We start from the raw sequence: 111,788 nt of genomic DNA on the forward strand, positions 1-111,788 counted from the left end.
AACAGAAGCCCTGGGAGTCCCGTTGGGAGGGTCAGTGCGTGCACACATCACACCGGAGAGTGTCGTGGATGCTCCGGAGAACAAACAGAGCGACTCGTACGCGTCCGACGCAGCGGCACGCAGCTACAAACCAGCCCAGCACTAAACGAGAAACATTCTTTGTGAGAAAAGTTATATTGCATTTCCTATGTAACAGATCCTCAGTTAAAATGAAAAGTTTGAATTCATGCTTTGGAAGAAAAAAAAAAAAAAAAAGAAACTAATACAAAAGAATCTAGAGAGTAAGCACCTGACTTAAACTTAAACTCAAACCACAGGCTCTCAGTCACCACACCCAAAGCCTCGTACCGGCAGACAGACTGAATAGCATAGTTCATTGTGTGTCAGTTATTTGAACGTGTCTGTAAAACGTCACAGTGCCAGGTGATGCAAACCGTGTGAACTCTGTCCTCTGTGAAGGAGCAGGCGATGGAGAGAGTCAGAGCCCACAAAAATATAAGGCAATATTCTGAAAGGAACTCCCGTTTAGAAAAGACGCCTTCTGTTCGTACCAAGGGCAAAGCAATGTTGCGATCCGATTTCCAGTCCAGTCTGTTCTAGAAAATGGAGCGTAGAGTCTCCCAGACACAGGACTGGCATGGCAGGCTTGTGCACTTTTTTTTGGATTTTTCGTCCGAAAACATTGCTTTTTTTTAAAAAGAAGAATGAGGCAGTTTTGAACTTATATACATATCTATAAATGCATATGTATATAAAATAATACAAAAACATTCAGAAAATAATAAAAGATGGCACAGTATTTGACATATCAAAGGGAAAGACATCATTCAATCAAAATGCTTAATACAAAGTGAGTTATGGAAACAAAGAGACTGTGCAGTGTCCAAGTGGAACGGCCAATATACAGAGATCCAAAACACACAAAGGAAAGACACAATTGTAACACTGTAAAATGTGTCTTACAAGCGCACCAGCACGAACACCAGCATATTTTAAGCTTCCTTTTTTTCTTAGGATAACAAACTGGCGACTCCATAGCCATAAAAAGGAAAAAAAAAAAAAAATAATTTTCTTCCAAGAGAAAAATCTTCTGCTAGAAGGAATCGGTATCCATACTGAGAATGTTCTTCACTCCTTTGAAAGATGGCCACTCCTTCCTGAGAGATAGCAAGGTACACCAAAATGTTCCGCCCGTTTCCTTTTAGCTCTCTGTGAGGGACTGAGAATGTACACCTTCCCCGCGTGGGTAAGCGTGAATGTGCATGCAAGTGTGTGTGTGTGTGTGTGTGAGTGAGTGTGAGGCGTTGTGCTCAGGCCGTGGTGATGGCGTTTAAGTCCTTCATCAAGCCCTCCAGGTGGGCCATCTCCTCAGATAGCTCATCCGCCTCGTACTTCTGAAGGAGAGGGAAAGGGTTACTGCAGAGGTGGGGAAGGGCAACAGGCAGGCGTGGGTGTGGGTCAGTGAGGGTTGGAAAACGTGGTTGGGGCATTTGGGAAGGGGGGGGGGGTGTTACGGATGAGGCAGGCATTGGAACTTGGGCATGCAAATTAATTGTAGTTCACAGCCACAAGCATTGATGAAGACGATGGAATGGGTTCATCATCGATGCAAAACGCAGAAGCACATGGGAATGCGCAGCAGGTTTAAGAAGTTAATTAAAAGGCGGCGACGATGTAAACGCAATCAGGCGACAGCAGCAGCATCACAGTTAAAAGGGGAAGCGAAGAGCAGAGATTTGAGAGAGGGGAGATGAACAGATTAAAACCACCTTCACAACGCACAACAGGCTGAGTATATTCGACAGTGCGCTGAACATAGCAATGGGTCTCTGTTTTCTGCTGTTTTTACACGGCACGCATGGCGTGGCATTCTGCAGCTGTTGTTAAGCAGAGACTGCCAGGTGGGCAGTGGTACTCACGCCCTCGGCATCTGCATGCATCCTGCTGCCCTCCGGCACGTCGGGCGCGTCTGGCACCGTGACGGGCATGGGCGTCCTCGTCCGGCCCAGAGTCCCGATGGAGGCCGTCTTGACTGCACGAGGAGCAGAAAGGAAGCGTGAGCATCCCTGAACAAAGCGCTCGAAGAGGACTTCATTTACATTTTTTTGCTGGTGACTACAAGAGGCTGTAGGACCATGGCCTCTGTTACCTGTCTGGGAGAGCAGGGCCATACTGGGCAAGGCCACGCCCTCGTAGGCGGCGCCGTGGGCGGGCACGGCCGGCACAGCGAAGCTCTTGAGGGCGTGTGTGGGGCGCACGTGTGCCGTCGGCGGGTTGTAGCCGGGCTCGTCCTCGGCCGCCGAGCCGTGGTAACTGGCGTCCGTCTCCAAATGGTCCGTGGCACAGGATGGTTGGCCCAAGGCGGGCAGGAGGTCCGTGCTGGGCGCGTTCCTCACCGACTCTGCAAGCACACCCGCACCTGGATCACTACCGCGCGCACGCGGGCGTCTACTGCAAAAGGGCTCGGAGCCCGTGCGACCGCATGACTGGCACGTGACTACTACGATGGAAACATCGCTTTGGCCAGAAGGGTAGAAGCAGAAAAAGGAAAACAGGGCAGAGAAAGATGAAGGTACATTCGGGAGAGAAGCCGCCATTCTAACAGCCCTGTGTAAGCTCCACCCCTGACACCCCCCCCCCACCCCTTCCCTTGTGCCGGGTTGCGTGGAAGGGCAGCGAGGTCTGCTCCTGCAGGCCAGGAATGCCGGGCTGTGGAGGCGTGCTGCAGGCTCCGCCCAGCTCCGGCCCCGCCGGCTCACCTGAGGATTCTGCCCTGTCTAGATGAGAGATGGGGGTGGCGAGAGCCCGGGAGCCTGCTGGGTAGTGTAGGTAGCTGCGCGTCGGGGAGGCCAGGCTGCCCACGTGATAATGGTGGTGATGGTTATCGAGGGAATGGATGGGGTGAGCACTAATCACGGCTGCGGGTGGACACAAATAACAGAGAAGCCTTGTATTTACACAGAGTGCGCACGCACACACACGCACGCACGCACGCAGTTTCAGCAGTGACAGCATGAGAAGCAATTACTCCATATATGATTACAGTTCATGCACACAAAAGAGCGACACTTAGCAAAACCCAGAATGCAAGCTGACGTGTTTGTGTGTAGTACTACCCACGGCAGGGTATCAGCACTGATCACAGGTCATTGCAGGCTGGCCTCGAGGGCGGGGCACTTACGCTGAGGGGGCGTGGCATCAAAGGGCATCATCATTTTAGGTCTTGTTCCACGACGCCCTGCCAGCGCAGGCATGCCATCCTCTGCCTCGTGGCCTGCAAACCAGAGAGCGACCGCCCTATGAGAGTGAGAGCTGGGCTAGCCTGATAGCTACGCTACCCATGGTTAGGTTCTGCTCTTCTCCAGCAGAGGGCAGTGCACACCCATCCTGGGAGACGTTAGACTGGCAGAATCATACAGGGAGCATGTGAGAAAAGGCGCTACTTCTTCCAGTTTGTGCTGGGAATACAGCAATCGGACGCAGTGACGGTACAGACCAGCTACAGGCACAATTAGCCACAATTTTCAGAGATGGAGCCTGAAATGATGGAAGCAGCGAGAGAAGCGGGACTGCGAGGCTGAAGCCAGACCAAAGCAAACGTTCTCACCGCGGAAGGAATTCCGTCTCTGGAGCATAGGCTCCATGGTGCTGTCCACTGGAGTGATGTCCTGGGAGGTGCGCGGGATGGGGGTGTCCGTCATGACCGGGTTGGGCTCGGGGGACTTATCAATGGGCTTGAGCTCCAGCCGCTCGTGGTGGATCCAAAGATCGGGGGGCTTCAGGTCCTTGGAGTTGCCTTTGTACTTGTGCGAGCCATTGGCGGACTTGCAGGCTGCTCGTTTCCTGCCGTGTAGATGAAACTTTCAGAAAGGTCGCAAGAAAGACGCACCCTCCCCCAAACTTAGAAGAAATGGGCTGACCCAACCATGCATCAACTCTGTTCTGCACAGCACGCGTGCAGCCCACGTGCGGAACATGCCGCAACATACACCCCTGCGTGCAGCCGTGACCTTGAGGCTCTTACTTCTTCTGCTGGGAGGTGGTACGGCGTGTGCACAAGAAGGCTCCTACCACCACCACGATGATGGTGAAGGCCCCCACAGACACGATGATGACGATGACCAAGATATGGTTATCACCAGCAGTCACCCCCGATTTCCCTGAAGCGCAAACACAATAACTGCTGCTCATAGACCGTGTGCTTCACTTACGACCTCTTCAGATGGACTGTAAACACTGAACGTAATCACTATAGAAATGCACACGGCATAACGAAAGGTTCATTTGTTGAGTTGTACTTTTTTTTCTTAAGCTAGCTGCGTACAAATGAGCAAAGACACATTACCGACGCCAGGATCCGGCAAGGGGGATCGGCCTGGTTTGGCTGGCATACTGGATGCTAGAACGACCAGAAAAGAGCAGGTGAGCATCATATATACAGTTATATCCGACCATTAATCGTCATAACAACGATTGGTCCTCTTCGATGCCTTATCGCAACCTATTTATGACGTTGTTAGTCATCTCACGGGGGTTAGTCATCTCATACTTTACAAAAATAGAACGACTCAAAAGTGGACACAAGTGGACTGTTTTCGTCGGGCATGACGCTCCTCTCACATGTGTCTCCTGCTGATAGGGCATCGAAGGGAGGCGTGAAGGGGAGTTAGGCAGGCCGATCGGACAGATTTCTACTATGTCGCGATTGGAGAAGCAGAAAAAAAGATTGGGGGGGGGGGCATTAGAGAGATATGGAAGGGAAGAGCAATTACCTTGGTCATTAGCCATTTTGTCAGAAGGTTCAGCTAGTAGACCAAAGGGAAGAGAACACAGAGCAGACAGGTTAGGGGGGAGCGCCATGACAACAGGAGCCAGGCAGGGCCGCCGTGGTCAGAGAGGCAGGGGTGTGAACAGGGGGCTAAGCTACAGCGGAAACAGAAGATCTTCCTCACATCCACATACATTCACCCATAAGCCATTAGCCACCCACATCCGATTAGCAGTTCATAATCCTTAACCGAAATGGAGAACCGAAGAGAATAACATTTTACTGGGAAGTACCAGACGGGGCAAAAGCGGCAGGCTCTCCACGCGTGGGCGTACCTTTGGGGGTCCGGAACTGGACCGCCTCGGACATGGGGCCCATGCCCTTGGAGTTGCGAGCCTGGATCTTGAAGTAATACGTGGTGTCGAGGGTCAGGTCCTGGATCTGATGGGTGAGTCGGTTCCCCACCACGGGCTCGATGACCCAGTCGTGCATCTCGGCGTTCACGTCCGTGCTGTAGTAGATAATGTAGCCTGGGACGGCGAGAAGGACACAGAGGCTATTCAGGCTACCCTGATGGATCGCCACTGCTGCCGAGAACACAACAACACCACATGGAACAGCAGTGGGAGAGGGACCCGTTACTGCCGGTGCATTTGGGTACACGTGCGACACCTGTAATCTTGCCGTTGGCCTCCGAGGGAGGCTGCCAGTTGACTATGATGGTGCGTGGCCGCCCCTCCTTACTGACCACCGTCACATCTTTTGGAGCAGAACTGGGTGCTGACAGGGGAAAACGATAAATGATTAAGAATCAACAGCATGCAAGAAAATCACATCTAACCAGTGCATGAAGAGAAACAATACACTCAGAGGCATCACAGTGCAGTGGTGAGGCTGGTGGAAATATAAGCAATGCAAACGTTCTGTGAAACCTCCATCCCCCACGTGCAGGTGGGGCTGCCTTACTCGCTTCAAATGTCGTTCCGTGAGCCGTCATGCTCCAAGTGCTAGTCTTCCTGCCTTTGGTCACCATGACGGAGAACTCATACAGAGTGTTGGGCTTGAGTCCTGTAACCATGTGACTCAGGGTGGTGGTGTTGGCCGTCTGGAAGCAAGGTGCACACACACGAGTCAAACATTCTCACTCAGGAAGAAGGGGATTCTTCGTCACCTGCTCTCTAGCCCCGCAAGGGCCCCAACCCTCTACAGAGGCGTGGAGCGAGCCCCCCGGTCTCGACGTAGGGCGTTCTACCTTGTATTTGGTGTTGGCCGGGATGTTGGTCTTCCAGCGCACAGTGTAGTAGCGCGCGTCCGTGATCTTCTGGTTCTTGGGCAGCGAGTTGTCGGCCCATGCGACCTTGACGGTGTCGTGGCTCAGGACAGAGGCCTGGACGCCCACGGGAGGCATCATGGGAATGGGGTCTGGTGCTGGAGTGTATGAAGCATGGAAAAGTTCGTACAAATCAACGTCAGGGTCTATGGGGTCTGCAAGCAGTTAACGCAACGTCCCATGGAAGAATGAAAAAATTAAAAGGAGCGGGAAGTGAAGAAAAAGCAACAACAATAAGAACAGAAGAAGGGAAGTGATTTAGGCGGTTCGGTGGATTTGGGAGGGAGGGAGCATGGATGAAATGGGAGAATCGTGTTAATGAGTTAGAATGGAGGAGCAGGGAGGCAACATGGAGGAAGGATTGGGAGGAGAGAGAGAGAGAGAATGTTCTGTTAGAACAGGATATCAAGAAGCACAGTCACATAAATCTCAAAAGGTACGTCTACACACACTACAGCGGCAGGGGCTATTCTGTTCAGCAGACCAGCTTAGTTTACTATAGTCTACAAGCAAAGGAGGCAAACCGTCAGTTAGACACACACTAACAGAGCGCAAAAGAATATTCCGACCAGTGTGAGCAAACGCTGAACTGAGAAGTTCACAATAAATGTCTGTGACAAAACGTCCTACAAATTTAGACATTCAATTATAGAACCAATTTATTTTTAAACACAAACCTTCAGTATTTGCACCTCTGAGGTTCGTGTATTCTTACAGCATGAAGGCAAACCAGGAATAATATCCATCATAGTGTAACCTGACATGGGCGTTGCAGTTGTGTAGAGAAAAAGCTTCCATTTCATTTTGTAACTAGCTATGAGAATAGTGTCCTTGTCTAACTCAAGGTTTCTCAGGACCACTTTGTCACAATAAAAGACCTTTTCCACAGAGGAAAACAGTACTTTGTGAAGCAGTACTGTTTGACGGCCAGAAGCCTTTTGAGAGGCACAATGGGTGGAGTTCCCACACACACACACACACACAGAGAGAGAGAGAGACACAGAACTTTCTCTTTTCAGTCTTTTGGAGCTTGGGCTTTGGTTTAAGGCTACAGACACAGATGGTGAAAAAGCAGGAGGACTATACACCTCTGTTGCAATCTGTGCTAAAATGACCTGACATTAAAAGCGTGCCTTCAACCACCTGTTTCCTAGGCGCTCGTGCCAAACTCTAGCTGGTGGTGAAAACGCTCGCTGTGTACGCCGTATACACGCAGAGAAAAAGCACAAAAAATAGACCAACACAGTGGGCCTTGGCTCCTCCCCTTCACTGCGCACGACGCCCTGGAGCAGTTCTCCCCCACTCCAGTGATGGAGCGGCTCTCTTTTTAAGGTCCGCTCTGCCAACTCAGTGTTTCCATGGCGCAGCTGAGCAGAACACATTCCACTTTGGTTTTGGTGTGAAACGAAGGCTGGACCCGCTGCCAGCTTGTGGGCAACGGATGCTTAAAGCTGCCCGAGTTCTACCGGGCAAGCTGCAAGCCTGGCGTGTTCGGATGCTTCATCAAAACCGGGGCTGTCGCCCTCCATACTGTTATTTGAACTCCTGAACGTCCTGATACGCTAGTGACGGATAGGAAACGGAGAGAAAGGAGCACGCGGTGAAAGCAGAAAAGAGGAGCTGCAGCAGCGTGTCTCGGGGAGACCTGCAGCCCGTTCATGTCATTTCAGTCCAAAGCTATGATTTCACCGCATGCTGTGAAAAAAAAAAAAAAAAAAAAAAACGAGGAGTGAAAATGGTCTTTACCAGCCAAACTAACCCGTTTCGATTCCTCCAGTGGCATGCGGAATTTAGGCCCTGTTTACGCCTGGCATTTTGAATACGTTTTGAGTGCCCACTTGTGTTTGGAGTTCTTACGTCATTTCCGCTGAAGGAAGACGTTTGCTACGTCACTCTTTTGCCGAGTTTGTTTCCAGACAGAAACGTCTGGTGAATCCCTGCTCCCGTTCCAGTACAGATGGTTACAAACTCAAAAAGTAGGAGTCCTCCAGTTTCTGCTGCACTGACTCCTCAGCCCACATGGAAATAAGGCTTCACTCTCGCAATGATGACATATTTTCCAGCTCGGGCAATGCGTAACATGGACGGTTCATATGGGCGGTACTTTGCTGCTGGTAATGACGCACCAGGACACATTACCATTCACACCAGAGATGTAACGTTGCCTGATGTGTTCTCCAAAGTGCTTTGAATGATCGGATTACAGTGCATCTCTGAGATGCATTACACTGCTGGACATTATGAGCCGATCACCCAGGACACACATTAACGGCAGGTGTGAGCAGCGTCTGAGAGCACAGAGCTTACAGAAAGCCAGCACTGTTTATACAGGTTAAACGCACACAGTGCCTGTCCACTCACTCTTCCATGCAAAGACGGTATCTTGGAAATGCACATTTTCTGTTGTTCCTAAAGAAAACTTTTGTATTTTATATACACCATATATGTACAGACAGACACACAGACAGACAGACAGACACACAGACAGACAGACAGACACCAAAAAAATGACAAAAAGAAGAAATTCTATGTTTCCTTGTTGCTTAATACTCAGATGCTTGAACAAGTCGTGTGATGTCAAAGTTCACCCCTAACGACTGAACAAACGCTCCGCTTTCACTGGCATTCACTGGCAACACGGCACTAACGGCAGAGCCAAAAATGCTAACTGAGCCATAAATGGAGCAGGACCGGTGAAGCCCGACCGACGGGCTGGCCCGTTGTGAAGGCCTCGGGGGTTCCGTTCGGAGGCGCGGCTCGCTGCAGGCGGTGTTGGCAGCCTTCGCTGCAGGGGCCCACCTGACTGGGGTCGCGTGATGGCACTCTCGTACACGGGGATGCCCTCACCCACGTTGTTGAAGGCCTTCAGCGTGATCACGTAGTGCGAGTTGGGATCTGGCAGGCAGAAGGAGGAAGCGTTTTAGCCAATCAAGCACAGACTCCTAAGGGGACCCATCCCATCTTCATCATCCTGGCAGGGGCGCATATTTAAACACCATTATTGATTCACTTTCTCATGTAATTAGGCAAATTATGAAAGCTTCAATTATGCACAATTTCTGTGCATGATAATTTTTCCCCCTTCCTCCCCTCCAAATGTAATTACCCGAGGGCTGAGCGAGTCGGATCTCTCCCACTCCTTCCCTGCATCCCCTCATTTTCACACTCCTTCCAGTGTGAAATATGTTTACTAGAAATTTCTTTCAAATGTAATCAAAGTCATTTAATCACATTTATGAGGCTAATGGTTAAAACATACACACTTTAATGTGTCTCTGTGGAAAGTAGAAATTAACAAGCAATAAGCATCCATGCAGCAAAAACACTACAGGCTGCCTGTTCATACCTGAATTAATAATATCCCTCTAAATACTTTCCACGTTAATCATTTCCTACCTTATTTATTAAAGGCACAGTGGTAATTGGAGAGAGGAGGAGCTCACCCAGGTTCTCAATGCTGTAGTATCTCTGTTTGTAGTCCACTTTGATGGTCTGGGCGTGAGGGCTGCCAATGCCATAGCTGATGATGTAACCCCTGACCACGATGTCCTGGTTCTCTGGGGGAGACCAACTCACCACGATGCTGTTCACTAACGGCCGCACGTGCAAGGAGCCAGGCACATCCGGCACTCGAGACTCTGCCCCCCCCCCACCCCCACACACACACACACACACACACACACACACACACACACACACACACACACAGAGCAGGAACGTTGGTCATGAAGGCCTCAGCGACGGACCCTGTAGCCAGCGTGGGCCTGTGTCGCGGTGCTCTTTTACCGTCCAGGTCGCTGTCGAAAGTTTCTGTCGTGATCCAGTCGGTGGCTGGCCCCGTGCCGTTCACCGTCATGGCAGACACGCGGACCGCGTACTCGGTTCCACGCTGCAAACCTGAGAGTAACAACAGAGCCGTAAGACACATTTACGCTCGGTACGGTCTGAAGATACCACCACAAATCAAGCCAGGAAGTGAATCACTGGCTGCCCTTTATGGCCTTAAAAAAGAGAGAAAAAAAACTACAATCCTTCGGGCATTTTGTCCGAGGGGTTCCTAGATTAATGAGAGCGACCCTTTTCCTCTACCAGTAATTTAGGGCTCAACCCTGTGGGCGGAACAATGAAAACCACCCTCATGCTTCACCCAGACATGTTACCCCCACAATATTAACCCAAGCGCGATCGATACCTCAGCCTGCCGAGACCCAGTCCTGAGGATTTCAGTCGAGCCAAATTATGGCTACTGACCAACTCAGTGAGTTTCATTTGCAACTAGAAATCTTACTTTGGCAATCCATGCTGCCCCACATAGCCACAGAACTGCAAAGACGTGCAGCTATATTGATTGGTGGATGCAGGCTGTGGAGTGGGGCTCAGATGCATCACTGGCAGAGCGAATGCCTTTTTTTGATATTCAGTCTTTAAATAATGTGGAGGTCGTAACTGAATCGTTTTCAAATGTTAACACGTATCCGCACAGCTGTCATTCCGAGTGCTAAAGGCATCAGCACGCCACTCTCCCCTGAGCCGTAGGCCATCACCCTCCGTCAGATGCTCCGGCCTGGGCGTTGTTCCATTTTTAACCTCATTTTCACTTCTGTTCCTTTTTTGTTAGCTGGGACTGCAGACAGAGCATGTCTGCCTTGGGGACCAGAGCACTGAAGGATTCTACCACGGCAAAGCGGATACCACTCAACTCAAACACGAGCACTAGCCCAGCCATGCCAGCCGTCAGGCAGTACATGCAAATGTAACTGATGTAAACGCGGCGGATTTCAGAGTGCTCACCCTCGATGAGCTGGCTGAGCTGGTTTCCTGCGGTGATCTCGGACACCTCACTCTTCCTCGGGCTCTTCCGGTAGCGGATCTTGTAGCCGGTGATCTCGCCGTTTTGAGCCTCCGCTGGGGGGGGCTGCCATCGGACCATGAAGCTCTACAGGCAATTCACACGAATCCTCACAAACAGGCTCCGCATTTCTACACTGTCGACATCGTGCGGTGTGCATGAGCCCTTTTTTATTGCTGCATGCAAGACCAGACCAACAACAATCCATGAAATAATACCATCGCGAAGAAAGGAGCCCTGTGGCATCAAAAGAAATATTCGATTCTCAAAATCCCGTACCTGTATTCAGCGGGGGGGGGGGGGGGGGGGGATCACCATAGTAACAGGTCGATGCGGAGGCATCTGACTTGAACTACCATCCCCCCTGCGGTGGCTGATAGAGAGTCGCCCCCCCTCCTCCCCACCCCCGGCCAGCACTGAGCCCAAGAATAACAGATGCGGCGTCGAGGACCAGGAGAGGCACGCAGGGCCCCAGCAACCACCGTTGAACATGGGCGGCTAGCTGCAGGGCCTGTGGGGCACGATGGTAGTGTGGTAGTGCGGAGGTAAGGGAGCTCACCGCGGGTGGGCACTTCATTAACGATGCCCGCCTACGTCCCACACTTGCAGGCCAGGGGGATAAGCCACATTAAATCGACAGCAAGTGTCCAATTACTGTATTCCCCGTTTTATGCTTCTCCCGGTTTCATTTATTAAATGGTTCCATGTTTTGTTTTGTTTTTTCCCCCCTTCCAAACAAACCTGCATTAAATGACGTCTAAAGGAGAAAGGAGAATCCGCAGCTGAGGCTGGACAGGCTGAGAGGGATGCGGAGAAGGTCGCCTGTTTTCATGGTACGCCCCAAGACCAAGCGGCTCAGTTCCAGAACTCTGCAGCTCTGACATGGGCCAGAGGAACCTACCAATCGACTCCCCTTCCCCCGCTCATAGGGGGAGTCAAAGGAAACCTTCTGTTTGAGAATTAATTTCAACGGCCTGGGCGAAGCCCCCCTCAACATGATGCACTGTCAATTACTTACCCATAAGCCCCCATTAAACTATGCAAATGTGTGTGTCTGCATGCAGACCTCAAACTAGGCACACCTCATAATGCCAGTGGATACTGTCAACTCCGCTATTCTGAGCTAGAGCTTGAGGGGCAGTCCGGCGACTCGGATGCGTGCAACCGGAATCGCAAATGGACTTGTAAATTGCTCCTACGACAGGAAGGGATCCATCCTCCCGGCACAGTAAGGAAATATCAATTATTTTCCTAAGCAGCGTGTGAGGAGGAGCGGCTGGGGGGGGGGGGGGGGGGTTTGGGGGAAGCGGGGCGACAGTGATTGGGAGAGTAAGGGTGTGTGACAGCTCGCCAGCAGGGAACACGAGACGTTAGGCTGCAGGAAGAGATGAGAGGAGAGGCCGGGTCGAGTGGCGGACTGGGCGTCGCCTGGGACCACTCACCTTCGAGTTCAGCACCTCCACGGTCAGGTTCTGCGGCGGCAGGCTTGGGACTGTAGGGAGGAGAAGCGCTTCAGTATTCAAGTATTCAAACAACGGGTCACACACGACTCGGACTCAAGGGTGGGAAACGGACCGATCTGCTGTCGACTGGCAGGGTAAAACGGAATTACAACGTGGACGCAAAACCTACTGTGACCGGACTACTCGGCGTACCAAAGGGCAGGGATGAGCAAACCGAGAAGGCTTGTCGGGGGAGGGGTAAAGACCGCGTCGGGGGCGCATACCGTCCGAGTAGGTCCGCGCCGCAACGTCTTCCGTGGACACTCCAGGGCCGTGCTTGTTGTAGGCCACCACCCTGAAGTTGTACTCCGTGAACTTTTTCAGCCCAGTCATGGTGTAGGACAGTCCACTAACCTCCACATCCTGTGCCAGAGCAGGGGAAGACAGCATGGATAAAAGCATGTTCAGCAGACAAGTATGCACCTCGGAAGAAACCAAGAGAAAGTGGCAGTGCTGGCTTGACAAGTTCCAGTCCTGGAAACCGGAGAGCTGCACGCGTCATTAGCCATCAGTGCCTTCGCCACGTCAGCCGGGTGTGCTGCGTTACCTTCTCATCGCCCAGGCCTTTCTCCATGTAGTACACCCTGTAGGTCTGGATCTCGCCGTTTCCTGTGACGGGTTTATCCCAGCTCAGGCTGACGGAGGAGGGGGACTGCACCGCGGCGTGGAGGTTGGGGGCAGGTCCTGGCACTTGGACTGCGCGTGGGGAAAAGATTGCACGGCCGGTTGAATTTTAAAAAAAGACTCCTGCACTGGACTACACGTTCCCGGTGCATCCGTGCAGTTCTCCGAGTCCCCTTTCTCCGTACCAATGCCAGTAAGTGTTTTCAAGCCCGTGACACGGGTTCAGAGAATCACGCCGACGGGGCGAACCGCACAAAGGGCTCCCCTCGACACGACGACAGCGATGCGGGACGACGGCCACCTCCGGCAGTTCTCACGCTGCAGAGCGGAACAATGCCACATTACTCCAGTGTGATGTTTACACCACTGGGTAAGGGGAAGTAAGGGGAACAAAACGGTTGTCAGGGCTGTCGAGTCTCTACACGATACCGCCATGAAAGATCACAGCCATTGAAAAGCTCCGATGGCTGACACAAGAATCTCAGCACCCTAAATCGAGTTAAATCTCATTCAGAAGGAGACTGAAGACCAGGGGAAGCCCAGCCCAGCCCATTTAGATGTAATAACTCCAGGCTGTATGGGAAGTTACCCACTAATCACATCTGTCCTGTTAGAAGGGCTGGCGTACACTGGAGTCAGTGAATTGGATGTACGAAATGAGCCATTTCGGTAAACTCTGAGGGACAGCTGAGACCACCTAGTGAGAAATGACACCAGTTTAATCTCCCTTATACAGGCTTGTACTTCTTATATCAGTTCCTGCACTTGTGAGGAGGGATCTCCCAGGACTGCATACCCCTGAGAGGGATTATGCATTTTAGTGCGAGTGCTTAGTGTGTGTGGCTGGAGGTCTCGTCTCTTGAAGCAGGTAAACAGTATAGCCCCTCCCTGATCATTAATCTGAGTGCAGCGTGGCGTGGCCGTCAGCCCGGCCCACCCTGGGGCCGGGATCCCACCAGCTCACGCCAAGGACATGTAGAGGACCAGCGCTGACACAGACAGCGCGCGCCCTGAGGCTGCACACGAGCTGATAATGCTTCAGACTGAAGGAGACTGGGCACACAGTGGCAGGCGGATAGCACGGGGTACGTGCCAGTTACAGTAGCGCATGGAAGCCTAAGGTGTACTAAACCCCACCTGCGCCTCGTGGTTGGGGGGGGGGGGGGGTAGTGGGCGGTGTCCGGCGAAGGCGGAGCCCTTACCTTCCGCCTGGGTGGAGACCCTCAGCGGTGGAGAACTCTCTCCCTTCCCGTGCTTGTTCTGCGCCACCACACGGAAGACGTACTTGGTGTCTGGCCTGAGGTTCTGAATGGTGACCTGCATCTCACCTGGCCGGCTGGTGTTCACCGTCCTCTCCCTGCAGGAGGTTGGATGTGAGAGCGCGACATGGCAGCAGCTCACTTACCGCTGACGAACTACCTCTAAGTAAACAGGCTGGATTGCCACCGGAGCAACGTTTAAAGTGCTTTCGACTTACTACGCCACCTGGAACGGCATGCTCGGGAATTATAACCTGTACCTTTTAGCGCCCTCCAGGCTGTAGTAGACGAAGTAGGTGATGTCATCGCCATTGGGTTCGAGCGGCAGGCGCCAGGTCAGCTTGATGAAGCGAGTGGAGACGAGAGAGGCCACAACGTCGCGGGGAGCAGAGGGCACAGTGCCAGGGCCGGCGCCACCTCCCGTGCCTGGGGTCACACGGTCAGCAGTGGCAGGGGTCAGTGGGGGTGAGGGGGAGGGCGTGGCTACATCTTTGAGTGCAGGGCGGTACAGGTGAGTGGAGGGGGCGGAGCAGGGTGGGAGGAACGAGGCGATGAGAGAGGAGTGCGAGGTGTAAGGGGGAGATGAGGGAGCAAGGCAGTCCAGGACGGAGGAGGAGGAGTCGGAAAGAAATCAGGAGAGCAGAGGACAGCAAAACATTAAAAAAAAAAAAAAAAAACACAAACAGACAAAGCAGAGGAAAAGAAAAAGATCAAAACAAAGCATAATGAAAAGGCATCCATGATAAGGGATTACACAAGATCAACAAAAAAATATTGTAATGGAGAAAGCACACGAGCAAATCTACACAAACTTTTTTTTAAAAATGCAGCTGGAAGAAAACACAAATGAGAGGGGGAAGGCTGAAATGCAGCGAAAGTCTGAAGATTTGAGTGACAGGAGACGCGTCTGGTCTGTTTTGTATGGCACTACAAAGCAGAGCGGAGATCGGTTCTAACTGGAGAACTGGTAGCGGGCCAGACAGTACACAGTTATCCGTCTTAATAGCTACCATACGTCCAAGGCTGGCACGGCCTCCCACACAAGCCTCACATCCTTCACACAGATATGTGAAGCATTTCACGTCCAGACCTCTGGAAGGATCTGTGGTCCGTATCTGTGGTCCAACACGCTCACGTCTTACGGTCCTTTTCCACTAACATGGTGAAACTGGAGACGTGTCTTAAAATGTACTGTTGTCATTTGTTCAAGTGGGGTGGATTTTGGCAACAGATCCTTTCCAAATGATCTCTCTTATAACGCATCTGCCAAAGACCCCTCTGTCTGCGCTACGGCCAAGAACCGGTCGTTTGGGAAAGCCGTCAGAAAATCACGTCTCTGGTCAGATTTAATCGGATCGCTTGACCGAGCGTAAGAAAAAAAAAAAAAAAAAAAAAGAAGACCATGTAGGAAACATGACGACATTGCGCAAGTGTAGACCAGGGCAGTGTCGAGAGCCCCAGCCATGGTGCAGAGGGGCTCTGCGCCAGACAAAACAACAACAATAATAACAATAACAACGCCCAGTGAGAGCTGATCTGCAGCAGCCACCAGAGGAGACACGCTATGAGCAGTTCCCGAATCAGAGGGAACAGACTACCACTAAACCTTTTATTGGAGGTCCATACCAACAACCGCACACGAAGTGTGGTTTGTGCACTCTTCTGAAGGACAGAAGGAAAAACTAAGACTATGTGGATAAGGTGCACTTTGTATCTGTTTGCATACATTTAGGTTTGATGATGGCCCACAGCATTTCCTCTGGGTGAGCAGTCCTGTAATCTCAATCTTCCACCCCCTAATCCTGTCAATAATCCTTCTGCAGCTGTGACAGCAGGACACTGATTGCTGTTCAGGTCTGGTTGGGCACCTCTGCACAGTGTGACTGACTGCCAAAATAAACCTCACACAGCGCAACACTGACTTGGAATCAGTGGGAAATCTGGAAAGGGTCTTGTTAATTGTCACCTATTGAGATTCACTAAAGGTGACGGCCCCAGCACTATTTAAAGACCAGAGCCTTTAAAAGTCACGCACCTTCTGTCTAAGACTCATTGTGAGTTGTTTAAAACAAAGCAACTGACATTGCCTGGTATGTATTTATTTTATATATATATATATATATATATATATATATATATATATATATATATATATATATAAATATAAAATACACATATGTGTGAGTATGTGTGCGCACGTGTGTCGTAGCATCCTCACCCCATGCTAATAGCCAATGCCACATTCACTAATAAACATTTTTTAGGGGATTCACTTTATATAGTTTATGACAACCTGAAAACCTTGGACTTTGTCAAACTGCCAGTGCTGCTTTAGACTGGAAAACCTTCCTTTTGTCAAGTGCTCGGCTCAGCCTGGACTAGAACACGACCCAGAATGTTAGGACAAAAAGACTGATGAAGGCCAGCTGTAAAAACTCCATTATTCTATAGTCTCCCCTAAATGATATGACCCATTAGGCCCAGAGCATGTGAAGTATTATCTGCTGCAATTACAGGACTCTATAAAGAGGAGCCATTCAGCTGTTCTGGCAGCGCTGGAGATGCATCACAGGCTGCACTTGTCCTTAGGACCGAATCCTGTTGCTCTCGCATTAGCCGCCCCTGAGCCTGACCTGTAGGCCCCGGTGCCTCGGGGGGGGGGGTCAGTGCAGGGCCATGCCAGCCCCTCGCCTTTCGCAACAGTATCCGTTCTGTTCATTTTCTGTCTAAAAACCCAACAAATTCCCAGAAACACATGGTGGTGAGTAGCAGGAGATTCACACTCATTCATAGAAGATTCATGACTCATTCAGTCAGAGTAGAGAGCAACTGCTGGTGTCGCCCGAACAGATGGTAACAGTGTCTTATTAACGGCAAGATATTAAACGTAACAGGTCACTGAGCATAACGAGACGGTGAGCTTGAAATGGAGAACATCAGAGGAGTGGTAAGAGCTTTAAAGACGGCTTCTCCCTTTCAGTAACGGAGGTGCCATGTCGGCAGTAGGGTTTCAGAGGCAGCTCGCTAAAAGTCACAACCTCAGACTACCAGGCCATGACACAAACTTGGTACGTCGACTCCAAGACCGATGCCGCCCCTTTTGGCCACATACTCGCAAGGCGGTCAAGCATGGACTGAAACTGACTCAACTGCATCATCTCCGCTCGTTCATCAGAGAACGAGTGCGGCCTGAGCGCAGGAGAAGGCCGAGATGCTGGATGCGCAGAGGAAGCGGAATGGATCATTAGGCAGTTTCATCTCCGTAATCATCTCGAGCCAGACGCTGATTGTACCTGAGAGGGAATTACGCTTGTGACCATCTTCAGCTTTCACAGGTGTAATTATGAAACATTGATTCGTAATACCGCGGCACATGCTATCGGGCCAGGTGAACCAAAAGCACTCCCATTCCAGGTGGTGGCCAGGTTCTTCATTTTTATGTGTTCCAAGTTTCACATTCGTTTTCCGCTTTTCTGACGATAATCCCAGGTAAAGCCGAATTCGGCAACCGGCGCCATGATGTTTGGACAAGCTCTTGATGTGCAGAGAGAGGCTAAATCTCAACGCAGAAGTGGTCAACGTTTGGAGAAATCAAACTCCATGTTTCTCCTGTCGACTCGATTGATTGCCTCGGGACACCACAGCCCTCTGCAGATCTCCCTCTCTCAGCAGATCTCCCTCTCTCAGCAGATCTCCTCAAGTCCAGCAGATCTCCCTCTCTTGCAGCAGATCTCCTCAAGTCCAGCAGATCTCCCTCTCTCAGCAGATCTCCCTCTCTCAGCAGATCTCCCTCTCTCAGCAGATCTCCTCAAGTCCAGCAGATCTCCCTCTCTCAGCAGATCTCCTCAAGTCCAGCAGATCTCCCTCTCTCAGCAGATCTCCTCAAGTCCAGCAGATCTCTCTCTCTTGCAGCAGATCTCCTCAAGTCCAGTCTGCAGGTCTCCTGGTTTGGGACAGGCACCAGCCATCACCTTTGATTCCCAGGCCCTCAGCAGCAGAAACACACAGAAGCATCATCTGTTGAGATGCTGGATGCCGACACACAACCAAGATGAGTAACCGGAACCAACTACTTCCGGAAGGTACAGAAAGAGTACCTTCCATAGCCGCTCAACGTCTGGCACCTTTCATGGTTACGGAGTTAGCAACGTGTATGAAAGTACCTTATTGTTTTGCAGAGGGAGAAGCTGGCATGTGGCGGCACTGGCACAGCAATGCCAGCCTCCGCTCGGCCCCAGGGCGCTGGCGCTACAGTAAACATCAGAAATATGCGAGGATGCCGCTATTGAGAGTAAAGCTTTGGAAGCCGCTGTCCCCAGTGAGGAGGAGGGAGGCTATCTCCCCGCGGATGTCCTGCCCCCCCGGCTCAGGAGATGAAAGATGCGGCGGGGCGACTCTGGGCAGGTGTCAACTTTCCGGCGGGATGTGCTGCCCAGCACAAGAGCACAGAATTATGGGTCGCAGCACGCTCCAGGTAGGGGGACATCCTCCGTGTTGCAGGAGAGTTAGAGGCCCATCTGGTGTGGAGTCCCAACCTCCCCCCACCCAGTCCAGCCTCACAGGGCTTCAAACCCCAACCCCCTCCACCACCTGCTAAATCTCCACTTTGCTCCGCAACCATGCACATCCTCTTCAAATCCCCAATCTTTCTTCAGCTCCTCCAGGGTACTCTGAGAGGAGAATACAGGACAACCTGGTCCTCATATCGGTGGTGCATGTCAACGGCCAACGGCTCTCTTCAAACAGAAAGGCACAGGACCATCCTCCAGCGCAATGCTCCTATAGGTGTCTGATTAAACTCTGCAGCCCTGGCCTAATTTGAATAAAAACACATCTTTTCAACCACCACTGGAAAATTCACTGAGAGAGCACTAAAGCATGCTCTTCTTGGGATTAAATTAGTCTGCCCTGGCCAGCAGTAGCTCCATAAACAGTGGGCTAGTAACAGCCAAAGCCAATTTTCTTGGTTCTGTTTTGCGAGCAAAAATCCTCCAGTAATGGCCCTTTGTTCCAACGCCCTGTAATACGGAGAGGTTCACAGAGCCTTCATGGATGCTTATCTCCCGCCTGTGTGATAAGGGATTTTCAGACGGAAAGCCTCCATGTGAAAATGCACTTGTACTTTCTGACTGCCAGTTGAATGAACCAAGCAGTCACAAAGCTTTTTGCACTTTTTTTCCATGAGAAAAATTCTGAAGTCAAGGTTTGAAAGCTAGAGTACAAAACAAAATATCTTTATACTATGAACACATCTGCGTTCATGGAATAGTGGTGGGCACCATAGGTGGTCAGGTAGCCTCAGTGCACAGGTGGCATAGGGTGGTTGGTGGTTGCGGAACCTCCCACAACCCCACAGCCCCGTCCCGCCCCACCATGAAGCGGATCAGTGAAACTGGTCCGGAAGCATGGCTACTCCAGAGTGGGGGTGGGCATGTGGGTACTGTCGAGGCATCAGCGTCTGCTCAGCGTGTGCATTCCCCGCAGGAAAAGTGCTGGCAGCAGAGCACCAAATCAGGCACGCAGTACTAGCGGAAACATTCATCTACTGCTGTCGCCATGCTGACCTCCACAGACGGGAGGTGGGGAGGGGGGGGGGGGGTTATGCTGCTAATCACTGAGGATGCAGTTGCAGGTATGCCATGACAACGCACACTCTACGATCACTGGCCATTTCATCATAGGCTGGAGTTCAGCTGCTGCCCTTAAGCCGCTTGTACCTACAGCATCCAGCAGAGAGGAGACAGCCTTGCAACGACAGGCAGGGAAAAAACAAACACACACGATGCCGAAAAGCGCGTCCCGAAAGCTGCGGTGGCAAGTCACGCTGCAGGACACAAAGTTTGCAGTTTCTCCTGGTGCTGTGCACTTTTTCGTTGGGTCAGCTCTCTTTATAATGCTTCATTCAGAGGAAGCACTTTCATAATGATGTCCCATCATAAAAGCAAATGAACCACGTCGAGCCCCGGTTTTTAACCAGAAAGCGCTGTAAACAGCCAGAACTGGTGGGGAAACGCCGTAAGGGGCTTTTTTTTACTGCTATAAATAACAAACTCGTCTATTAACTTGCGTTTGCCACATGGACCTCGTTTAAGCGTCACACGAAAAATCAAACGGTCGTGCGAGGAGGCATCGCCTTTACACAACACAGCCGAGCCGCACCGGAGCAGAAGGGAGGAACGGATCGCCAGTGGCGAGGCTCACCGCGCGCTGGCGTCGCCCAGCTCACGCACGGACTGGTCAGCCTGAGCTCACGGACACCAGCCACAGTGACATCCACCAACCCGATCACATGCTCCTCCACCCGGGCAACGGTGGCGTACCATAGCTGGGAAAGTGGGCGGGGCTAGTCAGCGAGTACACAGTACTGCAGGGCTGTTCCCCGTACCGCGGGCTCTGTGCGGTATACAAGCTGTCATCACACAAGGAGAACTACATGCTGAAAGGTTTCTGCAGGGCTTTGCCCATGTTTGCTCCCTCCAACCTCCCATCACCCCCACACCCGCTCCCGCCCCCCGGGAGAGTCACAGGGTGACCAAGCGCTCTGCTCGCACGGGTGGAAAATTCCTCACTCTCCATACAAAGCCACACCCAGGTATCACAGCAGACATGGAAACACAAGCTGAGAAGAAGAAAAGCAAGCAGGATTTGAAACAAGGAGACGCAAATAAACAAGTTCAGACAGAAGATCTTAAAAACAGACATGCCCATTCCTGGCCTCACCAGGGTCCCCCACTTCACAAAACAGCTTTTAATCAATTAAATTCTTTAAACAATCCTGTTTATGAAACCGTCTTTCACATTTGACCATCACATTCAGATGTATAAGAGCCAGTGCCACCCTCCATTAGTCAATCCAGGTTCAGGGAGGCAAAATTGGAGTTGCAGACTCAGTCAGGACTTCTGCTCACTACCTTCATGACATTTCCAACCATGACTGTACCTCAACACAACCCAGAGCAGTGGAGAAGTGGAGCTCCAGGTTCGAATAGCCTGTCAAAGTAGGAGCGAGGGAGCGAAAGAGAGACACCTCGATGGCTCAGGTTACGAGAGAGCACCAGGCTATAGCCCACACCACCTGAGCCAGTTCCGAACATACACGCTTTAATCACTGAGTGTGACAGACGCGCCCGTGTCCTGGTTTACTGCGTGCCGATCCGGACGGCTGCACAGCCCGGGGCTTAAACGCAGGCCTCCCACCGCACGGCCTAAACACCGCCAGGCTGCGCGGCACCGGGATATTTACGGCCAGCTCCGCACAAAGCAGCAGAGCGTAGCCCCTCGGCAAATATCCACGTGCATAAAACCACAATCCAGTGCTCATCAGTACCTAAACCGTCTGGACGCACCTTCCAGAAAAAACAAAACAAAACAAAACAAAAAAAACAACTAATTAGAGGAGTTCTGGTTCCTGAAAAGCATCAAACATGGGAAGAAAACGTGGGCGTCTTCAGAACCGTGTTCTGCAAGGCCAACGACTGCATCAAGGCTATCTTTCCCATACATTTCCTGTGTGATTATAACGAGCCAATCGGTTTTCAAGGTGAAATTTCAGTTGGAGTTGCCTCGGCCCTTTCGACAGGATACAGAACAAAGCTATGTGAAATGGAACAGAGGCAACAGACAGACGGAGAGCATTCCGCCCCGGGTCTTCATTTGCAGAGCGACACTCTGCTTTATGCTGGTTGCCCCACGGTCACAGCGAGGACGGCATCACCAGGCAAGGACACCGAGGGCGTCTTCTCCGCCCCAACAGCTCCAGCCGCAGCCTGTTTGCTTTCTCCATGGAACCGTGAGAATCTGGCCCGGTCAAGAAACACGCCGACAGAATGATGTGCCACAGCTGTAGACAGAGCAGCAGCGATAACGCAGGCATCAGTCGTCAGCACCAGCTAATATGGAGTCCAAAGCAGGAGGTTAAACATCAACACTGATTCTCCACACACATGAGCTCTGGGGACTAAGGTGTCGCCCACTGCAGGGAGTATTACTGAGAGTCTCCAGCAATATTGCAGAACGCCAGCACAGAAACACGGGCTACAGTGGGCATGGAAGATGACCCATTCCGGAAAGCGCTTGGGACGGCTCCCAGCTGACAGGGCCAAAAGCGTAACCGTGGCAACCTGCACGTCTCTGACCACGGGAGCACTGACCACCACCAGAGATGAGGCTAGGTATCGTAGGCATCAAGACATCTCAGACACAGCATTTAGCTCCAGGCCAAACACACACACACACACACACACACACACACACACACACACACACACACAGAGAGAGAGAGAGAGAGAGAGAACAGGTGGCCCTGACAGGAAGGGAGCAAATGACACTGTCCACCTCACTTACACCAATAATGGATTAACCTCAATACTCTCCATTAGTGGCACAAGATTCATTTCACCAATCTCTGATGCCCAAAACCCCCAGTTGCCAAAAAGACCTCCAGATTAACACGACCTTCTAGTAGCATAAGATCTCCATCCTTTCAGACACCACCGGGGCACTTGGGAGGAACGTCACGCCCAGCCCTGCACTAAGTAGCTTAGAGCTCAGAAAAAGCGGAAGAAATTGATACAACAGTTCCAATCATGCAGAGCTCGAGGGAAACGGCGAACAGGCTCCGCGACATATGGGTCATGTGCCACTACTGTGAGCAAGTCTGCAGTGTGGTAGCAATTACATTAGAAGGTTTCTTAATTAGTGGGACTTAAAAGTGACTGTGGATTTAAAAAAAAAAGATTATAATTAGCTTTTCATTTGAAAATCCTCTGAAGTTTCTAAACAATATTATTCTGACCCAGTCAACTGCATATGTGTTGTATATTTATATAATCTGTGACCACAGGTCAATTCGGTTAAGAATTAAGAAACCCCACAAGTCCAGCAGGACGCACCTTGGTCCAGGATGATGAGTTGGGCACTGGCCTGGCTGTTGCCTGCCTCGTTCTCCACCAGGCACTGGTAGAAGCCCTCGTCCGACTTCACCAGGCCAAGCACCTGCAGGTTCTGCTCCTTCTGCAACAGGCACAGACAGCGGGGTCTCATCCCGTTCTCCACAGCAACCACACCCGGCCCGCAGAGTCGAGCACTTACGACGATTCGGAAGTAGTCGCTGGGAATGACGGCATCACCGTTCTTCAGCCATCGGATGGTGGGTGCGGGGGAGCCGGCGACCTCGCACTCCAACAGGACGTCCGCGGCCTCGCGGGCGTAGGTGTCGGCCGGCCTCTTCAGGAACTGCGGGGGAGCTGCAGGGAAGAACGGAGAAAGCTTTGACCTGAATTCACCCCCAAATATCTAAATTCAGAGGGCTGACCTCAGCCAACCGCCCCAAACATGGCTGTCAGCAACGCCTCCTGACATCTATAGGCAAAGGAGGAGCCTCTTACTCCCGTTCTCCCTTTATCTCAGGGTAGATAAACAGTGCACGAGCATCCTCACTAGCAAGATCACACCAGGTTGTTGTGCCGCTCACGCTGACCTTTCTCCCACATTTTCGCAGCTTTGAGATAAAAAAAAAAAAAAAAAAAACAACAACAAAAAAAACACTCCCCGAACTCAACTCGAGCTCAGCAGAGATCAAAGTTCCCTCTCTTGAGGAGGTACAGGTGTGCACGTTTCTGGGAATCCCACATTGTTGTATCACATCGTGTGTGTGCACGTGTGTGAGAGGTACTGACAGAAGTGCTGAGTTAATCTTTTGTTCTCCTCTAGGGGGAGTAATCCCCTCCACTGCCTGCCGGTCCGGCTAGCTGCCTGGCTGTGGAGGTGTTCACAGTGGCCCATACAGAACTGCCAGCTCCAATTACACACACCTGATTTAAACGATGAGGACAAAGACTAAAGACGACACACGACTGACTAGAGAGAAAGAAAAGTGGCAAAATAGGGATTCGTTGACATGACTTCAGTGGAAATGTTATCAGTGCTGTATTGGCACCATTCACACAACAACATTGATGTTGGCCTAATACTGCTGCTGTTTTTCTTACAGCCTACCAGAAGCTTCCACATATATTTCACTTTTTTGTTCTTTCAAAAGGTCACCACTAGTGCCAACAGTGGAAACCTCTCGCTCAAAGGAACGAGAAGTAAGTGCAGCACGAGGTAATGAGGAGAGAGGAGGTTTGAAGGCAACAGAAAGGGGACGCAGCAGGAATGGAGAAACGGCCGTGCCGCGGAGGGGCAGGAACAACGGGCGCAGTAATCCCAGCTTTGTTAGCGTGGTGCTAGCGGCTTCGCTCGGCTGCTGTTGGGCTAAAGCCTGGTGGAAACAAACTGCAGAGAGGCAGCATGCTGGAGAAGAAGCTGGATCTTCGTTTTCCCAGAAGCACTGCCAGCACTGGTACAAGGTCCTCCCCAACACACAAACATGGGATATCACTTCACTTTCTTTCCTTCTTTGAACCATCTGTTGTATGACTAATCAAGGCCAAATGTAACATTACATTTTTTTTAAACTGTCCCTGAACGCAAATCCACATCGCCGTCATAGTGTTTGCTTGTGCTGAGCGGTTTGGCGAACCCCCCCGGGTCTGGCCCACGTTACAGAGGGTACGTTAGGCAGATACCGGCACCACTCCTGGAACTTGCCAGGGTCCCATTGGTCCTTTCGTTAACGAGCTTTCGAGGCGACCAATGGGAGGGCCACACGGCCATGACGGGGCTGGAACGGTTGTGGAGCTCGAGGCCGCGTCTTCGAGTCCACCTCCGACACTGCTGAGGCCACGCCCAGCGGCTACTCTGTGCCACCCAGATGGCCCGTCACACACTCAAGCACTCAATCTCCGGCACCACACACCGCTCGACACACATTGTGGACACTAAAGGCCAGATACACACGGTCCTTATTGATAGCTTGTGCCTCACACCTAAAACGGCAGCTCAAGTCAGCACGCTAAAAAAACGACCAGCTCCAGAACGCTAGAAAGCCAGCAGCAGCTGGCAGTGTGTTAAAGCAGAGAATGTCAAACACACAGCAGCTATTTTCCTACATGGCTTTAAACAACACTTAGAGCTTCCGTATGTGGACACCGGATCCAGAGGACACAGAGAGACTAGGCTCTGTATTCTCAGACCCCCCAACCCAACCTCTGACAATCTTACTCAGTCTTATTACACAGTCATGCATGCACACACCCACCTGCACTCATATGTTAACACACACAACCTGCACATACAAGTTCTGGCTAACACACGTGAACTCATTACTGGTTATAGGTCTCACACACACACACAAACACACACACACACACGCGCATACATATTTGTGCAACCTCCAGGCCTGGAAATGAAAAGACCGTGTGCTTCACTGGGTAACAATCATACAGCTCCATAATTAAAACCTACCGGTCCCGATTTACTGTCTTGCCAAGTCAAATAAAGTGGGAGGCAGAGCAGCGGCGCAGGAATGCCCCCCCACTAAAGACCAGCATGCCGGAGTGGGTAGCTGGACCCGCATGTCTCAGAAACAGGGCCTACCCAATGCGCCCCCCCCCGCCTGGGTACTAACAAAGGTATAGCCATCAGCTGCAGCAAGTCAGTTCTACAACCAGGTAGAGCACCGTCGTCCCGGGCGGCGAAACCTTTCATCAGGCCGCAATCTTTTTTTGGGAAAGAACTATGTACGAGCTTTTCTGCGACTGCCGGCTAATTATCGAGAACTGTTGCACTTTAGTTGCCACGGCTACAAAAACACTTAGAGGGCACAAAAAGCTTTTAATTTATGCGAGGAAATAACCATTTAAACAGCCTACGGTCTGCTTTATGGCGACAGCCGAGGCATTGTTGAGAGAAATCTGTCAAGAGGAACACGCAGCGTACAGTCAAACAGTGAGCTAAGAGAGAGGACCGGACTCCATGTGAGAAAGTGTTTGTTTGAAGGCTCCATTGTTCCCCGTCTGCAGGGAGACAAAGAGAATTGTCTGTCCCACCGCGTGGCTGCCTGGACCACTTCTTCATTACCACGGAGGGGTACGGGAGGTCTTTCAGTTGAGCGGCTGCTTGCTGAAGGTCTTCCAGCAGGCGACGGGCAGGGATGTCTGTGCGTGACCGGTGGGGAGGGTGGGAGCCCTGCGATTGGGCTCGTCTCTGGGAGGAGTCGGGCCGGACGTGGAAGGCCGGGGTTGGGAACGCGAAGCTCCGGACCTGCAGCCGTACGGTGCGCTAGGAACCGAGAGGGGCCGCAACCCACACGCCGCGTCCACCCCCCCCCCGCCCCGCCCCAACACACACACGCACCCGCCCCGACTCCCAGTCTCTTTCATCCCGTCTGTCTGTCTGCTTTCTTTCCAATAGAGGGAAAGACGGCCAAAGCCCTTGGCATGCTGCGTGTGTGTGAGACTCGGAGCGCTCCCTCACCCATTTTGGGCTCGGTCCCATTTACCCTGATTTCACACACGCCTCCCTCCCCCGGCTCCGTCCCAGACACAATAACTACGTGAGCTTTGCCCACTGCCGCCTTTGTGATCTTCTGCCTGATGTCACGGCCATTTCAGCTTTTACGCTCAATTCTACACCTGCTTATGTAAACACTTTGAAAGCACGATGCAGGCACGCAATCCGATTAGAAAACAATGCGATTTCGAAAGAGCCCAGCGGATTAGAGCACGTCTGAACGGGTTTACGCAGACAAGAGGTCCTAAAATCATACAAGGAAGACCAACTCTAAACCTCGGTCATCTCGCATTTAAGTTTACAAGCAACTGAAGAATGCTGTCTTTCAAAATTCCGGTGTAGACTCCCGTTATCCGGCTCCTTCGGGCGACACCGTGTTCGGATCCTTTCCCCGGACCTGTTGTGAGACTGACAGAAAGCGTTCCAGTTTTCATTATTTGCAAAAGCTCCCCACAACTCAAGAGTCGCATGGCTTCATTTGCATTCTTCACACAGCTTACATCATGCTCGCAAAATGTGGAGCGTGGGGAGATCTCGACTGAAAGCTCATAAAACGCATGCCTTGATTGGATCGCATATAAAAATGGATCAGCTGGAACTAATGTGATGGCATTTACTGGAATGGTCAGTGAAACATTATTTTTCAGTTACAGCGCATTAATAGCACTTGTCCACTCGCACGCAGATTCTCGAGGAACGGTAACCGAGGGAAACGTCGGAAGCAGATCCAGTAAGTGAATTCAGTCAGGCTCGCTGAGCCATGAACCATCAATAGTCATTTGTGGCCACATTTTCCGAGTCTCCCGGGACATTTGTCGATACATCGTGAACCGTACAGGAGAGCTCTGACACGGCAAATCACTTGATGTAATTAATACCTCAAAATCCATTCCCCTCCGTCAAATATGGAATCTTCCACCAACGCATCGGCACTTTAATCGCCAGCTACAGCCCATGCGGGAGCCAAAGGTCGCGTGCGTTACCTTGCACGGTGAGCTCGGTCTGGGCCTCGATGGAGTCGTTCGCGTTGTCTGCCAGGCAGAAGTATATCCCAGCGTCCTCTTCAGTTAAATTGAAGATCTGCAGGCTGCCCCCGCCAAGCACCAAAAAGCGCCCGTCACTGTGGAGAGGAGGAGACAGGCCACTCAATATTTCTACAGGGTCAAAAACATCGCTACCCACTACGAACAGCAGCGGCGGTCATGATGCCTCACGCCGGGGTCGTGTGCAAGTAACCGGCTAACGTTACAGCCCATCCACGGAGAAGTGGACAGGATGAGATGCAGCAGTGATTACGTGTTGGGTGCTGGGTGTGTGTTAATGACAGATGCTCAGAAGATCTCAGTGCAACTAACTGCCATTCTGGCTTTCGGTGAGCCAGTGACCTCTACACTTACAACCTCGTCCTTTGAACTCTTCTGAGGGGGGAAGGGCCACTGACTGCAGGGAACTCTGGGAAAGAGCAGAAATCAATAGGTTGAAGGAGAATAGCTGAAGAGACGAGAGAGACAGAACACACACACACACACACGCACGGAGAGACAGAGAGGGAGGGAGGGAACTGGCAGAGTAAAAGATGATAAACAAAGAAGAAAGACAAATAAAGGAAACAGAAAAAGAAACGAGGACAGAGAGAGAAGGTAAAGGCTACTGGCTTCTAGCAGTGTGAATAGAGGGGGTCAGAGACAGCAGAGCAGGCGGTCAACCCGATCCAGCAGCTATCGATCGCATCTAAACACCAGGCCATCAATACCGGCATTCTCCCAGCATGCACCCTGCACACCCTCAACTCCCCGCCCTTCGCCACACACGGACCTGGACCATCTGCTGTGTGCAGGCTGCATAAGGCGGAATGCAGAAACATGTGCTGTCACAGGCTTTTAATTACAGCAGGAGAAACGTGCTCGCATGTGTCGGGCGCGACGCTGCACTCCCATCCGACTACCGCAGCTACACTCTCCTGTCTGTCAGCAGCTCTGCCGGCCGGCGCTGACCCACTCTTCCCGCACCAAGCTGGACTGGAGGGCAGCAAAGTCCAGGCCAGCGAATGTGGAGCATGCACTTGGAGCTGGAAGCGCGAAGCAAGATCAAAGTTCACATTGAGATAACGCGCAGCACCTGAAGCGTTCTGCGTTGGAGTGCGTTACTTTCAAGCACGCTGCTGAACAAGGACCGAGAAGTAGTTCTCACACACACAGACACAGACACACACAGACACAGACAGACACACACACAGACACACACACACACAGACACACACACAGACACAAACAGTCACAGACACAGACAGACACAGACAGACACAGACACACCTTCAGTGCCTCTCATAAAGGTGCCTTTGTAATGCTGTTGTTCACTCCACCAGACAGGTCAGTCACACGCCCGACGCTTCCACACAACTTCCCTTCAGATCCCGCAGTGCTTCTTTTTTTAGATGACGACATCACAGAAATCTCACCTCGAGGCCTCAGGACCGGAGGCATCGTGTTGAGTTCTCCACGTGCCTATCATCAAATTCTCCAACGCAGCGCTAATGAAGACATAACCCTAATGAGGTGGTAACCAGACTGAGAACATCTCTAATTGGCAGTTATTAATGTCTAAACTCACACTCCACGCTGTCAAGCCAATACAAAGGAGCTCAGGACCCAGGTCTGGTGCCTGCCATGCCAACCCGCTTAACACAGGCCGCCTCACCCACAGAGGCAGGTGAGGTAAAAACGCCAGTTAAAAATGCATTACACAAAGCTCGTCCCTCCAACAAAGACCTTTTAATTAGTGGCAAATTTACAATGTCACTTATCTCCCACTCAACAGCAGGAGGCTGGAGCTGGAGCTCCAAGCCCGTCTGGAGCCCAGGGGAGCTCTGGTGATAAGGTACTGCTGACGACCAATAATCGCCTGCTGTAGGACAGGGGGAAATTCCTCTTAAAATGGCATCCTTCTACCAGGGACCCTGGTGCCATGCTGTTGTCAAGACAGCTGTCATCCTCTTGGTGCATGCGTGAAGTTGCCTCAGATAACTCAAAGCCATCATGGTTCTGCTCTCGATAGCCAGGCTGGGGTGGGTAACAGCTACCGCCCTGTGGCCAGTGAGGTGCATCAGGGCTCGGCCCTATACACGTCCCCGTCAGCAGGATGCGAGCCCATCCCCAGCTGCAGGTGGCATGGACCCCGGCCACCTAGTGATCGCTGCAACTGTGGGACACCAGTTGTCCAAATTAAGGCCCATCCATCGTTGGCCCAGAAGGACATGGTGTAGTCTCAGTCACCGGGCCGTGTGGTCCAAGACTAGGAAGACTCTTCTTGCGATGGAGGTCCAGCCCTGCCCAAACAACACATCAGGAGGTCTGCTTCCATTAGCGGCCCTGCTGCCTCAGCCGCCAGTTATTTTCTGTCAGCAGTTTATAAAGCCTCGGCTTAAGCAGGAGTCCAAGGAATATTTGTTTTCACTTTGCCCTATTGCGGGAGACCCACAAGAACTGAGGCGTGCCAGTAGAGAAATATTTTGATGAGATCACTGCAGTACAGCCCAACGCCCCAACCTGAGCAACACAAAGACATCAGAGGTATGCGGGCAGCAGATGTGCTGGAGGTGATCTCCGAGTGTAGGGAGAGGTCACTAACCATCTGGGACAGAGGAAGGACCTGCGTGTCCCAGAGAACAAGAGATGGAACGATAGAAGGAAAGCGAGAGATCTCTCCGACTCATCCGATCCTCTGTGCCAACCCTTTATGGCCAACTCTGGGCAGGCGGAGACTACTTATAAACACGGAAAAGCCAAGGAGGCTCCGAGGCTTCCGCTCCCTTCCCAACTATGCCAGTCTGGATCTCCCAGAGAAAAACTCATTTTAGGAGCGCCACATCTCCATTTGGACAGAGCGGCTTCCAGGGAATCAGGATGTTTGGTGCGTCTCCATGGTCAACAAAACCACATCTGGTTTTCCTCCCTCCCTCACTCCCTAACTCACAAGGTGCTGAAGGCTACTCATGAGACGCGTCAGATGGCACCATCTGCTTGGTCACACACCGCATACTGACTGTGTGCACTAAGCCTCTGGATTAGCAGCCAGGTTTTGACATCATTTCAATGGATCAAGAAATCAAGACAAAGGAAGTCCTAAAAAAAAACTAACCCCAACATGGCTTTGGCGTACTGTAACCGTTGCCATTGCGCGGTAGTGGTTCTGGTTTTGGGCAGCCAGGGCCAGCCGGGTCTTGTGCAGTATCCCCCAGCCGGGCAATGCGGTGCCTGGAAGTCCATTTCCACCCGCTGCTCTGATCGCGGGGCCATAAATTCCACGCACGATGCCCGCGAGGCGGTGACTCGAGACGCAGGCCATTAATCCGGTTAATACCGACGCCGCGCTAAAAAGTTCTAGAAATTATGGACCATTAACAATGACATGCTGCACTTCCAGCGCCACTCTCACAGCTGCTGGGCCTCGGCTCTCCAGGGGATAGCGGGCCGGGAGCACAGCAGCCGACCCAGAACTGCGGTTTGAATGAGGTTTCACAGAGTAAGCCGAAGAGATCGGGCAGACGGACACGGTGCGGGGACTGGGGGGCCACTGCAGATGCACCACCTCTATTGGGCCACTGCCATCACAAGCGCCCTCCCACCCCAACCTTCTGGCCTGCTTACGCTTGTGGCTACAACCCACCCCCCAACCCCCCCCACGCAAAACACAATAAAACGGCATGACACTTCAGAGAAGGCTAGAAGGAGGCGGAGGGCCGAGAGATCATTTACATGCTGTGCTGGACCTGTTGCCCATACATTATTCATCCCCTTTATTGATGGCGGGGGATTCTATTAAGCGCCTCCCCCCCAGCATAACAGCCCAGTGACACTGCTCCGCTGGACCCACTCAGCGACTCAGACCAAGGCCATTTTAGCAGAGGCCGTCTGCGGAACGCAATATTCCACAATCAAATCTATTTTTGCGCTTTGGTAGTGCTTAAATAAACTGGAACCGGAGGCCACGTTCACCTCAGCATTCAAACTAACAGGAGCACGGAACAAACGGGATTGTGCTTGCAACCGCCCCGGCCACCAGGGGGCGTGGCACCCAAAAGCTCAGAGCGACGCGCATGTAAAGAAACAGACGCAGACGCGTGCCATCTCCGTTTCAGTGTAAATGACAGAAATGACTGACCACTACTCACTTTAAACTCAGAAGCCTGTTCAGAAGAATGGAGACAAATACGAGCACAATCACATGGAAGCACTTCGCCCTGATCGCCTAACAGCGGGTCCGACAGGCCTGAGTCACCCTTCAGAAAGTCATTTCCACTGTCGTGCACACTCACGTCGACAACATGCCCCCCCCCAACCACAGCCCAGTGTCCTGCTGGGGTCGCCATCGTTATTCACAGTCATCAACTACTGATGAGATTTTTTTTTTTGCTAAATATTTCTATGAAGAACTTTCATTTAAGTGATTTCAGCCAGTTTGTTACTTTGAGAGGGGGGCATGACCTAGACGTTTAACTGATGCTGAACCCATTAGCAGCCAATCAAATGCTTAGATGCAGTGGACATTGTACACTAATGGTTCCAGTGGCACCTCTGCTCCTGGTTACAAAGGCGTGTAGGGGCTTTATATTCAGTCCTTCTTTTCTAATGTTTAAAATAACACTAAATGTTTAAAATTAAGCCAATAGAAATTATTGTCAGTGAGTGAATGGCCAGAATTCTACTGGTGCAGTGGTCACTCGGTCTCAATGAAAAGCTTGGTTCCCAAATTAAATATGTAGATTTCACCAAAACAATATTGCACTGTTTCAAAAAATCTAAAGAAATTAAAGTGTCTACAGTCCAAATTCCCTGTTTCAGTCCAGTCTAAGTAGTACACTGCTGAATGTTCGATCTGAAAGAGATTCATTTAATATCTATTTAAATACAAAAAACATGGCATGATCGGCTTTTTAATTACAGATTATTAGATTTTCTGAAAATATGATTGACTAACCAGTTCCCACAGCCCTAAACACGGGGCCACAAATGTTCTCCTAGCCACCCGAGTTCCAGCACCGTCTGCCAGTACGAGTTTGGGCTCAGAGCCCCGTCTCTGGGGAGGCCCCGGCGGCTCCAGCCTCACCCTCCACGGCCTGCGCCCCTCCTCTCAAACTCACGGGCGAGCAGGTGCGCGCACGGGGCGGGGTTACCTCCCAGGCCTCCTGTCCTAATTAGCGAAGGCAGCGGCGAGCGCGCCCGCCCTGGGGATGCTGACGATCTAGGCAGTGAATGCTGTAATTACTACAACAAAGCTAGCAGCCAGGTCATTACTTATCCCTTACATTGTCAGTCAGTGACGGAGTATGACGGGCAGAAATGGTGGAGACTCGTGCAGCGTATGGTGAGACGGTGAGGAAGGGAGAGAACGTGAGAGAGAGAGTGAGTGAGATGGAGAGAGAAAGCATGAGGGGAGAGTTGGATCATCAGCCAGTGGCTTAGGCGGTGTGACCCAGCAGGGCAACAGAGGCGCTGCACGTCTAATCTGTGAACAGCCTCGCACAGTTGCTGCGAAGAGTAAACTGTGTGTGTGTGTTGGAAACAATCACAGTCTGAGGGGCATTAACACCTCTCAGGGCAGGCGCCATACCTCTAATTATTTACTCTAACAGCTGGGACGGGCTACGGTTATGCAACAACTTAACACGCGCGCGCACACACACATACACGCACACACATACACGCACACACACACACACAAAGTTCAAACTGCCGCTACACTGGTGAGTACCCTGCTCATGTAGTACAAAGTGTCAGACACTGAGAAATCGAAGCCCTGTTCAAATAACGGCTTCCACTGGATACCTACCACTTAACGCTCACTCTGGCAACCCACGCAGATACCTACAGTGACGGTGTTCTGACTTACCCACCTTCCGTATCCAACACCCCCACCCCCCTCCACCCTCAGACTCCCACCCACCCCCGCTATCCGCAGTGGACTACCTCTCGTCGACGGGGTCGCCGTCGTGTGTCCAGCGCACATAGGCCGGGGGGTAGCCGCTCACCACGCACGGCAACAGGGCACCTTCGCCCACCGCTCTGGAGGTGGGCCCTGGCTGTTGGAGGAACTCCAGCTGTCGCCACGCCCACGTTTCTGGGAGGGAGAGAGGGAGAGATGGAGAGAGGGAGTGGTCAGTGTTCGTCGCCCTTCCGGTCAGCTTCCGTGTGGGAGCAGTGGTGTACCAAATGGACGGAGGTCCCATGAGATGCTGTGTGATGCATTCAGCTCGAAGGGGATGGAAACACTCCATTATCAGAGTTTCTGTTGCGGAAGCATACCCGCTTTACACTGCAACAGGGCTTAGCTCCCGCAACGTATACACACAGATAACGGCTTCTGGTGACGGCGCTTAAGGCCTGATTAATGTACCCTAAAATCTCCCCCAATTCTCAGAGGTGACCAGCCTCCATAAATAACTTCGCATCCTGAAGATCTGACACACAGGAATTCAGTCTTTTGGTTTAGGATTTTTTACGAGCTACACGACTCCTTTGATAACCCCATGCGGTGCTGTCTTCCTGCCAGAAACCAACTCTAATCTCCCTCTCTCTGGAAAGGCCATGTGAAGTCAGGCGAACGGGTGCTTTGTACCTTCACGGTTCAAATCACGGTGAACTTTAGGTTTCACAGCCAGCGTGAAAGAGCGTACCCTTTTAATTTTATGAGCTTTTAGGAAATCTTCTATAATATCTCTCCATCTTCCTGTCTCTCTCATTCCCGAGCCCCATCTTGCTCTTCCTCTTCCTCTCTCCTTTCACTCATTGCCACCCTGCATCTCTATGGCTAAACCGCTACAAGGGTGCTAAATCCCGTCAGCAGTTAAATGGCAATGTAGTAATAAACGTTAAACTGACTGCCAAGCAAAGCATAGTAATATGTACTGTATATACAGCACTGAATTCCTGTGTGGACAAGGGAACATAACATGGTCCGGTTTGAATTAGAAATCTACCACTGATGGAGTCAGAACACCTTAGAAATAACATGTATGCTGAGGCACCTTCAGAAAGAACCCAAGAGTTCATATTTAAAAGTTATTGCGAGGATCCCAGCCGTAGCTGCTGGAGTTGCATGTGATACTGAGAAGGTGCTACTTGCAAGCCCTAGCAGAACTTTGCTCAGTTCTGTTCTCGCCATTACCAGGCAGGACCTGAAGCTCCGCCTCCTCGCTGGTCTTTGTGGGTCCAGCATTCTCCAGCACGCAGCGGTACGTGCCAGCGTCGGCCTCCGTGGCGTTGCTGACAACCAGCGTGCCGCTGGGCAGCGTGTACACCCTCGGCCCTGCTTCCACGGGCTCCCGATCGCGCTCCCAGTGGACGAAGGAAACCAGGTCAGCGTTGACCTCGCAGCCCAGCACCTGGCTGTCCCCTGTGCGCACCACTGCCCCCTCAGGCTGCCCGGAAAAGCGCGGCGTCCCTGTGGGAGCAAAGGACCAACATGAGAGAGTGTTAAGATTCGTAAAGACACGGAGCAAAAAGAATCAAAGCACTGATCTCCAATAACGCAGCTTTACAAGCACAGATGCACGGCATTAATTAACAAGGAAACACAGAGACTGCTTATGATTCTCACCCACTTTCAAGTCGGAGTAATTATTTCCCATCCATGTTTAGAGATAATGAAATGATTCCCACTGGCAATCACAGCACTTTCAATTCAAGTTGGACAGATATGGAACATGCAGGGAATTCGTTCAACTAATGCCACGGTTTTTTTTTCCTCTCCTTCTTACACTGAGGACAAGCCAGCGCTGTCTGCTCGGACCCCCGTCCAAAAACAGGAAACGGGTCTGCTAGGCTGCTACGTCCAAGATTTCTGTGTCATTCTCTTTCTCATTTCTCAGTAGTGAAATGCAGTCTATACACATCACTGTTAACAGGTCCATATACTCAAACTCACCTACTTATCCTCTGCACCTCCAAAACACACACACAAACAGAGCCCCAAACTGCATAACATGAATGACAAAATCCACGACACAATGTTATATCTCTGCATGTTGACATGAATAAATGATGTTCTGTATAAACTGAATCCATGTATTGCTTGATTTACACACCTAGTGGCACTGTATGGGGTCAGACAATTTAGGGGTTAAGAAAGCAACCGTGTCTAAGTTGGGGTCCATCCCCCCTCCAGCTGTTACAGCCCCATGCGGGGCCCACTAAATGGAACATAGGTATGGAATTTCAAAGGAAGCCTTTAAAATAAATGTCTGAAAGGTGATAGCGCACAGGCTGGATTGAGTCACGCCTGGGGTCCTGCACGGAGGGAAGCGAGAACCCTCTACAACGAAACGAAACCCTCAGATTCCCTCTTCCTTGGCTCACAGCGAACCTCCTCTGTCGAACCGACGGCGCTCAATCGCCACCCGCGATGGCCATCCCATCAGGCCGTGCTGCAGGGCCGAGCCTGGCGCGCTTCCCGATCTACGGGCCGTAGAGGCGGGCAGAGGGAGAAGGAGCCAACCCCCCCCAAACCCAGGAGGAGCCACACCACTGGCTAGGTAGGCTAGGCTGCATATTCCAGCTTATTCCTCTTTGTCAGACTGGGAAGAATGCCAAAGGAAAACCTCATTCACTAAGAAACCAGAGACTGCCACTCTTAAGCGCTTTCCCAGTCTCTCACCTCTCGGCAGAGTAAGATCCTATCACCTGGTTCCCGGACTCTCAGAGAGCTGCGCATGTTTTATGGGTTTAATTCCCCACCGCAGGCCTCAGCGTGGACACGCACCCAGTCAGGCCCAGCCTTGCACTCAGCAGTGGTCCAAGCGCTTTTTAAACAACATCAGTTACCCAACGACGGCTCGCGCGCCCTCCACAACCGAGGCAAACGTACTTCACCCGCTGTCCGAGTGGTGGGGGGTTGGAGAGCAGAGGCGAAGAGAGAGAAACCAGCTTCCAGACATGGCTGTTGCTCCCCGAGGAGGAGAGCCAGCCTGGTTTAAGTGGGCTGCTGGAGTGATGGGCTTGATTTTCAGAGGCAGCAGGAGTACGGAGCCTGCTGCTAAGATCCCGCCGGCTCGCAGAGTTTCCTACCAGCCTGTCCAACACAAACATCTACACGGTGATTCATAACAGTAGCACGGATGCGACATGAGAACCAGGCCTGCAGTCTGCAAGAGGCTGGACCACACACACACACACACACACACACACACACACACACACGGTCTGCACATTGGACGAAGGTTGAATGAAACTTCCACTAAACAATGCAGGACACCACACTCACACGTGCCTGTGCAACTGGACCGTGACGTCGACTGGAGAGCACATGCACACACACGGCCACACATACAAGCACTAAATAAATCCCCCCACCAACCCCCCCCCCCCCCACACACACACACACACACACACTCACACTCACACAGACTCCCGCTCAGCCTGCACACATCGACAGAGTGATCAGGGTTTATTGGCCGGCCACTTGAGTGATATCATCGCAGTGGACCTCATCTGAGGCAGCTCCCTGGCGCTGTGATCATACATGCCTCGTTTACCGTCGGCACTCGCGGACAGTGGCAATCTGCCTCAGCCAATACACGTTAGCGAAGGGAAAGGGCCAATCGATAGGCCGATCACGTGGCACGACTAGTCTACGTCTACGGCCAAAAGAACAGACCTTGGAAACTTAGGACCCCTCAGAGCAACATAGGCAGATGTAGGCAGAGCTGCTCCCTCCTCTATGGAGGATCCGAGCAGGTATTATGTCTCTGCTGCTGCGCTGAGTAAAAGCACACTGGCCATGCTCGGCCCTTCACAGGACCCTGTGGACACCCCTTTATTGGTCTTTAGAGGATGTAGCCAGCTCTTAAAACCCTTCTGGAGGTTCAGAGGCGGGTGACTAGCCCCCCTCAACAGCCCCTCCCACACTTTCCTTTTGGAGGTGGGCTTCTCAGGCCCAAGACCCTGCGAACGGAGCTCCGATTTACAGGAGCCCTTAAACTTCGGTATGAGGAGATAAACCTGCCAGCGGGAAGATGTGTGGCGAAAACAAGCAGAGGCTCTGCGGCACAGCGAGCTGCTCCTCAAACACAGAGGGGAGGAGGCCGGAGCTCACAGCATCAGGACCAGGGCTCCGGAGTCACGCAGGGGGAAACAAATCCACCTCTTTCTTTCTTCTGCGCTATACAGAGGAGATAAAAGATGCCCCCTGCTTCTCCCTTTCATGTAATATTCATGACGAGGTTGGCACAATCTTAACATGGCTGCAGTTCAAATTGGAGAGGGTCCTGGTCCTCGGCCCCTCATCTCATTGCTCTATAAATACCACTGTTAAGAATAATTGATGCAGGTGTGACGCGACCCAGTTCAGGGTAAAGTCAGCGTGGGAGCTGCCTTCGCCTTCCCTGGCCGCGGCACGTGTCGGGACTCTGGCTGGTGTCAGTGCTAGATGGCGCCATGCTCCGCTGCGAGCCTGAAACGAGGGGGCAAGGGAGACCGCGAGAGGGGGGTTTAACCATGAGCAGGGGGCGATGCTACTAACAGCGTAGCGACCGCTAGATCGCGATCGTCTTTTCTGATGCCGTTAGCGGGTAACTGCCATCACCACGGGACAGGACTAAAGACAACACGCGGCTTCAAGACAAGAGGCGTGTGCATATGGCCACGGAGGGCAATGAGACACAGTCACCTACGCACGGCACGTGGAAATACATTAACTCAGCAGAACAGAAGGCACTGAGAGTGACCTGAAGTCTGAAACACGGTAAAGGTGAACGTATAATGTCACAGGGTTACAAGTTGGGTTTTTTTGCTGTTTACTGGGAACAAAAAACTAAAAGAAAAAAATCTGTAAGAACCGTGCTAATCTCAGTGTTCCTGTCCTAAGAAAACATAAATCGGGAAAAAAAACACTTTCCCTTCCCCTGAACAAGTCGAGCATCTAAACGAACTTTGTGATGACTGGTGAAAACAGCATAAAGCACAGTCCCTTTTACATTTTTCCCTGGCCAAGAATCTCGTCATCCACCACGGAGTATCCAAAAAATCTAAAACCCCCCCTTAAAACAGCACGGTTGCAACAGATACAACTCTGGAGGCCATTCCCTCGCCGACCGACGCGCGACGTAGATGCTTTATGAGGGGGTGGGCCGTTTCCACGGAAATGGAACCTTCTTTGTCCTTCTTTCTTTCTCCCTCATCAAGCCGTGCTGCCACACGTCTCGAGGGACCAATGACGGCCGCGTACCCGTGGGTTTATTAAAAGCGAAATGATAACGGGGAACAAGGCGTAAACAAACACGGCCTTCCCCGGTGGCTGTCTCTACAGAGCGCTGATGAATCCGGGACTCCCTCTCACCAGCTTGGCGTCGCTGGGCTGCTTTTTTCGCTGCACGCGCCAGGATTTTTGCATCCTTTTCACAAACTGACAAACATTGCGAGGAGGATAAACTTGCCGTGCCGCTCCGCCGACCACCACGGACCGCGGGGAACGGGGCTTTTGTTGTTTTGATGAAACGTTGAGTGAGGGGTACAACGGCCGCGTCTCCACTGGGCTCAGCCTGCCCGGCCGGCTGCGAGATCCGTAGCTCACAGAATTACGCCGCTTTAATGGGGTGGTCTCGCCCCTCGCGCTCCATTCTGGGCGGCCCCTCCCCTTCATCCCGCAACACGCATTTCTGTTCCTATTTCACAAACAACAGATTTACAAGACAGGCCCCCGAGGAACGTACACCACGCACGCAAACGCGTGTCACGGTCCGTGTGCCTTCTTAACGCGCAGTGGCATCAGGTGTGCACGCTTCCAGCGCGGACACGCTGCAGGGTAAAACCTTACGGAAGTTCCTCTACTTCATCTATGTACATGTGCAACGTTTAGAATTATAAAAGGAAGGAGTCAGCAGTTTGGGAAGCAGATTCTGAGCGAGTGGGAAGGGTGCTGAGCCAGTAGATGAGCAGCGCAACGCGAGCAGGCCGAGACGCTTGCGGCAAACGCGAGAAGCTCGCAGGAGCAGGCGGGCGCCACTGTTCCCACACGCAGCACATGGGGGGGGGGGGGGTTGGTTACCGGGGCAACCGTGCAAACGTGATATTCTTGGGAAGACTGTCTTGGGGTCAAGTGCGCAGCAGACATGTAAAATCAACATCGGCTCTGGGAATGACGTAACAGGGGGAATGATGAAAACACAGCGGAGGACTCATGCCTCAAATCCAAGGAGTGCACGCACAAGACGCGGCACCACCCAATGGAAAGAGGAACCTTTCCAAGTAGCATGCACCCCACTACACATCTGAACAATGCTCAGGTGGGGAGTGGTAGGGGGTGGGGCTTGGTGAGAGGGTGGGGCTTGGTTTGATCCCCATATTTGCATACATATGAGTGGATGAAAATCATTTTCTGTGTCCTCAGTATATGAGATCAAAACAACTGCTGTGCATAAAAAAAAAAATTGAATTGTAGCCCTTTGAGGTGTTTCATTGCCGTCATGTCTGCATGTATAAACATGCCTTAGCGTGTGTGTTTTTGTGCGGCCATTTGCACACACGCATGCACGTCTGCCTCATGCGGGCCTTTTCATTACAGCTAATTGAGTTGCAGCTTCAGCAGTACTGACTGCATTAAGTGTTAAAAGCATTATTTTATCCCAGGGAACTTGGATCATTCTTTGCCCATTTGCGTTGACCTTCAGCAGAGGTCGTTGCCAGGGGAGACCGTCGAGCCGCAGGGGAGCTGCGTCCCGTTAGCCAGCCCAGACTAACATGCTGTCAGGGACGTGGGTTCCCCCTGGCCCCCCAGTCACCCCAGGCTGGGAGTCCGGCACCTCGGCTCTGTTCAGCTGAGCGTGTTCTGCGGACCGGCACGGGCAAGCTGTGAAAGAGTCTGCCAGTCAAGGCCCTGGAGATCACCTGTCCATGCCTTCCACACACACAGTGTCTCGTCACCTGCAGCCTGTGGCCAGCCCACTAGCACACCTGATAAAGGCCTGCTGACAACAGACATGGAGACAGACAAAGGAAACTCAGCCTTTTGCTCGCTAGAGTCTGCAATCTCTTTCGCCGTTTCGCTGGTGCGCTCAGTGCCTGTTGGCAAGGCTCCTCTACGCGTATCCGGGTCTGTCGTGTTTGTGCCGGGGTAGGATGCTTCTGACCTGTACCACAAGCCAGAGAGGCATATTTACACAGAAGATAAAGGCAGGGCTTGGATGATGAGTAGCATGGGCCTGTGGCAAAGCTCAAAGTTAAAAGTCATCACAAGCTATACGGGATGCACACAACGCAACTTGAATCACTCATTATATACACAAATTATATGTGCCTTAAATCTACACACACACACACACACACACACACACACACACACACACACACACACACACACACACACACACACACACACACACACACACACACACACACACACACACACGTGTGTGTATTTTGGCCAGCTGGCAATAGCCCCACATGTGTGTCACTGTGGTCGCCTTGTTCACATCTGGAGGTGAGTGAATGCGATGTGTAACCTACGCAGGAGGGGGTCTTGTGCAGCTCTAAATGGCGCCTGGTGTACAAACGCTACATCTGCTCTGTGTTTGGACTAACATGGTGACGCAGGAATGTAGGAAGGAGTTCTCGAGGTCACCGACAGCCTGGTCAAGAGCCGACGAAAGGCCAGGAGACGCAGATATGGGGGGGGAAGCGCGCTGGACGAAAAGCAGGAGACGTCCCTCCGCGCTCCCATCCCACTCGGAGCAACAAGAGCCTGGGATGACTTCCTGTCGCGACTTTCTACCCCAACCCCCAACATCCCTCGTCGCTCCAAACGGCATATTTTTCTCTCCTCTAATCAGAGACATTCTGCCGAAACGGGTGACGAGGTCGGCCCACTCACGGCTTGGTCAGCAGAGAGAAACGCAAGGCCAAGGGAGAGGTTAAAGGTCAGCGGCCTCCCGAACCAGGAGGCTGCTTGAGACGCGCGTGGCTCCGCCCAGGAGGAGGGACATAGGAGCCAGACACGACAGGCTGGACGGGCCAGCAGCAGCTCACCAGCCAGAGCCTCCCTTTCACTTCCAGGGAGAATAATAAGGGCGTTTTATATGAGACACCTGCAAGAGACCAAGTGTGAAACAAGTGTGAAAGCCGAACCCCGCACGAGAGCCCCCCCCCCCCCCCCCCCCCACCCGCCAGGGCAGAGCCCATTTTACATGCTATACTGTCAGCCAGGCAATGTGTCTGCAATCTACAATTAGGGATCCACAAACTTAACCTCAGTTTTTATATACTCATCTAATGCAACCTGAGTTTCAATGTTTAGCTTTCTGACCCAGTTTTAACCATCATGGATTGCTAGTTCTTTTCAGCAACACATTCCCATAGTGAGCGGCTAAACATGTTTCAGTACAAATTTCTCATATGTGCACGTGCCAGCTGGACAATGTTAGGTAGAGACCCCACTTAGCTTAGTTGGTAAGCTAAGTTGTTAGCTTAATGATTTTTATATAAAGGTCCTGGCAAAATCCCAAGTGTCTGCACTAGTATGCTGGCATTAGCACGGATATGCACAGTGATGCTCAGAGTGATTCTTCAGTACGGAGTCTGAAACATGACTCGCCTGTCGTTCCATACCCCCCCCCCCACCCCATGGGGAGGTGTGAAACGCTACAGAACCCACACAGCTGGCTCCAAGGTCTCCTGAGGAGCACGGAGAAGATCCAGGATGAAAATAAACCATAAAGGAGAGCCGGGGTGTTCTCACACCACTGCAGAAACCTGCTTCTGGGCACGCGGCAGTCAAGCCAGCAACCACACTCCCTGACACATTCTTCATGTGGCTCATCGACATCCGATCCCGGACCAGTTCCCCTTCTGAGCACTGACACTTTGGCAGGAAGCTGCTGAGGCCAGCTTGGCATGGAGGCGCACCTCTGGAATGGCCAGGGCCCCTGATGCAGAGAGTTCAGGCCGGCGCCGCAAAGCGAGGACCTGGCTTCAGCCTGACTGGGCCAGCAGGCCCCGGAGTGCTGCCTCGGACACCCTCTACTCCCCTTCATGTCGGGCCTTCTGTTCGGAGCAGGCCAGGGCAGATCTGTAATGGGATTTATGTCATATGGAGGGAGAAATCGGCCGTCTGGTTCGTTCTGGCCAGCCAACCCTTCCCCGCTGCTCCGCAGAGAAAGGCAAGAATCCGTAGCATGGCAACAGAGGCCGCCTCCCCCCGCGGTTTTTTTTTTTGTTGTTGGTTTTGATTGACGCCGGGGCCGGGGCCCAGATTAAGGCTTTCTACATGAGAAAGGCACCGACGCAAACAGAAATGAGCCTCCCTGCTAATGGCTAACAAACAGAATCAACAGCCGCGGGTTCAAATTGCGTTGCCTCGGCCGACGGCAGAGACAAATCAATAATGCCCGAGTGAAAGCTTGGGAAGATGGGGAAAAAAACAACAAAAAAAACACTAGCATGGGCCAGATACTGTAATAATGAGGGGTTTGAAAAGCAAACTCATTCAAATGGAGAGGGGGAGGAGGAGGAGGAGGAGGAAGAGAGAGAGAGAGAGAGAGAGAGTGGCGCAGGGTGGCAAGCTGGGAAGCTGCTGTGTACTGCCAGGCTGGCCTCCGCGGCCGAGGCCCTGGCCCGGCCCCCTGCCTCCGGCCCCTTTTGTGCGAGACGAGAGCTCAGCTGGGGCCAACAGCTCTTAAAATCCTGCCATTGAGATGCTGCCACCCCCAACAGAAAAATAAATAAATAAATAAATAAATAAATAAAGCGCTTAAAGTTTGGAACTTGTTGAAGGCAAGTTCAAATGAAACCCTAACTCTTTCCTGTGCCCTTCGAAAGACAAAACTAAAGAGGTTTCCCCTCTGAAGTGGGCCTCGTACTACACCTCTCGCCTTCCGCTCGATACGCCACGCGATACGTCTTTCTTTAGCCTGTACTTTCACACGTCATGGCTGTCACCGGACCCGATCTGCACACATCCCGCATTTCGAGCGATTCCACAGCTGACCCTGCTCCAGGAGACATGCGCGCACTCCAGTGCGACCTTTTCTGCCCGTGACAACCAGCATGAGAAGGCTGTCCAAGCCGAGACATTGATGGAAACCCAGGATGATGCTTAATGATCATTTAGCTCCAACCACAGCTCAGGGAAACAAGAACACACAGACTAACTTGTTTCACATTGGTCTAACTGCCACAATATGGCCATTAACATGCAGAGAACTCATTATAAACCTAGAAAGAACTTTAGACCAAATACGGTTGGGTTGGGTTACAACCTCCCTACGCCCCGGGGACAGCAGTATTCACACTAACGGTGTCATGCTGCAGTAATTCAGTTAGCCTGGTCTGCCATAATCTTAAAATCTGCAATTCTGCAAGTCTGCAATTGCCTTTCAATATTCTTGGCACAAAGCCAACCCCCTCTGAGTATCAAATCGGAAAGAGGCTGACGAGCGCCGTCAGTCAACCGGAGGGCAGCGGTGCCCCCGCTCGTCTCAATCAGAGCTCGCAGAGCCTGTCAGATCTCCCCTGCGGTGGCGGGGAGGGTAAGTTTGCCAAACGAAAGCCCAGCACCGTGACGACCACCTCCTGCAGGGGGGAAACGGGAAGGAGGTCCCGCTCCTGCGGCGACCCTCCCGCTCCGAGGAGAGAGGGAGAAGACCAGGAGCGCCTCAGGCTGCCAAGCAAACAGAACGCCCGCGGCACCATCCGGTGTCCTTCGTCGCACTGTTTACTGAGGCACGTCGTTATCAGTCCGTGGAGCCCCGGAACAAAAGGTCTTAAAAGGGCTTTATTGTGGAAGTGATGACCGCATTCCCGAGGCAGACAGGAGCCAGGAAGGCGGTTATGGGATGCGGGATCTGGCTTGAGAGCGGCTGCATCCGCACAGCTGAGGACAGACGTAGAGTTCAGCGGAGCTCTGAGCTCTGCTCAGCTGGCGGGATCTCCGGCAGGAAAATGACAAAAAAAGAAGAGAAATGCAGACATTAGTTAATCCAGCGTCATGGATAACACATGGGAATGAGGAGTGAGAACCAGTGCTCCTGGGTCTTTCTGTTCCTCCTTGAGAGCTTGCAGAGCCTTGGTATAAATCTTCCACATGGTGCCCATCACATGGTTTGAAGCATGAGATCCTTATAAAAATGTTTTCTTACAAAATTCCAACTTGAGGCCCACACAAAAGAAAAAAATCTTTTCACAAAAGTGATTTCTGCGTATAACCATTGTGTCTCAGATTAATTACATAATAACTAAAGTTATTTACATTTATAGTTAATAAAGTTATGTCTACTTTATATTTGTGCCCATAGCTCCATCTTGCCTCTGCCTTGTAATCATGAAATCAGGCTCCGTGTCCCCAACTGTGGTAATTACTGTACCACCAGTCTAATCCAGCTAAGGGCGCTGCAAAACGTTTTCAGGATAAATTGTTTAAACTGTGATTTATATTGTGCTGTCTACCGCACTCCCCAGTTGGTCTTTGCTCAGCAGTGTGAAAATCATCAAAGTAGACATCTTGTGTAAACTGGTATGGCAGCAATCGCTGGCAGTTTTCCAACCGAACATCCTGTTCTTAGACCAGGAGTACCCGTGGAACTCAATGTCTGTTCCCACCACTGTTTCCACCAGAAAAAACCAGGGTCGCTAAAGGGCTGAATTTGGAAACATAATGTCCTGTACAAAAGTACAGCGTGATACTTTTACAGATTGATGCCTGTAAATGCACATTAAAGCCCTATGTGGATTCTGTAGAATCTGCCCTCTCGGAGGCCAGCCCTGGGGCAGGTCATGCAAAACCTGCCCTTCTGGGGTCCGGCCCTGGGGCAATGACAGTCAGATGCTGGCTGCGCAACACATGAGGCCCGTAAACACAAACCTGACATCAATCAATCTCCATCGTAGCAGAGTGGGCGATGCGACGCGGACGCAAGCGGGTGAAACCCTGCTTCCCTCTGGCTCCCGTCGACTCCGGACACCCTTGCAAGCTCGCATATGCGGACCAGGCCGGGCCGGAACGGACCGGACCGGACCCAACCAGCTCTGCGCAAAAACTAAAAGCCGCAAGAGCCGAGGGTGGAGAAGGTTCAAAGCAAGCCTCACGCTCACTGGTGAGGTCACTGGAATCCTTCAGCCATAACTCACTGTGGAACAAGGACGCTTTGTGCCGTCCCCTCCACCCCACCCCCTTGAAGGCCGACTCCTGACCACCCCGCACGAATGAGGGGAAACGCCAGCCAGTCTCTTCTCTAGCAGCTCACAGAGCACAGTAAGCACTGCCTTCACCAGAACCAATCAGGATGTTAATAAACACACATACAGAGCACGCTATATTTACCCATCCTCTGCAAACACACGTTTTTTTCCCGCCAGACTAAGGGACAGTAGGGTCTTTTCTCAGCATGCATCAGGTTCTCCATGTGAATAATCCATCATGAGCCTCTAATCTGTCATCAATCCTCTAATCAAGTGAGAACATGAGGCCCGTCAGAGCAGAACCGCACGTCCAGCAATTGCAGGCAGCCGTTCAACACGACAGCCAGACACGGGCATGAACAGCAGCTAAAATGCATCATTGAGATGCCAAGCCTGGGCTCATCTCAACCGGCAATCCCCACAGCGTTCTAACTCCAGCGCCTCGCTGCACTAGAACAATCACCGAGCCTCTCTTAAAACAACTGGCCGTCTGAGCAGAGGTCCGAGCGGAGGTCACAGAGAGCCCGGCTGCGGGAGTAGGGGTGGGCGGTCAGGCCTGCTGCAGACCGGGGGCGGAGAGCCCGCCATGTGCTCGGCTCCATGTGAAGACATGGCCTCGGTTGACACGGAGCACCTTCACTGAACAAACAAGGAGTTGTTTAACCACCATTACGGCCCCCCGGTTTGTCTGGAGAGGGGGCGAGGCGGTAGCCTTAAAAGCACATTCCTGGAAAAGCCCTTGTGACCTTTGCGTGACAGGGTGAGGAAAGAAAGCGAACAGCTTTTAAACTGTGAAATATATAATCGCATCCATGGCTTATTTTATGTGTGAAGACCACAAATGGATTTCCTGCATGTTCCAGTGAACTGAAGACAAAAAGTGGTTTCCAAAGAAATAGGTTTGTCATCTGTGGAGCAGAGCATGAAGCAAAAGGGGGAGGTGGGGTGGGTGGGTGGGAACAGAGGTCTACCTATAAGGCAAGAGATGTCGGAGACAGACGATCACAAAAGATGGCTCAAACCAACATCATCGAGTGGCTGGGGACACTGGGAGGAGCAGGTGCAACAGGGAGCCAATCAGAGAAGAGCATGCAAATGAGCTCTCATCTCAGGTGCTCTCCTTGGTGGCGCAACAGCTAGGCCCGCCTCCAGTCTTCCCAAGGGGCCAGCTCGAAAGATCAGCACTGAGAGGGGTTCCCATGGCTAGGTGGGGGACGTGGAGCCAGTGAATTCCCATTCCCTGCATCTTACTCTCGGTCCCGGCATCTCGCACGGATGCCCCCGGAATACAAACGACCGCGTTCCGACACCCCCCCACCCCCCGACAGAAGGGATGCAAGTGCTAGGGACAGTCTCCACAGTGCACACATGCTCAAAGGGGGGATGGGACCTCCACCAAACACACTGGAGTCTCCACAGGAGGAGTTGAGGGGGAGGACTTGGAAGCAGTTCAGCTTACAGAAGTGAGGACATGTTTCCCACCCCCCCCCCCCCTTGCAATCCATCACCAGTACCACAACTCCATTTGCTGAGCTGCTATGCCGGCTTACTGCCTTTTACATCCTACGGGTCACAGCGGTGCCGGCGCAGTGGAAACAGAACGATCCACGCCAGAGAGACGAAGCAATTAACCTTTTCCTTGCACACATGCAGGCCACCGTAGATTGATCACAGCCTCAAATAGAGTCTTCAGGGGAGGGGAGCAGGGGTGTACTGCTCACCTGAAAACAGATCATCCCACTTCATCCTGTCAGTATTACTAAAAGGATCCACCCTTTGTGCAACGCGTTGCATTAAAAATGCACAAGGCATGACCAAGATGGTGGAGTACTTGATGAATAAACAGCACATCAGAATGTGTGATGACAAGCAGTGAAATTACACTGCATTGCAACAGTTCTCCTGAGCAGGGTTACACACGCCTCATGACTCTTGACCTCGCACGCAGACACGCACGCATGCGCGCCGTCTGCCTTGGATTCTCAGCTGAGAATGACGATAACGATGCAGTGGCAGGCTGGACCCACCAACCCCCCCCCCCCCACAGGTCATCTCCTTTCCCTCAGCGGCGATGAGAGGGGTCAGTCCAGCGGAGCACAGTGACGACATGCGTGAACCGCATGCTAAACGGTTACGGGCTGTGCTGGGGAAAAGGCCGGTCTGAAAGCCGGCCAGCCATCCCCACTCGGTCTGGAGGAAGAACGAGACAGAGTTGGTCACACTCCAGACACTGGCGAACGCCACTTCTAGGTTATCTCCGACGCGCACGAATGGGAGGTCGCCACACTGCTGGTGTTCCCCAAGCTCACCCCCCTCCCCATGCTCATCTGGAAGGGCTCCGGCGGGACGCGACTGCGTCGCTGCAGCTGCAAATTGAATTTCAGCACGAGACCAACTCAAACACCTAATAATCCCTGTTGCCCACCTCCCAGAAACCAAAACAAGGTCACTTTCATCCTGCCTCGCCAGGCCCGATATCACCACGGCAGCGATGACAAACAAACCTGCTCCGACAACATTTACAATGGAGCTACATCAGAGGGGACGTCCAGGTCCACCTTGCTGGCCACCTCCTGCGGCGCGGCCGCTGCGCGCCGCAGGACAGAGGGGAGGGGAGCAGGGAAAATGGGCTGCTTTCTTTTCCAGCCTTTTAAATGCTAATGCAAACACATTGCTGTCATAGCGATGAGGCTGAAGGAGTGGGATGGAGTGTCCAGCCCACCACTTGATAACACCTTGCCCGCTCATCGATACGAATGGCACATAAAAGGCCACTGCCAATGCCAATCGATAATATTTTTCATTTATTTCACCTCTACGGACTGTGGTTTACGAACGCATGCTTTATAGGGCCCCACGCCTCACCCGCTACACTGAGCCTAGCCGTGCGGCTGGCGATGGTGCCCAGGCTGTCGATGGTGGCCACGCACTGGTAGACGCCCTCGTCGGGTTTGTTGTGCTTGGAGTGCATGACGGAGGTGATGAGCAGCGCGCCGTCGGGCAGCACCTGCCGGCGGTCGTCTGGCACCAGGCTCAGGCCGTCCTTCTTCCAGCGCACTCTGGCGGGGAGCACACTGTGGACGGAGCAGTTGAGTATCGCCGGCAGGCCGCGCACCGTCAGCGTGTCCGCCGGCTCCACGGCAAACCAGAAGGGGCTGAAAGGCTTTACAGCAGAGCCTGTAGAGGAAGACAGAGGACACATTAAGAACTCTAATACCCAGAATCCCTTAACAGCAGCAAAGATACTTGATCAGTCTGTCTTTTGTCTAAGCTATGTTGTTTTTACTGTTGCTTGTGGTTATAGTTAATGTATAACAGTAGAAAGATCATATTAGTGACTAAATATATCGACTAGAGTGATTAGGTTCAGGTGGTTTGAAGTGCAGTCAAGTCAGGCCATCGTCCAGGGACAGCAGAACAGTGGCACGCAACATCCCAGAATTCCTCCCCAGCCTCTTCCATATGCACAAGCAAGCCCATTGCGACAAAAATATAAATGCTGAAAAAAATCATTTAATGAAAAATGAACTTTGAAGTAATTTATTCATAAAAACCAACGTATGAGTGTAGCCAGTGGACATCAACAATTTTTTTGGGTTGTTTTTTTTTCTTGGGGGGTGGGGGGGGGCATCATTTATTGAAATTGGAAGTTAGTCACAGGACTAATGCACAGTCAAAGAAAATGCAATTACTCTGTTCTCATAAATTATTCAAAGCTTGACCCCAAGAGTCATCAAGAAATTGTTTAAATAAATAAGGAATTATCCGCACTACTGGGACAGGACAGAAATAATGAGCTTTTTAAAGTCTTTCTTATGAACGCCTGAAATAAGCCGAATGCTAAATCCAACTGTGGAGCAGCTTGGCCCGCCTCACCGAGTCAGTCCCAATGCTACCGAGAGCCTGAGCTCACAGTCGCCGCCTGAATATGAGCGACCCCAGCTAACAACACTGTCCCGGAGTCCTCGTAGTTCCCATCATGCCCTGCTCCACAGCCTGAGGCCATGCAACCAGCGAACCACGACTTTCAGCGGTGGTCGCTGGCATTAACGGGAAGATTCCCCTCCTACGCCTTCAAATTGGTCTGTAAATGGGCTGCGTGGGGTGTCTCACAGAGGCAGAGGTGGTAAGTGTGGTCTGGCATCTGCGAGCCGAGATACCGTAGGTGCTGTGGCGGAGCTCAGAGTTATCGCTGCTATCTGCCGATTTCCGCTCTTCCGATTACTTCTACAGCATCGCTGCCGAGAGTCGTATGGCGGCAGGTTTTGCCAGCCAGGCTGTTCTAGTACTAAAGAACGTAATCTCCCTATCTGGCAAATGGTAGTCCAAAAAACATTTTAAATAAAAAAAGGTTTGGTTGCAGAAGCAGGTCGGTTAGCCCAGCGTAAACACACCTGGATCAAATTAAGGCTGGCAAGATGGATGCTGTAGTGAGCAACAACAGTCAGTTGACATGGGAGGTTCATTAGCCAACCACCCCCCCCCCCCCCCACGGGTGTTTCAACATAAAAGGCATTGTATTGGAAAAAATGGTTTACGGACTACAACTGCAGAGGGCAAACGGGTTGCTGAGGGGGACTCGGCATGTTTCCTCCTTCCCTCCGACTCTATAAAACCAAAGTGATACGACAGGCCTGCAGATGAGACCGCGGACACCTCGCATGATTCGCACAGCCAGATGGCGCGTCCTGGCGGCTGGCGGCGAGAGGGAAATTCCACCCTCCTGCAGGCCAGGAGCGAAGCCATGCGGTTAATCATTAGCTTCTTTAGCGGCGGTGCGCCTCTTGGGTAAAGCCGGCAAGGCGTGGGGCTCGCAAAGCTCCCCGCTAGCCACCCGAAAAACGGAGGACCATCTGCCCGGGGTAGACGCAATGTCCCTCGGCCCCAGAGCACAACAGAAGCAGGAGACGCCAGTAGTTGCCTTGATCCACTTCCCCCCCACCGTGCTTCTCGGCAAGTCTGTTACCACCACAGGTGCCCAGCTGAACAGGAAGCCGTGCGCTTAAATCCACACAGGAGTCCAAACACAAGCAAGCAACATCTGACCAATTTTCTGTTAATTCTCAAACCCCAACCGATGGCGAAGGTCCAGTTTTGATACTTCGGTGTTTCTGCCTCGAGGCCGCGACAAATTTCCACAGGAGAATGCAAATATTTATTTATGGTACAAGACATGAGGCGTAAGTGCTTTCAGTCCATAAATGTTTCCAAGAAAAGGCAACGTTTAATAGCTCTGTAATCGTTAACATTTAATGGACTAAAGCCAAAAGGAAAATGCGGCAAATAATCTATAACTACCTAAAATTCAGATGCACAATTAAAAACTAGGAGTTAAGCAGAATTAGAATTTGTATTTAGCTGATATCCTCAATGCAGGCGCTAACCAGGAGGGCATGTTCATTCCCAGACTACAGCAATAAAAACCAGGCAAGAGCCAATGAACATGCCCTGATAATCAGGAGACGGACAGATGGGAAGGCCGAGAGTCCACAACCTGCACCTCCCCAGCTCAAGGGCGAGGTCAAAACATTCATGTACTGCTAAACACAAATCAAGCACCTCGATAACACCGGACTGGTCCAAACCTGACCGCTGAACAAAGCCTTTTCTGCATGGGCTGCAAGGAGAACTGCATTAAATTTATTATCATGGATAGTTTGTACCTCGTTAACGTTACGCCAGACACTTTTCACCTCCACCAGAGAAAATTTCATGCCCCTCGGTACTAAAAATTAGGTCACTACTGTATGACCAATATGCCAGAAAACTAGCAAACAATTCACAAAAAAAAGGGTAAGATATCATGAGCTCATTCTTTTGTTCAGTAAGCCTTAAACATTTGTATAAGGAGACTTGAAAAAACAACAATGCCCAAAGATGTTATTTACACGCAGATCAGCCATGGACTGCCAGGACGATCATTTCAGCTTGTTTCCCACAATAACCACACCAGTTTCTGCAGGAAAGATGAATGGGGTGCCTGTGTGTCAGAAAGCACATTAAGGGCAAAACTCATCTACCTTTCATTCCAACATGCCCCGGGAGCAACTTTAAAATGTGTGGGCAGTTGGGAGAAAATGAGGTTGTCTGGTTGATAAGCGTGTGCTGCTACCAAGTCTTAAAGAATGGCATTTTATTCCATGGCCAAAGTGCGTTACAGACGCGCAGCAGAAGGCGGGGCTCGTGGGTTCGCATGGCCAAGCAGACGATGGGGTGGGGTATTTGCACTGAGCTTCCTGAAGCATTTTTTTTTTTTACCTACTGGGGTAGTTTTAGCAGATCACAGAGTCCCATATGAATACAACACTCCTCATTTGCTATGGTGGACGTTAGCACTGCCGATGGTTATGTGCCTTTACACAGTATGGGGGAAAGAGTATGTGATCTGAGGTTACAAATGCACTTGCGACCCGGGCCTCTCTGCCTCTCTCTCTGCCTCTCTCTCTGTGCGTGTGTGTGTGTGTGTGTGTGTGTGTGTGTGTGTGTGTTGATCTGGGAAAACCGAGAGGCACCGATTTTTTCTGTACCCATTCAGGATACAGAAGCAGGCAATGTGAGCTTACAGGCAAGGTGTCGCACCTCCCATGACTGTCAGAACAAATAAAGTACAACAATGTGCACGTGAAGCGTTGAGACCCACTACACGGCAGGCTCTAGGATTGGTACGCGCTGTAGCTAATTATCCTCCAACCTTGTTCTCGAAAACTGCTCCCCTAGACAAGCCTGCCCAAACGCCGCTCTGAGGCGCCTAGCAGCAACGTGTCTAGAAGAGACTTGAATGTGGAACTATGTAAATATAGCTATGTACTCGAGCACAAGGATGAGGAAGCTGAGATCGAGCTGAAAGTACCTACACACAACTAGTCTGTCAAACGAGGCCCCAGCAGTCGCGTCGACGCTTGCCCCAGCTCTCCGCGAGTCGTGCGCAAGCGCTCCTCAGACACAAAACCCTCCTGTTCACCATCTCTTCTCAGCAGGAAGCCACATGCCAGAGTGTGCTTGATGCCCCTGGCTGCAGCACAAAGAGTGGGCTGTGCTGATCAGGTCCGCAGCCATGACTCCCCACAGACCTCAGCCCGACCCAGCAGTAGCTAGGAACGGGTTTACTTTTTCTAGTAAATCCTGCGCCAGGAGGCCAGCCCTTAATGAAGCACCTGAGACTTCACCGCTGCGCGCTGAAACATCTGACTAATAATAGATTTACAGGATTAAACCCGCCGACGGAGGGCAAGTTCGACGCGAACAGCCCATTTTTTAGGCGTCAAGATTTTTATCACCTAAAATATCAATTCTGGTATCATTTCAATCGAAAGTCTGCACCTGTCTGTATCTCTTTGTACATGAATCTCCCTCTTTCTGCATGAGCAGAAAAAGCGCCCGGTGCCTTTATTTTTCGCTGAGCGGCAGAAGCAACTGGGCTGTTTGACCTTCAGTTGAACAAATACGCTGGAAGCAGAAACAGAGGGAGAAGCCTTTTCAACACTTTAGGCAATGAGAAAACAGACACATAATGAGGCTGTCGCCAGTAAAGACTTCATTTGGAAGATGCGAGGCTCAGTTTGCGATTCTCTTCCCGGCACTCTCTGTGGCCCCCGCCACGCCACCCACCGAGTGTGGGGGCCTCGTTAGGCAGACGGGAAACGCCACTGCCTTTCATGTCTGTCCACCTCCAGCCTGTCTGCTTCTCTCCACGCCCGTGTTCGCCTTCCGGAATCACCCATCTGTCACTGCCAAGCACGTTAAGGAACACAAGGCGATCTTCTCATGAGAGGGGAGGTTCTCGGCAACGTGAAGGACGCAAACTTCAAAGAGCAGTCGTCTGTTTTTGACATCGCACTGGAGGGATGGCACTGTAAACAGACCTAATGAAGCTGATGCTTGTAATCTGGATGCAACAAAGTAAAAATATTCCAATCAATGCCTCAAATTTACAGCCTAATAAAAGGAAGCTATACAGTATTACAGTATCCAGCACAAACATGGATACAGGAGCAGTTCTGGGGGATCTGGTTGAGGTGCCATGAAGGAAATGAGATCTAGATGTGAAAAACGTTCCATAGACTGACGATGAGTTCGCTCATAGGCTGTGCGTAACAGGAAGAACTTCCCGAGTTGGGCTCTATGGTGTGTTTAAAGACAGACCTCTTCTGAAGTCTGAAGGGGCCAGGTCACCAAGATAATGCAGGGGTGGGACCATTAACCATTTTTAAAGGTCACTGTCACAACTAATGAAAGGAGAGGAATGGAGCAGAAGATCTTTGTTATCTTTAGCACTTCTCTTTCTTCTGTGCTTCATGGGACTGCCCCGCTCATTCCAGCCACCAAGAACAACCCCCCCAATCTGGGTTCTCGTGCACAACAGTCACACCGATGGTCTGGACGTTCTGATAGCTCCTTTGCCCTCGCAGTGTGGGGCCAAGGTGCAAAGTCTGTACAAAATGATTGGTAGGCCGCCATGCCAGGTTTGCTGGCTTGGCACACATTCAACTGGCAGATTAAAGAGGAAAGAATCCAATTTTCTCAGCTCTGAACACCTCAAGCTAGCCTTCCTTTGCTTGGCAGCACAGCGTTTCCAAGACTCACCTACGTGCACTGCCTTCAAGCCGATTTTGTCCCGCTGCAACTGTACTTAGTGGAATTATTGCACAGTAAGGGGAATTAGCAGTGATTGGGATAAAAAAAAAAATAAAAAATTTTAAAGAAGATATTTATGGCAAAACCTGCAGGCTGAGAGTAAACGAATCACAAGAACATTACAAATAATAAAATGGATAAGCCTCGTTTCGCACATCTCAAATCAAAATAACCTTCAAACTATCCATTTTCAACACAAGCAAATAGCCCTTTCAAGTTCCTGTTTAACATAACACTTGCAGAGAGAGCATTCTGGGTCATTTAGCATCAATGTTATAGTAAGCAAACGCACACACTGGCCTCACTTAGGGGACCTGTGCAGGTACCTTAGTTAGACAGTTTCCTTCAAAACGGGACTTTATAATCACCCATGAAAACAAGCCAGAGGCCTCAGGTGAAGAGTGAACCGACGAAGCCGCTTCCTCCACAGAGACTCCATTATAAATCAAACAGTACTATACCGACAGGGAAAATCAGGTTTCGCGGGAAGTGCTTTATGGACAAAACCGTATGTCACAGAATAACCACACCCGTATTCTTCATTTTACTTTCATTAAATTAAATATTTACTCACTGATCCCACCTATCGGAGTTAGAACCCTAATTAAAAATGAAAGTACTTGTTTATTCCATATTTGCAAATTAAATAGCGAAGGAAAAGAGGGCTTTAAAAGACTACAGACGCAAGCCCCCAAAGAGCAGAAACGCTGAGCGGTGGGCGGGGGGTCTCTGTTTGTAGTAGAGAAAGGAAAGCAGTCCAGCCAATGACAATAGGAAGCGATGCGTCTGATGTTTGAGAGCCAACCTGCTGCCTCCCATAGACACCAACTCCCAGGGGTCCTGAGATAATTTCCTCACCGTCTCACTCACTACCGCACCCCTCACCTCCGACGGACACAGTAATTAACCACGCTGACTGGAACTCAATCGTCCTCGGGAATCAAAGCCGGCCGGGCAAGTGCAGAGAATCGCCTATGTGAGCCAGGCAAGACGCGGACAAAGAAAGCAACACTTTTCCGGAACTCAACCTCGTCATTCCGAGTCTCTGTCAGATGCCATATGGAAGGCAGCAGATTGGAACAATAGATGCAATTATGCCTTTGCAATGAATACCTGTCTAGATGGGATTTTCTAGCAGTCCACGGGCGGGAAAAGAAAGTAATGGCATGGCAGCGTTAACAATTACATTAACAGGCACATATGGTCAAGCGTGTCCCAGAACACTGATTGACAAGTACCTGGCACAATCCAAAAAAAAAAAACACAGAAAAAAAAAGGGGAAAAAAGCTTGTTTACGTGATCCTTAGGAGACGTGTTAAATACTAACAGGCTTGGCTATGCGGAGACCTATTGTGAGACAGGCTGCTGCACGAACAACTACCTCCAATTAATTTTCCTCAAGGTGGCAGAACATGATAGAAAAACTCTTATTAATAAATAAAGGGATTTTTCAAGGCCGTGACAGAAAGACCCTGGGGGCCAGGGGGAGCACAATGGTGAGCAATGACCCGGGGTGCCAGGGTCCGAGGCCCGTCTGTGCAACACCCCGGGCAGCAGCTCCCGCTGTGCCTGCTCTTAGATGTGCCCCGCCCAGCCGCTGAGCCCATCACCGCGGGGGGCAGCCCCATATCACACCACGCCACTCGCCACAGACGGCCTCCGCCGGGGGATCCCGCGCCCTGTGGCTTTGTGGAGCGGCGGTACACGTAGTCCAGCCCCTCATAGCCCACACCTTTCACACCACGCCGTAGCACGGCTCAATTTTTCGATTGGCATCTGCTCTCAACGTGTTCGACGAAAAACAAAAAGGAAGAAAGAGGATGAAACAAGGACATCGTTGTGGCGCAGCAGAGAGCAATGACGACAGCAAGAACAGCCGGCTGATATTTGGAGAAACCGGAGTAATTCCACAAAGAACTGGAGGTGGGAAGGAAGGAGGACTCATAAAGGAAGCCGATTACAACCCAATATGGTCCTCAACGATTTCCCAACACGTACCACCAAAGTACTGAAAGGACGACCCAGAGCACGTTCAGTAGCCACCCCCGGGACCGCCTTCATCTTCATCGCACCGGGGCACACTGGGAAATAACGCAGGCATCGGAGCCGCATTTATCTCCCTGTTCCAGCAGTAAAGAAAATGAAGTGCGCCTAATCAGATATACGATGAAGTCTTTTTAATGAAATAAGATATCGGATTTTTCCTTTTCCTCTCCTTCACATGCGCAAACCGAAAATCAATATACTCCAGCTCCACGACATCCACGGCCGAGCGATTCGCCAGCATCGGGTTTCCAAAGCCAGGTTTCCGCCACTTTCTTCCCAGCAATATCACTTTCGGAGATTCTCCCGTTCTCTCCATTATGGAGACATGCTTCCTGGCAGTGGTCCAGCACAGCAGAGGGGTGAAGAGTCAGGGACAAAGCGTGCTTCGGGAAGGGTCTTCTCCAGCGGCTCATCGGAGCGCCACTTCCTCTCGTTAGTCCCAGAGAGGGAGCAGACCGGTGCTTCGACTGCCGCGACTGCAATTACTGTAGATCCGTGAACTGACACGGCTTTTCTCCATCTCGAGATCAGGGCTAAAATAAGATCGGGTGTTAAAATAAAAAGCCCTGCTGCATTGTTCTGCTGCTCGTAATTCACAAGACAAATTGCTACTTGTCTGACTGCGCGATCTCCTCTACATGTCTCACGGCTCACAAGCTTATTTCTGCCACGTAAGGAATGCGAGTCATACTGGCTCCTCTGCACCAGCTGTGCACTACAATATGCTAGAGTAGAGAGGCGTGGAGGACAAGACACGTCCTCTTCTGTTACTGGGAAAAGTTCCCAGTGTTTTACGAGTAGTACCTACACTACTCGAGCCCCCACCCACAGCAAGTGCAGTGAGGGATGGTTTTCCATTATGGAACCATGGACTTGGTTCATTAGCAAAGCCACTGAGCACATCCTGTTGAGGCCATTTTAATTATAGAGCAATTTTAAAACCAACCACTCAAAACCCAAACTCAGAACTCCAGACACCGGAACCCGATGTAGTCAGTCGCTGCTGCAGGCCCATACGGGCTCGAAAGCCAAGAGCAGGACTCGGAACACGCAGGGGAAACACAATCCCGTCTGCAAAATCCACCCGCTTCCATTCAGCAGGCAAAAAAAAAAAAATCAAAAGAGCTGAGGGAAAAGTCAATCCCGTGTTGGGGGAGGGGAAGACACTCAGGCTTCAAAGCTTGTGGAAGCGAGGTGTGCTGTGACCAAGCCGCCCCAAAACGCAGATTCGGAGGTAAACATTTCACACTATAGGCGTGATCGAAGGATTTTTAAAAAAAATAACGTGGTATGGAATCCTCTATTCCATACGGCATTTCTTAAAGAACAACACATTCACGGGTGGGCCACTTATGGACAGATGCTACTATAGTGCTATGGCTAGCAGCTAAGTAATGTGATTGGGTTGCAGCACAGCAGCAGGTAGTGACAGTACTTCTATTCATCCGAACATGCATCAACCAGCGTCCAGTTTTTAGTTCCTATGGAGCATTTTACAAATAAAGGCAACAAAATGTCACAATACTCACTGTCGTCGTCAAAATTAACTGGCTGTTGTAAAATACATAGTGTAGCTACAACAAATTAGACCAGCTGGTCATGACTTGCTACAACAGTGTCCTTGGTTCTGTAGTTCCTCTACAGTTAAGTGAAAAGACTATGAGGAAATTTAATGGACAAGACACTCACTTGTCCTTTAAAGGGATTAATGATTCTCGCAGAGAATAATAATGCAGGGAAAGCACACAGGCGTCTAACCCTGACGTTTGCAGCTAGACAGCGACAATTGGACGTCACATTAAGGTATGTTACTTTCTCCAAAGAAACCTCAAATCTTGGCGAGTGAGATTGTTTCTCTTCCAATTATTTGCTACCTACACAGCAGCTTCTGTTTTAAACAGTGTCTCCTGGCCTCGCTGACGTCAGGGCACATCAAGAGAATACACAATCACCTACAATACATTTTCTCTTTTGTAGTGTCGTTGGTGATGCCTTTTAAAGTAAAACGATATATTTAGGGGTTAGACGGTGGTGTTCACCTCACATAAAAAGGTATGACATTCACGAGCACTGCTGACAGCGGTACAGTAAGCGCTTTGCACTGTCCAACCTCGGAACACCCCGCCACAGCTCTGAGGAGCATCTGAGCTGAACGCGCAGCAATTTGAAATATATGCCATGGGAATCTCTGTTGAGAGAAGCTGGAGGGCATGAACAAACAATGCATCAAATTCCCCAGACTAATTAATTCTAAAGCTCTTTTTGATAACTCAAAGCCTTCCTGGAAGCTGCGTGCGAAACAGGTTTAAGCGTCCAAACGTCAGGCCAGACTGCGGAGATAAGGCGAGCCGAACCCAAGCAGAGCCGGCGTCATTAGAGGGAGTTATTTGCGCCGACGCAAGCCGATGCCGAGAGCGAGGCTTGCCGTTCCAGTGCTGTGTAATGGAATGCTGTTCTTAACGCGCTCTCTCTCCTCGCTTCTCATCCCTGCGTCGGGGCTTATGTCCTGCTGGAGGGCAGGGTTGCTTTTGTTTAGCTCCATGCCTGAGCTCCTGCGGTCCCTTGTGGAAGGAGGGGTAAGTGTGTGAGGAGAAGCCCTGTGCTTTAACACTGCCAACGTTGCTCGTTCGGAGACGAGGAGACCCCACGCAGGCTGGAACAGTCTGAACAAGCAACACCTGCTTCTGCCCCAGTACACCGTGGGCAGAACGCTGTATGCAGCATTGTGGTTGGCATTGACGACAGAGGCTAGTACAGCCGGACGCGGGTCCGACGCCATTAGCGCGGCTAAGACAGCGTTTTATTTGTTTACACTGAGAATTACACCTCCACGCTGGTTATCGGTCTTCCGCAGATAAGAGCCCTATAACAGAAACAACGAGCTCAGGCAGACACAAACGCGGTTTGGGCCGCGTGCCGGCCCCGACAGGGGGGATTTATTCAGAGACCGCCAGATGATGGATTCTATCTATCTGTCCTCGCTATCTGCAAAGGGACTCTGCAGCGCCTCTCGCTCATAAACACGGACGGAAAAGCACTTGACACAGATCCGGCCCCCAGCCGATTCCATCAAGCTCGGTAAAGACACAGGCGGCTTCATCTGCAGAACTCGGCGCACACACACGTCGCACCTCTACAGACCACCACCATGGTCATATCTGTGTCAGTCACAGCGTACACGGTTGCGTGCGGCCTTCCACTGCGCGCAGTCCCACTGCAACAACCACGGCAGCATAAGATTAAAGTCTTTATAGACTTGATGAAATGAAATAAAAACACAAGATTTTCACCCCACTCCCTTCAGCCATTTTCCTCATTCTGTACACGGTGTATAAGCTGCGCGCTCGGAAAAAAGGAAAATCAATATGAAGCTAGCGCCACATATTTGATATCTTGCATACATCTCAAACTGGAAGAGATTCATAATTAAAAATGCGTGTTTAAACATGGACATCCCAATTCCATCAGCAGCCTCTCATGAGTTCTGGACGCAGGAAAGCAGAAGTCAACCATCAAGTTCCACTATTCCCATCTTTCTGCTGGAACCAGGGCATGGGGTAGGAGGGGTGGGCAGGACCAGCCTTCACCCCGTGTCCCATCTCCCCTCCAGCTACGCCGCTCGGGCACAACTCCTCCACGAAACTTCCTTGTCTGCGAACAGACGTGTTTGGACTCCGAGGGTGCGATCTGAAGCCTTCCTCATCAAAGCGAGCGAGGCCGCCTGGCCTCGCCGACAACAAACGGAGCCGCGTGCACCGGCGCGGCGAAACCGCTTTCGATCGGTGACTCCGCCACTCCTGTGTCACCCGTTTCCCCAGTCAGGCGAACATCAGCTACGTGCAGTGAAAACACAAGAGGACTGCTGCATTTTAGAAGTAAAAGCTCAATTTTAACCCGTCACCTGCCTGCCTAAAGTGGGGGGGAGGGGGGGGGCATGCTCTGTTGACACAGAGGCAGTCAGGAGTCGTGCTAGAATGGGCGGCACTCTGGCTGCACCAGCCTCTCGACAACACTTAGACAGACACACACACACACAGACACACACACACAGACACACACACAGACACACACACACACAGACACAGACAGACACAGACACACAGACACACACACAGACAGACACAGACACACAGACACACACACAGACACACACACAGACACACACCACTGGGTTGGGGGGGACACGTGACTCAGGAGCACTAATGATTTGTGCTCACAAAGCCTTTCCCTGAAGGGAGAGATGTGGCTCTTGCCGGCGTCCGAGCTGCAAAACAGAGCCCCGAACAGAAGGCCACTCCGGCCGCAGACCTTTAATCCCCTTTACAAGCCTATTTTTACGCCACACGTATCTGCTTTCATGGCGCTGCGCCCTCATGAATGTATAAATACACGAGCAGCAGCCACGGATTTGTAAAGAGGGGCGCCGTTTCACATCGCCACCATTAAAAAGCTTTTAACGGGCTCCTTGATTAGGACACATTTGTCTTGCGCAGATTAGTCACTCAGTTCCAACGGGGGGAAGCCATATTTGTTTGAAACTACAAAAAAAAAATGGCAGTCGAGTACAGTTGGGCAGAGGAAGCCCTGCTCTGTAACTGAAGAGTGAAATGACAGAGAAGCAGCGTCGCGGTGACGACAACACGCATTTAAACAAAGAGTTACAGAGAACGGAACAATTTCTCCCGTTTCCAAATGACATGCCAGCAAACGCAGAAGGGAGAGAGGGAAAAAAAAACAACATTATTAAAACCAGCAGACAGTTTTTCTGCTTAATGGCCGAGGGCGCTCTTCACAGCCGGAGCGCTGCTCCTCCAGCACAGACTCTCTCCATCACGGTGAGAGAGCACGTTTAATTATTCACGGGGCACCTGCAGGGTGGGGAGAGGCGACGGACGCGGGCGCATGCACGTGCGTGCAGGTCTGCTGAAGGAGCAATGCTGCAGGCGAAGGCGTCGCGTGACGCCAAACCTCCAACTACAGCCGCCAGGGCCGCTAAGCAGCTGAACGAGACGAACCCGGCCGTCACCCGGCGGATCGTGGTGATTGGTAATGCCTCCGATTGGTAAATTCCCAGAAACGGAATTTAAAAAGGGGACTCAATTCTCTCCTGGCAGACCGGGGTTGAATGTTACAGCCATTATACGTGCAGGAGTCCGGGGAAAGTGGACAAGTGGAGAAGGTCCTCTCCACCTGGCCGAGAGCAGCCATCTGATCAGCCCTCAGAGGGAGGGAGCAGACAAAGAAACTTGACTCTGTCTGCCATGTGCACCCTCACTAGCGGCTGAACACAGAGTAAAGTGGACGAACGGGGGAGGCTGCATAAAAGGAAGGACCCCATTCCAATGACAGAGACCGGCTTTTGCAGCCATCGGCACCATTATTGGAGGACACGGCCCAAAAAAAGAAAGACAGCCAATCAGAGAGGGAGCTCCTCCCCGAGCCATCCTGCTTGGCTGCGATCTTGCCTGGTTGACTGCAGTGTTAAAGGTGGGGGTGCTAATTGGTTTGCTTTCTTTGATCTGCAAACGAACTCTGTAATCCGCCTTAATCATATTAACGCAAACCCTTGCAGCCATGCGGAGCCATCCATCCCCCCACACACATCCACACACACCCACCCACCCACCAAAATACACTTTTTCAAGCCTTACACAGCCTTCACACACACAAAACAGCAACGGATACCTCAGGTTGTCACCTCCCACCCATAAGCAGCCCCCCATAACTCTTCAACCAGGCTTCCCTTCTACAATGTGATGGCACCCAGCAAGGCCAGTGGTACGTTCCGACTGATCTCTGGAGCACATAGCGAGCCTGGTCAGCAGACAGGTGGCCACTCATTGGGGAGGCCAGCCTGCCACTTCCTGTCCACGCTGGAGCTCCAGCATCTCCGCGGCTCCTCAGGAACATATGGCGTTCCTACATCAGCCCATCCTCAGCAATTCCACCGGGCGATCTTCCGCTGGCAGAGAACACGTCCCCGCCAGCCGCTTGCCATTATTAATCCTCTCTTGCAGCGCGAGCCATAGTTAGACGCGCTAGGCACAATAAAATATTGATGTTTAATTTAAAGCTGCTTTAGCATGCCGGTTTCTCTACATTGGCTTCCACCAGCTCCGTTTCACAGCATTTGTTATCGGTGAGTAATTGCAGTATTATATGCGCTACTAGGTACCAATGCATGCACCAGTAACGAGACCGATTAACATAACATACTACAGGAGTACCGGAACCGAGTGATACATATGATGTAATCTGTAGGAGCACGAGCAGTCAGGCCCGGGGAGATTGGCGGGTGCACTGTGCAGGTTCACCAATTGGTAATCAGTACAGGGGGGATGCCCCCGCTCCCTGGGCTCCCTGCCCACGCCCCGCCATCCCCCGCTCAGTGTGAGGGCCACAGCACAAGACGGCTACCGGTGCTCACGCACAAGGCCAGCCAGCGTTAATCTGCTCACGCCGAGCGTGTCACGCCTGAGGCTTCATAAGCCAGCCGAGCAGACACGCTAGACACAAACGCGCGTTCCTATGCGCCATGCCCATCGTGCTCGGCCCGGACCGACCTTTACAGCATCCAGGCCAGGAACAACCATCATCAGGTGATTACACGGGAACAATCTGGTCCTCACTGTTGCTTCTAGCCAGCACTTTCACGCGGAGCGCCGACATGCACGCATGCAAATACATGCAGTCATACCACCACCACCACCCCCACCACCACCTTAACAGCAAAGCCTCCGCCCACCCCTACCCGCCAGCATGAATGCAGCACCATGCAGCATGAAGCCAGAACGACAGAGAGGCTGGGTTTCATCTGATGATTGGGGGAAAATGGTAGAGAAGGTTGTTGGGGTTGGGGGGGGTCTGGCATTGTTGTCGGAATCACATACCGGGCGTTACCATGGTGACCCTCTGGCAATGACGGACTCCTAGCTGTAATGAGTGTGCTGAGTCCCGGAGGGACCCCTCTCTCCAACCCTGGCCCCTCCTCCCCCCTCGTGTAACAGACCTTCAGCTCAGCTAGGAACGGATGCAATCCGGCAATCCGGCCCACACAGTCCAAATTCAGAACGTGTATTTGGGCTCATTCATGAAACCCTCCACAAAAAGAGGCCACACACCTATCAAACAAAGACAAGCCCACTTCAGTGGGGGAGGGGTCAGGGGGTGTTCAGTTCACCACGGAGGATGCACCCCTCTCAAACACAGGTGGGTACTGTCTGGTGGGCTGGACATGGCAGCTGCCTAAGCCCACCTCACCAAAGGTAGTGCAGTACAGGAGGCGGGCCCTTCAGTAGGACAAAGCCCCGCTGCCGCTCCACTCCACAAAACAATCGCAAGCTTAAAGGCAGCAAGGGTGCTACCGTTTATCCGAAAGCTTGCAGGGCTAAAGAAAACAAGGAGCAGGCAAGCCATGACAGGCTGCTATTAAAACCGTTAGGCCAACAGTGACGAGAGTAGCGAGGTGCAAGGGATTTCGAAAACAAAGGACTACAGGCATGCGTGCGAGCACCCACGCACGCACAGAGAGCCACTGCAGACAGGTAACCTGAGAGGACCTCCAGTCCAAGCTGGATGCTGCAGTATGCTTCGACACATTCATCAGCCAATAAACATTACATCAGATACAGCAAGGCAACTCGATGCTGATCAATACCAGCACAGGAGCTAAAAGGACGAAAAAGGACAATCCAGTGGAACAGGCTTGCAACAATTCATTAGCAAAGGGCACATATCTCGTATGAAAGCACCCACACTGTGCCGAGCTACACAGCAACGCCACATTCAGCCGCCCTTCGATTTGATAAATGAATACAATATGAACTTCATTCGGTATCGACTCAACCTTCTGCCTGGGGGCGGAGCCATAGAGGAAACATAAAGCCAGATACTCCTCAGCATCGCTCGTTCAGCAGGACCTGAGCCATGCAGAGGAAGTCAATTCACTGCGCAAGAAAGCACTACTAGTTCATGGCAAAGTATTACCATTTAAAACAACTAATATATAAAAACAAAACAGCAATCATGCTTCTGTCCCCCAGCCTAGATTCTGTATTTATATTGAGCAGAGGGTCGCTGCATGTCAGTGGCCCCTGACGTCATGAAGACAGACACCACCTGAAAGGCACCTCCAAGGTGAATACCAGCTCTTTGCACGCCTGGCCCTTTAAACCTGGGCTCCCCGTACGCCTGCAGTAGCTATTGTGCGTCTATACAGCCACTCTCCAACCACTTTGTGCCACGATAATTGGGGGAAGGAATGAGTATTGGCACACGGATGAAACAGACGGTTTATCTGCCTACTGGAAGATACTGCTCGGCACGCAGCACGCAGCTCCTGGGAGAGCGGGGGGCCTGTGCAAGGACTCGCTCGCTCACTGAAAGGCGAGAGTCGCGTTTCGATTTAATTACAGGTCTCGTGTCAGATGGATCCTTCTCCAGAAGCTCTAAATTGGAGGGAGGAGGTCTGAGTGTGAGCAACTGTCTTTCATTCACTTTTATGCCTCCCGAAGATCGTGAGAAGAAAGGCAGAACAAAGTCAGTACATGACTCCTGAACCCGGACCACTGTTGGTCTGGATGATACCGAGTAATGTAATGAGCATGTAAGGTTATGCATATAACCAAGTACTTCAGGCCTCATGTCCTCCGGCATTAAAAAGCCTCCTGGACAAACAGCAGTGGCGGTCAGACGGCACAGATCAATCTGCAAAGACAGAGGAAAGTGTCCAGTTTTCCTAACAATGGAGACGATGACGACTAAGGGGCCTCTGCCGGGACCCACTGCTCCTTTCTCACAAAGCACAAGTGCTGTCTGGCCACAGCCTAGCTGAGTCAGATGTCTTCATTTTAGTCAGAGGCCTTCACCAAGCCTGTCCTATGTCAGAGTGTGCCCAATTCCCTTGAGAGGGATTTTAATAAAACATTTTTTTTTAAAAAGATATCGATGCATTACATATGCTGTGGGTCAGCATGCAAGCCCCAGAGCTTGGCACTGCCAGTCAGGCACAATCTTAGCTCAGTGACGGTTCTCCCTGAAGAGGCCAGGAGGAAGCACAGAACCACACGCTGGTGTTCACGCATCGCACACTGGCTCAGTCATGTGCGGTTAGCCTTTAAAACGAATGTCTGCAAAATCACACGTGAATCAGGACAGTGAGCTCAGACTCGGCTGGAGCAGTTCCAGGCCTGAAGCCCAATCCAGCACATGAATGAACATCTAACCCTTAGCAAAGGACGTCACTGGATGTCCAGCAACTGCTGGCTGGACCTCCGGCAACTTCCAGCATAATCAAAAAAAAAGCAGCCACCATGCTCCTGTACAACCACCTCCCCCTATCTGGCATTCCCAAAACTGCCTGTTGCTCCCTGTGGAGAAATCTTCTGGTCTGCTGCATTTCCTGGTTGGATGGCCACCTTTCGCCACTCCACTCTGGTCCAGTATTCCCATTGCACATTAATTTGCATGTCATTTGCAGAAGGGGAGACGGTGGGGGGTTGGACCTCCCAGCGCGGAACTGATTACTTCCTGTTGAGGTATCGGTTGAGGATGGCAATCAGAGGCAGCTCGGTCCTCCCTGCAGTCCACAGAGGATCCAAATCACACACAGACATGACTCTTCTGAAAAGCGGTCCTTGTTCCAGGCAACTCTGAAAAGCTCCTTTTGAAGCCACAGGCTACAGGAAAAATCCCTAATATCACCTAACTGAATGAGAGTCCTAACAAATTCAATTATGGGGGAAAATAAATTAAATGAGGTGGGGGAAAGGGATCTTTGCCGTTATGGATACAGTAAAGGCTGGGGAATAATCGAAGATATTTTACGTGTTGGTGCAGGGAGAAATAGAGCCATTAGAGGGAAGCAAACAGATGAGGGAGGGCTCTCCAAACAAAGACCACGCATGAAGGACTGACACTGTCCAGGCACTGTGCGGTAGTTAAACAGCCAGGGCAAGGCACCAGACACAGCAGCATAGAAACATATTTACTTACACAAACATGAACACACACACACACACACACACACACACACACACACACACAGAGAGAACATACAAACACGCAGTCATGTCCAAATAATGAGAGAAGCTACACACACACCCATGAGCAAGAGGAATTCACAAACACACTTTTCCTACACGAATAACACACAGATATACCCATGGGCCCAGCACAGACAGCCCCCGCAGTGGCTGGACACAAAGACACGCTCTCCTGACACACATCCACGTTCACCCACAGGAACACAGTGCCACACCGCTCTCGAACTTTACATTCGAACCAAGAGCCAGACTAAATTGCCAGAGCATACAGTAGACATGCAGAAGTGCGCACACAGGGAGAGAGTGAGGGAGAGAACCAGAGAGAGAATCATTCATCTGCCACTTTTGCATGACTTTAAATTTAAAGGCTACATGGTTGAGTATGAAACCTCACGCTGCTGGACGCCTCCTACCCAACATGTGCTGTTTTTCTACATTATTACATCTTCTACTGGTCCCCAGAAAGAAGTGCTACAGATCACCATAACTGGCAGCAGGGACATACTGGCACTAAAAAAGTCGTTTACAAACTCAGACTCTTCAGTGCACCACTAGTTTTCTGAAACCACAATGAGTTACTCCAGGTTCCTACATTTCAAAGACAGAACACGGTTCCTCCATTCCGCCGCACTGACCGGAACACGTCCAACCAGCCCGCAGTAACCCCAGTAACCAAGCAGACGGACCCGACGCATCGGGCCGGACCGATCGGTGAGAGGCAGAGCACACCCTGCATCATTTAAAGACAGTTCCCTCCTGGCTCAGCGAAAAAGTGGAAGCCTGGAAATCTCTCTGTCATGGCGCAGCCCCATAAAGCCTCTGTCCCACACGTCATCCTTTCTCCTCTCTGCCGAGCGCACCGGGGCGCGAAGCTCCGCTGCTGGGGGATGGGCGGGGGGGGGGGCACTGCTCGTGGAAAATAGAGGTCTTCCATTATACAGGGGGAGGAAGGGGCCGGTTCTTACCCAGAGGCCCCCTCGGTCGGGGGGGCTGATCACTTACAAGGCGTAAACTGCATGTTGTGGCAATAACAACACCGGCTACAGCCTGATTGTGTACAGTGGCCTTGGACGTTTGTAGGCTGTAATGGGGCAAAGGGTGCATGAAACAATCAATAAAACCAGACTGACGTTAATGCCGATGGCCCAGGAATCCTGAGGCAGCATCTGTGCCGAGCTCTCGCACACACAGCTTGATGGCTCGCTCACACAGTCAATTAGCTGTATTAATTAACTGTCCAATACATATCATTTAAAATCAATTTGGCCCTCTTTACTGACTCTCTCAGGCATAATTTCAAACCAAATAAGGCTGAAATAAACGTAAGCATCAATTGTGCATAAAGAGACGGGTGAGCACTCTGTTGGCCAGATTGATGGCGAACACGAAGTAAAAAAAGTAAACACAAATTTAAACAAATTTTAAAAAGGAAAAAACAAACAAAAAAAAAACATCACAACTGTAAGTAAAAAAAAAAATACTGCCGAGATTCCCTGAAATATTGAGTTCAACAAAAGTCTGTTATTAAAATTTAACATGCCATTTAAAAAGGGAATTCCATTCTCACTGTACCCAGATTTCCCAGCTCACGTTACACAAACAGGCCGTGCTCACATTCAGCCAAACGATATTAAGCAGTTTTAGAAGAGCTCAGCCAGTGCTTCTGGATTAGAACGGCAGGCCTGTGTCCCACAGAGGCGAACACAGGACGAGAGAGGCCCGCTGCTTCCTGGCCAAGACAAACGCCAAAGACTGACATCAATTTGTATGAATCCGTCCAGCAGGGCCTCAGGGGGGCGGTGACGAAGCCCAGGCTGACAGCGTCAATGGAAAGGTCGTTCATTGGCTACTGCTGTGGTCTGTTCTACCAATAATCAAATAGCATCTCAGAAAGGTACAGTAATGGAAAAACAAGGAGGGAGGTATAATTCTCTCTTGGCGTAAGTGACGGGGCAGTGGTGCTGTGCTGCCTCTGCAGTGACTAGCAGACTTATAGCTGTCTGCTGCAGTGCTAGTCGTGCACCGCTCCGCTTCGTCCCCGGTCTCCCTCTACACGCCACGCGCAACTCACCCCACACGGTCCCCTGCTCCACCGAGCCTTGCCTTGTTCCGACCCAAAATTCCTCTCAGGGTCACTCCATCCTACTGAGTGTGCTCTGGGGTGGGGTGGATCTCCCAGATAGCGGCAGCCGTAAGTGACCGCAGCGGGCGAGGGCAGTTGCCGTCTCGGAGGCCTCCAGAGCGGGCGAGCCCGAGCCGAAACGGGCACGTCCCCACGACGCCACTCTGCCGGGGTCGTCCGGAGAGCACGTCCGTGGGCAGAACGATTGGCGCCGGCGTTTGAGCGGCCGAAGCCGACACGTCGGGGTGGGACCTTCACACAGGGTTGAGAGGTGCACCCTCCCTTCCGCGCTTGCCGATCTGTTTCTGCTAGCAGACTCCACACAGGGGGCTTCTCGCTACACCCCAAATAGAAATAAGGTCACCTCAACAGAGCAGAGCACATCCCACATCCTGCTTCCAGTAGTAATTAATAATGGCACTACCGATGCTGCAATAAGCAGGAGACCCAGGAGACGCAGCGCTGCTGTAGGGGGCATGGGAGAACCAAGCCCTGGGCATGCGTTTCCAAACGGTAGGGGCTCCTTTCCCTCACCAGATTTCGAGAGAGTGCCACCGGTCCTACCGTCCTAGTCAATGTGGTTCTGCAGGTTTGAAATCGTTCTGCACCAGTACACCCACAGTTCTCCTCCCCCTCAGCCAGGCAAAGAACACCTACTAGCCAAACACCTTCAGCAGGCATGCTTTACATGCCTGTAACAGTCCACTGCCATCCAATCCCCCAGACACAATGAGCAACACAGCTACAGGAGCAGATGATCACGGAAAAGAAAATATCTTTTGAAACCAGGCAACCGAGGACTGACGTGGCCTTTTTAAATTGTCACCTTTAACGCCCCTGCGCCATGAAAGCATGCGCAGACAGGAGTAAACGAGCACCGTGGGAAATGAGCTCACAAACGCACCTGAGAAAAAAACGGCTCGGTGGAAGTGAAGGCAGGTGGCAAAGATCAAGGTTGCCTCCCCACCCCCCTGCACAGACACCAAAAGGTGAGCGCAAGCTGGTGGTAAGGAGCACGCGCGCAACAGCCTCGCGCGCGCGTGCTCTACGGCGCCGAGCCTGGACGCCAAAGTTCTCGCGGCGTAAATTCCTAAGCAGGGAGCCAAGACCGGGGATGAATTATTTATGGAGGCCCTTTGATTCATGTCAGCAGCTCCGGCGGATGAAATGATATTTATGGAGCCCCGCGGGCGAGAAGGGCAAGGTGGGGAGGTGGAGTTAAAGAGAGGGGCGGAGGGGGGGCGGAGCCTCGATACACGCAAGGTGAGTGGGAGCCGGGCATGCAGCCGTGGATCAAGACAGCTTTTTCTTCTTTTTTTTAAAAAAAAACTACAACTGCCACTGAATTTGGCAAACATTTTCCTATTTCCTCTTGTCCCATTTCCAGGTAGCAGACGTAGGCTAGCAATGAACTACTGGAAACCTGGTGGTTGGACGCTGATCAGCATAATAGAAAAGGCATTTTTCTGTTCACTTACAATTTTTTTCCCCTGTATAAAGAGGCCTGGAGCGAAGGCACGTCTGCTAGCACACCACATTAAAAGTTTAACCAGGAGATGCAGCTCGGTGAAAGTAACTGGACAGGAATTTGATTACAGCTCACACATATCAGCTCTCCTCGTAACCATATTAATTGTTACAGTCTCCCAAATATAGCATACCGTTTATAGTTTAATGGAGTCATGAAAATGGCTTGCAGCCAACAGGTTTTGGGAGGGTTGTTTTTAGGTGGGAGGTGGGGGGTGGAGAGGGTTTTCACTTCCTGCACGCAGCACAGAGTTTTCTTTTTGCTCACATTAAGAAAAAGAGAAAATCACATCACGCTGCTTCAACGTACTTCCCAATATGGGAGGTGTCAAACTCCATGAACAGATTGAGGGGTTTCATATTACACATGTAAAAATATCCCAGACCACACACGGCCGATTTAATTAGAGAGCACAAACTACAGTCGCTAAGGAAAAGCCGTCTTCTGAAAGGGTTCAACCCTCCTTCCAGCCAAGTAAAAGGAACATGTTATGATCCAAAAATCACTTTAAATATAATTTTCATTGACCACCTAAAGATTTTTCGAGCCACATTTATACCAACACTGTGTGAACTGATGGTGTTAATAAAGTAAAATAAGCACAAATGAAGCAGTATTTCCCTTGGGTGAAACACACACACACCCAAAGACTGAAGCAATACTGTCTCAATGTTTCTGTCACACAGGAGTGGTATTTCAGTACACAGTTGGATTTCCAAATGCAATATATGGCCCAAACTGTCAGACTTATTGGGGCTTATCTGTCGGTCAGTGAATGCCAATTTTTAGGAAATAGTAAAAATAGCAGTCGTACATTAGCAAAATACCTCACCCATAGAAGCACAAATATAAGCACGCATTCATTTTCAAAGCTTGACAGCAGGCCATTGTGACCTGTGTGGAAGGCAACGTTAGAACATTATGATTAATAGCCAGAGAAATTAATCATTAATAGAGATTTGGGCTCTCAGTTTCCATGTGCCTCATAACATCATTGATGTCTCCATGGCGACAAGCACCACAGCCAGACAGAGTGAGGTACTGGGTTGTAGCTTCCTCGCCTCTTGTAGGTTAGATATTTTGGAGAGACATGTTGAGACAGCTGCTTTAAGACACCTTTTTTTTTTTTTTGGAATCACAGAAAAGTTTTTTTTTTTTAAACAACAACAACAACAAAGGGCGCATTCCCAAAGTTTTTCCCCCAGCAGGAGCACTGCGGTGCAGTTTCGCCTTCTTACAGGCGAGCCATGCTTGAGCCACATCAGAGGACTCTGCACACCAGCGCAGAGCGGGGCGGTGCGTAGGGTTAGGAGTTGAACAGTCTGGAGCACGGGTCGCCTCCTCCTCCGGCCGGTACCGCCTGCATGGCCCCTGCTGAGAAGTCTCAGATGTGGCTCGCGAGGCGGCCGACACGCGGCCCTGTGGCCCGAGCACTGTCCACCTTTCCCCGCTACATGTTCATAACATCGATACTTCCACCTTCCCCCGCTACATGTTCACTGCTCCCAGGGAGGGTCAATAGGGTAACAGGAGCCCGATAGCCTCTGTGATGAACACAAGGATATCTCTTGAGACGACTCAAAACAGACCCTTGCTAGCTTTGACCGGGCGTGTTGCTTACAGGGGATTTTAAAAACTCCAGGCATACCTCTCGTGGTATACGAGCCCTCCTGTACTGGAACGCGACTCTGAGGGTAAGCGTGTTCCCCCTCCACGCAAGCTCATTCTGCATGCAATCAAGCCAACTTCCAAAACACTGAAGATCAAAGCATGTATTCACATCAAGAGGAAAACAAAAGTAATGCTTGTGGACCTGAGTTATGGCATTCTAAAAGAGAGCCACAGTGAACAAACCCTTTAAAAGCCTCACCGATTTACTATCCTCTCTAGTTTTGCTTAGGCCCTTTTCCCCACATAAAAAGGTTGTCATGGCTTACAGTACACAGAATTGATTACACTACAAGACTCACCACTGCTTGCCCCCCCCCCGGCACTGAATGTGGAACACTCCAAGTACTGCTCGCCCCCTCACGAATACGGGAATGGAACAACGCTCGGTGCCCTCTGCACAGTGCGGCCTCCCGATCTAAACACGTCCGTTTTGTAACGCCCTCAAGTCGACGCCCGCTGACACAGCCGGTTCACCTAATAATGCACGTTGCCACTGAACACAGGGGAGAGCATCAATGGTGAGAACCAATCACAGAGCTGCGGGGGGATGAGGAGGGGCGTGCAGAGGATCGAGCACATCCAAGAAGTGATATGGGGGGAAAAAAATCCCCATCCATTATTAATGGGAGTCAACTACCAGGAGAGATGGACCTAATGTGGTAGAGGTGCTGCTTTAATAGGATTGTTCATCTTTTATTAGGATGCCCTTTCACATGTTCTCACATTATCTTGTTTACTCTTCTCTTCCCATCATGTAATTGTTGGTTCAATTCCGGGTGGCTGTATGCCATGTGGAATAATAGCTGAATTTGCATCTCTTAGCATAATAATAATAAATATTAATTCCTAAGGTGCATAACACACCAGGATCAATAATTTAATCACAGATTATGGTAAAACACTGCTATAAAATACTGCTTAATAGACAGGAGGCAATGGTAGGCCTCACATCAAGAGTCTTCAGTCCTCGATGCATGACAAGAACTAGGCCAACAATGGTGTCGCCATGGCAAATTGTACATAAATAAACCACCTGAGATTTGGGATGGCTAAGAACAAATAATGTAGTGACACTAAACCCGTACTCCGAAAAGTGCAAAGGGAAGCACAACGGACCAGCGAGGAGGGCCTGGAATCGCATCGACTACAGGACTAGAGGAGAGGAGACCAGCGACATGGCTAAAGGCTAGGAGAATGCAACGCTCAGCAGGCAGTAATTTAAAAAGCACCCCCGGGACATCAGAGGACACAAACGAGCCTCGAACGATCCCCCACTGGTCTTGGTCACACCACGTATTCCTCTGTGGTTCCCCCCTCCCTGTCTCAGTCATAAAGACGTGACCCCAGAGCTGCTGCAAGCACCAACTGGAGCAAAATTGGAGCAAGAGCTCCAAGCCACAGGAGCCTCGCAAAACGTCTCAGAGATGCTCCCCTGGGTCCAATACATCACACTCCTAAAAATCACTTAACTGCAATAACATTTGCAGCAGCGATTCTAAAGTGACGTGGTTAGTCGCGATGACCGGAAAACCCGCACGCGGATGATCGGCATTCCTTCCAGGGATGAGGAAAAGCAGAATGATCTTTCTCCACTATCCAGAACAGCAGGATCTTAATCATCGCATTGGCTTGATCATTTGTGAAGAGGAAATGGAGGCTAAGCTGGAAATCATATTAGGAAACGTTTACCTTGTGTAATTCGATTACGGACGTTGATGAACTTCAACTTGAACGAGTTCCAAGAGTCTAAAATCAATTTGTGTATATAAGAGCATGAGAAACACCCCACAATTCATCTAATGTAAATCTGATTTCCAAGAACATTGCTCTGAATATATTTACATTATCTCATCTCCCATGCCAACTTACATATTTGATCCAGATCCTTGGTGGTAGCTCTTAAGAAGGGATCTAAACAGAGACAAATTTGTTTTACAAAAATGAATCTTTTTTTTTTTAAACCAGCATAAAACCATGAATTCCTTGAAACATAAGTAATCCAGTGTGATGTGATTTGGACAACAGAAAACACCCGTGCCCCCAAGAGGCGTATAAACAACACACAATAGTGAAGACATGCAGGGTGATCCAAAAGTAAGCCAAACCAGACATAACAGCCCAAGGGGAAAAGGCTAGCCTACGTCTTGGTCAAAACAGAGGTTAACCTTTAGAAATGTGGCTCTCCAAGGATTACACCAAAACCACAGAGAAACATCCATGTGTTTCTCCTGAATCAACAGTGAACCTCTGGCACTCATATTCTGTACTAGAATCTGATCTGGAGAGGAAAAAAATTCACATGCACTTGGACGGTGACGTTCTCTCAGCGTCTCTCTGCTCTCTCTCTACTAGGACAGCCCTCGCTCTGCTAAACGAGGTAGCCACTCTGCAGCTTCTGCTCCGCAAGTACTCTTCTTTCCTGCTTTTATCATCATTACTGTTAACACGATTTATACTGGTTAAAGTAGGGGGTGACGAGGCAGGTGTTGTTTGGGGGGTGGCGACAGTGTCACGGCTTCCTAATGGCTTCCTGCATTTCACACAATTCCTTCCCCTCAGGAAAATCTCATCAGTAAGAGCCACGGCAGCACTGCCCAAAGAAACACAACACACGACTCACCGACTTTAATTAAATACGACTGAACAAGGTGAAGTCCCACTTCCTCTTCAGCAAATTAAGCGGAGGGGAAAGAATATTCCTTCATAAAAAACGAATTACTCTCTGATGAAAAAATTCGGGGGGGAGGAAAATGGACCAATGAACTGAAACCATAATTGAGTGCGAAAACCTGCATCAGAAGATAAATCTGCCATCTCTCATTCTGTCTAACTGACACTGCGACTCAAAATAACCAGAATTCAGCCGTGGCTCTGCATAGGGAGAGCCGTGCATAGAATATATAACCTCTTAAAGGACACTCAAAGAAGAGGCAAACAGCAGGCTCCTTTTAAGTGAATGTCAGGATCCAGGGATCTTAAAAAGGAACGGCAGGGACAGTCACTCTCTCACTTGAGATTAATTACCACTGCACACAGTGTGGGGCTGCGCACCCAAGCCTTTATCCAGGCGGAGCACTGAAACGCCGATGCGCCCCCCCCCTTCTGGGCATGGCGTACACAAGACCAGCCTTCGCTGAGAGTCACTCGGGGTGTCAGGCCATGCCCCCAACGCCTCCCGAGTCAGCCTAACAGAGAACGGTGCCATTACATCCCCATATTTATACATTATGTTTAACTATCCGACATGCCGCTTGGTCTGCTGAGTTTCACAGTCGAGCAGGGCCGCGTTTCCCGAAGGTGTCGTAACACAAAGATCATCTTTAAACGGTAGAGAGAGGGCCGCTGTCTGATTTAAGACGATCTTAACTCTACAATGCTTTTGGGAAAGGCGGCCCAGATCTCTAACTGGCGGGAGACAGTGGATCACGCGGGTTGAGGCCATTAAGCTCTTCTACACTGTTCTCCAGTGGAGGTGTAGACTGCTGTGGCTGCCGGTTTGTGCCCTTTTATAGTATGTGATTCCATCACTCGAACAAAAAGAGACAGACTTGGTTGCTGGTCCATTAATGGCAAATGCATTACAGCAAATACAAATAAAATTACTCTGCGTTAAGTTTTGCGAAAGAAATGAATAAGGAGCAGAATCATTCTGGCAAGTTAAAGAACACTGCTGTGCAGCGATGGAGACCATCAGCACTTGGGCATTGTGGCTAAATTAATTTAATGAAGACGCATTCATCTCAGCTCATTAGAAATACATTTCTACTAATAATGTGCAAACTAGTGACTGAATAACAATGCTCATTTATTTCACTTAAAAAAGTGAAGTCGTAGCCACTACCCTGTCTTTTAGAAAAGAAAACACACAAGGGTTACACAATAACAGCTGGGATCCCCTTAATGACATGCCGTCTCATAATTAACATGTCCCTCTGGGTTCATGGGACATGTGTCCAAGGGTCCAGTGCTGGAATGCCGACCCGCTCCGCAGGTGCTCCCGCCGCCTTTGTGCTCCGTGTCTGTACTTTTCTGTGGTTCAGTCCTAATCCATAGCAGGTCAGGGGTCAAGGCTTCAGGGTCAGATGCTAAGCAGCCAGGGAGAGCCTAGACTGCATCACCCCTGCATTCATACCCTTAAACCAAAGGCAGCTCTCCAACTCTCATTGGGCAGGCCCAGCAGATGCCTGACCCCAGCCTGCCACAGACACCGCACAAGGCCCCTTGATGGTCCCATAAACGTCAGTGAATAAAGTGCCTTTGTGCATGGCTTGGAGGCCTTGGAAGAACCCTGAGTCTTGTATTTGATATACATTCCTAAGTACCCATTTTTGTGTAACGTCTGAAGACAAACTAAGGGTGACAATGAAAATTAACGTCAACCACAACCATTTGCTCCGTCAATGCCTTAGCGTTGTATTAATCCTAAAGTAAACGCCAGGAGGGCTGAGAAACTCCATTATGCAACAGCTGTGCACACAAGAGGCTGCAAGGCACCAGCCCGATAGGCTCTCTGCCCTCCAGCAGAATCTTCAGGATCTGCAGTACTGCCAGGACAGGAGCTCGCACTCAGCCCGGCAGGCGTGTGCTCCTCGGCACGCTCGGAGAGCGGACCAACCTTGGATGCCGCCACGAAATGTGGAGGTTAGGTTACAACGTCAGGGACAAAGGCAGACCTAAACGTGAAGATGCTTTTCAGAGAGGTTAACTAGTCAAGATCAACTATAACGCAGGCTTTCTCCTAGATTACTCACACACCAACTCAAACATGGAAGGACCATGTTAGAAAAGAGAACCTTGATTGCAACAACATTTTTTTTTCATGTCTGTACAGTCTTAAATTGGTCATTTTTTAGCATCATGTAATTTACACTGAGATGCGCCTATATCAGTTTAGGAGCTGGAATGTACTGGCACTACCCATAACAATAAGAATGCATTTTTTGTTGCTTCAATTTATTATCAACCATATTATTTAACCCAGTATGTTCAGTATGCTAAACAGACGTATACTGTGCGAGAAGACTGATGTTTGGGTAAATTCTGCAGAGACAGGTATTTAACATTTATATTCAATTCAAACTGGAAAATATGGCAAATTTAAAACACCTTAGATTAGTTCAAACTGATTAGAAACTTGTACTATTTGGTACTTTAGGTAATCTGTTAGAATAGTAATCCCCCGTTTGGGAAAGTGGGAGTGTGTGTGTGTTGGAGCTGGAGTGTATGACGCGCCCTTCCTGGACCTTCGTGATGAAGCATCTGCCAGGCCCTGCATGGCACAGATCTTCACCTCGTCTGGATCTGCCAAGAACCACAGGCCACATTCTGGCAGAGCTTCTCAGCACATACACATCCCTCTTCGGTGGTGCACCCAGCTGCACACCGAGCACCTTGTTTCCCCCACTCCTCCACAGAGCTGGGGGACAGACCCTCTCAGCATCCATCCAAGGTATACCAACACTGGGCAACCAGACTGTTGCGCTTCAGTGAGCTTCGGGAGTCTGAGATCACGGCTTTGCTCAGTGACTTGGCAGACGAGACATTTTCACATCTCCACACAACAGACTGAAGATCTGTTCAGGTTTCTTTAGCGGCGATTTGTTGACAGTAACATGGCTGGCCGCGAGGACCAAGCACAAGAACACTGTTCAGTTTTGCCCCAAAAATGCTTCCACACAATGGAGGCTAGTTATCGTAGTTTCAGTGTAAGAAATTCTGAACAGCGCAAAGCCAAGAACCACAACAAGATGAGTGTTCAGCATCTGCCTTTCTATTATCCGGCTGCTGGAAGCCGTCACTGCAGCAGAAGATTAAGTACAGTTCGGAAAACGGGTCACAGGGAATAATCTGGGCCCTTTTCCTGACTGGTGATGGAAACTGAAGAGAGGAAGACAGAGAGGGGAACAATACTAATTAATTTTTTGGGGGGAAGGGGGTTCCTGCCCTTGTGCTGCTGGAGAAAGGCACTACAATACTCTACCAAAGTGAGTCGCTTCTAAATGGGCTCGAATGATCCCCTTTCCAACTGGACTTCACAAACGCCTTTCAGTTGGGTGGCAAACGTTCTGGTTCTGGTTCACACATAAAATAAGTAACAATCGTCAGAGCTCGTCCTCTCGACTAGCTGTCGCGTAGTGCGCTGAACTCCTTTGAATTTGCAAATGCAATTTTCTGGAAATCGTCCAGAGTGAGGGATAACAAATGAAATCCTCTCCTAAAGAGGAGTGGGAATGCCAGAAATGAAATTAAGGCGATTTATGTTTCGCTTAAAAATTCATGAGATTAGGCTATTTGCCAATGAACAAGAACTCAATATGTTGCTCTTGTCAGCATACCAGAGCCAGTGGCGTCAGAACCGAGTGGAGAAAATATTGGTGACAAACTGGGAAATGCTGTGTTAAACACTATACATGTTCATGCCGCTGGGGGGGCCTGGGAAACAGAATAGCTTCACCCAGGTTTTGATTTCGGTTCCATCCATTTCGAGTCCAGTTTTGACATAAGGAAAGATTTGCTCAGTTCTGTATGGCATCTCTGGGGGACACGCAGAAAGCCACCTAAATGGAGTCCACGACAGGCCTCGCTCCACCGAGCACGAGCTTCCTCGGCATGGCATGCACCATAATCCACCCCAGCTGCCGAAAAGGCGGCGGGAGTTCACCGGAGACCGAGTTAAGATCTACAGGGAAGATCTACGGGGTCCCGTGGAGAGAGCAGCTCCAGCTACCAATCTGATCTCAGAATCGCAAATCCCCCACAGACAGACAGACGCGGCGAGGTCCTGGCCAACCGCACGTGAACTCGCAGCACGCGGCCGCTGCAGAACGCCACATCCAAATTCACCTGGGAAAACAGTGTCGCTGGAGAGAATAATATGGAGTTACACTCCACTTAGGCTGCAATAATCTCCTTTAAAATGGTCCGTTCCTTCCATATGCATATCTCTCCGCTGACTGACAGGCTCTGCTAAATAATCGTCCCTCTGTTTAATGAGAAGTGCGGCGAAAGGTAGGGGGGGGGACACAGACAGATGGTAAAAGCAACAACGTAATCGTTCCCCGCGAAACGTCGCGAACGCGGTTGTTTATGCCTTAAAGCTTCCTCGCGTGAGCGAAGAACACGAGCGCGTCTTCAGGCCGGCTCGCGATCGCGCCTCCTAAAGTGTGATTGACGGCTCGAGGGGACCGAGCGACGCAGGCGACCTGCACACATCTCTTACCCCGAGAACGAAACGCGATTTGGGTTTGGGTTTGTTTTTTTTTTTGGCAATGACTCGCAAGAGCCACGCTGACAAAAAAAATAAAAAAAGATTTCACACAAAAGCAATTCCATCAATCACAGTCCATTTATATTCTGCTCGCAAGACTTCTTTTGCACATCAGGCAATTAGCCAAAGGCCTATTGTCCATCTAAATTAATAAAGCGCGTTGGAGGCTGACGCTCTCGGCTGGGGGTGATTGTTGCGTCCTGCCCCCAGAAGGATTCAACTGCTGACAATGCCAGATTTATTACAGAGATATTGATCTTCTTTGTTTCCTGACATTTGAAAACATACAGCTGCAACAGTTATAATGACTTACCATAACGAGCCTAATTCAGCATAATGGATTGATATATACTCCAGTCAACCAACGTGACACATTGAGGCAATATTAGCGTCTCGTGTGGCACGTTTGTTGAGGACAAAATCCTGCGGCTGGGAAGTGAGGAACAATCAGAAGACAGAATCAAGATCACAGAGTCACAATGAGACCAGAACTGAAGCAGGCAGCCTAGAAGAAACCCCCTCAAGTTTAACCATGTTTTTTAACACACTGACTGACTGATTAATCATTTATTCAATGGAAATAATTAGTAATCACATTCACAGGACTGCATTTTCCCCACGCATGCAATATATATGTTACACAATATTTAATACATTATACAGAGGTAGTACATAAAGAAGAGACTTTTGAAATTCTCAATTGTTCTGGAATATTTTACACTGAAATAATCTACCTTAGTCTAACCAACAACAACAACAAAAGAATGTTTGTTTTAGTTCTAATATGTGAAATTGTAAACTGACATTAGCCAAGAGCCCCGTTAACAATTCAGGAGTTGCCTTTCAATGCAATAACTAAACGCAAAAATGCCAAAAATAAGTACTCCTCAACTAACGCCAGGAAGGCCTGAGGAAGCAAACGTCAAAGAGCACTGAGGAGTTACAGATCACAGCAGTGTTTATACAGTTCAGCATACCGTTTACACTGTCCAAAGGAAAACCACCAGTGAACTACTCCCTCGCAGTGGGATTAACAGGATAAAATGGAATGCCAACAGGATTTACAAGAGCACTGTAGTGGCTTTAGGAAACACTGAGAATGGAGTCATCACCTACGTATGACCATTTTCTTACTCTTGGGTGAAAATTAAATAAGCAGCAGTGTCCATCTACATCAGCTGTTGGAATCGCACCTCTATATAGTCCGCTAATGACTCATAGTTGTAGTTTCAAGACCTCAAAAACATGTTTCAACTAAACAGATATTTTCAGAAGGGGACCCAACAATTAGTAATTTGAAACTCTTTCTCCACATGTAGGTCCCAGTCCAATTCTCTGGAAACAATCAAAGCTCCCAAAGGAACTCCCCATTCCCCCTTAATCTCCTGGTTTTATTACTTTCCAGGCAGAGTCTGCCCATTCCTCCCAGCCCCCCAATCCGTCTCTTTTGTACTGATCTCCAGCAAAGCCTGATTTTTTTAAAACCACGGCACAGTGCTTTTCATGCAGGAGAGCAGCTTTCATCAGTTTCCTCACACAAGACAGCCACAGCTCTACGGGGCTGCTGGTAGTTTCAGACATGAAACGCCACCTAAATAATGTTGGATGTTACTTTGTCTGCCCATTGCCAGCACCTCACTATCTGAAATTCTAACAAAATGCTCCAGGTGAGAAACATTCCTAGCCAGGTTTTCTGCAAGCTAAGAAAAACACGGGAGATCGTCTTCCATGAAGCATGGGTCTGCTCTTAAGAGATTCAAATGGCAGCAGGTTCTCCCTCTCCTACAGCCAAACGTGGTGTGTTGTCTTTCTATGCAATTCTGAACAAACAGGAAAATAAACCTTTTCTTTCTTTCAGCACTCTAATACCCTACGATCAACCGCTAATGTTCTGTAGTCATTTTTAAACTTACACTTTATGCCGTATACCTGTGTAAACCAGTGTTTTTAACTTGGGAAAGCATTTAGCTAATACGATATCTGCGAGGTTTTTTAATCTACTGTTACAAAGCAGAATGTCACAACAGTAACATCCTATGGCACATCCTCTGAAAAAAAGGCTGCCTCATGTCCATCAAATTACAATGTGGTTTTCCACAAGAACATTCAGCTAGAGCTCATTACTACTGCCACATTGCCCCAAAGCAGTGTCTTTAATGAGCTGGAATTGCTCCTATAACCTATGACTCCTTTAAAATGCATGTTGATCGTGAACGTTACCTTACATGTGCGAACACTACACACAAGCTTCCCAACACCAGTCACACAGACAACACAAGTACATTCAGGTCGCACTTCTTTGTCATGTGAAAAGATATCGTCCATTTACTATTGCAGTTTCGCAGTTAGCACTTTGTTATTAATCCTAGCTTAAACTTGGTCTGCAACTGAAGCAATGAGCAGTATTGACTGGAGTTACCAAACAGGCTCCAAGCATGGATTGTTTTACTCGTTGTGTTCCCAGGACTAGATCTGAAATCAACAAGCACGCTGGTAACTGCGCGTTAACGCTGGCGATCAATAACTGCGGGACGCGGTTGCATGAACGCTCAGTTGTAAAGCACGGTGAACTGCACGGAGGAAAGTTCGAGCTTTGCTTTCGAGTCAACGTTAACGAATGCTTTTCCGACTCACCTCTTTCACCACGCGCGGTCGTGACCGAGCACGGCGAGGTGAGGCAAACCATGGCGAGGAGCAGCGACGCTGCCCGCCCCGCCATCCCGTCTCCAAAAGCCGCGGTAGTGGCCAAGACGCGCAACCCTGCAAGACGATCCGTGTTTAACAGCCTCCTCCAACCGTCCCCGGTTCAGCCGGGTGGCGCGGACGCAATCAACAGTTCCCACGAACAAGCTCTACAATCATCCGGAACCAGTCACTTCTGGAAGTTGCCCAGCGAAACATGAAGCTGGCTGGCGCGCCGGTGTCGGTGGCGCGGAGAGACGAACGCAGGATCGCGCACCAAAACTTGTACGGGCGTCGGTGCCGAGGGCAAATCAAATCAATCCATGTTCGCCAAGATGAACGTTTTTACCCAAACAACCACCAACATCGAACAAACGGTGTCACGAAATGCGCGGCGATAGAGTAGAACAAGGTGGAGGATCCCAGGATCAGGACGGTCGGAAATATTTTTCCAAGACCAATCTGAGCAGGATCCCTGGCGGAGCGCAGCAGCAGCGTGGAAGGGCAGGAGTTCCGAGGGGCGCACCGGAACACAAGGACTGGATTAGGACTCACACGGCGCGTTTTGCTTGGCTAAATCAAAACCGCGGAGTGGCCATTTGGATGGTTATGTCATATGATCGTTTCCAAGCGTTTGATAACTCCTCGTTTTATTTTTTTATCAGCTAATCTATATCCTTACTGTCAGCATGTCCACTTGTTATAATTAATTAATAGTTAATAGAAAAGTTAGATTATTGCTATTATCCAGATGCAATTTGATTTGCTCAGTATTCTTTGTAACTGTATATAGGCCAATCTATGCATATTCCTAAATTACATTTAATAAACGATACACTACCTACCTGAAATAGACAGAGAATAAATGTATTTGAATATATTTTTAAAAACAAATATCAAATCTGCATTACAAATGCCTTCTACATGTGTTCATTTTGGTAAGGACAAAAGGCTTTTCAAGGAGTGGTACCTCATTTAGGATGGCCATCTACTGGTGAAAGGAAGCAATGCAGCTGCTTCACTGAATTGTTCTACAACTATCGTAAAACCATAAAATTATGTTAATCATAAACTATTTCTTAAGACGCAACATAAGGATTTAATATTGTATATCCTTATTAGTGTTATATGTCTTTATGTCTCATTTGGTGTTCCCAACTCCAATATCTGGTTGTAGCTTTAAATTGTGTTGACAAAATAAAAAAAAATAAAATAAATAAAAACTGGGTTGTGGGAACTGAGTGGAAAGAAGCTATATAACAGAGACTAGATGAAATGAAATGTTGTCCAATTTTGGATAAAGGTGGATATTTTGTATACCACACAGGATGTAAATCAATCCAAGACAAGATACGTTCTACAAGAGCCTAATAAATAATCCTTCAGCGTTATTCCCTTAGACATGCCTGTTTTGGGATTTCATGTTTTTACACAGCATCAACTGTTAGGCAACCATTCATCTAATGTGTAATATTGATGGCATTCACCATCCTTAATATGTGTATTAAAACCATGGACCCAAATTCTGTGAAAATTACAGCTGTACACCTTCTGTTACTACAAGACTGGCTCTCAGTCTGTCAATACCAAATGTATTAACACTGGGCACAAAAACACTAGCATCCTTTTGGGCTATTCATGCACAAAGCAATACAGTGATGGATGAAGGGGGGAAAAAAACCCAAATCAACTCCACTGAGATAACAGGATGATCAGATAAGCAGTCAAACAGGTGGCCATAATGGAGCCAGAAGAACTGAGTCAGTCCCAGTATGTTCCCAGTATTGTCCATAAAGCGGACATGCAACCCTGGAACACATCTTGCATTCTGCACAAAGGTCCTTTTATATAAAGGCGTACACGGGCCCCACTCAGTACCCGACTGCATACAGCCGCGGAGCCGATGGAGGCCTGCTGTAGCCCGTGCACCACCGAGGAAGTCCAGAGTAGCAGAGCCAAGTGGCGTTTGTTGCCTGTTTTCTCACTGGTGGCGGAAGGATTAAAGCGCCTGGCAGCCAAACCAGTGAGGATTATAGGGATCATTACTGCTTTAGAAAACACAGGCGGAATTAATCTGATCACAGTAAGAACCAAAACCCTAATAATTTAAGCAAGATTATCTGGTCATGGATGAGGCCGTCATATGTCATATGGACAAGTGTCTGTCTAACTGCCAATATCACTTCTTCTTTCCGTCTCATGTCATTACTGATCCTTTATTAATTGTTGCTGACATACACCATATGGCTAAAGGAACTGAGTTCGGGTGTCCCAACCACACCATTTTGAACAGGTTATAAACTCAAGTACGCATCCATGCATTTTCCACAAACAAACATCAGTAGAACAGACTGGAGATGAAGAGATGAATATGGCTTTGGAAGATGCCAGGAGAACGCATAGTGTTAACAGTAAAGTTTGGTGTAGGAGGGATTATTGTCTGGGGCTGCTTTCAGGGTTGGCTCTGGGCCCTTAGCTCCAGTGAAGGGTAGTGTTAATGCCACAGCAAACAAAGACATTTTAGACCATTATATGCTCTAACTTTGTGCCACGAATTTGGGGAACTAACTTTGCTGTTCCACAATGATTGTGGCCGAGTGCACAAAATGAGGAGTATAAAATTATGGTGCTTTGTGTTAATTATTTTGTCTGCATCTCTTGGAATGGAGCCCATCCAGCTCTGTGGATGTACTTACGTTGGTGTTACTGTCACTATGACATGGATTTCACTTTCATATACTAACTTTCTCATGTACTCACTTTCATTCCTGAAGAAAGCTGACAGCTGTGTATCACCTAAAAAAACAACATCGCACCTAGCTTTGACATCAGTGCCAGCCCGGTGCCTCTGTGCCTACAGGCATGTCCTCTAAAGATAGCTCAGTTCCCTGTGTGCCATCAGGCAAGAGAGTGTGCCCACCTGGATCCATACTGCCACACGGATCCAATCCTAGAGCTGGCACACCTCAGTTTTTATGTCAGCAGGTCTATGTCACTACTTTGACCTGGTGCCTAGGTTTGCACAAAACCAAAGCTGATCTGTATTTCATTGCTGATTAAACACGTCGTTGTATGAAAAGCATTAACAGCAGATTAAAGCAAAATTAAGCCTTTCTATATGACCAGTGTTGCATATTGAAGTTTAGTGTAAATAAACTACTAGCAACAGTTGAGATAAGGTGAGTGGCACATGCTTATCAATCATTTTACGAATTTTGGAATATTGGTCCTATTTTAATTTTGATGTTTGCATTATGTAAGAACTCCACCATCTTCTATCCTGACTTGATCTTGCTCATTTTTCCGTCTGGGGCTCGGAATATGTGGTCATACAGCACTGGGTGACTAAAGAAGTCTTCTTATGACAAAGCAGCCCACAGCCTTCCGTTGCCACCAGTCTTTTCAACTGTCCACTGAGTTGATTCCATGCGTCAAAGAAACTTCCCTAAACGTCACAAAAATGTCAAGCCCCCGTGGCTCACTGACAGAGTTCCCATTTGACTGCACATGACAAAGGGACAAAGGGGAGGCTACATTTGGAGCTCAGAGCGTGTAGCTGGAATAAAATTTGGGAGCTGCCGAGGGCCAAAGATAATGTGGCACGAGATGGGCAGTGCGTGGGCATCAGCAACAGACTGAGCCTGGAACGCCTCATGGCTGTCACTGCACAGTGGGGGTGCTGTGCTGAGACACGCCCATTGTCTCCCGTAAACACTAAATCCGTCCTCTGTGATTTGTGGATCTAACAATCTAAGTCTCTCTGAGCTGGTCTCAGAAAATGTTTGTCGAAAGAAGCTATTGTGTGAAGACACGGTATTGGTTATTTTCCAATCTCTATTTTATATTATTATGCCGATTGCTATAAATATCAATATTATTGACTGACACTGTAATAAGAGCACACAGAACAGTGCTGCACTTTAGGTGAATCTGATGGCAAAATCATGATACTGTGTTTCACTGCAATTTCATAACAACAGATGGAGACACCATCTGTGTCTTAAAAGGCTCTCACACAATACTCTTCTCATACAGCGGTTTCATTTATTTTAAGATGTATGTCATGGACGTGAGGCAGCCTCGTGAAGTCCTTTCCACCCGGACCCAGAGCTTGTGGTTACGGGATTTCTTCCTGACAGGGTAGGTGGACGACCACTTGAAAGGCACGATTACTGTCAACATAGACGGCACAAACAGTGATGGTGTCTAAAAAAACAATAACAAGGAAAAAAAATGTTGCCCATCAAACATGACCGAGCCAGAAAATTCTCCACACATCTTTGATACGAGTCAGATTCCTTGTAGACTTAAGCATGACATGGTTTTCGCTGAAGCGTCGGAGTTTGATATGGAAAGCCAAGCTCCTGTCTTATTTATTCCAGGCTTCCACGGAGGGGGATGTTTTTGGTGAACTATAATGTTTTATCCATGACAGACCGCCTCATTCCTCCACGGGGGCAAGGAGGCAGTGCGGTGAAAGTTCTAGCCCAGGACTGCAGTGCTGCGCTGGTAAAGTCTGAGAGGCCTGAGCAATGAGATAATGGGGAGAAGAGAGGCTGAAGTACGACGGAGAGACGTGTTTTGAGCAAAATGGCTGTAATTATGATCTCACTGTGTTGATCTACCACTACCATTAAAACCATGACAGCTGAAAATGAATGAAAGGACTAAAATGCCTGTAGATAACCGAGAGAAATACTGGCAGCTGGGAAAACATGGGACGATCCAAAGAAGCTGGGTATTGACAAACTTTATCGGTTATGGTCTTATTGTGAGTCTGGTTTGCTTATTTGCTACAGCTTGCATTAAAATACATTCTGTACCCTGTAAATCACAGGTGATCTATAGGAAATAAGATATTCTGTGTTTGAACCTCAAATTTTGAGGGGTTATAGACAAATGTCATGGTGACATTTAGCGTCTGCTTTTATGACTAATCTGAGTCGCCTTTCACTGACCAATAGCAGATTGGATTAAAGCATTGTCTAATGCTTAGAAAATGCCCACAGACAGTACACGCACTCCCTGTCTGCTGATGGCTATTCCCACTAGGCACGTGACTTTAAAAGGCACTCTGTTTCCTTTCAAGAACTTTCCAGGGCCCGTTGGCTGTTTGGAAGTCTGCTGCATACATCGGCCATCACGCTCAATATGTCAGAGGGTACTAAACAGCAGTTCAAAAGCATATGAAAGAAAGGAAGAAAGAGAAAGACATCTGGAAGTGTAGTAAACCATAAAAGGAAAGCAGAACTGAGAAGCCTTGTGTCCTTTGTGAAGTGGGGAAGATTAGCCTCAGAAATGTCTGTGTTCCAGATGTGACTCTTGTTCAATGGGGAGTGGCAATACAAACTAACAGTAGACATGGTATAGATCACATCATATATGTAGATTAATTTATTGTCAGTATAGATATGCACAATTTGGTTATACAGAAATCAAGAGGAGCATTCCAGATGGTAGGACTTGTGTCTGGTATCCATCAGCATATGGTATGAAATCAAATCTAAACATTCTTAAATTACAAGCCTAAATATTGAGCAAAAAGGAACATTTGTCATATCTTTTTAAAAGTAAGGTTGCCACACTTAATAAGGGGAAAGAAAACTAACTAACTAACAACAATAATAATAAAATTAAACAAGGCTTAATTATCCCTTTTAAACGCATTTTCTAGCAGCTCGTATCTTTTTCCCGAAGTTTTACCATGGAAACAAATCCACAGAGACAAGCAGAGCAAACATGCTGCAAGCTACGGCAGGACACTGAAATATGATCACACGCTGATTACCTTGACATGAATGTACACATTAGCTGTCTCAAGCTGAGCTGTGATAAATGGGGTTAATGGATATTTGCATATGTCTACTGACTCAGTCGTCACACTGGGTCCCGTTGAAACAGGGCGTCGTCACTACACAGTACTAAGTGTCATAAATGAAAGACATTTTCATTTAAAATCCAAAAACATTTTTTAAGATCAGATTCATGACCATAGTTCAAACCAACAGCTGCTAAACCCCTTTTCTGCTTCAATGGCAAACAACTATTTCAGATGATTAGACAAAAGCGTCATGATTTGTTTATCCTTATATACAGGTAATTTGCATGTTCATTCATTTGTATACTGTCCTGAACGTGATGGCACTCTTCCTCCCCTTAGCGCCAACAGGTGCAGCATTTCCCCATCGCTGGTGTTATCTGTTTGACAGGTAGGCACAGTGTGTTCCTGGTGGGAAATCGCAGGCTCATCAGCAGAGCTCAGCAAACCCGATTACAGTGCCTCCTGTTAGTAGCATAACATCTCTAAAGCCTGTTCCCAGTTTCCATCAGGTTTCCAGCACTAGAAGTCATCTTTTACTCTGTGGTATCCAGAAAACTGTGACAGTAATATTACATGGTATTATCACACGGGCTGTGACAGCCAGCGCCATAGTAACACCTTATCACATGTTTATTTAATGTTCGGTTATGCTGTTATTATTTTGTGCTGTATTACTCAGTGGGCAAGAGAAGATCCGATTCCTCACAAGGCATCCTAATGTGACATAAGGAGTCCTAATGTAACATAACGAGTCCTAATGTGACATAAAGGAGTCCTAATGTAACATAAGGAGTCCTAATGTGACATAAAGGAGTCCTAATGTAACATAAGGAGTCATAATGTATATGGCAATAGTGCATAGTTGTGTTAAATTTATTCATGAAATTCTGCAAACGCTATTCATGTCTTTTAATATACATTACACATCGGTTTATCAGTTTACTTAAACTACAAAGGATTTTCCCTGGATTCACTGAGGCAGGCGCGACATACAACTAAGACTGCAGAATAAGAAAGCACAAACGTTTCTGTTTATCTATTAGCTGATAGTATACAAGCAGACTTGACCCGTGCCGTTGACAAACAAAACATATTTAGCTGGTAAACTCACATCTTTCACTCTGATATGATGATGATTGGTATTCAGATTATGACAATTCCCTTATCAACAGTAGTAGACAGCAAACATATCAAGACAACGTGTATTTTCAGCTTCCTAATATGCAAAGACATTATACTATGTCTTAAATATTAAAGGGACTTAAAGATTCAAACATGGTGTCCTGTGAGAGTGATGTTTAAATGCATTTATGACTTCAGCGGGTAGAATCTCTCTCCCTACGAGTTCAGGAAATTAGGGAAGCAACTGCATATGCATGTTGCTTGGTAATAACAGCTGATACAGGCACACGTCCTTAAGATGCCCTATAGAAGGCAGTTAGAAATACCAACTACTGCAGAATAAATAAAAAAACCTAACAACAGGAAAGGTTGATTGGCACATTATGAAAAACAGCTTAATGTCTTAATGGGTCTCTGTGCTTTACTGTGATGTTGGGGATGAGGAGGAGGTGATGAGGAGGTGCTTCGTGGTGGGGCACTACTGGCGTCAGCATGGCATATGGAGCTGCACTGGTGGAGCCCACTCAGTCGCACTGAACAGGTGTAACAGCAATTTACTGGAGGGGACAACTTCAATAATCTGGTGAGCACCAACTGGCAGCACTCCTTGCTATCTCACCAGGGCTCCACACACAAGTTGCCAGATATGTGCCACACTGCCAGCCAAGACACACGGCCACATCGCCAAGATGTGTGCCAGCGTTCTCACAAACTCACCAGAACCTCATCTACTGTCACTTCATTAATTGAAATATGTATGCACAAGTGTGCTTGTGCGTGTGTGTGTGAGTGTGTGTGTGTGTGTGTGTGTGTGTGTGTGTGTGTGTGTGTGTGTGTGTGTGTGTGTGTGTGTGTGTGTGTAGAGGGACATGGATTTGTGTAAGGAACAGTATAATAAATATAACTGCATACAATTACCTGACTTATTATTCATGTTTCAGGTCTTGGGTCTATTTTTTACATTACTGGTCACTAGTATCTGGTGTGCAGTTTTATTTTTGGCTGGATTATTTAAGTCTGAATTTGTAAACACCCACGGTTATCACCACCACTGATCCAGAAAAGGGTCAAATTAATTGCTTTTCAAATAAAAATTGCTCCAACTTGCAAAAGCTATCAAATTTCTCTTCTTACTTGTACACTGCAAAGGTTTAAAGATTTTCTAAATAATGAGACATTCTGTTTAGGTCTTCTCTCACATTTCCTTTGTCCGCTACATGTGCCCATGACCACTTTGCAAACACACGACGTGCAGCGCAGAAGGAAGCTGTTACAGAAAACGTCATCCATATTGTACACACACACACACACGCACACGCACACGCACACGCACACACGCACGAGCGTACACGCGCGCGCGCACACACACGTACGCACGCACGCACACACACGCGCACGCACACACACACACACACACACACACACACACACACACACACGCGCGCGCGCACACACATACTTTGTTACATGTGCATGCATGTTTAGATAAGCATACAGCAGGCACTTCATTTTAAAACGCTTGTCCTTCGGAATCAGCCGGGTTGCTCCAGCATGAGAGATGATTTCCACTGCTTATTGTAGCAGATGATATTGTGTGTCGTTACCTTTAGGCCTTTAAGATAACTACAAAATGGCACTTTGTAGCATATGTTTATTGAAAGGATGTCTTAGACAGAAGGTAAAAGAGACGCTCCATTTCTACACTGCGCTCACCATTCAACATGTCACTGTTCACTACAGTGATGAGCTAACCGGTTTAATATTGTTGGTTGGCAGCCATATGACTGATAAGTATACATATATGCTTGACATGAGGGGGGTGTGGGAGGATGCCAGTCTGTGAGTTAAAAAACCACAGACAAAAACCTTCCCCCTTTGCATCCTCTTTTGAGCAGTTTTGTTATATCACACAGGAGTCTTTTATTGATATTTTAAACTCCCAGTTCTTCAAACCAATTCACAATTAGGGCAAAATGTTAACCTCTGTTGTGAACGCAAACAGTAGAGAGCAGTATGACAACTTTCCTCCGCTACACAGTGGAATGCTTAGTTCAGTATTTACCACATTCAGATATATTATTAACCCCCTCATGTGAAACCAGCAATTCAACCATTCAATCTTATAAGAATAAGATATTTAGAATATATTGCAGCGCATAACTTGATTGTTTAAGTGTATTGACTGACAGCAATATTATTGGTATTATGGAAATTGTTTACCTAAGCATGTACATTAAACTTTTCAAGTTACCTTAGTTTAATTAGTTTATCTTAACTGTCCCCTTTAACACCACATTCATTTGGGCATTCAAACAGCTTCAGCAGAAAGAAAATATCATACCACCCTACGGACAAGAACAGGACTATCTGTCTGTCCTTGTGAGGAAAATTAAGTATTACATTGGTTTCACCAGCCAAGTGGGAAAAAGGTAATTTAAATTGCAGGATGAGGCATCCTTCATCGACAAACTCTTCAAATGGCCGCTGCATTCAAAATGGTGCTTCTAAGTCCCTTGAGCGAGGCATCTGAATGTAACCGAACCCAGGGCAGCGCACCAGATGCAAACAAACGTTCCTCGGGCTCGTTATGAGTGATGAGGTGCTACACTGCAGCCCTGACCCTGCCTGGTGCTCTGCTCTCTACCGCAACACACACATTTTTGTGGAACCCAACACATGCTGGATTCATTGCCAAATGGCATTCCGCAGCGCGTCATTTCTCAAAAAGCACCACATTCTGCCTGGAAACACGATGCCTCCATATCTGCTCTTGAAATGCAGCAGTAGCCAGACAGATGAGGTAGCTGTTGTGCATTTGTTACACTAATGGACATCTGGTTGTCCAAAAGCATCGTTCCACACAGATTTTGAACACGGTGTCATTTGAAGTCTCCCTAACGATTAAGGGGATCTAAGGCTAAAATGCGTTACAGAAACTCATCAATTAATGTAAGGAAATGAAAGCAAAGGCCGTGGGGTTGTGTGTCCCGGCTCTGCCTCCCAATTGTCTTTCTACCCCCTTTCCTCGGGTCTCTTTGTGTCCTCTTTGACCTTGGTAAAAGACCCTCTTTCTTCCCCCAAACCTGGACTGAATTACCCAGAATGACTTATTCAAGTGCTGTACCACCAACCAGACCCAACAGGAAACAGCCTGGAGGCTAATGTTTTAACAGCTAAAATAAATCAGAAACTAACCACTGATAAATGGCTAAATTCTAAAGTCATTAAACTTTACATAACATTCAGTGGAGAACAATTGTAAACATACTGAGTGCAAAACTGCAGTAATATGTCTGGCATTAATCAAAAGGCAAAGACAAACATGCCTTTGCCACTGACTATGGCAAATGCTCTCATAACTGGACTTTTCTTACAATGAAGCATAGGCAGGTACACACACACACACACACACGCACACACACACACACACACACACATTACTCTGTCGAATCTGGTATCAGTCACAGTCTTTGCATTCTTCTTTCTCAGCTTCTTGCTGGCTTCCTCCTCCCTGCCACAGGGAGCTGGCTAATCCTAACCCTATCTGTAACCCTAACCCTAACCCTAACCCTAACCCCTAACCCTAACCCTATCTGTAACCCTAACCCTAACCCTAACCCTAACCCTTCCTCCTCCCTGCCACAGGGAGCTGGCTAACCCTAACCCTATTTGTAACCCTAACCCTAACCCTAACCCTAACCCTAACCTTAACCCTAACCCTAACCCTAACCCTAACCCTAACCTTAACCCTAACCCTAACCCCATCACTAACCCTATCCCTAACCCTAACCCTAACTCTAACCCTAACCTTAACCCTAACCCTAACCCTAACCCTAACCTTAACCCTAACCCTAACCCCATCACTAACCCTATCCCTAACCCTATCTGTAACCCTAGCCCTAACCCTAACCCTAACCCTAACCTTAACCCTAACCCCATCACTAACCCTATCCCTAACCCTAACCCTAACCCTAACCTTAACCCTAACCCTAACCCCATCACTAACCCTATCCCTAACCCTATCTGTAACCCTAGCCCTAACCCTAACCTTAACCCTAACCCCATCACTAACCCTATCCCTAACCCTAACCCTAACCCTATCTCTAACCCTAACCCTAATCCTAACCCTAACCCTAACCCTAACCCTAACCTTAACCCTAACCCTAACCCCATCACTAACCCTAACCCTAACCCTAACCCTAACCCTATCTCTAACCCTAACCTTAATCCTAACCCTAACCCTAACCCTCTCCCTCTCCCTAACCCTAATCCTAACCCTATCCTTAACCCTAACCCTAACCCTAACTCTATAAATATTTTACTCAATTTGAGTGAAATAACAACAGATGCAAGAGAAATGTTCCCTGCAGATTTATGGAAAATGATCACCTGTGTGGGTTTTCTTCATCCTGATCAACATGGGGTCTATTTGGTGGAGTCTCCCATTCAGCAGATACACACCATTTTCAGTTCTGTATCATCTAATCAAGATATGGTCCCTTTAAAACATTTTTCCTCAGTGATAAGCAAATGAATGCAGTCGATTGCCTTGGCTAATGACAAGGGACATGAAGACCCTGATATCATTACGCTGCAACCTCTTTTACTCTCCTCATTTCGCTCCATCCCCAGTACTTGGTTTCACCTTTAGTCCAGTTCCTCACATTACAAACTAATATCTTAAACCCTCAAGCAACTTATTTTGAAAAATCACATTCTCAGCTAGTGCAGTACTTTAAATCAATACTCTAATGGCCTTCCACGGTCTATGTCTCTTCTAAATCTCCACTGAATCGCCACTGAAAGTCCCCAAAGGGTTTAATTTCACAGGATTAATCTATTTCCTACATTCTACAACCATAGACCAGCATGAATGTACTGTCCAAATGAACTCTGAACGATGTTAGGAAAATTAATTTAACCACAGCACATAGGTATTCGTAATTCTGCATCTTAATAGTGGGCGTTATGGATACAGACTGATTGCATTTCCATAAAGTTTTTTGACTCTGCAGGGCTGACTTTTGGTCTAAGCAGAACCGGAGAAGCTCAGCGCGACCGTAACAGCAGCCAGAATTAAACGCCCGATGCTGACGGCATTTCAGTACCTGGCAGCAGCAAGCAAGGCAGAGCCTCGCTATAAAGGCCTGCTGTTCACCTGTGTGTTCAAAGTGACTAAAGAAGAGTACATCAGAGTTACTGAGCAGAGGAAGGTAAACAAGTGAGCTAGCGTACAAGATGGGCAGACGTGTGTGTGTGTGTTGGGGGGCGGGTGGGTGTTAGCAAATACCAGAGGTTTTCTTTCACAAGTTTAGGTAACCAATCTTTTTATGCAAACAACATCAGACTCCTTTGTGATAATGTATTTGGTATTGTGGTGTTTGAACAAGACATTAATTGGCCCTTTGGTGCTTTCTAGCTCAGTCATAAACAAGCACTATTCTGTAGTTTGTGAAACAATGTACAGAACTGACTTCATCAAGAAGGATGTACCATTATGAAGGCCATGCACACCATAGCCTGCTTCTTTATCTAAACTAAAAGTGTTAGACTTGTAAGGTGAAAATGAAATCCCATACCATTGCATACCATTTTTTCTTTTTTTTGGTATTGCTTTATACGTATAAACTCAGAAACATAGCTAACCTTTAGCCCTTCAAAGGTGGTCTGACCACAAGACCTCTGTGGGGTGGATATTTTTGGATGACAGACAGCTCTTAACTCAGCAGGGGAGTAGTAACACATTTACTTAAATAACTTTTTTAACAAATTTTTCTTTTTGCATTTACTACTTTACATTAATCTGTGTTCCTTCCATTACACATTTAAATAATTTTAATTAAATGCAAATTTGTGCATTTCATTCAAATACACCACAGATTACTCTGTTTACCAATCAAAAGAATCCTAATGACTTCCTTTGACCAATCTGGCCAAGTTTTATTTTAGCTATGATAGATTAGTAATATCAATAGTGAACACTGAGTGGGAACTATTCTTACAATTTTTCATTTTGTGATGTTCACTTCTTGAGCCAAGTTTGCTTGCCAATACCTTCTCCAGCTGGCTAGGGTTTGTTTGTTTGTTTATTCAGTTATTTGTGTTTGAATTGGAGCAGGCTTTTCTTTGTTATGAGTCTATTTTATAACACCTGTAACTTTATTTTACATTTTATTCTTCAATAGAGGGTTCATGCCAACAAACCGACACTGGTCTTGAATACCAGCTTACAAGGCACAAAACAGGAGGCGTGCCACGTGCTCGCACTCGTCCCTACGCTTGATGCTAGGACTGCAGACGCAGGCAGTGAGGCGTGTAAGAGGACATCTCCGTCTGCGTTTAGAGCATGTAACACACCGTGGAATAAAACAAGCACGCCATCCTTGGCTTTTGAAACGTGAATGCAAATCGCAGTGCCCTCGCCCCTGACGCACACGCTGGAACTCCCCCGTTCCTTGTCGTAGAAAAGCTAGTGCGCATTTAAAAGCAGCAAGCGGAACAGGAAATCCACACTGAACTTGAGCAGGTAAGTAATGATATTAATGTAACCAGCGGGTTCTGTTTTTATAGGCCGAATGCAGATGGATTTGACATTTTTGGATGAGAACATAGCTGTAAGGAAACCTGTTGCTACCATGGCTCTTCACATCCTCTAGGAAGAATCCTCTGTGCATATGGGTGCTCTGCCAAAATCTCTTTCCCAGCTATAGGAGAAGGAAGAAGCTGGAATCTTCAGGCCCCTGCTAACACCCCCACAGACTCCTGTAAATCTCTGCTAACACCCCCACAGACTCCTGTAAACCCCTGCTAACACCCCCACAAACCCCCACAGACTCCTGTAAACCCCTGCTAACACCGCCACAGACTCCTGTAAACCCCTGCTAACACCCCCACAAACCCCCACAGACTCCTGTAAACCCCTGCTAACACCCCCACAGACTCCTGTAAACCCCTGCTAACACCCCCACAGACTCCTGTCCTTATAGCACTACAGACCGGAATTCAGAACTGGTTCAGAAAGGTCACAAACGGTCCTGAGCCGATTGCTGCAGCTACAGTTCGGAACATCTTGGGCCACAGAGGAAGGCATCTTGAAAACTGATAAGGTGTTGTTGTTTTTTTTAATTAAATAAATAAATTCATAGTGATGTGTGCATTAATTAATTACCATAGCAAAAAAAAAGTAAGCTGTACAAATAGAACACTGAGAAAATATCTTTAGGAATAGGAATGCTTTTTTACAATAGAAAACAATCCAAAATTGAGTTTTAAATTAAAAAAAAAAAGATTTTGGTGGTTTTATCTGAATTGCCATCAGCAGGAGATGCAATTTGTGACTGTTCTTTTGGTGTTTATCTATATATTCACCTTTTTAATTGACATAGCTCCAAAACAATGCCCTGCTATACTGCATGATAGATGAGTAACAGTATTTGAAACAGTATGACCACATCAAGAAACATCTTGAGATCATCTTAGATAATGAATGATGCCCTTGCAAACAATAGCCACATCAATGAAGAGAAGGTAGCAAACATACAGTCAGGAGTGCTGGAGAGGTCCCTTTCCGGTCCATTCTCCGGCAGTATGAATCTTTGGCATACCTTTCCTAAAAGTAAGAAATTGTTGCTCAGCACCAGTAGAACACAGAGGTGCTGGGCCCCAGGCCAGAGGGGCACCCGGGGCTCACAGTTATTCTGTTGGTGTCAGATTATTTATAACATAATGACAATGAATGCTGGTTGGAGCGGCCTCTGTGAATATGTGCCTTTGTGTGTGGAAACCCATGTAAAGTCTAGAATATAAGAGCATAAATTAGAGAGTAAGTCTGAACCTTTTATAGCAGTGTTTCTTGTGGATTTCATATATGTAATTATCTTATGTTGTTTCTTTTGTTAGTCTACTGCTTTAATATAGCATATTAATTAGTCCTGATTTGAGTTTGCAAATGGCTATTTTACATTCTGTTTATTTTATTACAATTAACTTGAAGAGAAATTATGTTTTGAACTTATTACATTTGGCATTTTTATGTGCTGTCTAAATTAGCCTGTGATTTTGCATTTTATTTTGATTATTAAATAAGATCAAATGAAGTAACTAGAAGCTTTGAATGAGTACTTTTACTTCTACTTATTATTTTAATTGAATTAATTCATTATTATTATTATTATTATTATTATTATATAAGTAACAGTAAATGAGTACAAGTTTAAGTTACTCTAGCCACCTCTGGCCTAAGTGAGACTGAATGCATTTTCATTTTCGTGGTTCAATGTTCGTATGCAAACTCAAGTCATTAGTCATGCACTTTTCAAGTGGGAGATCAGACAGAAGCACTGAACAGGTACACGAGAATGAACTTGGCTCAGAACACCACTGTACCTCGTCCTGTGGCAAAGCACGGCTTACACACATCACCAACGGTTAGCACGCCGCTCTGAGCTGCGCTCGTCCTCTGTATATTATTTGATTCTTGCACTTGGGTCTTCCCCATCATTTCATTGGTTGGTTTTACACCTATGAAATTACACTTTTAAAATCCAATTTGCATCTGTACTAACCCAGAGGGGAGCTTATTAAACGGCAGAGCTGCTAGGTCTGCTCATGTGTTACGGGAGGCCCTGGGTGAGTCTGATGTATTGGAGACGAAGTGTAACAGGTGTGTGGGCCCGTGGCCCTGCCTGTGCAGATCGCGTCCACCCCATCTGCCTCTCCTAGTCCTTCTGTGACCAGACCCCTGAAACGTGTCAGCCAGGCACGCCCCTCCACCTTCCTCCAGCCAGGGGTCAGAGCTTCTCCCTCCTGCCTCCAACCTCCTTCCGTCTGCCTCCCCGCCCCCCTCTGCACAGTAAGTGTCCACGGTAAAGCAAACGTAAAGCGCAAACCTCCTATCGTCCGTGTCACGGCTTCAAAGTGGTAACGCTGGCATTTATGTAACAGAAAACTAGATGTTGATGTTGCGCCCAAAGTCCTGGACTTGTTTTGCCATTAGGTCCTTGTCCGTCCAAGAACGTTTGTGGGAAATGACCTGCTTTCACCAGAGAAGGAGGGAGGGTTAGGACACAGAGACACTAAAATGCTTTCTGACTGCTTTGCTTTTAGCTCAGCTGGTCTTTGCTCAGGTTTACACAGGCAGGATAAGAGCAGTCCGTGTGCGGCGTACGTTAGCAGGAGGGAAAAGCTGAAAACATGGCTTCTGTCTCATTTCCTAGATTTCCTAGAAGGCACAGTACAGCTTTATGGTTCACAAGCAATTTATAAGCTCTTAAATCCCCAAAACCTTGATTAAGTTTGTGCACATCTTTAATGCTTATTGAACAGGCCTTTGAACAGGGAGTAATGTTTGAAGGAAATTAAGTCCTTTCAGAACAGGAACTTATTATTTACAAAATTTCCACACATAAGGGAAATGTAGAATCTCACAAATGTAATGAAACAAAACTGGAATCACATTTTCCCCACAGTGCAACATGACTACAAAGTGGATGCTATTCTGTTGGATGAACAGTACACTATTCTCCAGTTTGACTAGATCATCCATCCAAACTCCTGAAGCACTGAGCCAAGGTGTGCAGAGGGGCTGAGAAGGTAAAGGGCCTTCTGCTCAGCAGAGAAAAAACATCACAAATGCACGATGAGCTTTGCATTTGCAGAAGAAGAAAAATGTGTATTTCATTGCCTGAATTTCCCAGAATATCATCCAATGACAACAAACCAATATTTATACAGGATTAGGCATGCATTTCAAATAAAACAGGTTTTTGTGACAAGAAAAAAACATTATTAATCATTTTTCATTCCTGAATAAGATTAATTGTTGCCGGCTACAGAGGCAGCCTAGGCAAATGGATGAATATTTCATCTTTAATTATTTATTTTATTTATTTATTTATTTATTTTTTAAGATATGCTTACGCATCTCCCAGCACCATGGGTTTAATTCAGATTGCACTGGTCCGAAAGAAATCGATCTGGTGAAGAAACATAATTTCGAAGTTGGCCATCAAGCTACTCCTAGCAATGTAATTATACTCTAAGGGGCATTTGTTCCTGGCTTGGAGATAGGCCCCCTTAAACACGGTAATTGCATTGCCTGGGTGCTGTGGCTGAGCCTTTAAAACAATGCAGCGAGTGCACAGGGAGCTATTTAAAGCAGAGGGCTGCCCGTGATGGATGGGGTACGGCCGTGACCCTCTCAATAACGGCTGCTGCTGTTCAACGCGACGGGGCCGTAGCCTCTACCTGCGGGCTATCATATTCCATGGCATTTAAACATTCTCTGTGACTGTGGCTGTTAGCAAGCAGATACATTTTGAAATTAATGAAGAGAGCAGATTAATATAGACCATAAATTGTAAATTAAATAGTTTGCACAACTGATGAAGGATGCTGTTCTGAGATTTCCTGTTTCCCTGGAAACTTGTGCACTTGACTACAATTTTGAACATATGCATAGGTATCCATATATATCCACCCAAAAACCTAAACAATCATTCTCACAATTCATATAACCTACTGGATCAGATGTGGACCTAGAAAATGCACTGAAAAGACCTTTCAACAGTCTTCACACTGTAAAGTAGGTGTTGCAGAATGCAGCAGAACATCCAATCTCAACCGCAACAACGTAGAGTAAACATGTCTGAAAAATAACAACGTGGCCGTGCTGTATTGATCCAAAGGTGCAGCTATGGCAGACTTAGCTCATCTGTCCATACAGAGGCTGAGGGGAGTTGCACTCACCTCCTACTATTTGCATAATTAAAACCCAAGAAATTTCCCCTCGGAGCATGCTGCAGATTCAGAGCACGCGTCGCAGCGGCCGGGTGGCCTCCCCTGTCTCCAGGCACTAGGTCACGTGCTGCTGCCGTACTGACCGACGCTGTTAGTGGCGAACACAGAGCACAACGGAACGTGTGGCCATGGACTCGTGGAGCTTCACACGGGAGAGCCAAGGACGGGTTCATCCAGGCCCACACCTGTCCGCTCCCATCGGGGAGAACGAGCCCTTTATAACCAGCTACGCTGTCTCTAGCGTGCCACGCATAACACCGCATTAAACAAGGAGACGGATAATCATTTACTGAATATTTAATGCGGCAAGGCACCAAAGGAATCCCAGGCATGCTAAGTTATAAGATATTAAGGTGTGAGTGTGCATAATAAGCAGAAGATTCATTTGAGTCCAGCTCTGGCTAGGGAGAGGAGACAGGCGGGGCAGATGTGCTGCGACACAGGGCACACAGATTTCATGCTCACCAAGGGAGAACTACTGTGAGAGATAATGGAGACGAGGTCTGACGAGGAGGGAGAAACACCTACCTACCGCTTTGTAACTCAGCTAATTCTTCTGGCTAGTATGGCCTTCATTTTTGTGGAGGAACCTCTGTTTTTGCAAAAAGCCAGGCTTCACCACCTGATGACCACAGGTGAAAATGTTGCCTAGTACTGCAGGTTAAAGACTTAACTTACATATTAGGTCTGATATATAAAATAAGAACGTGTGGGATCATCTTTATGTCTGTATTACAGAAACAAGTCAGGGCACAGCGTGAGTTCAGGGAGGAAAAAGCTGCTACACAGTCATTTGAATTCAACTTTCATTTTAATTCCTCCAAGCTATCCCACTACGCTGCTACCAAAGGCTCCTGGGCTCACAGCAAGGCAAAGCAAGTGCATGCTAACCATACCTACTGAACCCTTTCTCTAAAAGTTTGCTACTGTTATATGTAGTAATTTAGAGTAATTGAACTACAAATGAATTTTTGTTTATGAAAAAGTCAATAATGGCTTAAAAGATGAATACTACCATTTATTTTCTCTGCATGTTAAATAGTTTAACATTTAAAGTAACGCTGGCTTAAGGGTTGTTGGATAGAGGCAATAGTTTGTGTGGCAAGTAGGAATAAAATATGGCTGCAACCAGTCAGACGAAAAGTAAATAAAGACTCAAGGTTGTGAGGGTTACTTTAATAGTGTATTCTATTAGCCATTACCTGTTAAAGTAATTTGATTACTCTGCCAATGAGTTCTAGAATATCAGTCTCCTTCAGTCCTGAGTCAGTATGGCCACAACAGTGCATTTGTGAAAATCAAGTTTATAAACTAGAAAACAGCTAATAAAACTATGTTTTTAACATTGTAATTATGGCCAGATGGTAATATACCAGTCTACAGTCATGATAGACATACGCCTTAGTCTAACTACAGTAATATGTACATGAAATGGCTGCTACAGGATCATTTACTTGGAAAAAGAGGCTTCCGTCCATGAAGCAATGCCAATGCCAACACCCTCCTAAACAGGAGAGAAAGCTTCTTTAATGTGCATTTTGTATTCTACATAAAGGAATGGCAGATTACTATCACAGTAGCCAATCAAATTTGAATATTATCGTTTGAACATTTAAGCCTTGTGCTGGTAAACATAACGAAGTTCACAGCAGTTAAATCTACATCCATCTGTAGGCAGGCTGTATCTGTAGAGTGAGTAGATTTATAATAAATGAACCATTAAATATCGCTAAATAATTTATGACAATCAGGAATGCATATGAAGTAAAGTCAAGAGAAAACTTGTGTGCACACACTTCTCTGTTTGGAAGAGGACTCAGTCAGGTGGGACAGGCCAGACGAAGCAAGCTGTAGAAAAACAACAAACAAATAAATCACTCTCACAGCAATCATTTTCAAGCAGCACTCGGATAAACACCATTAGTGCTGCGCTAGCTATAATTATTAATAGACAATCAAGGAAAAATGACCTGCTACTGCTAGCAGATCATTGTGGTGTGAGTTCAAAGCATGTGGCAGGACCGAAAGTAGGTTTGTCCTGGCAGGTCGGAAAAAGCAGGTTTGCTTAGTTCCAATTCCTCCCATCATTTGACCTCTCCGTAGAAGTGCAGACTTTGCAGACCGGCTTTGGTGGCCAGTTCTGACCAAGGAAGTGTCATCGCATCAGATGTTCAGGCCCCATTGTGGACTCTAGCAGTCCCTGTACCGCTCTCTTCCTCAAGTCTGCTGCATTTGGCAAGTTGCCACACTCTTGAAACATAATGTTGGTATTTACCAAGGACACTTCTTTACATAGTGGTAGAAACGGCAGCACCACTTAACACTATGAAACCACATTATTATATCATATTCATAGTGTGCATCGTTAGTCCACACCACTCATGTACAGGTTCTAGTCCTCCAAACACACAGAGGCTTCTTCCCAGTCCTAAAGGACCTCTACATTGCAACCTTTTTGTTCCCATGGATTCGCCATGTTTGGTGGAAAAAACTGTAACAACTTCACGGGATGACACACAGGTCCATTTTCAAAGATGACAGGGCTCTGCTGGGGTTTGCCTCAGATTACTGGTGTGTGGAGGCGTTCCCCGGCAGTAAACCCTAGCTGGCCCACAAGCCCCTGTATTTTCTTTGTCCAGGCTCATGAACAACTCAGCTTGATACTGAGCCTGGGGCACTTTGTCGGAATATACCAGCTAAAAACATTTGCTAGGAGATCATAAATATGACTACTGTAAAATTCTATTCAATTTAAAAATTGTGTATCACTCAAGTCGAAAAGTGGGCATAAAATCTACTTTCAACACTTTCAAAATTCACTTTCGACACTGAATCACTGAAGTGTAAATCCTTATCTTATGATAACAACTGCAGGACATAACATGAGGAAAATTCACTGTCTATGTTAATGACTGGCTCTTTGAACTCCAATAATCTATTATTTATTTTAAAATAATAACAAAAGAAAATTAATTTCACCAAGATAATCCATATCCACAAAACACTCGAACTATTGTACTATTAGAACTATTGTAAAGAAGGGAGAAAAGAAAAAAAGAAAATTATTGTATTTCCTGCTAGTAATCACCATATTATTTTATTATTTTAAATGCATCAGCATTTACTGCTTTTTACTGTCACTGTATTGGAATATAATCATATTTTTGGTATCCTGATTACGTAAAGGCCTTACATGTATTCCATTACACGTATACAACCCCATAAAGAACCTAGTGGAAGGCGTCATATCCTTCAAGAATTTGTTATCAGTTGGTCTTTACCAATTGGCCCTGACTTCCACATAATAGAATGACCTGTCCAAGGAGAGCTATGACAATTAGCCCTCACTTTTGTAAAACAGAAAACACATTTCAGGTACAAGTCTCTCCTTTTGTTCTGTCACCTAAAAACGCACACACAAACACACATCACAAGGCCGGACTTGATGTTGAACTTACTGTGAAAGCTATGATGAGTATGGCTCGTCCCAAGCCCAAGTTCTGGGTCCTTTGGGACCTTTCCAAACATAGGAAGGATAAAATAGCTCCATAGATCCAGTAATCTTCTGGGGCCTTTGACGGTCGGGAGGTGAAGGGCACCTGTGCTACACACTGGGCTGCTAATCCAGCCTTGCTTCCACGGCTCTCTGTGCTTGGCGGCGTCACTGCGGTCTGCCAGTGCTTAAACACTCATCAAAGGGGACATTGCCCCCACTATCAAACCAGCCAAAAGGTGACGACGAAACTAATCCGCTTTGTGGAGGGTTCTTCTGAGGCTTGCTGCAGGGATCCAAGCAAGGTTTCTGGACTTATATCTCTAGCCAGATTCTAAATGGGCTCATTACCAAATTTAAAAATGGAAATCTTTTAAGATTTCAAGATTGATGACATTAAAATACTAGACTTTTCAAATTAATGGTATTTAAGGCAATTAAGATCACCAGTGATCATCTTTAACCAACAAAACACACATCTGCAGTATTTTCTTACTGCGCATGCTTGGAATCACAGCTTGAAATCAGTACATTTTTGCTCCTGCTGGATATCTATAAGTCATGGATATGGCCCCCCCCCCCACCCCTGTTTCATACATAAACAAGTGAATAAGTCATGAGAGGCCTGAATGGGTAGAAAACAGAGCTGACATAAGAACACTAATGGCTGCATCTTTCACAGTGGAGATGCTGCGCTTCTCCCAGTCGAGCTTGTGCCTGTCACTTGGCAGAGAGAGAGATGAGCAGAGCAGAGACATAAAAGACCTCTGCACTGAAGGGGGTCTCACAGTTAAGTGAGAGGCGGGAAACGCAAAGAATAGAGAGAGAGACAGAATGACTGGGGGGTGCCCTGCTATAAACTGACTGCTTCATCAGTTAACTACATTAACCTGTGTGAGGGAGTCTTGCTGTAGATATTTTTCAGAAATGTTTTGTCAGGAATCAACCATACATGATGTCACTTTTTTTTTTTATTAAACATATTTGTTAATTTATATTTGTTAATGTATTCCATTATTTATGTAATTAGTTCTCTGATAAATCAGACCAGTCATTGCACTCACAGATCTGAAAAACAAAATAAAAAACAAAATCACACCTGCAATTTGTTTGAAGTCTCTGTATGAATAGCAAACAACTGCAAGGAAACGTCTAATCGAATCAGAAATGATTAATGTTCAACATGAAAAACAGAAAAACAAAGGTCTATCTGGAAATCTGAGAATTGCAGTACAAGTCTGAGGGCAACAGCGCTCACTGCTGGTCAAATGCAATATGTACTTTTATACGCATATAATACCATAGATCGGATGGTCAGCTGCACTCCTGAAAATCAGCCACAATACAAAGGTTAGATCCATCACTCCTGCCTCTAATAATCAGACACTACTGAAGCCCTAGATGGAGGGGATTAGACATGCTAGATTGAGGTCAGATCTGAACTCTGCATGGCAGGAGAGGCATCCTCCATGCGCAGTGTGGATCATCAGCCGGTGCTAAGCTTAATCAAGCAGGTATCCAGAGTAAAACAAGACACAGGTCATTACCAGACCGATCACGATACGACAACAAATGCACAAGAGGATGGAACTCCCAGTGTTTTAATATTGCTACCAGATAACAGATGGAATATTTTAACACATAAAATAATGTATTATATATCTACAGTGATTACCCCCAGTACAATGAATGTTCCAACACAGACTGAGAAATTTAAAGCATTTAATATAGTAAGTAAGGGCTTGGTTGAGCATCCAAGACATCTGAACATGAAATATCCCATTTCACTCCAAAACATTAAAATAAACAACCCTATTTTTCATGCAGAATATGATTTTGTTCTTTAGCTATTGCTTGAGATCACTGAACAAATAGGTTAAATAAATGTGCTCCTACAAAGGATCTAGTTTAACACAATAATAGAACATCTAAAAAAAAAAACCAAGTAATAAAATTAACTTTTAAAAGATCTTATCACCATCATAACAAATACTAGGTAAGGATACCAGACTAAATTCCAACCCGGTTAGTTGCTTAAAAACGACTGCAATAGGATTTTATGGAGTCTGAATCTTCAACGCCCATCTATGTATTAAGCTCCTCAGTGTATCGTACAGAGTTTGAAAAGAAGCTAGAACATTCTCACAGTTTATTGCATAGAAGTAGCATTACAATTTCCCCCACACCATGACGGTCTTTTCTGGAAAAACAAAAACAAACAAACAAACAAATTCTTTTCCTTGCTTAAGATGTGCCATAAAATTATCACCATTTACCTTTAACACACATACACAAAATGCATATCCAAACATAGGTCCAAGCATGTACTTCATTATTACACAGAACAATTTAGCAGCCACATATTCATAAGAATAATAATAATAATAATAATAATAATTCTATAGCAATGGGCATATTCTGTTCACAAGCCAAGCAGAACTCTGGTGTTGTCCAATTTCCCCAACTGTGAAATTCTTCAGCCAATTGAGAACCAAAACTTTAAAACCAAACTAACAAAATGCTTTGAGCAGTGTTAGGTTAAGATTAATGTAGTTTTAAATGTAATTTAAAAAAATAAAAATAAATGAACCAATATGCTTCAAAGAAAGCATTTGATATTGACCAAAAGATGAGCAGTCATGATCATCACAGACGCATGAGGTACAAGCTGTGTACACAAAAGATTTCAAACTTTTTAAAATTCATTTAGTAATTAAGTTTTATATATTTTTTGTAAATACCTTTAATGTATAAGAATACTGTCACAGCAATATTTAAAAGGGAATTTTAAATCTTGAAGTAGTTACATGGATAGTTAAAGTTCAAAAATTGCCATGTGACTACCAAAGTTTTATTTTAAAACAGCCCAGTTGGCACAAACGGACATTTTTGTGACAGTAATGCAATTTGGGAGAAATGTGGAACAATTATTATAATTAGTGGCTCCTTCATGTTAATCAATTTGAGATCCTACAAAAGACAAACAAAAATTGCTGTTAGTTAGAATTACTGCTAATATTTTTGACTGTGCCCATGGTTATAGAAATGCCCTTAAAAGGATCACATCAAATTTCCCTGGAGAAATAAATCTTCCTTCCGCTATTTTAATGTTTTTTTTTAATAAATCAACATGAGTTGATGTCTACAGACAGTTTCCAGTGTGTTGCATATGTGGGATTCAGGTTTGAGCCCCAGTCATGCCTGGTGCTGCTCATGACTGAGGATACAAGTGGGGATATATCTGGCTGGTAGTGATGCAACAGCCTTCTCATGCATGGAGAACACTATACCTGCAGTGCCCCCTACTGTTTAAGTGAAGTAGCACTAGGATTCAAACATTTTAAATAGTGTGTAGTTAAATACAGTACTACTGTACTGGTGAGAAAAAAATCCCAATTGGTAAATACCTTTTAAATAATAGTTAATATATGACTATTCATTTACATCGCAGAGCTTAAACAACCAGATTAAACTCTCCATTTCCCCTCTCTAAAAGAGCACCTATCACATGTTCCTTTAGTAACCATATCCACGCATTCCTTCAGTAACCAAAGACGGCACAACGCTCTTAAACTGGTAGTGAAGGGTGCAGGGCAGAGTAGAGTTGCTTCGGAGGACTGGACTAACAGTTCAAGGTGCAGACTGAGGCAGCCTGACTCCGGAGTCACTGAAACGCTCCTCGCACTGCGGAGGAGGCTGCAGTCTGGAAGGTGTTGCTGGTGACGACACCCTGAGAGAACTCCTGCTGAGCCTTCTGGAAACTAGCGCCAGTCCGCCTGTACTTCCCATGGACCTGGGGGGGGGTGGGCAGCAGTCCAGACCAAAGCGTCAGCAACTGCTCGAAGAGCTCTGTACACCATAGCTGAAGGATCAGTTTCACATGTTCTTGTGCTGTAACACCCTGTAGCTCTCTGACCCTCAATCCTTACTGTAAACAGAAACCCTGCCCAGGTGTAACTACAGAGCCATTAATTCTACTGATACCAAGTTGATGCTAAAAATATTAGGGTATAATCTGTACTACGATTGACTCACACATGACTTACAGTTTTGAGCAAGATGGTAGCCAGCACTGCATTGACTGTGAAGAACCCAGCAACGACCATCATGAAGACCGCAACTGCAAGATTACTTCTGATCACAGAGATTGAGGTGATCCAACCACTTAAAGAAAACACACACACCACCACAGTACAATTCACAAGGATCTGTAGTCTTACACTACAAGAGACAGATAACATGTATCCATCAAAATAATATTTCAAAAATTAAAATGTTTTCTGGAAAAGTGCATACCTACTACGAGAGAAGTGATTTTCCCCTCACTTAAGACAGTCAAATCATTTAGTAATTTACAGAAGACCCATGTTTACAGGGGGCACCAGAAAACAGTGCCCATGTGAACAGAGCAAAGAGCTGCAACCGCTCGAGGGTGAAGCATGAAAGGAAAGACAAAAAGTAACAAGTGCATTCACACGCACACCCAGAATCACACACCCAACCATGCATGCACGCACAAAGACACAGGCTGCAGACAGCCCAAGCAGTAGCACTGTCACATGATCAAACTAACCTGTTTCCCCACTTGGGGATGCCAACGCTCTGAATGATGTACACCACCACTTGGAAGGAGAAGATGAAGAAGAAAAAGAAGAAGCTGAAGGAGCTGTCCGACCTGTTTCAAAAACACGCCGCCTCAGATGCAAATTACAGCCACTCACTTCCGGCACACTGAATAAAAATGACAGACAGTTGCCATCTTCAGTCTAACAGCATTCCGAGATACCGCTTGTACTACTCCGGTTCTCGTCGAAGATCAAGTGCACCTAGAACAGGAAGCTTGCCTGAAAGCTTTGTAGACCGGCCTGTACCAGCAGACAAAAGCACCAGGGCTGAAGAGGACAAACCAGAGGATGGATAGGCCAAAGTCCACACCGTTCTGTGTGTCCACCGTGAAGAAGGCCAGGCAGGCCAGCAGGTTCAGGAACAGCGTCACGCAGTGATCTGTAGGGGCAGCAAGAGCCACCGGCAAAATGTAGCAAACGGTTCACATGCGCGAGTTTGTAAAATGTTTGCCTTTACAAGGCCATCACTACAAAACACTAATGCTAACAGAGCTTCAGCCATTTCTGAAAAATCCAGTGCATTGCAATAAAGTTTAAAGGCACATTTTTAAAAGAAAAAACAAAAAAAAAGTCAAAATGCAAGCATTAAGAATCAATAAGCAATAATAATCAATAAGCTTCTGTACTTACACATCCAGAGGTAGTACATCATTTTACAGACCCTTTGGTATTCTAGAGGGATTTCCTCACTGAAATCCTGGTAGAAGCAAGGCTTTATTGGGCAAAACCTCGGCAGTGGAGGCCAGTTGTTTTGTTTGCCTGCAATTGGATAAGCTTCTTTTAAAATTGTTTCCCCCCTCCTTCACTCCCCCCACACCTAAATGGCAGCACTGTTGCTAGGTAATCTTGGCATGTGATTGCAGCTCACCCATGGCCGTGTCCCTGTTCTGGAGCTCCTCCTCTTTCCGCTGTAGCTCCGCCGCCCTCTTCTCCAGCTCCGCCTGCTGTTTGTGGAGCTCCGCCTGAGCGGCTGCTGCCGTGGCCTTCACAACACAGCAAAACGTTCACAAGAGATATCGCTACCTTCTCATAATGCTGTATGTAGCCATAATAGCATGAGTCACACGGTGTGTATGTCAAAATCTGAGGACTAATATGCTGTTAATGTGTATGAGCTCAGGCCGGAGCTGCAGAGACTGCTGTACAGGGCGGACTGAGTGCTGCATGCTCTGTTAGCCTACGCCCTGCTGGACTGACCCGAAGGCTGGGCTCCACTGTAGGCTGCAGTACAGCAGGTTGAGAGGCATTGGGAGCTGGTATGGTGGTCTCATTGAGATTATTCTTGAAAGAGAAAACAAACACAAACACACACACACACACACACAGACTTGTTTTATTTATGCATAACTGGATCAACCTGTGTTATACAACCTTACAAAAAAAAAAATTTTGGAGTGTATGCAGCACAGTACAAACACTTATTTAAAATGAGCAATGCAATGTTAATAAGTTAAATAAGTTAGTTAATGTAGTGTGGAAATCTCTCTTTCCATTTGCAAATCATTTGCAGCAACATTGAACATTAACTTTTCTGACCAAATCCAGCTCCTCTTCACCGTTTGAGGTCTCCATTTCTCCCAGACATTAGTGCACTATTTTTTTGGAATTTAAATAATCTTCATAAATGGCATGCTAATCTCACCCCTCTCTGTCACAACGTGAAAAACTTATGAATTAACTTTTTACTATGAAAACAATATGCACATATTCCAGAAAATATGTTCTAATTCTAATATAGTTCTAATTAAAATAAGAGTTCTGGAATGAGACAGGTGCTCCATTATCTTTTACAATAGCAGCAGTGGGTACACAGTGAGGTCTGAATACGGTCAAGCTTACCAGCGCCCGGGCAGAAAACGGGTTGAAGTCGTCTGTTCCCTCCATGCCGGTGTTAGTTACCCTAGTAACGGAGGGATCCTGGCGGGCACAAGATATCAAATCACATCATCAATACAATAAAACAAAACACCACACCCCAACACACACACCGCATGTGTGATGGTGCACCCTTTAGTATGAAAGTGGCGAAAAATGAAAAGACAGACACTCAGTGGAGAAACAACGCACGTATCGTATTTCAGGTACCAACGAGAACACCTGCCAGCAGCCCCAGAACAGAAGAAAAGCGCCGTGACAGCGGCATTAAAGACAGACTCTACACAACCTTTTATACTCCTTATATTACTTACACTGAAATTAAAACTTTACTTTTTTGCGTACTAATCTATATTTTAAAACAACGCAAGATACTCCTTAATAAAAAATAGACTTCCTCGATCACCTGCGGCTTGTCATTGGTTTGCATTTTACATCGTCAAATATAACTGGTCCATCCATCTGTCAGTCTCACCACGTAGTCAAATAAGGCGAGTCTTGGAAGCCGACCAACCAAACAGGTTTCACTCTCGGGATTTACGTTCGTAAATTAAGCAGTTTAACTTTCAGAAATCGGCAAAGAGTACGTGTTCTTTTACCTGGAAAGGATTCACATCAACTGGTTCCACAAAGGGATTGCTGTCGAATCCTGACATTTTGGCTTTTTGCTAGCTAAACGGGCCACAGGTGTGTAACCCTGGATGGTGTACCTGCTAACGCAACTCCCTCAGCAGCTTCCTGCGCATGCGCGCGGGTGTCTATGCACTCGTAGTCAATAGGTTAGAAAATCAAGCGTCTGCATGACCGTTCCTGTCCCTCAGGTTAGGTAAGCAATGAGCGTCATAGCAGCAGGAGCGACGGTATTTATACACAAAATGTACCTACCCTCAACCTTTGACATATTTTCCTGCAAATTAATTTTTTTCTAGCGGACAATACTTACTTCAATATTTTAAAATATGAGCATTTACTACTACTACTACTACACAATTTGTATAAATTCTACATGCAAAGTTGTATGTAAATAACGTATCTAAATATTCTTCTGAATTAGTCTTGAGGAAGACTATTTAAGTGGCAAATGTTTTCGTGTCTTTATTGCGTGCAAACAGTAAAGTCTAAGTTAATACAGTCCACCATTCTTTTATATAAACATTCCTATAAGTGGCAATGCCAATTGCATTAACTTAAATAAGAAGCAAAGTAATAAGTGTTTTGTTATAATCGGCATGATTAACAGCATATAAAGACAAGGACACATCTTGTGTCTTTATGTAACTTACACCATTACATCAAATTACCCATGAGAAGTTCCTTCTGATTTTGCATGTACTAGTTTAAAGTCTTAAATGTTACCAACATTTACATTGAAATGTGAGATGAAATCAATAAAAAAAAACGTTCATTCTGATTTTGACAGTACTGATTAAATTATTAATTAAATACTAAACATTACAATAATTTACTAAGAAATATACTAAGATGCCTGGAGAAGCAGAACTCAGGAGAGCATGTATGGGATTCAGGTTCGAGTCCCAGCTGTGCTGCTTGTGAAGATGAAGGTGAAGACGCAATCCCAAGAATGCACTTGGCTGGGAGGGATGAAGGCTCCACTTCCTTCTGCCTGGAGAAGAATATAATGTTCACCCCTAAGCACCATGGAGTGCTTAGCAAAGTTAAGCCTCCTGTCAATGAAAATGCAGTACCAGACCACAGGCACTGAAGTAATGTAGTAATGGTGAAATAAAGCACTACTGCATTCGAGAAAAAGAATTCGATCAATTAACTGCGAGAAAACCTTTTTGTAGCAATAATAAAAATGGACATCATTCCTGTTTTTCTGCTTAAAACAAAACCAGAATAAACTTTTGTACTATGTAATGTATTCTTTTGACCAACAATAAGTTCAGGAGTTCAGGTACAAAAGTGATCTTTGGCAAATTTATTTCCAGATTTTATTTGGTAAAGCACTCAATCTAATTGACTGGCACCACAAAGAGATGCAATGCAGAAAGTTTTAAAAATTGTGCCACTAATAAGAATAAATGATCAAAGTTATTCGGTCTCATTTTAGCAGAAACAACCCCAAACAAACAACAACAAAAACAAAACAGGTTACTTTGTTCCACATTTTTGCCATTTTCTCCACTAGGAATGCAAACATCCCAGTTAGCCCA

General features: G+C 48.2%; 2 protein-coding genes across 11 annotated transcripts; both read right to left on the reverse strand.

Moving 5' to 3' along the window:
* Window positions 1-712: 712 nt before the first annotated feature.
* On the reverse strand, window positions 713-82,873 carry neo1a (neogenin 1a). Of its 8 annotated transcripts, none has more exons than XM_035523727.1 (29): window positions 81,831-82,872; window positions 48,751-49,062; window positions 34,889-35,164; window positions 33,691-33,841; window positions 27,709-27,845; window positions 23,423-23,577; window positions 23,224-23,344; window positions 14,593-14,821; window positions 14,276-14,430; window positions 12,997-13,145; window positions 12,674-12,812; window positions 12,390-12,439; window positions 10,890-11,034; window positions 9,885-9,995; window positions 9,542-9,736; window positions 8,898-8,993; window positions 6,021-6,253; window positions 5,735-5,873; window positions 5,441-5,548; window positions 5,104-5,298; window positions 4,773-4,805; window positions 4,346-4,399; window positions 4,025-4,160; window positions 3,608-3,843; window positions 3,182-3,274; window positions 2,760-2,918; window positions 2,150-2,401; window positions 1,920-2,032; window positions 713-1,394 (listed from the first exon to the last, which is right to left on the reverse strand). In XM_035523727.1, the coding sequence occupies exons 1-29, from the start codon at window positions 81,913-81,915 to the stop codon at window positions 1,311-1,313; spliced, it is 4,341 nt and encodes a 1,446-aa protein (XP_035379620.1). In that variant the 5' UTR covers window positions 81,916-82,872; the 3' UTR covers window positions 713-1,310. The 8 variants fall into 8 exon arrangements, with proteins under 8 accessions (XP_035379620.1, XP_035379630.1, XP_035379628.1 ...); XM_035523737.1 differs by having other exon boundaries at window positions 6,021-6,196; window positions 14,593-14,758; window positions 81,831-82,871; XM_035523735.1 differs by having other exon boundaries at window positions 14,593-14,758; window positions 81,831-82,871.
* A 22,375-nt stretch (window positions 82,874-105,248) lies between these two features.
* On the reverse strand, window positions 105,249-110,326 carry scamp2l (secretory carrier membrane protein 2, like). Of its 3 annotated transcripts, none has more exons than XM_027011670.2 (9): window positions 110,211-110,326; window positions 109,576-109,653; window positions 108,934-109,017; window positions 108,605-108,719; window positions 108,367-108,495; window positions 107,956-108,115; window positions 107,685-107,786; window positions 107,158-107,275; window positions 105,249-106,904 (listed from the first exon to the last, which is right to left on the reverse strand). In XM_027011670.2, exons 1-9 carry the CDS (start codon window positions 110,265-110,267, stop codon window positions 106,776-106,778), a joined length of 972 nt encoding a protein of 323 aa, XP_026867471.2. In that variant the 5' UTR covers window positions 110,268-110,326; the 3' UTR covers window positions 105,249-106,775. The 3 variants fall into 3 exon arrangements, with proteins under 3 accessions (XP_026867471.2, XP_026867478.2, XP_026867487.2); XM_027011677.2 differs by lacking the exon at window positions 110,211-110,326 and adding an exon at window positions 109,804-109,976; XM_027011686.2 differs by lacking the exon at window positions 105,249-106,904 and having other exon boundaries at window positions 107,165-107,275; window positions 107,685-107,842.
* Window positions 110,327-111,788: the final 1,462 nt, after the last annotated feature.

The sequence above is a fragment of the Electrophorus electricus genome, chromosome 1, assembly GCF_013358815.1.
Source record: "Electrophorus electricus isolate fEleEle1 chromosome 1, fEleEle1.pri, whole genome shotgun sequence".
In the NCBI taxonomy this organism is placed as follows: domain Eukaryota; kingdom Metazoa; phylum Chordata; class Actinopteri; order Gymnotiformes; family Gymnotidae; genus Electrophorus; species Electrophorus electricus.

Excerpts from the sequence above, each read along its gene's own strand:
- scamp2l (XM_027011670.2), bottom strand. The coding sequence starts at position 110,267 with ATGTCAGGATTCGACAGCAATCCCTTTGTGGAACCAGTTGATGTGAAT. Across the intron at positions 109,654-110,210 it reads TTGATGTGAATCCTTTCCAG|GATCCCTCCGTTACTAGGGT; the intron begins GTAAAAGAACAC and ends TGTGCCCGCCAG. Across the intron at positions 106,905-107,157 it reads CTACCATCTTGCTCAAAACT|GTCCATGGGAAGTACAGGCG; the intron begins GTAAGTCATGTG and ends ACCCCCCCCCAG.
- neo1a (XM_035523727.1), bottom strand. The coding sequence starts at position 81,915 with ATGGCGGGGCGGGCAGCGTCGCTGCTCCTCGCCATGGTTTGCCTCACC. Across the intron at positions 33,842-34,888 it reads GGAGCTTCAGGTCCTGCCTG|AAACGTGGGCGTGGCGACAG; the intron begins GTAATGGCGAGA and ends TCTCCCTCCCAG. Across the intron at positions 5,549-5,734 it reads CGGAACGACATTTGAAGCGA|CACCCAGTTCTGCTCCAAAA; the intron begins GTAAGGCAGCCC and ends TTCCCCTGTCAG.